The 144179-nt window shown below is 42.8% G+C and overlaps 2 protein-coding genes, 1 non-coding gene and 1 pseudogene across 13 annotated transcripts; 2 read left to right on the top strand and 2 right to left on the bottom strand.

The window, feature by feature from the left end:
• Positions 1-2224: 2224 nt before the first annotated feature.
• GSDMC (gasdermin C) lies at positions 2225-14539 on the top strand. The gene is made up of 11 exons (XM_032873441.1): positions 2225-2491; positions 3306-3490; positions 5562-5730; positions 8408-8519; positions 9751-9822; positions 10449-10481; positions 11031-11057; positions 12107-12246; positions 12824-12953; positions 13427-13500; positions 14189-14539. Exons 1-11 carry the CDS (start codon positions 2225-2227, stop codon positions 14537-14539), a joined length of 1560 nt encoding a protein of 519 aa, XP_032729332.1.
• An 862-nt stretch (positions 14540-15401) lies between these two features.
• Positions 15402-17348, top strand: LOC116876982 (annotated as a pseudogene).
• A 22030-nt stretch (positions 17349-39378) lies between these two features.
• CYRIB (CYFIP related Rac1 interactor B) lies at positions 39379-143970 on the bottom strand. Of its 11 annotated transcripts, XM_032873531.1 has the most exons (13): positions 143446-143504; positions 93663-93701; positions 80753-80791; positions 71374-71456; positions 64622-64743; positions 59980-60085; positions 54450-54586; positions 53285-53362; positions 50721-50837; positions 49676-49755; positions 48281-48407; positions 46451-46521; positions 39379-40123 (listed from the first exon to the last, which is right to left on the bottom strand). In XM_032873531.1, the coding sequence occupies exons 4-13, from the start codon at positions 71444-71446 to the stop codon at positions 40060-40062; spliced, it is 975 nt and encodes a 324-aa protein (XP_032729422.1). In that variant the 5' UTR covers positions 71447-71456; positions 80753-80791; positions 93663-93701; positions 143446-143504; the 3' UTR covers positions 39379-40059. The 11 variants fall into 11 exon arrangements, with proteins under 11 accessions (XP_032729422.1, XP_032729419.1, XP_032729425.1 ...); XM_032873528.1 differs by lacking the exons at positions 71374-71456; positions 80753-80791 and adding an exon at positions 143945-143970 and having other exon boundaries at positions 143446-143498; XM_032873534.1 differs by lacking the exons at positions 71374-71456; positions 80753-80791 and adding an exon at positions 72368-72450 and having other exon boundaries at positions 143446-143501.
• On the bottom strand, positions 114258-114442 carry LOC116877074. Its single transcript, XR_004384540.1, has one exon. It is a non-coding gene; the product is annotated as a small nucleolar RNA SNORA73 family (small nucleolar RNA).
• Positions 143971-144179: the final 209 nt, after the last annotated feature.

The following is a 144179-nucleotide window of genomic DNA, read 5'->3' as shown; positions in this document are numbered from 1 at the left end:
TGGGGATCCTGAATTTGCTGACGCTGAAAATGTTTAGGAAGCATGACGGCGTCATCCAGGATGACGACTACCTATCCAGGGTCCTGACACCTAGCAGAAGGACTGACTTTATCATGTTTCTCGTGATTCATGGTCCACCCAGCACAATGCAGGCTTCTGGGTTTATTATTTTACCATTTCAGCCCGTCTTCATGCAAGTGATTCTCTTGTCCTATTTCAGTCACAGCAAGATTGAATAAAATCTTCAAAGGCGTGAGTATTGTGGCACTATACTTAGCCAATTCACAAACATATATAAAGTACACAAACTGTACAACTTGCCTGGCTTCATCTTGTCTACGGAGGCACAAGAAATGCATGTTTGTCCTTTGGAGGGGAAATTCCTCTCTCTGCCACTTTGAACACCTGAACCAGGTGCTCATTAATCCCCCTGATTCTGTCAATGTCTTGTGGCCTAGATCTTATCTCTGTCCTCTAAAGATCACCTGCTAAGGCACCTGGGTGGCTAATTGCTTAAGCGACTGTCTTCCCCTCAGGTCATGGTCCTGGAGTCCCAGGATCAAGTCCCACAGCGGGCTCCCTGCTCAGCGCGGAGTCTACTTCTCCCTCTGACCCTCCCCACTCTCATGCTCTCTCTTTCTCCCATTCTCTCTCTCCCAAATAAATAAGTAAAATCTTCTGAAAAAAAAAAATAATAAAGATCACCTGCTATATATCTACCGAGCTAGAGTTAAGGCCCATTCCAGCTACAAATAAGGGCATATTGATGTATGTGTATTACTTCACTGTGCATACATAACAAAGGCCTAAGTCTCTGAGGTATTCAAATCATGGTCAGCTCTCTCTGAATGACATACCCGCTGAATCTCTCCTGTAAGAGCAGAAGGGGCCCAGGACAACTGGGCGGCTCAGTTGGTTAAGTGTCTGCCTTCTGCTCAGGTCATGATCCCATGTCAGCTCAGCAGGGAGTCTGCTTCTCCCTCTACCCACCCCACCCACGGGCTCATGATCTCTCACTCTCTCTTAAATAAGTAAATAGAATCTTTGAATAAATAAATGAGCAGAAGTAGCCAATAAAAAGCACCCAGTTTGTCCCTACAAGCTCACTGAGATCACAGTGAGTGACACATGCAGAAAGAATCGGTTGTCTGGATCCCCAAGCCAGCTCCCCTTTATTTGCCAGGACTCCTGTTTCCTCTATCTTGCCTTGCTCCCCTTGACCATCTCCCTCTGTACCACACAGCCCATTTCAGAATGAGTCTGCTGATGTATACATGCCACTTTCCTGACTCACTCTGAGTGTCAGAGCTCTGAGTAGCCCTGGGGGCCACCTGGCCACCCCACTCTCTTGGTAGATGTTGGCTCTACCTTCCACACAGACCAGGACCTGACCGCTTCTCGTGGCTTCCTGGGCCAGCATCCTGGCCCCATCCCCCATCAGCTCAGTGATGGGTCACTGCAGTCCTTCCTAACTAGACTCCCTAATTCTGCTCTTCCTGCCCCACTGTGTCTGTGGTCAACACGGCAAACACAGGCATCTTTTCAAAAGCCGTGTCCACTTGTCCCTCTTGAGCTCAGCCCCCTCCAAGAGCCACCAGTCCCACGTCAGGTAAAAAGTAAGTCCTCACAATGACCAGCAAGGGTCCGCCCCCACCTGCCCCCACCCCTTTCTGATGAATTCTCTCAGGCCCTGCACCTGGGCTCATATCAGGTCTTTCTTCCTGGAGGATCCCTGTGCTTGCTCATTCCTCTGCCTGAAATCTCTTCCCCAGAGAGCCACATGCATAGTTCACTGCTCCCCCACCTGTCAAATGTCACGTCTCAGTGAGGCCTTTCCTTCCCAATTGCAAACACTGCCACCACTTCTGCCACCACATGAATCTGTAACATGCACCAAACTTTCTTTCAGGTCCCTCTGAAAGGACCTGATGATCCTATAGAGCATTTCCTGGGCCTTTAGAGGGCCCTTGGTTTGGGGCTGGGGAGACACACAGGCTTTTCTATTCTAGCCATAGAAGGCAATGAATTTCACAGTAGCACTTTTCTCCAAAGCCTAGACTGTGCTCAGAATACCAAAGTTGAGGAAGTTATGATCTAGTCACTATTCTAAGAGCTAAGTTAGTCTCATGTATTTGTTCTCTGTTTAAGGAGCAATATCAAGCTCCGTGAGAGCTTCCCCCTCTCAACTGAATTTCATACAGCTGTTCCATCGGCTCCTAGCAATATGCCCTCCCTGTTTGAGCGTATCAGCAAGATCTTGGTCAAAGAGATTGGAGCCGAAGACCTGAGGCCCATGAGACCCCTGGAGAGCGCCAAGAAATACCGCTCGCTGTCGATACTACAGAAGAGGACCCGCTCGGGGTTCTGGGAATCACCTGACGTGCCGGCAGAGTACACCCTCACGGACTTCCTGGAGCCAGGCTCTTCAGTCCCAGGTGCTGGAGGGCAAGGGGGCGAGGAGTGGAAAACACGGGTGCTCACAGGCAGGGCGGTATGCAAGGGTCCCTGAGGCCCTCACACAGGTCAGCGTTAGCGTTGGTTTTGCCAAAAGACCCTGGGCAAGAAGCTATGGTTACTTGAGAATCTGCAACACCTGGACACAGGCATGTATTAGTTCATCTAATTCTCACCGCAGCCTCTTACGTCAGGGACATTATCCCCACTTACACAACGGTGAATTGAAACATAAAGTAATCTGTGCCAGGTTATGCACCTGGGAGCTAGTAAGACTAGAATCCAAACTCAGATCCGCCTGTCTCCATATGCTTCACCCTTTCTGCTCCAGGGTGCTTCTGCCTGGGCTGGACGTTGTGCCTGCACCAGAAGAAAGATGATGTCGTGGGTCCCCTTGACTGGTGCACACACGATGTTACCGTGTCTTGGGGTTTGGAGTGCTATCGCTGTTATCCAACACCTGGGCTGATTCAGACATTTGTCCTCTGCAGGAATTTACATTTAAACATTAATTGAGGGTCACCTGGGTGGCTCAGTTTGTTGAGTGCCTGAATCTTGATTTTTGGCTCAGGTCATGATCTCAGGGTCAAGAGATGGAGCCCCCATATCAGGCTCCACATCAGCAAAGAGTCCGCTTGAGGATTCTCTCTCTGCCCTGCCCCCACTTTCTCTCTCTCTAATAAATAAATAATAAAAAATAATAATAATAATAACCATTCATGTGATAGATTCTCAACTGATAGATGTACATGAATACGAGGGTTGGAACAACACAGGACTCTGCCATTCACTTTCCCTCCATTCCAGAGTAAATTCTTGGCTCAATCTAAGGCCACTTTTTCTGTCCCCAGAAATTGATGTCCTCAGGACCGTTTCACCTCAATGACGCTGTGGGCCAGAAGCAGAAGGCTTCTACCAACGTGACCACTGGGCTAGAAGTGAATGTGTCAAGGGAAGCTACTGAGTGCCGTGGATCCTCCCTCCAGTTTCAAGTTGTTAGTATCCTGACCCATAAATGGGAAGACCTTCAAAAGAGGTGAGGCCACGGGAAGGAAGGAACTGGTCAACAGGGCCCGTAGGGCTCTCCTCGTGCACAAAAAAGCCCCTAGCAGGCTTTGCTGCTAGGTTCAGAGTGCAGAGCATGACATCCCAGACCATGCTGTTCTTCTCGGGTACTTATTCATTCATTCAGCCAACTGGCCATTATTAGTTATCTGGTATCTATTTATTAAACCTGTGACAAAGAATCCGAAACTCTCTGCTTAATAAGTCAAGTATGCAGCTGTGTCCTGGCATTCCATGTACCTGCATGTATATGGGCAAAGGCAGATATCAAATGATCCTCTAGGAGCTATGGACAGCTTCCTACGTCAGCTTAAATAGTGTGTTCATAAAGGCGACACACTGGTAGGCAACAAGTTAAAAAACAGCAAACCTTTTAGAAACTGAAAGTTACTTTCACTGGGCCTTGGGAAATTTCTGTATTCCTGGGTCCTTACAAGGCCCTTATTTAAAATAACATTTGCAAAAAAAAAAAAAAAAAAATTTGCAAAGACTGTTTATGGTACAAAAGAGTATTTCAGATTCCTTAGCTGTGCGAAAAGAAATAACAAAAAAAATTCTCAGTATTTCAGTAGTGAAAGACCCAATTTCTTTTTTTTTTTTTTTAAAGATTTTATTTATTTATTTGACAGGCAGAGATCACAAGTAGGCAGAGAGGCAGGCAGAGAGAGGAAGGGAAGCAGGCTCCCCGCTGTGCAGAGAGCCCGATGCGGGGCTCGATCCCAGGCCCCTGGGATCATGACCCGAGCCGAAGGCAGCGGCCTAACCCACTGAGCCACCCAGGCGCCCCAAGACCCAATTTCTAAGGTACCTTTTACTTAGCTAGCTCTAAGTGAAGTAAGTAAGCCTGAGGTCAAACCTTTAAATACAGGGGCCAGGGGCGGGGGCGGGGGCTGTGGAAGGCAGTTGGCTATTTCTAGTAAATGGGAAGTGGGCATTTTATGTATTCAGCCAGGAAGGCACTTGCAGATCGTGATGGGAACTCTGGAGATAAGAAACAGGACAAGGGGGAAGAGACACTGCAGGTGGTTTGGCTTAAGTTTCTCTGGCCACTAACAGCTGAACTCGGGCGTAAAGAATGACAGAAGCAAGCAAGAGCAGGAGGAAAGGGGTTCGAATTGGGGTTTAGAGGTCCTGGAGTATGGGAGAGCTGGATGTTTCCAAGACCAAGAAGAGGCCGGGGAGGCCGAAGCTTGTCAGCGGGGATGAACGTGGTATAAAATGAAGCAGAAGAAGCAGGTAGAAGTCGGAGGACACGCCCCTTGGACGCATGGTAAGGAGCTTGCATTTGTCTCCAAGGGCAATAGGAAAGCCCACATTGGATGCTCAGTGACCACCTGCACTGAAAGGCAAATTTAAGGATCTCACAGTATTCCCCACGGCTGTTACCAGGGCACCAGGCAAGTGGGGCCTGGAGTAGAACCAGAGTTGGGTCTCAGAATTGAAATGGGGATGGACTTTGTCTTCAGTACTGCAGACCTTCCCCATCTCCCCTATCCTGGATTTTTCAAGTCAAGCTGCACAACCACCTGCTAGGGACAGTCAGCCCACCAAGCCCAGCTGAGCTAGTCATGAAGAATCACCCAGCATCCGCCTGCTTCATCACACTTTATCCAACTGCTCCACGTGCAGTGTACGTAACCGGCCTTGACTACAGGGCTTCCCCAGCACTGTTCTCAATCACCTGGCCTCGCTGACGTCCAGCCTCCTTCTGCTGAGAGGCCCTAGTACTGAAAATCTATAAACTACCCTAATAGGACAAAAGTAATTTTGGAAAATGCAGATGTCTTTCATCATATGGGATGCACACCCTCGAACCTATACCCCTGTCAGAGAACGGGGGCCCTGCCACCATACATAACAGAGAAGACGTTCTGTTGCCCTAAACCACCTAACCTATAAGCAGTATCTTCCTACCCATTGAGAGCTCACCAGTCAAGTTCCAAACACTTTCTACCCCATCCAGGTTCTTAGAAGAGTAACTTAGAATAACCCAAGAAGGCATCCCTTTCCCACTATGACCTTTCTCTTCCCATCTACCCCAGGAAAGTGCTGGATCCAAAGCTGTTACTGCTGGTGAAGTCCGAGGACAGAGGGAACAATCTCTATGTGGTGACAGAGACCATGGAGCTGACCCAGAGGACTGAGCTGCATGACAGCAGAAATGTGACTGCTACAGGAAGTTGCTCAATCCCCTGGACTCTTTTGGTCAAGGTACACGGTTGTCCCTGTTGTGGGTTGGGGACACTAAGAGCACAGCCAGCCAGCCTCACTGTTCAGGGGCTCTGCAGTCTATTAGGACCCATCTTTGGGGGTGGAATGAATGGGGCTATTATTTCCCACTTCTCACGTGCCTGACTCCTGACCTGAGAATATATTCTAACATCCTCATTTTAGTATCTTAATATATGAGATTATTCAATATTGATAAAATAGAAGATAAACTTAATTATTGATGATTACACTTTGCTTTGGGTAAATGATAGATTCTGGATCCTCTAAAGTATGGCTGTTCTACTTCATACAAGTGGGGCTCTGTGGCTGCAGAAACAAGAGACCACAGTACAAAACTTTAGCAGTTAAAATATCCTAAATAACGGCAACCCCTGAGTAGAAAGTGTTCTGGACTGAGATTAAATATCTCCAAGCACATCTGATGTACATAACTTACAGTAACCGTGTTTAAAAAATGACTTAAACACCTCAGTTTATCAAATATTAAGTCAACATGAACCATGATTCAGGAACATATAAAGTTTGTGTATGTGTGTTATAATGGACATTTACACGCAATATATTTCATATGTAACTTATCCTCACTTAAGAGATTTAGGAACTAAAACAAAACAAAAACTGAGATGTGCGCTAACTTTCCAAGATCTGTGAATGAACCTGAAAGGAGAGCAAGGCGCCACCCAGTGTTAAAGAAGTTTGAAACAAAACTCCGTCCAGCTGGGAGGATAGTGCCCTGTTCAGCTGTTTTCCCACCTGTTCGGACGGGTGGACTGGGTTTCGTGAGGACAGAACACCCTGTGGCACCTCGCACAGGGTGACTGCTCAGCGGTGTGTCCGGCTACCGTCCCAGCTATTCACAACCAGTGCCATCTAAGTGTGGGCTCTGGGGCTGTGACATCGAACAGTTTGTATGTCACCCCTGGTTCATGGCTGCCTCAGTTTCCCATGCCGTTGATTTGCACTTGACTCTCTTAGGTAGTATTTGATTCGCCAGGACATTCAAAGAGTAGGGCTGAATTCTGAAGAAGCCATTTACTCACTTGGCTGCCTGAGGACAGTATTCTTGTTTCTGAGATAGGGTTCCCTCATCCATAAAATTAAAATATAACACCTCCGAAGAAGTCCACTACAATATGTATTAACAATCAGGTCTCTAGAATACAGTAATTACTACTCCACGGGATGGTTCATTTTACGTTGCCGCTGTGACTGGTCCATGATTCTTGGTTCAGCGCTACTCTGGGTGTGTCTGTGAGGGGGGCTTCCGGATGAGCTTTGAATGGGCAGACTGGTAAAGCAGGGTAAGTGGGCCTCATCCAGTCCACTGAAGGTATGCACAAAACAAACGCGGAGAAAGACTAAGTTCACTTTCGGCCTGAGTGTCTTTCAGCTGGGACACTGTTCTTCTGCTGTCAGACTGACTGACACTGTGAGCTACACCATGGGCTCGCCTGGTTCTCGGGCCTTTAGATTCGAATGAGAACCATACCATAAGTTCTCCTGGGCCTGCACATCTTGGGACTTCTCAACCATTGTAACTGCATGAGCAGATCCCTCATAATAAAGCCCTTTAGACAGATAAATATATAGACAGAGAGACACAGAGCCTAGTGGTGCTGTTTTTCTGGAAAACCCAGACTGATATTCTCAGTAAAGTTTGTCAGCTTTTCGCTTGATTTGAGGACAGAGTGACAATTTCTAAGCTCTTTACGTGCCAGACCAGAAACCGGAAATCTACATTTTTTTAATAGAAAAACCAAAATATAATAATCAAAGAAATATCCCCCCCAAAAAAGTAAGGAAAATGTTAATCTTAAAATTAAGAGGGTTAGTCCTGGAGATTCAAAATGTGAATAACAGGAGCTCCAGAAAGAGAGAACGGAGACCCAGTCAGTCAGTCACCCAGGAAATAATACAAGAAAGGCAGGACGGAGGAACGTGCTTCCAGATGAAAGGACCAACTGGAGGCCAGTTTCATGGGTCCACATACACCACAAAACCTAAGTGCAAACTCTCAGGAAATTTGCTTCCAAAAGAAAACCAAGAATATCTCCAAAAAAAGGAAAACAAGAGTCATTTTCCAAAAAATTACAGCTTAGAATTCTATGTCCAGTCAAACTAATGCTCAAGTGTGAGAGTAAAAGAAGGAAGTCTTCAGAAATGCATGATCTCACAAAATGCAACCCTACATTCCCTGGGAAGATGAGTAAGAGGCAGAGAGGGCACAGGACTGACACAAGTAATTAACTGATAAAGCAAAGAGCTGGAGTGAAGAGAAGCAGTTTCCCCAAGAGTAAACAATGGAATTTAACATAGATATCGGGATGTGAACATTTTAGGAAGATGGGGGAAGGATGGGTAGGGGTGGGGAAGGGGGAAGAGTAAGAAGACAAAATCTTCATCATTCAAAGGAGACAATAACTGGATACACTTAAATCTGAAAAAAATAATAAATCACTGCAATGCAAACATGAACCTGAGAAATATGAAAGTAAATACTGGACCAAGAAGGACTAAAGAGCAGGACCTGAAAATCAGGATCAAGGGAGAGTGAGAGGAGGAAGATGCTGGGTTCTCCGAGCATGAGCTTCCTAGCTGTACCTGAGTTTTAAGATCACATGCATACGGGACCGTACTGCCTGCTTTCTCTCCCCAGGGTCAATGCCAGGGAGAGGTTCACAAAGTGACAGAGAAGATGCTGACTCTGTCACAGGGCACAGTGTTGGCCTACAAGAGGAAGCAGCTGCTTTCTGAGGAGAATGGCTGGGGTAAGCAGAGGCTAAAAGAGGCAGCTGGGGGAGGAAGGGGAGAAACGAGAGGGGAAGGAGCATCAGCTGCTCACGCTTCCACTCTCAGCTCTGCCCACTCACAGAGAAGGCTGAGGACATTTCCCAGCCGTGGGGGCACACACACGTCCCACTACCCATGGCCCCCTCCCGCCCGGCACGGCCTGAAACGCTGCTGGGGGAGATACAGAGACAGTCTCCCACATGGAGAGGGACAAAGAGGGACCCAGCGCAGAGGTGTCCTTAGCACTGGGCGAACTGCAGCCCCAATCCCATCGTCCCTATTCAGTCAAGGAGTCACTCAAGCCACTCTCAGCAGTTCACCTGGGGAGCCACAGGGAGCTCTCCAGGCTCCCCATAGCCTCAGGTCAAAGCCCCTGAGATATCAGCAGGGTCCCAAACCAAACTGCGGACATAATGTCCTCGGAGCATAAGGCAGGGCTTTATCTACACCTCTCCCTCCCTCGCTAGCCGCAGGGCCCCAGCCCCCTCCGCTCTGGGCTCGGATTCCACAGTGGGGCAACCATCTGCGGCAAACAGCAGCCGCAGGGCTGGGTGGACTGGGGAGTGCTGGGGCACAACCAGCTCAGGGTGCTTGGCCTGTGCCTTCCCAAACTGAACTCCCAGTGAGAGGTCAGCCTGGTACAGCTGGGGTCCAGCTCCTCAGGGATGCGGGGATGCCCTCGCCACACACACGTACTCACACACGCACGCACGCACACACACACACACACACACATTCACACACTATTCTCTGTAGTATCCTCACTGCAACATCTTGTCTCAGCACATTTCTCACATAGAGCGTGAAATCACCCATGTCTTCCTGGACAGGATTGGGAGCAGAAACAGGTAAGGGAGGAGACCTCAGGAGAGTAAGACAAAGAGCACCAGACAGACAATCCTACCCAAAGAAGGAGGGACAAACCAATTACCTTTACCTCACAGAGACAGTTCTCCAGTGTCAGAGAGCACCGTGACCAACCAAGGTGCTTGTAGAAAAGGCGGGTTCCAGGCTCTTCTTCAGAGTCAGGTCGGGGGTTCTGAGCTTTAGCCAGTATCACAGGGGACTATGATGGAGGGGTCCCCGGCCCCACCGAGAAGAGCTGCCACGGCCGGCCTGGAGGGGGCAGTCTGGGGCTGTAGGTGCCGGGCTGTGAACCGGTCCCGCAGGAATAACGCAGCTGTCCTGGCCTGACGTCCTCCCACCCAGATATGCTCACCCCAGACGACGACAAGCCGAAAACCTTTCCAGGTCGCGCCTGGGTGTTCAAGTTGGGAAACAGTAAGCATCTGCCTTCGGCTCGGGTCACGATCTCAGGGTCCTGGGGTCCAGTCCCACATCAGGCTCCCTGCTCAGTGGGGAGTCTCCTCCTCCCTCTCCCTCTGTCCCTCACCCATTTGTGCTCTCTGGCTCTTGCTCAGCTCTCTCAAATGAAATCTTAAAAACAAACAAACAAACAAAAACCTTTCCAAAAGGTGAGCTCCAGAGCTGGGCAGTTCTCTGCCTCAACTCACCCTGCTGAGCCATGACCCCCTCTGGATACAAGTAAGAGCCATGCACAGGGCTCAGCCCCCACAGACCCACAGGGAAATCTTTCCAGCCAGGTTCCTCCACCGCCTCCTACTGTTCCCTGCCTTTGACCTGCACAGGCCTCAGCCACCAGAAAGCTACCTTTCTCCTTTGAACACTAAGATAGGGTTGTGGGGTGGGGTGCGGGGGTGCTGCCTGGGTCTCCTTGTGCCTAGGCACCAAGTCAACTGAAGTAGTGGGAAGAGGCAAGAAATCCAGGGGCAGAGGTAGGAAGAGGAGGAGGAGAAAGCTGGGAAGAGGAAGGAGAGTGGTGGGGAGGAGGCAAGGGAAGAGGAGAATAAGGCTTTGTGAATGAGTATTTCTGTTTCTCTTTCCAGCAAACTGGTTCACAGGTTTTATACCGTTACCAGGTGAGCGGTGGTTTTCAAGGCAGGAAGGCGGGAATGTAGCCCTCCATGAGGCCACTTTGCACAAAATCCCCCATGATTGCCTCTGCTGTCCCTACCTGAGGTGGGAGATATGGCCCCTGGGCAAAGGGCAGGAGTAGATGGACAGGAGGGGTCAGGGAAGTCAGGGGCAGAAGGTCAGAGAAACTGAATGTCTTCAGAAGCTAAGTCTTGGGCAGGGGACGTACTTCCTCTTTTAGACACCCTCACAAGCAGTCCCCTCCCCCTAATAGGTATGTGTCTGCTGGAGGAGAGCAGGGGGATCTCATTCTGCCCACATCCAGTCAGCAGGGCAGACTGCCCTGGCCTTTGCCACCAAGGCCCTAGTGCCTGGCCCTAGCTTTTGTGGAACAGGAAAGGTGCAGGAAGGCCATGGGGTTGGAGGGATGGACCCAGATTGGGGCAGGAAGAGGACAGGCAAGAGGAAGTGGTGAGAGGACAGAACCCTCCAAAGTGTCTCAAAAGCTGATCTAAGCATGAGAAAAGAGATGATCACTGTGCTTCTCTTTCCAGGAAGAGAATGCAGATTCCTCCTGCAAGGTGAGTGTCTACTAAGAGGGAATTAAGGGGCTTCCACGGTAGGAAGCTGCAAAGCTGAGAACCCAAATTGGAATTTCCATTCAACTCAGAAAACTGAGCTCTTCTTCCAAACAGATGCTCTTGTCCAATCTGCTTATTCATTCTTTTATTCACTTCTGCATGCCTGCGACAAACATCCACGAAGAACTCAGTGGGCAACAGGCATTATTCTGAACCCTAGAATACAGCAGTGACCCAAAGAGAAACACCTGTGTCACTGCAGCTTCCATCCCACTGGTCCCTCAGTCAGCAGATCATCTTGAGGCCACCTGAAGTCTGCTAGCAGAAGCAGAGAGCCCCCAAATTCTTTCCTTGTTAATTCTTTTTAAAAAAAAATATTTATTTGAGAGACACAGGGAGAGAAAGAGAGACAGAGACAAAGAGCATGAGCAGAGGGACAGGAAGAAACAGACTCACCACAGAGCAGGAAGCCCGACATGGTGCTCAACCCCAGGATGCTGAAATCATGACCTGAGCCAAAGGCAGACGCCCAACTGACTGAGCCACCCCAGTTCTCCAACTGTCTGTGGATATAGACGATACAAGTAGAATTACACAATAAGAAGGATAACTCATGTGCACCCAGTATTACCCCAAGCATTTTCCATATGTAAACTCAATTTAATCCTTTTAACATCCCCATTTAACAGATGTAGAAACTGAGCCCAGGGCACGTAAGATCCTCATCTCGAAGGGCCCAACATTAGAATCCACGTTATGTCACACATGTCCCAGAAATGAGCACCTGGTGATTTTCTTCCACTTCCCATTACCCCTTTCCAGAATCTCCATCTCTTCTCCCTGCTTTCTACCCCTCTCATTTCATAGTGCTCAGACAGTCCGTTTGCTAGTCTACTACTTCTAACCTATTCAGAGCTCAAACATGCCATCCACAGAGATGCTCTTGGTTGATAAAAGGGCTCCTACTGATAGGGAAGGGCTAATCATCCCAGGAATGTTCTAATCAAAGAATTGTACCCATTCTCATTGTTGTTGATTCCTGAGGGCAGAATTTGAGCACCTACAGGAGAAGATTTTCCAGGAAATGGAGGCCCTGTCCCTGCTCTCACAGGACGCTCAGGATGCTATATTCCATACTATCCTGAACATGCTTGGGAACCAAGAGGCTTTGCAGGACCTCACGGATGAGGTGAGGGGTTCTTACAGCTACCTAGAGCTGATCAAAAGTGGTAATGTGGGGGGGCGCCTGGGTGGCTCAGTGGGTTAAGGCCTCTGCTTTCGGCTCGGGTCATGATACCAGGGTTCTGGGATCGAGCCCCACATCGGGCTCTCTGCTCAGCAGGGAGCCTGCTTCCCCACTCTGTCTCTGCCTGCCTCTCTGCCAACCTGTGATCTTTCTCTCTCTCTCTGTCAAATAAATAAATAAAGTCTTAAGAAAAAATAAAATAAAGTTTAAAAAAAAAAGTGGTAATGGGGGCAGGATTAGGAGATGCTGCTACCAAGGCACATGGAGGAGGAGGGACAGCAATTCCAGGGGAAAGAGTAGAATGTGAGAGATACAGGACACTGGCCCCAAGCACGATAGGGCCAAGGAGTGCAGTCGCAAATACTGAGGCTGCTAGGAATCCCCTGGCACAGGTAAAGTGCCCTGACCTCCCCAACTTTGTTAATTACATACAGCCTGAAAAGACACAGGCAAAATTATTTAACAATACTAGTTGTACTAGTAGTAGTATCATATTACCAATAACATCAATCTCCTACAGCTGGATAGGAACCCCTGGGATCCTTTGGATAGCTTTGGTGGCAAAATCCTAAATGAGATGCAAGAGGACATAAGAGACCTATGGATCCAGGAAAGATTTCACATCATTTACCTCCTTGAAGCCATAATGGGTAAGAGTGATCTGGAGGACATGTACGAAAGTCACAAGTTTGGCCTGCAGACCTCATAAAAGCCATGGGTTAGATGTTATTTCTCCAAAACCCTTCAAATATCATGATCTTCATCCTCACATATCACCTCTCTCCAAAGTCTGGCAGGCTTAGTGAGATCAATTTGCCATGTGAACAGAGAACCAGCCTCAGGTCCAGAAAGTGACAGGCCCAAGTTCATCCAACACATCACTGTGGGTGGATGATTCCAGGCTCTGGCCTCGGGATCCCATTCTCTGGACCATGTCATGTAGCATCCCGAAGACCATCCCAAGAGCAGAGCGGGGACTTTCTAGTATAGGGAACTTGACCTTCAAGTCCAGTGGATTATTCCTCTGCCTCAGAGTTCCCCTCTCATTGGGTCTCCTAGTTCACAGCGGGGAGAGGAAAATATGACTTTTCATCACTCTTTCCCCAAATGTTCCCAATCCCAGTGCTGAGTGACACCCAACGTGATCTGCTGGCCCAGTCCATGAAGAAGAGGATCCTGCTCCAGGAGCAGGAGCTGGTGAGAAATCCCCAGGGGCAATGCCCAGGGAAGAGGGTGAAAAAACTGGAGTTAAGAATGACTCTGAGGAAAAAGAGATGATGGAGGTTTCTGCCAGGAAGGGAGACAGGATCCTGCTCTGGCAACTGGGAAATCCCTGGCTGCAACTGCGTCTAGGGAACAGGCCCAGTGGCTATGAGCTACTTTAGGAGGGTCTCCATTTCACTGGAAACCCCAGCAGAGGGGACCGCCAGTTCTAAAATAGCCACATAGGAACCCAGGTTTGGGAACTCAGGGGCTTAGAATCATATCCCTGCTTTATTAACACAGTTACCACTTGAGGATTGCTCTCTCCTTCTCTATCCTCATACCTATATGTAAGTACGTATGTGGTGCAGACATATGCATACCCATAGACACACACTGCATGAGTGTATGCACACGCACACACATCTAACTCCATGTGCCACTATTCCACACGGGAAACGTTAGTGTAACCATTTAGCAGATGAGGAACCAATGCTTAGCGTTTTCCAGTAATGTGTCCACAATCACAATGATCACAGGACATGACCAGGACATGACTCCTGGTCCCCTTGACTCCAAAAGTCTTACCATTTTCAGTTACCCTGCATGACCCTCTTGGGGACAAATTTTCTCTTTCCAACCTTAAATGCTGACCTGTAACATCAGATACCGTTTATTCTAGGTAAGGAGCATCCTGGAGCCCAACTTCAAATACTTCGAGGATATCCCCTTCACCCTCAAACCTGAGCTCCTTGCCACACTCCAGGACGAGGATTTGGCCATCACCTATGGCCTTCTGCAGGAGTGTGGCCTGAATATGGAGCTGAACAGCCCCAGCTCAACCTGGGATCTGGAAGCCAAGCAGCCCCTGTCTGCCCTGTATGGGACCCTCTCCCTGCTGCAGCAGCTGGCAGTCAGTCCAGAGAGGCCTGCCCCCCCCCCCCCGCCCGCAGTCTACGCTGAGAGCTTCCCTAATGAGCTCAGGGGCCCAAGGGCCACACTTCTGGCGTTCCGGGTAGCATGGAGCCAGTAATCAGCACACCTGAGGGAACGTTCGGAAGTGACAGATCTGTATCTGGATAAAGGTTCATGCAATTGTCAAAGCTCATCAAACAGTATCTAAAGATAAGAGCATTTTGCTGTATATTAAAGCTACTCCAAAACAATGTAAACAAATACTGAACTCTAGTAACAGTACGAATTGTTTGGGATGAAATGTAGTGGTATCTGTAACTTACTGTGAAATGCATCAAAAAATAAGGTGATTAATGAAGGGATAGATAGATATGTGACCAGGAAGAGGTAGTAAAATGTCAAAAACAAGAGGGTTTTTTTTTCTTCAAACATTTCTTGAAACATCCAGAATTGCTTCAAAAAATAATTATCCCCCCAAATTATACCTGTGTATTGATCACTATGTATTGCACATATTGCACATATGTATGCACGTGTACTTTTCCAAAATTGTGCTTTTTGAGCTATTTTAAAGGGAACACTGAGGGACATCTGGGTGGCTCAGTTGTTAAGTGTCTGCCATCAGCTCAGGTCATGATCTCACTATCCTGGGATCAAGCCCCGCATCAGGCTCCCTACTCAACAGACGGGGGGCCTGCTTCTCCCTCTCCTACTCCTCCTGCTTGTGTTCCCTCTCTTGCTGTCTCTCTTCTGTCAAATAAATAAATAAAATCTTTTAAAAAAAATTAAAAGGAACACTGAGAGAACAAAAAAAAGAGGTCTTAGAAATGAAAACTATTATCAAACGTCATATGCCACGGCCACTGCCCCTCAGGGGGCCCCCTCGCCTCCGCCTGCCTTTCCTGTGGTTGATTTGCCTTCAACTCCTTAAAACCTCCTCAGCTCCATTCCTCCAGCAGCAGGTCTCTAATTAACAGATGATGGCAAAGCCCACCCACAGCTCCATCCTCCAGCAGCGAAACCACCAAACGGAGTGGGGTTTTCTCCATGATTGCTGGGCTGCAATCCATGACGTTTGCTTTCAAGCACATAAAGCCGTTCTGGCTGCCTGTAGCTCCCCTTTCAGAATGTTTTCCTTGAACCATCAGCACAGGACTGCACAACTGAATCTCAGCAACATAAAAATTAGTGCTGAGTCTTCTGATCTCATTTTGCAATTCGTGTATTTAGGGAAAACTATGACCGCTCCCTCCAGTTTTGAGCAGGTGAAAGCGGCGATGACCTGCCTACAGCTGTACAACGTCCCCGACTGCTTAGAAGACATACAGGATGCAGACTGTTCTAGTACAGAATGTTCGCCTTCTGCTTCTAGCAAACAGAGGAGCAAAATGGTTATTTTGGGGTAAGGCACAGTGGCTAGAAATGGCAGTGAAGCCCACAGGTGGTGTGCAGAGCCAAGTTCAACAGTACCACGCGATCGAGAGCCTGATGAAGTCTTTACAGTTAGGCAATTTTCCCAAACCAGTATCTGATGTATGTAAGAAAACGTTCAGCGTCCAAATTATCTAGTCCAAAAGATCCCATGTCACGGCACTTTGGATGGAGTTTTAGGTGTGATAGTTGGGGATTTGGCTTTAGCTCTAAAAAAAATTTCGAGATGAGCATGGGCTAACCTGCATTAACAGACATTCACACCAAAACACAAGATCCTACCACAAAATAGCAGATATTAGAGATGGAAAAATGGTACTACCCAAGCCAAATGTGGTGAAAAGGCATCTTCTAAAACATTTTGTACACAGACAGATGAATGCGGAGGAGACACCAGCCAGGCTGCTGCTGATTCCACTGCAACCGCCAGGAGCAGAAAGAGGGCATGGTGGAATCTAAACTAGCCAGCGGAGAAAAAGCAGAGCTGCAGAGAGGGAAAGAATCCTTACCTAGATGGCCCAGAAGATGCTCCTACAGATGAACCGAAGGACTTTAACACTATTAAAGTTACTGATAAAGACTGTAATAAATCCACTGACAACGATGAGTTAGAAGAACCTGCAGAGCCATCTCACAGACACTACGCTGAAGAAGGTACCACTATTAAGAAAAGTCGTAGGAAAAGTCTGAAACGGCGGATGTCGATAAATGCTGATGGAAGAGGTGGTCCTCTAACAGCCCAAACATCCTGTGAGCTGTGCTCACTCCAATAACTACGGATCTGTCATCTCATTCCTCAGCCAAACACGCTGAACATATCTGTGTGCAGGGGAAATGTGGACAGATCCTCGTTAAGGGCAGGCAGCTTCAGAATCCCGTGCAGAGATGTGGAGAACCCCACAATCTGACAAGGAACGGGGTTGGGAAATGCAGAGGAGAAGATGCACATGGGAGAGAGTCCTCATGAGCAGTCAGAAGAGATGTGTTTGTGGAAATGTTGGATGATTTTAGAGACAATCATTTCCAGATAAACATTATCCCAAAAAAACAGTTATTTAAACATTCTGCCTGTCCTTGTCAACATCCTAATTGTGGCCAGTGTTCTGAAACTGAAAATCTAGTCCTTGAACATATGCCTCGCTGCCTAGACCAGGATGTGTTTTAAGATGCCATCGTGGAAGAAAATGAGAGACCCCAGATGAAAGCATTTTTGTAATCCACGTGGAAAAGGATTTTATCAGCGGTGTCACTCAAAAGAACACTATACTTTCCATATGAAGTTAAAACAGTCTGTTTGATGGGACATGTGGGAAGCACATAAGACCATAAGGCATGTCTGGTCCACGTGTGATCAAGGAAACCTCAGAAAACATGACCCCTTAGGACAAATGATTTCTCATTTAACTGCTGGCGGGGCTACATGCCAGGTCTGCTTTCCAATCCGCCCAAACAGGACCCGGATGCTCATCCGCATACGTGTGGAACATACGGAGTGAATTTTAATCTGAGGAAAGAGGCGATTACGTGATAATGCCAACCATTTGCAAAGAACATAAGTGATTTTCTACTGTACTAATGCCTAGTTGATAGCAGACAAAACACCAAACCAAAGGATAAGAGCTATTTAGAAATCGATTTTATGAGATGAATTGTTGGGAAAAAATTTCAAGGCCATTTTAATACTTTTGTTTGGGGTCTTATCTACATTTTAGGTGTTATTAAATGTTTATCATTTTTATTATTTCTTAATAGAATTTGTTGATTTTCATTTGTTTTAGATATGATTAAAATTACTTTTGGGGCGCCTGGGTGGCTCAGTCCGTTGAGGCTCTGCTTTCAGCTCAAGTCAAGATCCCAGGGTCCCACTGATGGGCTCCCTGCTCAGCAGGGGCCTGCTTCTCCCTCCCCCTCTGCCATTACCTCTGCTTGTGCTCTCGTGCTGTCCCCACAACCTCAGATAAATAAATGACTTCTTTAAAAAAATAAAATAAAATTACTTTTCAATGTAGACTACAAGTGGTAATTACCCCTTCAATGTCTATTAAATGTCTATTAAACTTTAGTTTTTTTATTAAAAAAAGGAAATTAAACTATTATAATAAAAACTCAATAGAAGGATCAGAAGGTAAAGTTGAGGAGCTTTCCCAACAGGTAAAGTAAAAAGTCATAAGATGAAAAATAAGAAAGAGGAAAAAAAGGAATTTAGAAGAGCAGTTTAGGAAGCCTAACAGCTGGGTAAAACAAGTTCTCAAAAAGAGAACACACACACCCAAGTGGAGAGGAAATTATCAACAAAATAATTCAATAAAATATCCCATCACCAGAATATGAGTTTCCAGATTTAAAGAACCCATCACCTACCTGACACAAATGGATGAAAATGAGACCATATCAAAACACATTTGTGTGATGTTTCAGAACATGCAGGATAGAGTAAAAATCCAGGGAGAAGAATAAATGTTATCTACAAAAGATCAAACATAAGCATAACTTTAAGGGGTGCCTGAGTGGCTCAGTTGGTTAGTTAGTGGTTCAGTTGAGAGGATGTGATACAACAAAATGAGAGAGACCCAGGAGGAAGATACTGGCTACCGGGAAAAGATTAAGTGTAGAATAGAGACAGGGGGATTCCCAGGGTGACAGTGGGGCTGGAGGGGGCACAAAGGACAAGTAGTCCCCATCTGAGCAGATAGGAAGGCTCTGGGGGAGATTTCTCCAGGAAGAGGAAATTGATAAAATACCTTGAATCTGGGATATTAAATACAAGATTTAAGGAATTTGGGATTTAATTAGATACATAGAAAATAGAAGGAAAAATAAAAATTGACAATGAGAAACAAAACAAAAATCCTACAGGAAAGGAAAAATAATTATGGTTTATTAAAGCTGAGTAGTGTTTACAATAGTCACAATTTGATGGGACCTGTGCTGTTGTGTAGAGCCAAGGGGACCCAAAATCCTCATCTCCCTTGGTGTAAGTCCATGGACAATGCCACAACTGAGCAAGCTTATTATTAAGAGATGTGAGACACAAAAGGCCACATATTATATTATCCTGTTCATATGAAATATCTAGAACAGGCAAATCCAGAGAGACCAGAAAGTATATCAGTGGTTAACATGAGGAGTAATGAAAAGGTTCTAAAACGGGCTGTAGTCATGGCTGCACAATTCTGTAAACATACTAAAGCCAATGACTTGTACACTTTCAAGGGGTGAACTGTATGGCTTGTGAATTATATCTCAAGAATGCCCTTTAAACAAGAAATAAGGGAGGTAATTACCAAAACAAGTGATCGTTTCTGGGAAGAAGCAACAGAAGTAGGGGGGGCATGAAAGAGGGGGCAGGATCAGATCAGCTTCGATAAGTCAATCAGAGAAAGACAACTATCATATGATCTCCCTTATATGAGGAATTTGAGGACAGGCAGAGGGGTTTGAGGGGTAGGGAAGGAAAAAATGAAACAAGATAGGATCTGGAGGAAGACAAACCATAAGAGACTCTCAATCTGACAAAACAAACTGAGGGCTGCTGTGGTGGGGGGGATGAGGTGGTTGGGTGATGGACACTGGGGAGGGTATGTGCTATGGTGAGTGCTGTGAAGTGTGTAAGCCTGATGACCCACAGACCTGTACCGCTGGGGCAAATAATGCATTATATGTTAATAAAAATAATTAATAATAAAAAACACAAAGCATAAGTATTAATTTAAGTCCACACGCACTCATTGAAAGCTGGAGGATCAACCCATGCGTCAGGGTCAGGACTGGAGAGGGCGGGGGACCAGGACCCCTGGGCAGGGCTGGAAACCCTGTAGTGCGGGACGCGGGTTCCAAAGGCTTCCTGCGCTGGGCACAGCCTACGGTCCAGAACCATCCAGCCACCATCCTACAGGCAGCCGCCCGGGGCCTCAGATGGGTGTGGGCAGGCCCGGGACACCGGGTCCTGGAGGACTGGGAGGCAGGCAGGGGGCAGCAGGCAGGAGGGCAGACCAGCTCCAGGCCCGCCACTCCTCACCCCCACCCCTTCCTCCTGCTCCCGGATGCTCCCCGCTCGTCCTTCTCTGGCCCCCACCTCCTCTGGAGAAAGTCTACTTCCCTCGCCGACTTCGAGCTGGCGCTGCCCCCAGGCGGTCCCCGCTAAGTCCTCCTGGTCATCACTTTAGCCAGCCCCATCTGCCACAGCCCCTCAGCCGCCCCTCCCCACGCTCGCGCAGACGCGTCTCTGGCGCCCCCTGCAGGCCTGAGCAGGCCCACGCTTCCCCAGGCCGCAGCCCCTTAAGCGGGGAGGGGAGCAGCTTCCTCCATAAAAATAGCAACTATTGTCATTTAAGGCTGTGTTGGCCCATTCCCAACAACAGGGAAGTTTCTCTTTCACTTTAGTTGAAGAGAAAAGGAAAAAAAAACTATTGGCAAAAAGACGAATATATTAACACTATAATTAAGACACTCTCTTAGACCTAAAAACTTATTTCTTTCTTCGGATTTTAAAGTAAATTAAAACATTTTCGTGGGCCCTAAAAGTAGTGTGAGTCCTGGGCACCGTGCCTAGTGGAGAAGCTGGCCCCTCACCTGCCTCTTTTCCCTGGGGCTGCAGCCAAGGCCGGCCCCTGGCACCCCACATCCCACTGGAGCCCAGGGCATACTTCCCTGGACTGTAGTCATAAGCTCCTTCGGTCTCCCCTTCCCACTTGGCTGTGAGTGCTCATCCGAAAACACATGCACTGGCTTGCAGTGTCCCTTCTCATGCCACCCCATCTCCTCTCCCTCTTCCCACCCACCTGGGCACCCACCACCTCAAAAAAGCAAGCAAGGCCAGAATACAAAGGGTAACAGCTTATCAACATATGCCAACATCAATTTGTTAGTCCTCATAACAGTCCAATAGGGGATATACTGTTATAGATAGGAATTGTCTATATTTTACATAAATATGAATAAATTTCTGCTTTACAGCTGAGGAAACCAAGGACCAGAGGGATTTAGTAATGTTCCCAAGGGAACACCTGTTCTAAAACTAAGAGAAGGAAGTTCTTGGCCTTGGAGTTTTTCCAGGCCCCATGCTGGCAGGAGGGGAGTGATTTACAGGGCGGTATTTCCAAGGTAGTTTTGGCCACCTGTGATTTCCACCTACCTGCTGACTTTGGGACCCAGCCCTGCATCAGAAGCACCTGGGAGAAGCCTGCTCAGGGCTCCCCACTCCTCACGCTTCTGCTAGAAATTCAGTTCAGCTGAGAGACTTCACCAAGGTCCCCACGGCTTTGTAGGACACCTGCCCTCTTCGTCCCTCCAGGAACATGTCCTCCCTGTTTGCAAGGGATGCTAGGACTGTGGTCAGAGAACTGGGCAGGAGAAAGGAGCTGGTACTTGCTGACAGCCTGAACAGTGGCCCATACCTGCGCCCCTTCTGCCTGGTGAGGAAGAAGCACAGACGTCACCCCTGGCCTTAGGACACCCCCCATTCATCCCTACAGACTTCTCCCTCATGGATGTGCTGGAGCCCAGCTCCCCCATCCCAGGTACTTTCAGGTGGGGCCTATGGGTAGCAGAGTGTTGCAAAAAAAGACAGATTCATGTGGCTGAGAAAGTGGACAGCCTCTGCCCAGACACACAGACCCCAGGTCTGCCTGGCCTGGAGCATGCAATGGACCCCCATGGACCCCCATCTTCCATGTAGGGGAAGGATAAACATCTTTTTCTTCCTGCTGTCCCCAGCTGCATGCTAAGTAATATAACTTTAAACAACAATAATGGTTTAACACAGGTCAAGGGCTTGCTGTGTGCCAGAGACCCATGTTGGCAGTTCCTCAGTTAATCTTCACAACCACCCTTGGGGGAAGACCCTGTCACCCTCCCCTCCCCTTTGTTAGATGGGGCAACTGAGGCTCTAGGAGTTAAGTGGCTTGCTCGGGGTCTCACCCAGCCAGTAAGCGGTGGAGGCCAAACTGGATCCCAGTGCTGAGGCCTTAGCCACACTCCAACCTGCCCCCTTTGCCACCTGGCTCCAGCCTAGACCTCTCTTCCCACAGAGCTGAACTGTGACCAGTCCATCCAGACCCGAAGATGGTGGCAGGAGCCATGACAGGGGCCATGAGTGTGAGCACCAGGCTGCCACTGCAGGTGACAGGGAACAGTGGGGTGATCCACAGCTCCACATTGACTGTACACACACTCATGGTTTTCCCTCACACTGGGAAACTCTGATGAGGAGGTGAGAGTCAGGTGGGCCAACCAGGCTGGCTGGGCTCTCCTGGTTGAGGTCTGTCTGCGGGCTCAAGTCCTCCAGGCTGGAGTAGGGATCGGTGGGAGGAGAGAAAAGCCCAAGGCTCCAGCCAGCTTGAGGCCTCCAATAAAGCCCCTCTGAAGAGTAGGTTGGGATGGGAAGGTCCACCATTAGCAGAGAGCCCAGGGACCCAGGGACAAGGGAGTGGGTGGTGAGAAGGGCTTATCTTAAGTCAAAGACTTCAACCGAGATAGGGGGAGAAAAAAATGGAAACATGGTAGCTTCTGAGTGCGAGGCAATAGAGAGTGTTGAAGACTATGGCAAACTGTGGACACACGCCTCCCTCAAGCTGAGCAGCAGCTATGAGGGCTATTGCTAGGCAGGACTGTCAGCTCGGGGGCACCATTTCTTCAGAGAAGCTAAAAACTGGGATTTTTATATGAAACCTACCAATTTTAATATTCTCTCAAAAAATCTGAACACCTCATGGGCCTGTTAATGTAAGCCTTTCGTCCAATTCAGCTTGTAGAAAGCCACATGGTGGCTTCTGCTCTGGACATTTTATACTTCCAGAAGACAGATGTCATGCTCCCCTCAGGTTCTCTCCTTTTCCAGCTACCCCAAGAACCTTAAACAAACAGTCTCTAAGTCCAGGCCAGTCACACCAGGGGAGGCCTGGTCCCGGGAGACCAGGCAGAGGCCACGCCACCAGCTCTGCCTCTTCTCCTGCCTCACCCCTACACACCCTTATAGGAAACTGAGGATCCCAAAGCCCTCATTCCTCAAGGAGCTGCAATGCCGGAAGGAGAAGCAGAGCCTGTATGTGGTGACAAAGGGTGTGGAGACCACGCACGACACCATGCTTCAGAGCCTCAGCGACGCAGAGGGAGCAGGACAGCTGGTTTTCCTTAGGCCGGACCATTTAAAGGTGCAGGGTGTGCCCTAGGGCTGCAAATTCAGGTGTGCTGGGGATGCTGGCACCCACCCTCATTCTTGCCAAAAGGGCTGCCTGCCCCACTAAAAATTGCCCCATCTAAACAAGAATGGGATTCCTGGATGCTTGTGTCATGGTTCTCAACTCTGAGGACAGATTAGAGTCACCTGGAAAGCTGTCTTGGTTTTTATTTGAAAATACCCAACACTGCCCCGCCCTCTGTTTTCAGGGGTGTAGAATGGGCCCCATTGGCTGGTATTTCTCTAACTCCCTCAGGTGATTCCATGTGCTGCCAGCACTGGTATCACTGCACAGAGGATTTGCATCAGCTTTGGAACCAGGCACACCTGGATACGAATCCCAACCCTGCCCCTGGGTAGCTGTGCGGCCTCGGGCAAGTCACTTGACCCTCTGAGTTTGCCAGTTCTCACCCCGGAGGTTGGGCTGCAGAACCAAGGGAGATCAGGCAGCAGCGTGGGGAAGGTGCTGAAGACACGGGTGCAGGGACGCTCTGTTTCCTTCCACGTGCCTCCCACGTTCCACTTCTGCTCACCAGCTCAGTCCTTAGGTCATTTAGTGCCTGGGGGTCTCAGGTCCCCATGGTGATGCAAGAAGTGTGTCCCACACTAGTATCCTGGGGCTCTAGGACTCTTGTCTCCCAGAAATTAAGTGTGACTCAGCCCCACAGGAATGCAGGTGAGTATGGGTCACCTATCAATCTCCAGCTCTCACTGCTGAATACTGCTTAGAAGCTAGAGCACACCACAAAACATTCTCTATCAATTGTTCTCATCCATCCCTCCTGATGATTCTATAAGGTGGGTACTATACGTCGGGTTTTCCGGGTGCCAAACCTGGAGCTCAAAGAGGTTAAGGGGCACCTGGGTGGCTCTGTTGGTTAAACATCCGACTCTTGATTTTGGCTCAGGTCACGATCTCAGGGTTGTGAGATGGAGCCCCGCATCGCGCTCTGTGCTGAGGGAGGAACCTGCTCAAGATTGTCTCTCTCTCCCAAAAGGAAAAAAGGAAGGAAGGAGGGAAGGAAGAAAAGAAGGGAGGGAGGGAGGAAACAGGTTAAGCTTCTTGCTCAGGAGCACACAGCAGGCAAGTTCTGGGGCCAAAATCCAGACGGGGGCCTACCTGGTTCCAACATCCACGTGTGTAATCAAACCAGTTACACTACCAGGACACCTCTGAACACAGCAGATGGCAGGCCTTCTAATGGAGGGTTATTTGAGATGTTAATGAGAGGTTAAAAAATACACATCCTCCTTCCACTTGCCAGTTGTGGGAAAGACAGGAGACAATACAAGGGGAGGGTGGGAGTAGCTGGGGAGCAGGGAACCACCTTGGGATTCCATATTTGCTGTTGATTTCTTACTGTGTGGGACTCCAGGTGTGTCGTGGGACTAGGGTCAGTGTAGGCTCACCAACCTTCCCAGCTTACCTCAGCGAGGACTTTCCTGGGACGGGGGACTTTCCATGGGAAAACTAGGACAGATAGTCACCCTAGTAGTCAGTAACAGAAAACCTGAAATGACAGCCGCTCTAAACAAGACAAGGATTTCTGTCTTAGGTAGAAGTCCGACTAGGATCCTAAGGCAGTGCTGAGAGACCTAGCTCTTTCTATTCTGTCACTCTGCGATTTTCTGGTCCGAGATGGCTGCTCTACCGCCATCTACCATGTCCACACCGCAGCCGGCAGAAGGGAGAAAAGGACTTGCACACACCACCTCCATTCACTTACATCCCACGGGCCTGAACGTGGCCATGTGGCCACATGTGACTGCAGGGAAGCTGGATTCAGTCTTTATTCAGAGCGGCCAAGTGCCAGGGGAAAGGAGGTGTTCTCTTACTCTTGCCTTTTATTTCTTTCAGATCTTATTTATTGAGAGAGCAAGCAGGTGCTTGCATGCACATGCGTGGGGGGTGGGGGGGGCAGAGGGACAAGGAGACTCCACGCTGAGCACAGAGCCCAGCAGAGGACTTGATCCCAGGACCCCGAGATCATGACCTGAGCCGAAATCAAGAGTTGGGCCACTTAACCAACTGAGCCACACAGGCACCCCATCTTCCTGGTGCTCTTAAACTGCACTTTCCCTGTGGGAGTCGGGGGACAGCAGTGACACCACTGGCACCATGTCACGAGTGCCAGCTCCCGTTCACGAGCCCCAGGGCTTGCCCCAGCTGCACTGCGGTCTCCACCTCCAAGTGAGAGGGGGTGACTCAGAGAACACTTAGAGGGGATCTAGCGGCAGGGCCTCATGACCCCAGCTCAGCATTTCCCAAAGTTGGTACTCCAAACTCTGGACAGTGCTTAACCACACTAAGTGAAAACCATTTCTTTATTGTGGAACTTTTTAGAGCTTTTACCATGCCAGTGTGTATTGCTTTGACCCCAGAATGCCTCGGGTTTTTCTTCTGGAAGTATCTTGTGTGCAACATATTTTGTTGTTCCTACTGCCTGAGTGTCCGCCCAACCCCTGCTTTTGGATCTTCCTCTCCCCTCCAACCTTTCAGGCCCCTACAATGATCATCACGAAAGATCCATGCAGTCCCTCCTCGTGTGTCTCCCTGTCCCCTGCTCCTGTCTGCCCTGAGGACACCTTCCTGCAGGTCCTCGAATGCCGTGCGGACTTGAGGTCCTGTTCTCCCTGCCTCCTTCCTAGCTGCAGGGTCAGAGCCACATGGCCAAAGAGAAGATGGTGACCATCCCACAGGGCACTGTCCTGGCCTACAGGGTGCTGTAGCTGGTGATCAGAGAGGACTGTGGGGTAAGTAGAGGCTGGAGGCACAGGAGAAGCAGAGACAGGACTCTCCCTCTGGGAGCACAGGCAGAGGGGCCCGGGGTACTTGCAAATGTGGATTGGGAAGAGGGAAGAGGGAGGCTATCTCCCAGTGGCCTAAGCACTCAGCCAGACAGCTCCACCTTCTGGCAGCTTCTACAGAGATCTGAGGTGCCTAGAGGGCCCCAAGGTCAACTGTCCAGGAGGGCTTACAACCCGGTCTGAGGCCCCATGTGGCCCAAGGGCAGGGGTGTCAGGGAGCTGCACTTGATGGGAGGAAGTGCTGTGTCATCTAATTAGCAAAGAGAATAATGCGGATTGGGTGGTCCTGCCCATCCTTAGCCCAGGGCTGACCAGTGGGGGGCGGAGGGTTTGTTCTCCCAAGAATGCTGCAGCCCAGACATGGGCTGGGGACTGAGCCAGGGTGGGACCACTCTGATGCTCAGATCTGGACCATTGAATCTGCAAGGTTGGCCCTGGGTGGGGGCGCATGGGGAGGAGGATCCAGCCACCCTTACCCTCGTGAGAAGAGCACGAGCTTGATCCAGGGCACTGAGGTCTGAATGGTGGCTTTGCCACTTGCCCTCTGTGTGGCCCTGGAGATGTCACCAAATGTCTCAAGCTTCAGCATCCTCGTCTGTAAACGGGCTCATGCCGCCTGCCCACAGAATGCTGTGAGGCCACACAAGATAAAGCTGTGAGGCCCCTGGCTCTCTGGCCAGCAGACTGTGGGAGCCCCATAATTGCTGACTGTCTGCCTTCTTCTCAGGCACTTTTCTCTGTTGCCCTACCTGTGCTCCCACACAGCTGTTCTGTACCTGCCTGAAGGAAAGCTTGGGCAAGACTTTAGTGGAGGTAAGGAGTCCTGCCCAGGGCCTGGAACCCAACCAGAAATCATCCCTTCCCACAGAGAATGCCCTGACACTGTTCTTGGGGTCCCTTCCCTCCACCATGCAGTCACCCCATGTCCAGGGGCAGGGACGGCCATCTTCCAGCTGAAGCATGGGCCCTGAGCAGGAGGGGGAGAAGGAGGAAGGAGAGTGAGGTGTGGGAAACAGGGAAAGGCAAGGATCAGAGCCATGACTGCCACCTGGTACATGATGGGTATTCAATAAATGCTTATGGAAGGAAGGGAGGGAGGAAGGCAGGAAGGTAGAAGTGAAAAGCAGGCGCACACAAGAGGGCTCTGCATGAGGTGGGAGCTTCACCAGGCCAGGACTGTGACACCAGGACCTCCTGGTTAGGCGGAGGATCCGAGCAGGCTGACCCTGGGCAGGGAATCTGGGCCCAGGAGCTGGGGGTGCCTATCCTCTCTCCACAGCTGCAGCCTACAGCTGGGCCCTCGATGAGGAGCCCAACTTCCAGGGCCTGCAGAAGCAGACAGGTACCCATTTGCAGGACCTGGCCACATGCCCGCGGAGCTGCAGCATCCGCTGCTAAGTGCCCTCCAAGAGCTGCTCCAAGACCCTCAGGCCCTGCAGGAACTCCAGGACACAGTAAGGGGCCCACAGGCCGGACCAGGGACTGAGGACGGGATCCAGGAAATGGGGGAGGAACAGGGAAATGAGGAGCAGGAACGGGATGTGCTCTGAGTCTCAGTAGTGCCCAGCCTTGGATGGCATGGTGAGGCTGGCCCTGTGGTGACCAGGCACAGACCTGTGCCAGTTTCTGAACATTTGCTCACTAAATCCCAAAGTGGGGGACCTGGCTCAGCACTGCTGGCATCAGAACCCAAACTCATTCCATCCTCACGGGCATCAGAGGGGACACGGTGCCAGGGGATGGAAAACAGGAGCTTGGGTGGTTGTGTGGTTGGATGTGGGGCCAGGGGACAGAGGAAGAGACCCACAGCCTGTCCTTACTCCCCTTTGCCCCTGCCCTGCAGATGGAGCAGGATCTGGACACTGGGGTGCTGGGACAGCTGGTTGGCCCTGGGGGCTTCCTCCTAAGCACCGGCAGGAACCCTGCAGGCAGCCTGCTGACCTCAAAAGGCAGGGCCATCCTCTGCATTCTTGGAGATCTTGTGGGTAAGAGGGATGACAAGGGGCTGGGGTAGGAGGGAAGAGTCCAGAAGGAAGTCCTCGCAAGGCCCCTACCCAGCAGCCCCTGTGTTCCCTGCTCGCCCTCTCCGAGTGAGCCTTCTCCTGTTTGTTCTGTGCTCTAGATGGTCCCAGGCCATTTCCACTCACATCTGAGTCTCTGTCCAAGCTCTGCCCAAAGTAGGCATGGAAAAGCCCAGCCCCCTTTTTCTCATTTTGCTTGTGCGTTGAGTGACACTGACCTTGCAGGATGCTCCAGCCCTTCCTTCAGTGATGGTTTTCTCAGCATCCGCTGTGTGTCAACAGGCACCAGGAAAAACTGAGGCAGCCACTCTCTTCTTTCAGTCTGTAGTGGGAGCAGACGGCACACCAACATAGAGAATTACCGATAGCATGACAGTGTCTAACAGGCCCTGCTCCAACCCGGAATGGAGGCGAGGCTCACAGAGGGAGCAAGGAACAGGATCCCCACACTGATGGCCCACAGTGCGGACAGAAGCCCTGGGGCAGTCAGGAGGACAGAGGCTTTGAAGCCCAGGCCGGGCTGTTCTGTTGTTATCTTAAGATCTTCATTTCCCAGAACCCCCTTCCCTGGGTTCTGGGTGAGAATCCCCCAGAAGAGGAACCAGCGTGAGACTGGGGGGCCGGAAGTGAAGCAGCAGTCATTCATCTCTGCAGGTTCCCTGCTGGACAGATGCTGCCCAGAGTCCCAGTGCTTCCTCCCAGCTGCGAGTGCTGCTGACCAGGAAGGCCTTGGCCCTGTCACCATACACAGAGGCCACAGCTCCCCATCAGCCTCTGTCAGCTGCACCTTGACAGTCCTCTTCCCACTAGCCTTCACGACTTTCCATCTTGCTTCCTGCACTCCAGCCACAGCACTCCCTGTGCTGTCATTGCTCAAATAAGTCAGCCTGCTTCTGCCTCAGGATCTATGCACTGGGTCCCTCTGCCCGGTGGCATACTCTTCCCCCCAGATATTCACAAGGCTGACTGTGTTCACGGTTTATCTTCAGGCTCCCCCTGCCAGAAATGTAAGTGCCATAAAAGCAAGTGTTACGGTTTGTATCATATGTCTGTACATCATAGGTGCCTAACATCCGTTAGGTCCCTCCCCAGGCATGAAAAGAAGATTGCGGGGCAGAGATGCCCCCACGGGGCTAGAGGCATGCTGTTCCCCAAGACTGGTGCTTCATGTTTGGAATCGGGCCAACCTGGTTTCTCATCATAGTTTTGCCCCTGACAGGATGAGGAATCACCCTTATCCTAGCTAATAACCATCTTGCAAAGCCGCTGGGGAGCAGAAAGCCCTTCCTTCGTAAAATGAAACCAACCATCCACCCTTCGTGGATCGTGTTTTAGGGAAACTGGGGGGTTGGAAGGGGTGGGAGCTTAGCACATCCAAGCAGGCACAGTTCCTACCTTCTTGAACCTTCTCAGAGAGGATGGCCTGAGAGGTACCTGGTGGAACTTGTCTCCACCTTAGGGCTCCAGTATCCCAGCCATTCCTGGGACACACAGGATGCCTCACATGCCTGTGGTCCCCAACCCCTATCTCTCAACAGTGCTCAGTGACACCCAACATTGCCTGCTGAGCCAGTCCAGAGAGACGGATCACACCCCAGCAACTGGAGCTGGTGAGAGCCACCAAGATGGGGTGTGGAGGGAGGACATCCGGGGAAATATCCCAAGTGGTTTGTTGGGGTCCAGTCCCCAGTCCCAGGAGAGCCCTTTATCAGCCCTCACTCACAGAGGGGGCACACCCTGTCTCTGACTTCTGAGCCCCCGGCCCTGTGCAGCCTCTGCTGTGTGGGCCACATTCACTCATGAATGATTTATTGATTACACTGAGTCCATACCTTGTGTCACCAGGCCCTCTGCTGGGGCTGAGAATACGAAGGTGAAAGAGGTTCCACCCCTCACAGTCTGGTTAAGGGACTACGCAAACCAGTGACAACAGACAGCGCCTGCTTTAGCTCAAACAGGCAGCTATGAGGACACCAACTACAGGGCTCAGGGCATTTTCCAGGGAGTGATCCTCCATGCAGTTCATGAATTCAAGGATGAAAAGCTGGGGGTTGGGGAAGGTGGGCAGAATCCTGGCAGAAGAGTGCCAGCAGAGGCTGGGAGTTACTAGGGAGTGTTGGAAACCAGTGACTCCACCCAGGGTGGGAAGAGCGGTTTTGGCGGTTCACTATTTTTTTTAAAGCTTTTATTGAGAGAGCATGAGTGGGAGGGGCAGAGGCAGAGGTAGAGGGAGAAGCAGGCTCCCCACTGAGCAGGGAGCCGGATGCTGGACTGGAACCCAGGACTCTGGAATCATGACCTGAGCCAAAGGCAGCCACTTAACCGACTGAGCCACTCAAGCACGGGGTGGGGGGGTGGTTTACACTACTTTGCCAAGCGTCAGCTGTAGTAGGAGATGGGGGAGCACTGGCCCCAGGAGGGTGGATTCCACTGATACAGGACCTGGGAGACCTGTCTGTTCATTCTGGGTGGTTCCTTGCAGGTGGAGAGCATCTTAGAGCCAAACTTTAATCAGATGGAGGAAACCACCTTCTGTCTCCCACTGGAAGTCCTCTCATCCCTGCAGAGTGAGGATGTATCCCTCTTCCTGAGCCTGGTGGAGAGCTGTGGACTGGAGCTGCAGGGCCCAGCCCGCAACTCATGTGGCACCCTGACCTGGTGCCACAGCTGTCTGCACTCTATGGGTCCCTCGCAGGGCTGCAGATGCTGGCTGCACCCAGCCCTGTAGCCCTCTAGGCCAATAATGCCTGAGAAGGGTGCCACATCCTCCCCTAGGGTTCCACTCCTCCTGCCTCCGGGGAGCTGCTGCCCCAGGCAGCCATAGGTGATTATGGGCTCCACCAGGACTGGCTCACATGCTCTCCTCCGTTTCTTTCAGAACTGGTCTCCTGACATTAGTCACCCATCCAGATGCGAGGGGGCAGGGACACCCATTAGTGTAGGGTCTCACCTTGGATCAGAATTCTTCCTTGAGAGGCAGCAGAAGCTGGTTCCGGAACAGCCTGGGCTCCATCCACCGCCCCACCACCGACAGCTGTGTAGCCCTGGGCAAGTTACTCCCTCTCTGTGCCTTCTCCTCCCGCCACGCCGTAACCCCCGATGAAATGGGCCAAGAATCCCTAGCTCACTTGACCATAGTGGAGACTTAAAAGTTGTCCATCCAGTGCCCAGAACAGCGCTTGGCTGTCAGCGATTATTGCGTGACGTCTGGCTACTCTGGAGGAAGCTGCAGGACCTTTCCGCAGGTGCCCAGAGGACCTGACAGTCTCCCCTTAACGCGTGCTTTCCCCGCGCAGGATGAGGGACATGGGGGGAAAGTTTCACTCCGCCTGCAGGGGCCTGCGGGCTGGGACTCCTGGGCTGGGCCGTCCCCCACCGGCCTTGTCCGGTGGTGGGAACGTGCGGGGTCATATCCAGTAACGCCGCACAGCGGCAAGCGGACTCCTTCACAGTAAGAAGAGTCGCTGGTAAAACTCACACGACCCAACATGGCCGTGACGTACAGGCGCTGTGAAGGAGTGCGCGTGCGCGTGCGTGCGTGCGCGCGTGCGCGTGGGCTCATTCGCGTGCGAGGTGTGCGCGCGTGCGCGTGGGCTCATTCGTGGGCTCATTCGTGTGGGCTCATTCGTGCGCGCAGGGCGTGGGAAAGGCTGAGCCTGAGGGTGCGTGTGGGTTTCCGGTCTTGGAGTCCTGTCTCAGTTCTCTTTCCTCCGCAGAGCCTTCAGCAGCCGAAACAAAACCCAGCACGGATCCCCTGGTTTTGCCTAGGCCCGGCAATCACAGTAAATGTTTGTTTCCCCTGATAAAACTTACCGAACAGTCAAAACAATAACCCTTGTTTTAAAAAAAAGGTCTCAGAAATGTAAGAAGAACATTGGAGTCTCTGTAACTGCTTCCCAGATACAAGCAGTTTTGACATTTTGGTAACATCTGCCCTGCAGTATTATTCCCATGCATTCATACACATCATCATCATCTTGCAGGTAGTGGTGTGAACTTTGGCAAGTTACACAACCTCTCCGAACTTCTGTTGCCTCTCCTGTAAACCAGAGGTTAACGTATCCATGTTAGGGAACATTGTCAAAAAGACGCGACTGACCTGTGAGCTGGCCCAGGTGCTCCCAGCCTCCTCACATCCTCCCCTGACCTTGGAAAGAGGGTTCCACTTGCCTTTTCTGCTCTCAGAGCCTGCTGCAAGGACACAGCCTTGAGATGGTGATGCAATGTTGAAAACACCCGCATGGTGTATAAATGAATACGATTAGGGCCTCTTTATAAACTTTTAAGATTTGGAGGGCACGTGCCCACTCATTTTGTTGCCACCCAAGACAAGACCTGTGTGTAAGTTCCCTTCACTGACATTAAAACTACCGACCTGAAGTGGCCTCCTGCTTTCTTAGGTCTCTCCCTGCCCTCTGATTACAGGGGCCAGTCTCAGATCATACCCAGGAACCTGAAGCTCCCAAGAAGACCGTGAACCAGCACTCTATGTGTTTGTACCCCTCAATAACATGCTCACATACGGTGGCCCCTCAAAATTGTTTTCCTCCCTTCATAGGACCCTCTAGAGAGCCCACCCTAACAGTACTCACAGGACAGTCCTTGTCTAAAACCCCTTTCAGCAGCTAAGTCAGAGTCTCCAGGCGCTGTGAGCTGGTGGCCAGCAGAGGAGGTGGTGTAGATGAGCTGCCTTGTAGCTATAGGGGTCTGAAAGAAGAAACATCTCTCTGCCTTTGACCATTCCTGTGCAGCTCTTCCCTTTCTTTGGACCTCCCAAAGCACATAGGGCACTGCCCAGAGGCCAGTGTTGCCTGAGCAGCTTTTCCAGATCTGAGGTGGGACCTTAGAAATAGGGAGAAGGGGTCATAAAGCCACTGACAGGTAGAAAGGGGACCAGAACCCATACAGTGGAGTCTTTTCCCTATCCAAACCGTTTTGGTGACCACCTTCAATGCCCCTCCCATCTCCCACCCTCTTGCTGCCTAATGCTCCTGGAAAAACACTCCCCCTTTGGACCAACGGGGGCCAGAATCTCAGGGCAAAAGCGCTTAAGTAGTGAAAGATGCTAGTGCTTACTGAGCCAGAGACCATCTCGCTGCTCCTGCCAAATATGCTCCACTCACCTCCTTCCCACTTCTTTCCCATCCTGTCCTTCCTTCCAGGTGTTCAAGCCCCAAACTTGGATCATTCTTAACTCCAATCTGTGGGGGACACCTGTGGCTCTCCCTCAAAATATATACCGAATCTGATGCCTCCTCCCCACACCCACTGCAATGATCTGCCTTTATTCCTTGCCTCGACTGATTAATTGCCTCTTAGAATTCCTTAACTGGTCTCCTTGTCTCTGTCTTGCCTCATCTCAATCTGTTCTTGCAAGGCAGTTAGAGGGTTAGAGTTAAAACTTATCAAATATATCAGTTTATATCACTCCTTGCCCAGAGCCCTCTGATGCCTCAGACCAAAATCTAAAGTCCTCTGGTGGCTGCTATGGCTTTACATGATCTGATCTCATTACCCCTCAGACCCACCTCTCTCCCTGACATCCTCTGGTCATCAGGCACTCTCTTGCTTTGAGGTGTCTGCCCTTGTTCTCGGCTCTATCTGGGACACCTCTCCCCAGATACCCTCACTGCTAACTGCCTTCCCTCTTTCAGTCTTGGCTCTCATGAGGCAAGACTTGTCCACCCCACTAAATTGCTAACGGATCCTCTGCCCAGCCCTCCCAATCTACCTTAATCTTCCCATAGCCCTTAGTATCTTCAACTATACTGTATAGTGATTAAAGTCAATCTTGTAATTGGTTACATGTGGACACTGGGGATATAGCAGTGCAGCGAACAGACCTGGTCCTGCTCTAATGGAACCAACCATCTGGGGTATGACACAGGCACAAAACAAAAAGTCTGCAATTGCTTTGTTAATTCCTGCCATGATGCGTGATACACAGGAGACGGCTGACACTGGTTATGGCAACCCAGGGCCTCCTCAGAGCTGAACATGCCCTAAGATTCCACTTTGGTCAAGCACATTGATCAACAGCATGACTTTCCCAGGTGTCACTGACAAATGTGCTACTTTGGGAGATACGTCTGAGGGCAGAGAGAGGAGGATACAGAAGGGTCGGGCCAGGCCTCCTATTGTAAACTCTGACCAACCACAGATGGGCACTGGTGGATGAATACTCCTTGTCCGCCTCCAGAAGGACAGATCCAAGGGGCTTTCTACAAAATTTCCCAGAAGGGCCGGAGGCACAGAGTCCCAACTTAAGAACCCCGCCTTGTATTGGCTTTCCCTCCTGGCCTGTTTCATTCTGCCCAGCCCCTGGTTCTGCTCCCTGGGACCTCCTCCCAAAATTGCCCACAGTGCACAGCCCTTGCTCATGCTCTGCTTCTCATGGACACTCCAGGCTAAAACAGCAGGTTCTAGATAAGTGCAGTGGAGACAAAAACAGAGTACACATGTTGCGGAGTGTCTGGGAGGTTGTCATTTTCAACAGCAGGGTCAAGGTAGGCCTGCCTGGAAAGTAACATCTGCACAAAGACGAAGGGCATGGACCATCCACAATCCAGTAGGGGGAACCTGCCACTGCAAAGGACTTGGGCCAGCAGAATGACCACCCTGTGCTCAAGGAACAGCACGCTTAGCATGGCCAAGGGTGATGGATGTGAGGTGAAGGAGACACACGATACTTGCACACATACATGAAGGCTCGTCCTCACGCTGTTGTTCACAGTAGTCTGGAAAAAACCGGAGTCCATCAAACAGAGGGATGCTTAAGTAAGTTATGGTATATCCATACAATGGAATACTAGACAGCATTCAAGAAGAAAGAAAACACTTTTTATATAAAAATATGGAACAACTTCCAATTCATATTAAGTGAATAAAGCAAAGTGTGGAATGATGCATATAAGAAGTTAAATTTGAGTAAAGGGATGGAAGAATAAATACGAATGGCATAAATTTGAACCCAAGTCTATTGCATTTAGAAAAGCCATACTATTTCTCCTACAACCACACATTATTGAGGAATTTCTCCAAAAAAAGTCTTGAATGATCCTGGTGTTTTGTGTCAACACAATATTCAGACCACACCATAAAGAATATACACTCAACATTTCCTTTTACTGTGGCTTCTTCTATGCGAATGTCCTCTCTGAACACCCAGAACATGCTGCCCTCCTCCATTCAGGCCCTCCCGAGCAGTAGTCCTGGGACAAAGTCTAAGTGGGCTCTGGAAAGGTACTTATTAAATGTTGACTGACATAAAGATATGCTTGTGAACACACTGACCGAAGCAATCTATCAGTACACTAGAGCTTGATGCTTAAAATCATTGTGAACCGCCTGTCCATTTAGAAAACTGGAACAACCACACAGTGTCTATTAGTTATAGGATCTTTAAAGGGTTCTTCAAAATTGCGCAGCTTTGCCTAGCACCCTGACTGAGGGAAGTAGAACTGGTACTGCTGACTACTCCAGAATAAATGGAAAACAATACATGTTAATGGACAGGACACTTGGAATAGACTGTGTTGTTGTTTTTAATACAATTAAATGTTATGGTAGACATAATAAAACTGACAGTGAGCACTTTTTAAAAAAATTAACATATAATGTATTATTTGTTTCAGGGGTACAGGTCTGTGATTCATCAGCCTTACTCAATTCACAGTGCTCACCATTAGCACATACCCTCCCCAATGTCCATCATCCAGCCACCCCATCCCTCCCACACCCCTCCCCTCCAGCAATCCTGAGATTAAGAGTTTTTTATGGTTTGTCTCCCTCTCTGGTTTCGTCTTCATTTTTTCCTCCCTTCCCCTATGATCCTGTCTTGTTTCTCAAATTCTTCATATCATTGAGATCATGTGATAATTGTCTTTCTCTGATTAACTTATTTCGCTTAACATAATACCCTCTAGTTCCATCCACGTCATTGCAAATGGCAAGATTTCATCTTTTTGATGGCTGCATAATATTCCACTGTGTGTGTGCGCGCACGCGCACACGTGTACACACACATACACACACACACCTTCTTTGTCCATTCATCTGTTGATGGACATGTAGGCTCTTTCCATAGATTGGCTATTGTGGACATTGCTGCTATAAACATTGGGGTGCACGTGCCATTTCAGGTCACTACATTTGTATCTTTAGGTTAAGTACCCAGTAGTGCAATTGCTGGGTCGTAGGATAGCTCTATTTTCAACTTTTTGAGGAAACTCCATACTGTTTTCCAGAGTGTCTGCACCAGCTTGCATTCCCACCAACAGTGTAGGAGGGTTCCCCTTTGACAGTGAGCACTTTGATAGGTACTGGGCATTACTGGCATTATCTGGGCATAATCCTCAGGGCCCCTGTAGAGGAGTAGGTATTCAAGTATTACCCATCACCCAAAGTCACACTGACTTAAACTGCAGTCCACCAGCTCCAGTCTGTTTTAACTGTTCACATTCCCGCTGTCTTTTGCAGATAGTATATACAAGACATGCAGTAAACAACATGGAATCAAACATTAAAGATTTTGTTTCAATTCTCTCATTTTACCAATGAGACAAAGTTCCAAAGAAATGATGTGGCTTGGGTTTCCTGACTCTTACGGCAGAGATCCTTCCATGCCGTCTTCTGTGATCACCCTGTACAGAGTTTGAAATATACTCTGTAAGGGATTATTCCAAGAATTTATGAGCTGGAGTTTATTGTAGTCTCAAATGGAACCAGAACAGCATTTTTAACTCAAAAGACCTAGATTCGAGCACCAATACTATCTTTATGACAAGTCTAAAATGTTTGGAGCACTCTCAAAATAGTCCAGTGCTTTTTTTTTTTTTTAAGATTTTATTTATTTATTTGACAGAGAGAGATCACAAGTAGACAGAGAGGCAGGCAGAGAGAGAGAGAGAGAGAGAAGCAGGCTCCCTGCTGAGCAGAGAGCCCGATGTGGGACTCGATCCCAGGACCCTGAGATCATGACCTGAGCCGAAGGCAGCGGCTTAACCCACTGAGCCACCCAGGTGCCCAGTCCAGTGCTTTTTAATCCCAATCTGTAAGGGAGAAATAGCTGATTGAAATGTCTTACTTGACCACACTGAGGGGTATACAAAAGGGGCACTGGTGAAGAGTGCCCACCACGATGCAATGGGTACTTTGTATGGTGAGAGAAGACAGAAGAGTGCGCAAGCACTGGCCGGAGAGGGGCAGAGATACTGAGCAGAGCTGTGTTTTAGAGAGAGGGGATGAAAGGAGGCCCAGCTCTGAGTGATGAAGACTTACCAAAGTGGAGCAGGGTCCCACCTCCCTCCAATACACAGGGCAGATCCTGCCCACTCACCCTGGCCCTCATTTTTGGTGAGCCCATGGCCAGTATCATCATCCTTCACTCTAGGACGAATATTAAATGAGATCAGACTTGGTAGGTGGGAAGTTGCCGATTTGTTCTCTTTGGCCATCTGAATGGCAACTATTAGACCTGAAATTAAATCCGTGGCAGCAGGGACTCCTTTTATCTCCCTGCAGCCCCGTACTTCCATCATACCCAGTTCTCGAATAAACCTGCTCTTGTAACTAGCAAAGGGGTCAGCAAACTCTTTCTGTAAAGGGCCAGATAGTAAATATTTTTGCTGCTGAGGGCCATATGGCTTCTGTCACAAGAATTCCATCCTGCTGTTGTAGTGCAAAAATAGCCAAAAATAATATGTAAACAAGTTGAGTGAGGCTGTGTTCCAATAAAATTTTATTTGTGGACACTGGAATTTGAATTTTGTATACTTCACACATGCTATGAAATAGTCTTTTGATTTTTCTCAACCTTTTACGAATGTAAAAGGTATTCTTAGTTCACAGGCTGTACAAAAATAGGAGCGGGGTGGACTGGCCCACAGACCAGCTTGCCAGCCCTCAGTCCAGAGTTACAGATTCTTCTACTTCTCCAATATGCGGAGCGTGAGCTGTGCCGACCACACAGGCCACAGCAGTATTGCCTTTTCTCTTCCAGCTGCCTCATTATTTTTTACTTGTATTCTTTCACTCCGTTCGAGCATTCGCTTGTCCCCTATTCCAGTCTGGGCACTGTACAAGATCCTTGGGGCAGAGGGAAAATCAGACATGGCTCTTTTCTGAGTTCTCACAGGGTCAGAAAAGGTATCCACAAACGTAGTCAGGTATCAGAGGTGCTGGATGAGACACCTGTGTTAAAGATTCCCAGGGCTGCCGTAGCAAACTACCACAAATGGGGTAGAAGTGTGTCCTCTCACGGTCCTGGAGACCAGAGGTGGCAGCAGGGTTGGTTCCTTCTGGATACTCCCTTTTTCTGGAGGGAGAAGGTATCCCATGACTCTCTTCCAGCTTTGGGTGATTGCCAGCCAGTTTTGGCTCTGTGGCTCGTCAATGTGCTGCTCCTATCTGCCTCCATCTTCACATGGCCTTTCGCTGAGTCTGTTTCCCCTTCTTTTCTCTTACAAGGATTTGTCATTGGATTTAGGGCCTACTCTAATTCGGGATAGTCTCATCTGCAGATCCTTGATTAATATCTGCAAATACCCTTGTTCCAAATAAGGTTGTATTTTCAGGTTCCAGGTATACATATCCTTTAGGGAGCCTCAATTTAATCCATTACAATACTCTTAGAAGACTGGGGTTAATGTTATCCTGAAGGCTTCATGAAGAAGGTCTCAAAAAATGCAAGCTGCTGCTCATCAGATGGACGTGAGTGGGGAAGGGCAGGGCAGGTTTGGGGACCAGCCAGAGTTAGGGAGGTGTGACATCACATGCAATTTGTAAGCTGCAGGAAGACGAGCTGGGTATGCACTGGGAGAGCATGCGATGAAGGCCAAGGAGGTCAGCAGGGAGTCCATGGTGGCGCTGTGGGCATCATGATCCAGCACTACTAAGCCAAAAGGATTTGGTGGAAGCCTCTGGGACTCCTTCCACTTCAAATGCACCAGAGCAGAGACACTCAAGACACTCATCACACCACCAGCACAACGGGACTAGACAAACTTTAAGCTGCATCTCACAATCAGGACATTTTGATCTCATGATTAAGGTTTTATGATCTTCAAATAACATACACACTGGTTTTCTACCACTGGTGTCAAGGCTTGTGGCTTCAAGCCCCCCTTACACACATGCTCCTCCCCATGGTGAGGGCTGCTCTTCCTGCCACCCTCCCTCTTCACCTCCTGTGACTACCCTCTCACTCCTGGGAACTGTGAGTCAGGGAGTGGGAACTGTGAGTCAGGCAAGTGCAGTTTTCCCCCTATTACTACAACCATACAAAAGTAAATCCAGGGTAAAAAGCAGATTAACAACAAGATCACTGGTCTTACTGCATTTGGCAAGATTTTAAAAGCAATTAAACCTACATAGACAATAATGAAGAAAAAAACTAATAACAAAGAACCAGTTCTCCTCTACAAGAAATGGAAATATTTGATGTTTGTATGCATTCCGCTAAAATAACACAGGGAAGGCTTTACAAGCTTAAAAACAAAACACCAGTAAACCAAGCCACACTTAGAAAAATGAAAGCTGATTTTTATTTTATCATCAACAGCCATTCTTTAAACATGAACATGCATACGTAATATTCTACGCACACATCACAGTTTTTAACGTTAGTTAATAAAGGTTAAACACACAACATACATCCTTACAAAAAAAGTCAAATGCAAACTTAAACCTTTAAACAAAAGTCTTACTAATTTAAAAAAAAGTTTGTGTTGGGTACCATTTGTACAACACAGTTAATTTAAACATTTTCATTTTGGCTGCACATGAAAAAAGCGGCAGTAGAAAATAAAGTCATTGAGGGTTTTTAAATAGCAGAATAGGCAGTTTTGCCATGCAGGAGAAGCAATATTAAATATTAGTTTTCAAAAAAAATCCACATTTAAAAATATTTAGTTCAAGTCACAGAATTTTTCTCAGTAGAGACCCCAATGCAATGCATAATTAGCTGCCTTAGATGGCCCGTTTGAAAGGACAATATCCCTTCAGAGTATAACTTTACTGATTTTGGCACAGAAAAGAAGTCTTAAGAACAAGAACATGATTAAAAAAGAGGGAAGAGGAACAGAGGCAAGAAATAAAAAGCAAGAGTACATGAGATAGTAATTGCAATCACTAAAAACTGTGCATTCCCAGTCACTGCAGAATACTGTCTTCCGCCCACAGCAGGTGCGCACGCCACAGCTGCTACTGCAGCATGGTCTTGATTTGCTTGGAGGTAGTCTCATCATTCAAATGTTTTGTTGTGTACCTACAAACAAAAACAAAGACAAAGACAAAGACAAAAACAGCTATTTCGGGGAATTCTTAAAAAAAATTATCTGCACTGGGTTCTAGAATCATCACAAGATGAGCAAATAGATAAATCTTCTCTCACAATTGTGCCTTTAATTTTCAGCTGCAACTGGGTTCAGGTTCTGCCTCGCTTAGCCTCTCAACCAGCTTTTAGAAGATTCAAGAGCTGTGTACGGAGTCACAACTACCTTGTTGAAGTGAGCTGGTTAAAACCTAGGGAACACTCGGCTGCACCTCCCACTCGGAGAAAACAGTCTCCGCTCCATCACAGGGACTGACAAATCACAGCTGGTGGCCCAATCTAAGCCCCCACCTATTTTTGTATGGGCTGTGAGTGAAGTGCACTTTTATAATTTTAAATGAATAGGGAACGAATCAAAAGAATATTTCACATTAACATGGAAATTATATGAAATGCAAATTTCAGTGTTTTTATAAAAAGGTTTTTTTAAATTTAATTTTATTTATTTATTTTGACAGAGAGAGATCACAAGTAGGCAGAGAGGCAGGCAGAGAGAGAAGGGGAAGCAGGCTCCCCACTAAGCAGAGACCCCGATGTGGGGCCCGATCCCAGGACCCTGAGACCATGACCTGAGCCGAAGGCAGAGGCTTTAACCCACTGAGCCACCCAGGCACCCCTTTATAAAAAGTTTTATTGGAAGACGCCAGACTGATTTACTTCACTATTACCTATGGTTACCTTCTTGCTACAGTGGCAGAGTAGCTGTGAGAGAAACCACGTGGCCCCAAACCCTAAAAGGTATGTTTACCCTCTAGCCCTTTACAGAAAAATATGCCGAGCCCCACTCGAGTCCCAAACCATCACATCCCCAAATGTCTCAATATTCTGAGTGCCTTGTTTCCAGCTAGACGTGTTTTGCTATAGGCAAGTAAACACAAAAATCATGCAGAGGGACCACTGGTTTATGAGAAGATTCACCACAGGAGCCCTTTAATAGCCCAAAGTCAGTGAGTAAGCCTGCTGTATCCGGCACTGTTCGAGGAACTTACAATCTGGTAGGGCAGATGGACAGGAATACACTCATACCGGGGGCAAAGGAGAAAATTACTAGATGGGGCCTTATGGACCGGAAAAGCCCAGCTCACGAGGATACCGCAGGTCACAGTGAGGAGCTATTATTCTAAATGCAGATGAAAGCCAGTGGAGGATACCAGGTAGGACAGTGATGTGGGATTTCATTTAGGTTCTGGAAGGATTGCTCTGGCAGTTGAAGAACTGTAGGGAACACAGGAGCAGCACAGGGACCAACCAGGGGGCTGTTCCAGGGGCCTCAGTGAGGCGACCAAGGCCTGGACCAGATGAGCAGCAATGGAAACAGGTGCTCAATGCCTGAATGTGGGACAATTCAGACAGAACTTAATGCTGGATCAGTTAATTTGGCTTATAAGAATTTCAAATTTAATCTTTAAGGAATAGATCATTTTAAAGCAAGTACACACAGATGGTCTTTGTGTCTTCAAGAAATTCTTGTTTCATTTCAAATCAATTAAAAATTGAAGAGAGGACCTGAACTCAAATCCTGGAGAGTTAAGGACACACATGTACTTATTAAGTACTTGATATATTCCCAACAGTTTTACTTAGAAGGTCACTTCCAAATTGTTCATGTATTACTGAAGAGACATCAGAGCACCCGGCATGTGATAGATGCTCAATTAGTACTTGTGGAAGGAACACAAGAAAGTAAGCAGCCAGGCTGGAAAAACCATCCATAAAGAATATTTACATTAAGTGGCAAGTGATGTGGCCAAGACTAAAGCCTTCTGTTTTCTTTTCCAAGTGCAGATAAAGTATATTTAGCTGCGCATAATCTTAGTGATGCCAGGAAATAAAAAATGCTTAACATCCTCCCCTTCATTTCTTTTTCCCCCCCCCCCTTTCTTTATGCACCTGAATAGGGGAGAGGGCCATGCAAGTGGCACACCGACATTTCACATAGAGTGGTTTAAGTACCACTACTCAGCAATGTTCTCAGACATCCCAGGAGTTGTGAGTGCTTTCCTCTTTACCAGACACAAGTTCTTGCGGCTTTTGCAGGATGTGATCATGTACTTCCTGCAGTTCTGAGATCCTTCCCCTCAACGGGGCTGACTGGGAGGCAGGACTGTCACATCATCACGTTCTTCTCAAGAAATGGCCAGGAAGTGAGGCACCTGGGTGGCTCAGTCAGTTAAGCATCCAACTCTTGATTTCAGCTCAGATCATGACTTGGGGTTGTAAGATGGAGCCCCATGTCAGAGTCTACGCTGGGTGTGGAGCCTGCTTGGAATTCTCCCTCTCTCGTTGCCTCTCCCTCTTTAAACAAATAAATTAAAAAAAACAAACAGGGGGCGCCTGGGTGGCTAAGTGGGTTAAAGCCTCTGTCTTCGGCTCAGGTCATGATCCCAGGGTCCTGGGACAGAGCCCCGCACCGGGCTCGCTGCTCTGCGCGTGGGGGGCCTGCTTCCTCCTCTGTCTCTGCCTGCCTCTCTGCCTACTTGTGATCTCTGTCAAATAAATAAATAAAATCTTTAAAACAAACAAAGAAGCAAGGAGGGATGGAGGAAGGAAGGGAAAGGAGGAGAGGGAGTGAGGGAGGGAGGAAGGAAGAAAAAGAAGGAAAGAAAGAAGGGAAGGAAAGAAAGAAAAGGGCAGGAACGCCTAACACATACGAAAATCACGTATGGACCCATATGGCATTGCTGCACTTTAAGCGTAATAACAAAGTTCCTTTTCCACCAAAGAAAATCAACTATTATTTAACTTTACTCTGAAATTTAGTAAAGAACGGAGTTATCTAGCACTGAATCTTAACTCCCAGCTCTAGCTTGCTCTCTCATGATGAAAGCACTTGGTTCCATTTTTCCACCTATAAAATGGCAGGCATGACTTTGCTGCTTTTCTGCAATCACACACTGTAAGTTGGAGGCACTATATACAAGGATAGAGAAGCATTTAAAATAAACAGCATATATGTGTGTATGCAATTAAAATTTTAAAATTTTTAGCTATTGGGGTGCCTGGGTGCGCCTCTGCCTTCAGCTCAGGTCATATTCCCAGGGTCCTGGGCTGGAGCCCCATATCAGGTGCTCTACTCAGCTGGAAGCCTGCTGCTCCGCCTGCTGGTGCTTTCTCTCCCTCTCTGTCAGAGAGATCAGTAAAATCTTAAAAAATAAAGATAAAATTTTTAGTTATTAACTGCTGGCTCTGAGGAAGTTGATGGAGTGAGCATCTCTAGTAAAGCAGCTACTCAGAAAGTAATTCCACAAAACTATCTCCCATTCTGTAGAGGCGTAAGTAACAATTAACAACTGCACAGCACTTTTGGGATTACAAAGTGCTTTTTAAATAGTATCTCCTTTGCCCTTAAAGTGAAGCACATTAGGGGCTATGGTGATTTAGTGTGAGCAGTATTTCTCAAAGTGCCACCATGAATCAGCGAGGGTGTTTACTTATAAAATGAGGTTCCTGAGCCCCACCCCAGACCTGAGAGAGACCCTCTGGGGGATGGTGACCCAGGGATCTGCATTTTCACCTCCTTCCTAGTTATTCCAAAGCACTCCAGGGTTCGGTCACATAGGAAACCTAAGGCTCAATGCTACAGCATCAAGCATACAGGATTTTAAGAATGAAAACCTGAATGTGAAAAGATTCCGACACTTATTAGCTATATGATCTGTGAGTCTCTCAAGAGCTCAAGGTAACTATTTGTATGATGGAGACATCCCCAAGCACTTCATATCCATCATCTACCTGGTGTGGATTAAATAAAGTCATGCGTATGAAATGGTATACAGTGATATAAAAATGTTACTAATTGTAACCACTACTATAAAGCATCAAGTGCACCAATGAACCTTACACAACTTCCCAGGTGAAAAAGAACCAGACACATAACACGTTCACTATGTAGAAAAACAGTTCAAGAGTTATCTCTGCGACAAAACCTTCATCTTCTACTTCCCATTAGATATGTGAAACAAAAACTGAAAACTGTTAAGTGGCTCTTGCCTCAATGGGGCTTTTCTTCCCTTTTCCTCAAACACAGACTCCTACCTCTCACTTAGCCCTGCTGCCTGGTGCTGCCCTAATGCTAGAATAGAAAAGACCCAACTACCTTTAAATTCTGAAAAACAAAAGCAAACTCTGAGTTGTTTTTTTTTTTTTTAAAGATTTTATTTATTCATTTGACAGACAGAGATCACAAGTAGGCAGAGAGGCAGGCAGAGAGAGAGAGAGAGAGAGAGAGAGAGAGAGAGAGAAGAGGAAGCAGGCTCCCTGCTGAGCAGAGAGCCAGATGCAAGGCTCCATCCCAGGACCCTGGGATCATGACCTGAGAGCCAAAGGCAGAGGCTTTAACCCACTGAGCCACCCAGGTGCCCAAACTCTTGAGTTTTTAATGTGTGGAGCACTGTCACTTCAAGGTAAAGAAATATAACACCAGGCCTGGGGCTCCTGGGTGGCTCAGTCAATTAAACGACTGCCTTTGGCTCAGGTCATGATCTCAGGGTCCTAGGAGCAAGACCCACATAGGGCTCCCTGCTCAGTGTGGAGTCCATTTCTCCCTCTCCTCTGCCACTCCCTCTGCTTCTGCTCTATTAAGTATAAAAATCTTAAGGAAGGAAGGAAGGAGGGAGGGAAGGAAGGAAGGAGGGAGGGAGAGAAGGAAGGAAGGAAGGAAAACAGGGAAAGAAATAATACCAGGTCCTCCTAGACTTTGATTCCCTCTTCCTTTTCAAAGCAGGTTTCCTGTCACTGATTGTCTTTGCAGAGTCTCACCAGTAAGAAAAAAAGGGTCTTGGTAGACAAACCGGGCTGACTGGGACCCAGGGTGTCTTCAGAAAAGGATCAAGTAGTAAAGATTCACAATACCACAAATATGGATAAAACCAATGAGGTTTATGTTGTAAAAACCTCCAGAGTAAAAAATTCCCAGAAGCTGTGGTTTCTGTAGGCTTATGGTTGAAATAATTTGACATTATGAGGCTTTTTATTGTTATATTATGATCCTGAATCTTTCTGATCTTTGTGTAGAACTGACCTTCTTTGCTCAGGTAGTCACTGCTTACAGAATTCTTTTCATAATCCTAATAAAATCATTTAATGGTTCCATTCAGCTGAAATGATACATCACAGAATTCTGCTTTATGATGCACCAAGTGTGACTAAGCATTCAAGAGGAGTAACAACCTGTTTTGCTCATTAAACATGAGAAATTTAATACTGAGCCGGACATCATTTTTGTGTATCACGTGAACTACAGTGCACTACAATAAAAAGCAAAGACGGCCCATGACCTCAAAAAGTCTCTTTATAAATAGTTCTGTGCTCATGTAATTTTGTGTTTAAACACAAAATAATTGAGCAATGAGCAAATTATCTTTTATGTTAGGGAAATTACGTTGCAAATTAAATCTCTGTTGTTAAGATGTTATAGTATGCTGAGATTTGCATTTAAAAATACAGCAGCATTCAAGAGATGCCTGGCTGGCTCAGTCCATAGACCTTGTGACTCTTGATCTCAGGGTCATTAATTCAAGCCCCATGCTGGGCCTAGAACTTACTTTAAAAAAAAATGGAAAGAAAAATTCCTGTCTTTAAAAAAGAAAAAAAATTACAGCATTCTTAGGAGTTACAGTAACAACATCAAGTAGGTTTAAGCTGAGAAAAGACAGCAAATAACTGTTTTTTCATTATAAGAAATATTGTAAGAAATATCAAAAGAAATAAAGATATCTGTGAAATTAGAAATGTAATGATATTAAGGGAAAGAGCTAGTTTTTGCAGAAGAGTTTTTATGGCTTTATATTTGTAAAAAGTAAGTATCACAGACCTATGACTATCTACAAGTATAAAGAGAAAGTTTTGCAAGACTATATACCAAAATTAACAGCGGTTTATTTCAAATAGTGAGATTATGTGATTTCCTTATTTTGCTTTAAATCTTCCTGTTTGCTGAATTTTATTTTACAATTAGCATGTTGCACATTCATTAAAAAAAATAAACATCCCAAGACATCAAAAAATGAAAGCCAAAATCTTTAGCAAAGAAATAAAACTGCTATTTTCAGGTGAACACCCCCCCCCCACACACACACACACTCTCTTTATTATAAAAATATTGTAACCAATAGTTGAGACCAAGACTGACAATAAGCAAATTGAGATTTTCCCATTTCTAACATGAACATATAAATTCATATTCTTTGTACTATTGACATTTTGAAGTATTTCCTTACAGTTTTTCTATACATAGTCACATGTATATATATATATACACACCTGAGAGCATTTAGAAGACCTTCTACACTATTGGGAGGTTGGTCCTTAAGAACTTTGATACAACCTTTCATCTAAGAAGAAAAGGAAACGGAAAAGGTAAAAATGTTTTTCTTATAAACAGTCTTTATCTCAAAACAGTAGCACTTAAATCAGTACCACAACTATGGAACTCATGAGAAATTACATTCTAGAAATGTCAAAATCATTATTCTTAAAAGACGGGGAAAAATCAATCCAACTGTTATTTTGTCTCTCTGTCAAATAAAACTTTGTAAGAACTGAATCCGGCCAAATGAAAGCACTACACACACGAATGAGAGAACAAAGGGCTGGCTAAGGGACAACCTCCCAGAAAAGGTGTGGAGAAGCTTTTGAGAGAACAGACTGAACACGCTGCCAAGGACGAGAGGAGCCTTTCCAGGTAGACAAACACCTTGACAAAAATAATACATCTTATCACACGCTGAGAACAGCATTTGGCAAGGCTGAAATGACTAGCATAGGGGAGTTTACAGAGGGCCTCACAAGCCAAGGAAGACTCCACTGTAACTAATGGGGTAGGGACTTGTGATCGGCTCTACAAAGGGAACAACTCAGTAAAGATGGTATGTAAGACACATGAGCCTGATGATTCTGAAAACATGGAACGTAGTAGAAACAGCACAGGCTTGGAGTGCCTGGGTGGTTCAGTCAGTTGAGTGTCCTCGTCTTGATTTTGGCTCGGGTCATGGTCCCATGATCCTGGGATCAAGCCCTGCACTGGGCTCTGTGCTCAGTGTGGAGTCCCCTTGAGATTCTCTCTCTCCCTCTACTCCTCCCCCAACTAAAGTGCCACGCTCTGTCTAAATAAATAAAATAGAATGAATGAAAAGAAAAGGAAAGGGAAAAGGTAAGGAAAGGAAAAAAAAAGGAAAAAAAAGGAGAAAAGAGAAGAGAACAAAAGGCGAGCACAGGCTTTGCAAGCCATGGAGATGCAGGTTCAAAATCCCATTCCACAATTCACTAGAAATTATACTATGTAATTTCCCTGAATTTTAGATTCTCTATTAGTACAGAGGAAATAACATCTACACCCTAGGAGTATTTTCAGAGGTAAGAGGGAAACTAGCATAAAATTCTGAGATACAGTAATCACTCAATAAATGTTAACCCATTTCTCTTCACAGAGGATGGACATGAATAAAGAAAGGTAGAGAGGCTGGTGAGCAATCAGTAATCTAGACACGAAATGCCAAGAGCCTGAGCTAGCTAAGAAAGGACAACTGGAAGACAGTTCTCACCAAATATTGGTTATAATTCCGATAAACTGGATGTGACAGGGTTAGCGCAAGAAATTATGGAACAGAGTAACCAGAAACCTGCTTTATTCCTAATACGAACCTCTGTAGAGACAAGCCAAGTAGGAACCCAGACTAGAGCCACAAATTATTATGATTAGGAGGGAGGAGAAATTCTGTATTATATGGTCTTTTTTCATTGGGAGAACATCTACTGAATTTCTATACACATTTGCGAATATGTCTTTTGTTTGAAATGGCTTTTGGTCCAAGAACGAAAGGAAGCTCCTCATGTCTAAGTATTTATTTATATTGCCAAATATGCAGGAGGGCTGAGGAGTAAGAGGGACAAGGAGTCATGCTAAAAGACTGAGGCTGTTGTATGCGGCTATTAAAAACCCAGCACAAAACAGGAGGGAAGAGAAACCCACCGTTATCCGAAACTGTAAAACTGAGGGCTGTGACGGGGTGCAACCTGCAGCTCTTTTAAATAAATGCCTATGAGTTTCACTTACAGAAATGGTTTGAAATTAAATAAAACAATATAACTTACATCAATCTTTGAAGTTTTGGCAAATGCTCCCACTGGATGTACATGGTCATAGAGTATTATGACACCCACCATTACCCTCAAGCAGAATGACACCGTTTCTTCATTTGTAAATCTGCTTCTGTATTCCCTGGAGGGTAGAAAAGATATGGAGGGATGAGGCACATCACTACTTAATGAGCTGATTCAACATTCAGTTGACCCTGAAGGATGTATCCTGTTGATCTCTAAAAGGAACACTAACGTATGCCCCCCTTTCTCCAGGGTGAGATTCCCAGAGAACTGAGGTGGGTGCAGCAGGTATCACGTATTCTCATCTCTGTATGAACCCTCCTTGGTGTATCGCCCCTTCTGCTTGGCAGAGATGAGGCAAATTTAGAGAAGTCAAAAGTAGCCCCACAGTAATGTTTTCAGGATAGGTGCTTTGTAAAGGTTGTTCCTGCCAATATGATGAAAAAAGCCACTAGCTCAATAGAGCAATATGCTTGCTATTTAGAAGCTAAGTTAATCTAAGCATTTACATTATTATATCACTGGATTCTAATTTTACTAAAATTCACTCTTATTCTTCTCTCATTTGGGAAAAAGGGAAACAGAACTTTCATCTATCTATAAAGCAACATGACATAGCAGAAGGCGTCCAGAACCAGGATGGGGCCATCCAGGCACATGCGTGGCAGACCAGCCACTGTGCATTCAAGTCCCTTCACTTCCCAGGGCCTCGCTCCCCTAAAGAACAATGATAACGATGAATCGTTGCCCTCCTACTTCATAAGGTTTTCCATTAAGATGATGTGTATACTACTGCTTTGGAAAATGAAAAGCTCCACGGAAACAAAAAGTTATCTAATAAGACCATTTGTTATTTAGGAATCCAGGAGGGATTCTTTCTTCCAGCTGCTAAGAAAGTCCAGCCAGACAACACTATGGTATACATGATAAATGGTTTGAAAGTGAAGGGAAACCCAGCAGAGAATTCAGATTAGTGTTGGAAAAATAAATAAAGACTGAACTAATACTGAGAGAGGGGGTAAGTGGAAGAGTAACTCTAGACCTCCAACAAAAAGACAAGGTTCTTAATGGAAAGGAGAGAACGCTGATGAGAAGCATAACCAAAACACCAAAGCTCTTCCCCTATCTCCAGTAAGAGCACCACAAAGTTTCCCATTCCGAAGAGTCAAGTAAGCGAGTCTGACTGGCCTCAGGCACCTGAAAATCCACTGTACTTTCTAGTTAACCAGAAGTTACATTAAGCTCCAAATTATTTTAGTACTGTTCACATATTAACTTTGGACACTTCAGACATACGTATTTTCTGCCTTCTAAATAAGACCTGTTCATATCCAGACAACCGTTTCAAGAGGACTGTTAAGTGAAAAAGAATCAGCTAATACTCACGGTGTTTCGAGCATGACTCTGCATACACTAGCCATGGTGCTTAGACAATCTGTCGTATTTTCTATTGGTAAATTTTTATTCTGTAAAAGTGTATGGAGAAAAAAGTGAAAGTGATAGTTATTACTTAAGCATAATTTAAAACTTAGCATAATGTGAAAAACTGATAACTTTAAATGTTCGTTCCTACTCCTAATTTTGTTAAAAAAAAAAAAAAAAAAAAAAGGAACTAGATTCTAGATACTATTCCAAGCTCTAGGGAAATGGCTATGAGCCAGAGAACCAAGACCCTGCTCTCCTGAGAGTCACTTACATTGCAGCTGAGTGGAAACAACCATTACATGCAGACAGGCCCTCACAGGTCATGAGGTATAGGGATTTTATCCCAAGGATACTGGGAAGTCACTGGAAACATTTTATACAGAGGAAGAAGGGCTTCTTAAAGGGCTTTTTAAATGTCTGAAACATTTTAAACAGAGGAAGAAGTGGTTTTTAAAAAGAAGATTTTTTTTTGGCTGCTCCTTGGAGAAAGGACTACAGTGGGGCAAGAGCAGAAGAAGTAAGACCAGGGGGAACACGAATGCTGTAATCCAGGTCCGAGGTGAGAGGGCCGATCCAGAGAGGGAGAGCAAGAGAGGGGCTAAGTTTTCAGATTCAGGGTCTATTTTAGAGGGAGAGTCAATAACACTGTCTCACAGAAGAGACAAAAGAGGTGAGATAAAGAAAGGAATTCCGGATGACAACCCTAAGTTACTTCCCTTTATAGTGGTACTATTAATTAAGACAGAAAAGACTGGAGAAAGGGCAGGGTCGGGAGAAAACACCCAAGGCTTTGGTTTGGCCATGATATCATCGAGGTGTTGACTATACATCCAAAGGGAAGCTGCTCCTAGGCAGGTAGAAGTGTGCATGTGGGCCCCGGGGGAAGGGACAGGACTCAGTGCACATGCGCTCAGAGATGGCAGTGTCTCAGGGCCTGCGGAGGTCACCGTGGCTGCAGACAGGAAGAATGACACGAAGAGTGACTGACCATCCAGGCAACGCTTACCTCTGATACAAACTTCGTCGTGGCGTCACTTAAGGTTTTCAGCATTGGGGTTGCCTCAGCATAAAACAAAGACATTCGATTTGCCAATTCGTTATTTACTTCATTTTCTCCTTCTGCCTATGTAGAAAATAAGAGCGTGTGATATCAGTTCATAAATTATTAAATATGGTAACATCTATAAAAGAAGAGCCTCTAACAGAAAGGGAATTCCAATTCTGCTTACTCACTGTGGGGAAGGTACAATTCTGATCTTTGAGTAGTTTTTCCCACGCCAGGGAAAAAGCAAATGGTTTTGAATGCTTTTTGTTTTAGTAACTCCCCAGATAATTTTGGGCACATCATCAACTTGCCATTTCTCATCTTGTAAATAATACTTAAATATTCTTTAAAACAGGTTAAAAATGATATTAAGCAATTTTTCAGAAAGATTAACATCTTTTAAAATATTGTAAATAATATTAAGCAGTTGAGTAAAACCTGGATGGGCTGCCTACTATAACAAGGCATTGTTCTTAAAGCTATGGAAGACAGGAAGATGATGAAGACGCTGCCCCAGCCTCTGTTTTAGGATCACACAGGTACCCACAACAACACACTAAGTAATGACCAAGAAAAAGAGGTGAGAGGAAGACTACATTAGACTGGAAGAAACTAAGACGGACAGACTCTGAAGACAGCCTTTGCAGATGGGCAGGTAGGCACAGCATTCCAAAAAGTCAGGGGAGAAGAGCATGTTTTCAAGTGGCTTAGAGTAATCCACTGTGTTCAGTGTATAAGGGGCCACCGCCAGCAAACAGTAAGGCTGGGAAGGAAGGCTGGGGTTAGACTGCAGAGTGTCTTAAGAGCTAGCTTAAATTTGCATTTTTCTTCTGCATGTAATGGGGGGCCCCTGGACATGTTATTAGAAAGGAACAACAACTAGGTCAATTTTCTTTTTCTTTCTTTCTTTTTTTTTTTTTTTTAAGATTTTATTCATTTATTTGACAGAGAGAGAGATCACAAGTAGGCAGAGGCAAGCACTACGGGGAGAGGCGGCGGGGGGTGGGGGTGGTGGAAGCAGGCTTCCCGCTGAGCAGGGAGCCCAATGCGGGGCTCAATCCCAGGACCCTGAGAACATGACCTGGGCTGAAGGCAGGTGCCAACCACCCAGGCACCCCTAAAGCAAACGGACTAATGGTGGCGGGCGGAGTGTGCCAAAGGGACCATAGGTCAAAAAATGAGTTTTACAGAATGTCTCCCAACAAGAATGAGAATGAGGCCCTCAACTGGAACAGAAAAACAAAGATGAAAACGGGGGTGAGGAAGAGATATGAAAGATATTTCCCTTGGCAACAGTTGGATGTACCTGTAATTACTTAAGATGAAAAACAGGGCAAAGATGATTTTATGGTGTCTGGCCTTGAGTGGTAGCAGGATGGCTATAACTGGAGGACTGACTGGGTGTTAACGTGTTTTGATTTGATTTGATTTGATTTTACATGGTGGGTATGAAAAAGACAAATGATAAGGTCAACGTCACAGCAGAAACTGGTCTATGCAAAACCAAACTGATGTAAAAATAACAGATGCTTCATGGAAGAGAAATCCTTTTCCTACCAAGGCCCATCGTACAACAGACACTTCAGGAAATACTGACTCAATGAAAAAAGAAAAAAGAAAAAAGAATGGTCACTCCTTTGGCACTTTCTTCTTTTTATTTTTCCTTTGGCACTTTCTTTAACCTCTTATGCCACTTACCACTCCTTACACACTTATGTAGTCTTTATTATTAAACTATCCAGTTGAGGCTACAAGGCTGATGCTAGAAATTTCCCCATTTTTCACACCAATTAGCACAATATAAGTCCTCAAAATCCCTAAAGAAATAGAGAATATTTTCTTTCTATTTAAGGTTTTACTTATAGTATTTGACTCCCTGGAGGTAGAAAAGGGTAAAGACAAGGAGAAATCAAGGCAAATCAAGCCCAAGCAAAGCAGAAGAGCATTTATGTAGCCAAGGAACAGGCACAGGAGTGCTCACGGCCCATGACCTTGCTCTCCCCTCTTGCCAACATTAGTATCCTCCCATTCCAGGTCAACTTCTCTCCAGGATTCTTCCATTCTAAGACTGTGGAGTCAAAAAACTCACAACCACAAATTCACAAAGTTTTTGTGCAATTTAAATGAGAATCCACATGAGGCACCTGACCGGCTTGGTCAGAGGCTCTTGATCTTGGGGTTGAGTTCGAGCCCCGTGTAAAGTGTAAAGATTACTTAAAAATAAAATCTTTTCTAAAAAATTAAAAAATAAATGAGACTACACAGAGAAATTTTTAAGTATCAATGTTGTATGAACAGACAGCAATTTTACTGAAGGAAGGAGTCATGGTGACTGAAGGGACTCAATGCAAGGGCAGGCCAGCATTGTGGGTGGCTGGGGGAATCCTGCCCTTTCCTCCCATAGCTACAGCTCGTAGTGAGTTACCAACTTTATCATCAGCCTGAACTTCATTTGAATGGACGAGCACATGAACAAGCAAACTAATGGCTATCATTACTATACCCAATTCAAACCATTGACTTACTGGGACGTTATTAATCCTCATACGACTCAATGTTCTTCTATAATAGCTGAAATCGTTCTGTATGGCGGGATTTGTCATCTAAAGAAGACATTCATGAAAGAAAAATGTATTATGCACACTAAATGATATGTAAAAATTAAGTGAAAAATCTCCTAAATACAGTTTTAACGAGTTAAGTGACAACTCCCTAATTTGTAATACCATTTTAAGAACTAAAATTGGCATAACCCAAGATAGGTTTTTGTACCTAAATCACATAACATTGTACTTAGTCCTTCTGAATATAAACCACGTAAACTGTTTTACAGTCATGATCCATATACTTCCCTTCTTTTCAGTAATTTTAGGTAACATGCGAAATAAAAGGTTGTTTCCCAAAAACCAGTATTATCAAGTAAACAAAAGAAAAAAGAAGAAATATGTAAGCACTTAGTTTTGAATTATTACAATAAAAAGTATGTATGTCTTGGTATGTCTATATGGTCAACAGTGCAATCCTCAGACTAAAATTTTATATACAAATTCTTTGTGCTCAAAGTATTAATAAAAGAGAATCGCTTCCTATTATGTAAAATAAATAGAAGGCTGTAATTAGGAATCCACCTCTACCACCTATCAGATAAGGTCCTCGAGGTCTTGGAAAGTTGAAGGACTCGCCTCACACCTGGTTACTGTGACAGAGTCTCAAGTGGATCAGGTCTCCTCACATGAGAGTTACTACCTATTTCTTTACACTCAGTCCTTCCAACAATGTGGGGGTGGGAAGGGTGTGCAGGGAAATAGGAAGACAACATAGAGAGAGAGATGAGGAAGAAGGCAGGCAGGCAGGCACAAGGAAGGAAGGAAATCTCTTAACATCTTTATATAAAGGGATGCTGAAAATTAGGGATGAGTAGAAAAGAAAAAATAGTATTAGAAAAGGTGAATTTTGTTCCAGAGATATTTTTAAATTGAAGCTAAATGAAGACAAAGTATTGGGTAATTTGCTATTTGTTACACATGTAATACATCAAAAGATTTGCCCTTTTAAATGTAGTTTTCCATGTTTTGCTACGAACCAACAGACACCACTTAAACACACTGTGAAGGTCTCCAGGCATTTCCTCCTGTGCTCACTGAGAGGCTCACGACATCCATGAACCTCAGGGCCAGCAGGGAGGCCTACCTTGAGCTCGTCGAACCGGAGTGTGAAATGAAGAATCTCTGCGAACTGTTTGGCAAGAGCCTGCTCTCGCTCTAGATGCTGCGTGGGAGAGTACGGGGTACTTGTCAAGGCTCCCAGAAGACCTCTTAGTGCTGCTTCTACAGAAAGGAAGATTAAAATCTTAGGCTGTAGCTCCCTGATTTTTATTTAAAAATGAGCAATTTATAAATGTTATGATTTTAATTCCAATAAAAATAAGGTCTCTTCAAAAGCCAGATCATCTAAATATAATCACTGAAATGGAACAGCGTTAAACGGAATAAAAACCTTGAAGGAACCAATTCAGTTTTAAAATTCCATAAACCCAAATTCAAAATAACACAGAATGCAAATCTAATGAATTAAACACTAGGATCAAACAGCAAATTTTCTGTTTTCATCATTCTACGTAGTGTTGGTTTTTATGAACTGGTAAAGGGTTACCCTACAGCTGAGTAACTTTCAGTGGCATCATGTCCACACAGTCAAATCTCCACATGCCTAGGAATAAATCAGCAACTGTTCGTACTTTGAATATGTTGCTTATTTATAAACACAAATTGCTTTCTTTCAGATACTAAGGGAAACGAAGTTTTTGATTTAATAATTAGTTTCCTATCTTAGAGCTTGCTATCTTAGAATCACAATATAAATATCCTGATTCATTATGTAAGTAAAATGGTCCCTTCGAAATAAATGCTTTTTGGAACTAATACATACTGTGTTTAAAAATATATATATTTCACTTCAAAAAAAAAAAAAATAAAAGAAATCAAACTAATTCATTCATAGATTCCAGAATCAGAAACAAATGCCAGATTCTATTCAGAGAAAACAGGAAATTATGGTAGTAGATGGTGATCCAACATTAATGAAAAAGTGTCAGATTACTAACTAAATATTTCTTAATAATAAAATTATCAGATCATCAACCCTTAACTTAAAAAAATACCAGCTCTACTATTTATGAAGAACTAACATCCCTACTACGCATAGGACTTGGGTCTCCTATTAAACTTTCACCATCAACTAGGACATGAGCATTACAGATGGGTACATACTGAGTTTCAAAGATTTTAGACTCGCAAGGGTATAGCTAATAAATGCCAGATGTTTCTGACTCTACAGCCTTATTCTTTCCACCACAGTACGTAACTGACTATCTCTCAAATAAAGCAACATTCTACCTAGCCTTCTGTAACCTTCTAAAACATGCATCTATGGATTACTACACAGTAGGTCCTTCTTATATGTCTAATATGTGCTGGTACTAAGCTAGATACTACAGAGACATTATTTGTCACCTACTCCAAACGATAGTTCTTATCTTTTTTTTTATAGCAAGTCAGAAAAAGTCCTGTCTACCGTGTGGCAGGCACTGGGGGAACAGAGATGAAAGCAGACATGCTCCTTATGCCCACACAGAGCGTGACTACACAGAGAAGAGAGACAAATTATTATGGTTGTATGCGTGTTAAGAAGTACATGATACAATGAAAAAATATAAAAATAGAACCTCACCTAGTTTAAGACTCAGGAAAAGACCTCTCTGAGTAAGTGACATTTGGGCTGAGACTGAAGTGTGCATTAAAGATGAAAAAGAGTTTGCAGCAAGGCAGTGAGCCACATCCTGAGCTGAGAAGAGCATGACACAGCAGAGGAATGGCAAGAAGACCAATACATGTAGAAAAGAGAGCACAAGGAGGAGAGTAACCTAAGACTAGAACAATACGTGTGTAATTTATGTGCCATAGCAAGTATTCTGGTCTTGTCATCCTAATGTCCCTGGAGAAACTACTTGAGCAGGGTAGTGTTATCATCAGATTAACATTTATAAAAACTCCATGTCATCTGCTATGTGTAGAATGGATTGCAGAAGTACGGATGGTTTACAGAAGTGCAAGAGTGGATGTGAAGGTCAACTAAAAGGAAAAACACATTTTAGGTATTTTTAAAAATGGCTTACTCATCTCTTGAGATTCATTCCTTCTGTCAGTATCAATATAAGTGGAAAGCAAAGTTTGAGAGAGATGAGAATAGTAAAAAACTGTTAAACACATGCACACACACACCAATACTGTTACAGGCTGTTAAAGAAAAAAGAAATTTGCATTTCCTAGATTTTATCAAGTCTCAGGGTAAATTTAACATTCAAGGGGCTCTGCCACTTTGGGAGATGGCAGAGCCACCTCCCGGCCCGGCCCCCCATCCCCAAGGAGTGCAGTCCAGTCACTAGGCTGAGCTGGGCTGGACAATAACCATGTTGGAGAACTTCTGTCCCAGAATGGCTGAAGCACTCAAGGGCAAATCTGCGTAAAAGGGGCATCTCAAGACAATGGCACTGCATATCTGCCTCTGGGACACCTGGACCAGCCTCTCATTTTGAGAGCCTCTGTGGATACAAAACAATCCTACTAGTCTTCAATGCCCTGTGTCAAGAAAGGAATCAGAGACCGAAGATCCCAGAAGATGGCTCAGGTCTCTGGCTGAGTTGTAAAGAAAGGGATATCAAGGAGAAGATGATGTAGGGATTGGTCTTCCTGATGGAACTCCTAAAACAAAATCATGTGAACAGGATTCTTAGGAAAGGTGACAAGAAGAAATTAACAAGTTACTAAGTTCTAGAAGAAATTAGCTGGTAGATCAGTGCACAAGGTTATAAGGAAGAGACTAACTGGGAAAAATAATAAAGACAGATAATTCCACAAAGTAGAACAATAATGGGAAATGACTGGATGCCTAGGAAGAGGAGGCCCCTGTGGCCTCTGTGGCAAGTTCCCCTTTAGAGACAAGCATTTATTCTCACCACTGCCATCCACACCTAAATCAAAGACTTATATTGGAACTTAAATCCTCAGAAGAGAACACAAAAGATGTGGATGGTGGGTGACTTAACATAGCCAAGAAACATGACCACACTCATTGTGGGCAATCCAGCCCAGAGAAAGTGAGCCAACATGTTGGAGAGACCTACCCATTATGATCCCTGGGGATGGTCCCTATTAATAAGCCCCTGAAACAGGAAGATGACTGAGGAAAGACAAAGGAGTCTGTTTATTGTCTGATCATACAACCTTCACTGAGCTGCCTCAACTAGGAAGGCCTCAGACTAAAATAAGCAAGTACAGAACATTTCCTAGGCCAGCAACATTAACCTTGTAGACTTAGGTCAGTTAGTCGAGTGATCCCTCAAGTGATCCCTTCCCCCTCTCTCTATAAGTATACAAACTGGCAAGGGATCAGGGTCCCTCTTCTGGAATACACACCACAGTGTATCTGCAGTGCTGAGGCCAAGCACCCTCTCCTTGGGATAGCACGATTCTGAAGGATCACCTGGATCTTAACAGGTGGTGCTTTGTGGGCTATTTGTAATGTTTATCCTCACTGGTGGCTCAAGTAGGAACAGAAGAGACAAAAGGTTTAGTGGATATAAACCAGATGGCTCACCAGACTTGAAGTCCAGATAGGGTACCGAAAATCAGAGAATTTAAGTCATGTGGTCAAGACCACATAACTAATACATGGCAAACACCAGATTTCAAATAGGAAGCTATGCCTCCAAAGCCTAAAATCGTATTATTGCTCCTCCTAAATACCCAATACATATCTGATACATCAAATGTGTGTATCCATTTTTAAAAAAAAAAGATTTTATTTATTTATCTGACAGAGAGAGAGAGACCACAAGCAGAGAGAGAAGCCGACTTCCCACTGAGCAGGGAGCCTGATGTGGGGCTCGATCCCAAGTACCCTGGGATTATGACCTGAACCCAAGGCAGATGCTTAACGACTGAGCCACCCAGGAACCCCCAGATGTGTGTACTCATTAGTTCACCCTCACTCACTCAAGAAACAGTGAGCTCCTATCATATGTAAACAAGGATATGTTACCGTCAATAAAAAACCTGGAAACATTATTAACCAGGTTACTGGGGAAGAGATGAGGAGTAAACTGTCCTATATTAAATTTGTACTTTCCTTATAACTACAGAAGTCCCTAGAGTAATCAAAGTTCCAGGCTCCCACATGACGGTATGAAAAACAATAGCTTCTTGCTATTACCTATGTTATAATATACTCTGGTGAAATGGAACACACACCACTAGCCTGATTTAATTCCAATAGCTAAAACATGAGAAAACATGTAAGCCTGACTGGTTTGGCCTATTTCACAATTATTCTTTTCTAACTGGCAAATGCTAAGAGACCAAGATGAGTCCGAGTAGGCCTGAACACCATCTAAAGCAATATAACTTCAAATGCAGCCAGGAACTAGCAGCACAACAAACACTCTAAATATAAAGGAGTCAAGATGATAACCACAATTAAAACACTTCAGTCCAATGAGGCTACAAAATTATAGATTACAGAGATACTTGATCAAAAGGTTGGCAGTGTGAAAGCTACAATTCTTACTTCTAGTAAGAAAAGGATAATTTGTAACAATACTTCTATTTCAATGATCTGTACCTTTAACAGTCTGTCCTTCATCTAAGAAAAAGAGCAGTTCTCTTAGTTTTTTAAAAACGTAGCCATTTTTAAAAAATTGAACTTCAGCTTTCAAGTAGGTTGCAGACCCAAGTGGCCTAGTAGCTAATATGAAGGTTATGGAGAGCCAGAGAGAAAAAACTAGGAAGTGACAGTGACCTACAGCAAACTAGAAAACTCAAGCCCTACACCAATGGACACAGAGATGCTTTGCCACAGAGATCGCTTCAGCCAATACCAATCAACTGCCCAAGCTAATGATTTTTCCAAGGTATCTAGAGACTTAAACCAATAAACAACAAAACACAGAACTCAAGTAATTACCAATTTCTAAAACCTGGCAACTTATGTCTTTCAAATTACTCCAACAGCTAACTACCTAAATCTTACCTGCTCTTCCTCCTCCTCTAACAGAGAGGGAATTCCAATTCTGCTTACTCACTGTAGGGAAGGTACAATTCTGATCTTTGAGTAGTTTTTCCCACGCCAGGGAAAAAGCAAATGGTTTTGAATGCTTTTTGTTTTAATAACTCCCCAGATAATTTTGGGCACATCATCAACTTGCCATTTCTCATCTTGTACCATTTTAGATACATGAACTGACCACAATCAGCAATTATTTTTAAGGACACAAAAATCTAAATAACCCAAGGGCCTGATGATTAGTTCCCACACATGGGACAGGATGTGCTGTAGAGCTGGAGAGAAATTCTAGCACGTGTTTCCTGGACCCTTTAGGCTAAAATAAACAAATAAGAAAGTAAGTAAATAAATAAATAAATAACAAAAATCAGGCATTTCCTTGTGGAAGTTATAATTTGTTGGGGGAAATGGTCTAAATAATTTAAAGACCTAGGTTGGTAGGGATGATACAATTATGCTGTAATATTACAGTCTAACAAGATTGCTGTACCTATGTAGCATATAAATTTAGCAAGGTGAATATAAAATACTGTACATTAATTCCTTATCAATAAATGTCTTTTTCACTAGGGAAGTCATAATTATGAAACTTTCAACTTACCTAACCTCTGAGAAAATTCATAAAATGTCTTTAATTTGCCTACTAGTGGGACAACTGCACCCCAAGCCTTCTCTTGCAACTTCTCATCTGCTGGATGCTGGATTGCCTTCAAAATCCAAAGAATAAAAATAGTTAGAGTTTTAAAAATCAAAACAGTATTATTTTTACATTAAAATATAGGTTTCAGCAAACACAGGAAACCCTGGTATACTTGATAAAATATGACCTGCCTTTCAGACCACTAAGCAATCTTTTGTGAACATGGAGGGGTCACTCCCAAAGAAAGGTATTTTCTTGCTTTTATCTTTCTTTTGCTTTTCTTACTCTTTTATGGAACTTAAGGTCTTTTCTTCAACCATCTGGTTTGTTTTCTCTAACATTTTCAAACAAGCTAAACATGCTATCTGAAAGTTGAAACTCATAACCAAAATGGGGGAGTGTCTGGGGTCCTTCTTATAAACATTATCCGGAGGTATCGCCATGTTTAGATTTTCCAAAGGCAACTAGTACTCTGACTCCATCCACACTAAACTGAAAAACAAGAAAGCAAAATAAAATTGAAAGCAGACAGATTTAGGGAATGCTCTGAATAAATAAGCTACAAACTAAACAAATGGGCTACGTATTATTTACACAATGCGCCTTATAAGCTTTCCACTAATTTTTATTTTCTTATATAAAACTTTTTTTTTCAAGATCATATTCATTTATTTGAGAGACAGGTAAGAGCATGAGAAGGGGAGGGGGAGGCAGAGCGAGAGGGACAAGCAGTTTCCCCATCAACAGGGAGCCCTGGCAGGGCTGGATCTCAGGATTCCAGAAGTCCAGGACCCCAAGATTCCAAGACGACCTAAGCCTAAATCAGATGCTCAACCAACTAGGCCACCCAGGTGCCCCTATATAAAATGTTTTTGAATTATATTCAAACACAGTAGGATTCTGAAGTGAATCCCATTTATGTCACTTCCTAGAATTTTAATATTAAAGAAAATCTGACATTACATGTCACAATCCTTCTTTCACATTAATACCAATATTTCAAAGGGACTGTGATACTATCCTGACAAATACGAAAAGTTCTTTTAGCCTCAAGCCCCAGTCTCAGCAATGTTTTATATCAAGTAGTAAAAATCTGTTTATTATTCAGGAAATAACCAAACAGATAAAAATTAAAATTTTCTTTTCTTGAGAAGCATATCCAACTTCTCTTGCAAGATCAGAGAATTATTTTCAAAATAAGAACTCATTCTCATAATATCAAAATGGTCTAGCAAACATACCTACTTTCACAACTGAGTGAGTTAACTGCTTCCCTGACCCTGCCCTGCCTGCATTTAGACTGGGACACTAGCTGCTCTTTTATGATAACATGTTATGGTTCTCACTGTAATTGTGATTCCTTTTCCTTTCACATCAGTTTCACTGCGTTAGGCAACATTTTTGGTACAGCACCCAGACAGCCCAACATGCAAAGGACACTTAGGTCAGCGACACAAAGGTCAGCGGTAAGACTGTCATGGAGCAGATATGTTAACTCCCAGCTCCAAAAATGTTACAACTGGTATAGATTCATCAAAACAGTAGCTGAGTGTTCTTATTTCCCTCACCAGTGGCCTATCCTAGAGAATAAGCTTAGTTTATTTAACAGATTCTGTATTAAATCAAATTTTATTCTATTTCAGTCATGTTTACTAAAATGTTACTTAAACAAAAATATAAGTAATTCCACATCCACAGCACAGGTTTGTACATTTACCTTGCTCTTGAATGATACTGTTTCGGAGAATATTTTCTAAAATGTAATCTGGTACAGAAGTACAAAAAATTTTATAGATCTCATTTTACAACTGGCCAAACGGACCTCCAAAAAAGGAAACCATTTTATAATAGCACTTGCATTAAAATTACTACCTTCATAAACCAACCAATACTGAACTTGTAACAATTATCGTATATAGTAAAACTGCTTGACAGTGATATGCATTTATTAGTAAATCTGAACACTTTATTTCTATTGTCTGTGCTTTTTCATAGATAGAATAGTAGTTCTACGAAGTTTATTTAGGTCTTTCTATTGACAGTTACTGTAGTGGTATTTGTTCTCTGTATATTTGTATATAATCATCTTTTATTTGTACCTTCCTTTCTTAAATTGTTTTCCTATTATTCTGAAATATGATGTTTCTGCTTATGGAGTTCAACCCAGACATCAATATGCATTCCTCAGTGAAAGTTTCTTCAAATGCTTGAATAGTTACACACTTACCTTAATCTACAGATTTAAATGCTGTTTTGTTTTCTAGCTTACATATTTTTTTATCTATTTTATTTATCTATTTCTCGGTCCTGAATTCTTTTACCAAAGAATTAATGAAGGTACCTTAATAGGTAGCCTGGTAAGGTGAATCTCTTACTATCTCTTGTGATTCTCCCCATTCCTTTTAGTGTTATTTTTCTATGTAAACTTTAACTCTGTGACATGTATTTATTTGCCCGCACGACCAACCACGGAATGCCACGAGCGCACTGAATATGGTACTAAACTGGGTGACCACAGGGTCCTACGGTACTCCAACCTTTGGTCACTGCCTCTAAAATTCCTAGTTTCACAGCTCCCTAAGTCCTCTTTGAAATGACTCCTAAAGGTTTCCATCATTTTACTGTCTTTTAGAAGATGACAACTACATTCAATTAAGTCAATATATGCATTTCATTAAGTCAATATAAAGACTGTAGTGAGCCTTCCCACGAAGGAGAGTAACCCTTCACTTAAGTTAAAAAAAAAAAAAAAATCCTAAGGGCTCTAACCTTAAAAACAGATAAAAGTCTGTATCTCTATAGTTTTTTTCTTTATTGCTTATGGGAAATAACTGTAACCAGCTGATCAGAATTCAACCATAAAACTTTAAAAAATTTAATGATATAATACTGAACAATTAAAAATAATTTGTAGCACTGATAATCAATATGAAGACACTAAAACACTTTTAGAACAAACTGTGAATTGTTGTGACCTACAGGAAAAGAATCTGTCAATTAGTTAATTAAATCCTGTTTAATCATTTAAATCTTCCATTTCCACAAATGTTTGGATTTTTTCAAATTATGTTTAAATGTTTAGGATTTGAATTTCACAGAAATGGTTACATGCCTTTATTTACTGAAATCTAAAGGTTTCACTTAAGCTAATTATATTGGCGAGATTCATCTAAGCTCTTGTATTTATTTCTTCGACAGTTACTAAGTGCTTCCTAAACACTGTTTTAGATGCTGATGACACACAAATTAGTAAGAAACCAGGTTTACCCTCCTTCTCAAGCCGGAGGTGGTGGTGGAGTTATCAACATTAAATTTCAGTTAATTTTTTAAAAAAGTGATAGTTACCATAAAAGAAATGTGTGCAAAGCACGGGGGAAGAGAGTAAGGGGGAAGTAATTACTGGGATGTGAAGGAAGGAAAGTGTACGTGTGTAAGACATTCAAGAAACAAACAGCCCCAGCCAGGAGAGGTTAAAAAAAAAAAAATGAATTCACAATATCTATCATTTCCCTCAGCTCATGATATCACCAATGGCTAATCTAAACCAGAAACCCTAGAATCATTAACTCCCCTTCTCCCTTATATTAAACATCCAGTCAATCACCAAAACCTGTGGCCCCTTGGTCCAAAACTAAATCATCTTGAATCATCTTCTGGCACCTACACTTAATTCTGCCTTCATTAACACTACAAATGTCATTAGAGGAATGGAGCTGGATGTGGACCGTAAAACCAACAGACTGCTCCTTGACAACCTCTGCACTGTCAGTTATACAGAAGAATAGAAGAAGCAGAAGGGTGGGAAAAAAAAATAAAGTAACAGGACAATGCCCTTAAGAAATGCATCATGAGAAAGAGATAGGTCCAGAGGTTAGGGTGTTTCTTTGGGTGGTAGAGGACACCCGAGTATGTGTATATTCTAAGGGGAAGAAGCCAACAGAAGAAAAAACAGAAGATGTAATTAAGAGAAGGAATAATTAAAAGAGCAAAGTTCCAGAGGAGGATCCAGAACAAAGGTAGAGACATTAGTCTTGGTAACAAGTAGAGATACAGCTTTTTCTGAAAAACAGAAGAAGTGGAATAAGAGGTAGTTAGAAACCTGGATGAGTTCAGAGGCTCAGGAAAAGATAATTGAGGAAACCACACCAGATATTTGCTCCATGGTGTAAAGTCATCAATCAGCTGGGGGAGTCCAGACCACAAGGATGACAGCAGCCTTCTCCCGGGAAGCATAGGAGGAGTGGAAAAAAAATAAGACTAGCAGGACAAAAGGCCACAGAAAGTTATGTTCTCTTCTCCGCCAAAAAGGATGTATGTATAAATAAATAAATAAATAAAAATCGTCCCTCATGGATAGTGTAAATTTCAGATGTGAGAGCAACCAAAAAATAAAATTTTCTCCAACATACATAAATTACATATTCAGAACACCGTTTTCCTTTTACCCTTTTATCACTAAAACCACATCTGAAATAGTCCAAGTGATCATTCTTTAAATGTAATACTTAATATGCAACATAGAATTCACAAGTAAGTACAAAAGAGCTTAAGAGGAGGGACACAGAGAATTTTAGTTTATTGGAAAATGTTTAAACATCTTTACCTCTCGTATTTCATGGCCAGCTCCTCTATATGATTGCAAATCCTCCAAGATACCTTCTGCATCTTTTAATACTACATTCACCTGATTATAAATTTCCTTCTCAGACTCTGTAGGCTGGGCATCTAAATAGCAGGAAAGCACAAAAAAATTTACAGTCACATGATTTTTTTTTAATAAATGTGTAACTCTAAGCAATGAACAGTCTCAATTTCTAAAGATGGCTCACATCTTATTCAATGTTAACTCCGAACTTCTCAGAAAAGATTGATAATTTTTCCATACTTCTACAACATTTGAATAGCTAGCCTCAAGTTTGTAAATACACAAGGAGCAAGGGACCATCAAACATTACTATTTATCTTAAGTTACAAACCATGACTTGGTATATTAAATGAACTTGAGAATTTTAATTCAAAGTTCAAATTGTGATAGTGGTAATAATCACTTTTACTACTATAGTAATATAGTAATCATTACCAATAATGACTGTAAATGCATGAATAATGGTTTATTTTAATGCAACAGAAATGGAAAGCCTACTAATATATCTTGTTCACCTATGGTTTAAAATTGAAACTACTTTATTTTCCTAGAAAGCTCATTTTAGTGATTTGAGTGTCAATATAAAATAAATTAAAAACTACCTTAAAATAATAGTTGTTAGACGTTCCCCTTTCCTAGGGACCACTTTGAATTCTGTGCCAATGAACTTCTCTGCTGATAAGCACAAGGTCAAAACTCCTGTGCAGAGGAGTTCAAATTATGACATTGTTTCAGAATGGCTAGGCTGCTGAAAACCAGATACTTGCAGCTATAATACTGTCTCTGAAATTCTGAAATACTAAAGCAAAAACGAGTTCCCCGCACACTTTGGGACAGAGAGAAAAATGAAGGGAGAATTATAGTCATAAAAAGCACAATCAGGAACACAAACATATGGGCATTTCTACCACCTGTGGTGTTAGTCACAGAGCATATGCTAACAGATGACTAAATCTGGATTTCTCTCTCCTAAATTTGAGGTAGCAGAAACCCTGTTTTTAATAACTTGGTCATTTGTTTCTCTAAGGCTAAATCTTTTTTATTTAATTTTTTTTTGAGAAAAATGGGCAATCTGTGTGAAATGGGAGTTTTTCATAAATCCCTCCATATAGACCACATTTGATGCTACAGATAAGGCATAAAGCACTAAAAATTATAAATGTTATGATCATCCTCATGTTTTAGAGAGGAACTGTGTTGGATGAATTCCTCCACACAAAAATTTTTCTTATGGAGTCAGGGGAGGAAGACCAAATTGATAATATGAATTGAGAACATTTCTGATAAATCACTTTGTCTACCAATCATGTAAAACTAGTACTTAGGACTTTTCTGCACCCACTTTACCTTCCCGCAAATACAAAATATATTTATTTCTTTCCTTAGAAAATTTAAAGAAACTTAGTTCACACATGAAACTAGGAGTCCAGATGCCCAAGAACTGTAACTTTATTTTGCACATGGGGCAAGTCATAATTCAATTCCATCTATTAAAGCTGCAAACTAGTCAAAAATATTCCAGTTTTTTAAAAAATCAACAGGGTACCAAATTTTAACTCCAACATACTTAAACAGTACTATGGCAACAATAACATCCATGTGCAAAGCCCACTTAAGAATTTGTGTTCTTGTATCTGTTCCATTATTTTCTGAATCTTTCAGAAATCATCTACTTTTTTAATAAAAATACTGTGACAAAATAATTACACAAGAGGAGCCAAATTAAAAATACTCTGTATCCAAAGCCGTAACGTATATTACTAGAAGTAAATATTTATATTGGAGCTAAATGATTTCTTAAAAATCAGGGTTTGTCATTTAGCAGTAATAATTTCTCATATTTAGCCAGACCATATTCTCCAAATTAATAGTAAGACACACACTAAAAATAAGTACACCTCATAATTTTTATACTTACACCAGATGCAATAGAGAAAAATACTTTTTTTTTAACATGCAAAACAGCAGTTTTATACTTTTTCATATGGAATTGTGAAACTACAGACATAACATCAATAGTAGACACGTATCATAGTTTTAATTCATGAAGTGGGAATTCATGACAAAGGACAATATTTTGACTGTTATATATCAAAAAATACTTGTGAAGTTTGGAAATACTAAACTGTATTTTTGGTGTGGTGACTAGCTGTTAACAGAAAAATGTGACACTGAGACTTACATACAAAAGAAACATCATTAAGTAGATTTAAGTAGACCTTGGAAGTGGTTAATAATGATCAGAAGTTTAGTAAGTACCAAGAAATTTAAAAATAAAGGAGAAGATTCCAGTTCCCCCTAAGGGTGGAAAAAATACCCAGCACCACACTGATTAAACATTTTTTAGACTGTCACAGGAAAGTCACATTTATAATTTTGAAAGCTGCTGAAGACTGCTGTAGAAATGAAGACAAACAGAAAGTAGCAGACAGGTAATAAGCACTACTTTACTGAGAGCAAGTCATGCAAAAGGATGAAATCTAGGGAGGGAGGAAGACTATAAAATAAAGCATTTTTTCAAAAAATGGTACCATATAATGCAACCAAGACTTGTCACTTTGATTTTTCATGGCAAAGAATGAAAAATTTTATTACTTGAAGAAAAAACTATCACTTAACCAGCTGACAAAAGGACATTCATTTGAATGCAAAATAAAGTATCTACTACTTAGAGTAGTAGTGATTACTCATCAAGCTTAGTTTTAATAGCTGTTCAAGGGAAATTAAGGCATGTTTCAGTTGCTCTTATTATTTGAAGGTAAAATTAAATACTGTAATTTCATACTGGTTTCCTATTAAAGAGTCACTGAAAATAATTGCTAAAATTCAATCTGAATTTTATACAAAATACAAAAGGGGGCAAAGATCAGCTAAAAAAAAAAAAAAAGTCAGAAAGCCAGTCGCATTAAAAACTAATTGTGATACGGGGTCATTGTGCTTTAGTCCTGCATTCACTCATTCAGTAAATATTTATGATGTATCTCCCTATCTCCATTGACGCAGGGACCTCAGTGTATAGCACATACACCGTACAGGATGTAAACTCAGTCCCAAGCAGATTTTCTGTAATAAATTATCTGGTGAATGAATGAGAAGGTAGAGACACAAATGCACCTCCACCATGAGTTAAAGGAAACTATTATGCACTTTCAACTCTGTATGAATATAATCTTTCATCATTTCAGAAAAATAAATATAAGAAAATGCCACCAGAATAAAGATATTTCAAAGTACAGGGAGGGCAAAAGCAACTGAAAATATACAAGAAGTAAAATAGGAAAATAAAATTAGACTAAAAGAGTGGATTTCAATAGTTTTACAAGATTGCAGGGAACAAGTGACACAAACGACACAAGAATTAGAGGAAATGTATGATTAAATGGAAAGGCACTTTAACAAAGAATCAGAGAAAGTAAGATTCCATTCCTCCTTTACAAACAACCACCTTTATTCACTCTCCTATTCTGGTCTACCTTGAGATAAGTCAAGTTAACTAACAGATACTAAACTTCTAACATTCAGAGAGCACTATGTGAAGGATGGAAAGGGACATAAAAATAAATAGAAGCCTCTATTCTCCTAAGAACCACAATTTAATGGACTAACAGATACAACAGTTACTCGGGCTAAAGATGTGTCATTAGAATGAGCTATGTCATTATCAAAGAAATCCAAAAAAAACCTAGAAGAGGCTACACTGCCCCCAATTCAGTGCTTTTTATACGCTGCTGTTAGGATAAATGCTGCCAAATTTTATGGGGGCAATTCTGGGCTTGTATCTTAGTTGAACCATTATTCTTAAATAAAATCTTATTACATAGTTATAATTTTAAAAAGGCCCTCTTTCTAGTTCACCTATAGAGTAGGTAACAGTATATTTCATGTAACACAGAATGTCATTTCATGCCTTAAGGCCTTTGTAGATGCTGTTCCTGCTTCCTAACAATGTCCTTCACTAACTTTACCCTGAAACATTCTAACTCACCCTCTACAACACGGTTCAAAGGTTACCATCAGAAAGTCTTCCAAGATATCCCATCTACTCACTGCTAGGTCGAGTTAATCCCCTGTGATCTACACCTTGAATGGTAAAGGATGTAAAGGAAATTATTAGTTTGTGTTTCTATCTTATTATATTGAGAACTCCCAAAAGGCAGGGGTTGTATCTTTGTTATCTCTGAATCCCCAGCATCCATCTACTGGTTGGCATACAGGAGGCAAGCTACAGACGTTTGTTAACTGAACTGAAAAACCATGTATGTGCATGCGTGTGGACAAGCGAATCATGATTTAAAGACCTCTTCATTCTGTAAACTACAGGTTTCCATCAGATCATGTTTTATATGCATAAAAATACTTAATTTGTATACAACTTGATACAAAATGCCAGTATGCCTATCTGTATGGAATTATTGCTCTAGCTGCCCAATCATGGAGACACAGTGATCTTGATTTAACCAACTATAAATGATCGAATAGTAAAGCCAAATTACTCTGGTAACCTGAATTCTTATTGTTCAACCAGAAACAAACAATGTAGTATGAAATATGCTACTTAAAAAAAGAATGTGGCTTTATTTTCAGTAATCACAAGGAACTGGCAAATCAACTATATTGACAATTCCTAGTCTGCTATGAAGCTGTTGAAGACAAGACCCATGCGTTGGGCTAAAGTCACTGAAATAGTCTAATGATAAGATAAACTTTTACAAACGGGAATATGCAACAGATCAAAGATAAAAGTGATTAAGAGAACTCAATGTTAGAATCAAAAGAAAACATTTAAAAACCTAGATAAGAAGTAACAACCGGCAAACTCTGGCCGAGTATACAGTGTATCAAGTGTCAAACTGAAAGTTCTACATTGGCTGATAAGGGCAACAAATACGTTTTACTTTACATCTATCTTTAGTTAACCCTTCATATATAGTTCTTCATTACTGGTTATTGGTGTTGGTAGCAATTTTAACCTATTCCTGTCACTAAATTAGCTATTTAAATTTTAAGGATAATGGTTCAAACCCCCAAAGACTGTAAAATCAAGACCAAATAATACTTAAAATACTACAGTGAATTCGTGCTTCTCACTTGACCACAACATGATGCTAGGTTTATAAAAAGATCAAGTGCCAAGTCTTGAACAAGATCTTGACTGTATCAAAGCCAAGATTCTGCAAATGTAAGGAATTTGAGACAGAATAGAAAGGAGACAGAATAGCAGAAAAATATACAAGACCAGTTTGAAACAGATGCAAATAAACTAAAATACAGCTCTAACGTAAGTTGCCTCATCTGAAAGAATAATCTTCAAGTCAGCAATTTGCTTAACATCCCCAAGCTGATTAAAATTCATGCCAAACATGCACTTAAAATGGCACTGTTAAATTGTTGAGAAGGGTCAAGAAAACTAATATTCACTTAATAACATCTTCCCCTAAGAACCCAACAATTTAATATGGTCCTGATATTCACATTACTTTTCTTTGCTAGCCTGTACACAGGACCCAAACTGTAACAGAACATTTCTAGGAATGTAGTAAAATTTAAAAAAAAAAAAAAATCAGAGACCACAAAAAATTCCATAAAACAGAGATAAGCTACAAACTGATTCATATGAACTGGCCTAGTTTAAAGAAAAAATATATAAATTATCCATAAAATAGAATGAATTATATAATATCACATAAACTGAAGTTGATAGAAAATACAAAGACTCTCTGGAAATAGATTTTAAGGGATTTGCTTATTTTGTTTTTAAAACCCAAAAAGGTCTTAAATTTTTAAAGAATTTAAAAATCTGTTCAAATGTTTTAATCTCAGATAAAAATGCATAGGATCACACAACTTAAAAATTTTTATCTCTTCACCCTTTCCTAACAATTTTCTAATAATGATCAGTTAAAACAGCAACATTCACAGTGAAACAACCTTTAATTTCATTGTTCTCAATCTGACAACCACATAAGCTAAAGCGATACAGACAGCCAAAAAGCAAAAGCTTTCCAACATGCACAGGGGTCAATGACACTTACCTGCCACTCTTAGACCATATTACAATAGGTCATGCAACATAAAACAAACAGAAGGCAAATTACTTAAAGGTCTGTGAACCCATTATTTTTCTTTTTATTTAGAGTTAGAAAAAAAAAAAAAAGGATTCCTGAAATACATACATATAATGAGTTTAACTTTTCAAATTAATTATCTGTAAAGATCAAATAATTAAGGTTCACACTTACCTTTTAATATTATGCCCAAATTACTGAGCTTTGAATGGCCTTCATGAACAGATTTGTAATTTAAAATACTTCAATAGATACATAGAGTAATTAAAGCCTAGTCAATTTTTCTCAACTGCAATAAATTTTCCCCCAAATATTGCTTCTATTAACAAATCTCAAAGTAGCATTTGTCCTTTCCACCAAAATTTTCTCATAAAAATTTTCATTAGAGTATCTCCAATTACAAAATAATGTCTAACTAGGAGTTAAGACTCTCCTATAAAAATTCAAGTAAAAACATTTTATCATAATTTAATCTATAAAATATGACTTCTAGTTCTAGAAGGCACCGGAAATTTTACTCAAACAATTCATAGCTCAGTCATGCAAAGCAGTTAAAAAGATGGCAAAGTAGAAACATTCATTTAGTGCAAGACAGACGCAGTCTACTGCAGGCAAAGAGAAATAGATATAAAATCATCTTCTCACTTTCAAAATCAAGGAAAAAATTTGGCCCCTGCTCAAGGTCTGTGCATGTCAAAACTTTAAGAAGATTCCCCATGTTAAGGTACCTGTCAAGACAAGAATGAGAAAAGAGAAAATATCCCTTTATAAAAAAGAACATCTGAAATTTAAAAAAAAAAAAATAGTAACAGGGAAAATGTTCATTAGGCCATGAATTCATCCTTCAGGTTACCCAGACTGTGCTCTGGCAGACAGCAAACCGGGTTCTCAGGGTGTTGATATGTAGGACCTAGAGGTGAAATGTGGTTTTCCTGTACACAATGGCACAACTGTTGGTCTAATTCTTCTCAAAATTCTCCCAAGACAAGTTTCATTAATGGCCTTATAATGAAAAATTCTTTAAGTATTCCAATAGTGCTAGTATTCTGAAAAAGAAATTTCTTATCAAGAATTATTCACATGTAATCTTGTTTAATATTGCACTGAAACAAAGATTTATTCCAAAGCCAAATATGGAGAGTTTTGGCCACAGCTCACCTTTGCATTTCATCTTAACATAGCAGAATATTCAGCTTACTTCCTGTATGCCATTCATTAAAGCATGTATTTCTAACCAAATTTGGATTATTAGTAAATTTGTGGAAGGTGATTAAAGTACTGATTCTGGATGTGCAGCACCATACTGATTTTCTGTAAGATTATCACAGGATTCTGAGCAAACACATTGCTGGGCGTAGTCACCAAGGCATACTATTAGAATGTTCATCATAAGGCTGGTTGCTTCATGGACTAATGAAAGGACAGCACTGGCTACAGACTCAACATGATTTTAGCAAATGAAAAACTAAAGAATTATACATATGATGGTGATGTTTGCCTACAATTAAGAAAAAAATCATGCAAACTTTGTTTGATCCCCATATTTTATTAACAAATATTCGGGCCAGCCTTCACTGCGGTGTGACCATCTTTCACCTTTACCATTATGCACCAGCTGTGAAGGGCTAAAGAGACTTACTTTCAAAGTCCAAGAAAAAATGTGCTGCATTGTGGTCTATGTCCCTGGTTAGCACCTTAATGAGATTACCCATGCCAGCAAACCTAAAAATAAAAATGGCAACATCATTTAGTTCCAGTAAAAAAATTTTAAGCAGAGGCCTGGGATTTGGCAAAGGCTGGCTTGCTCATAATTACCAACAGGTGCAGGTTTATATACTTCTGGCATTGAAAATTTGGAACAACAAAAGCACATTGGCTCTAAGTTTAGAGCCCTTTCCCTCTTTTCCACACATCAAAAAAGTTACATAAAGCAAGACTGGAAAAAAGATATTTTTACATATAAGTTGCAATATTTACATTTGACTAATAACTATGCTAGTGTTACTCCTTTAAAATGTTTGAGGCGTATATTCTCAATTTAACATCAAAAATAGATCTCTCCAATAAGTGAAAACTGAAACTATTATTTTTAATAGGGATAGTTTCCACCCTATTGGGAATACTAGGAAGACAGTATTTAAACCACATTTAACCATTAAAGACCGAAGGGAGTTATCAATTGATGAACCATTTAGAAAGTTTTACCACATATAAACCAGTATTTCTTACATCTTCTATACTCCTAAAATTAATCAGATTTTTCATTATTTAACTCAAGGACTGATAATTCAACAGTGTCAACTATATACAAACACACAAAGTATATGACTTGGAAGTTAACACAGCAAACAAGCAAAAGGGAGCCAGCAATCACCACAACTTAGTAAGTTTGCAGAGGAAAAACAGTAAAAATTAAGGCATTAGCATAAATCTTGCCCCCAAATTTGCCATGAGTCAGTGAGGATGAAGGTGGAAGGAGGTGTCAGGAACATCCAGGAAACCAGGCTCAAACTGTGAAATTGCAGTAACTATACGGAAGGCAAACTATGATAGCACAGGCACCCCACACCCTCCCTTCTCCCAGTTTCAATTGTTTTTTTTCTCCAAATATGGAACTGCTAGCAAATATAAATGAAACAAAACATAAAAGTAACAGTATTTTTTATCAGTGAAGGAGACATCTTATTACTCACCCCCATTATAGACCATCTGAAAAGAGTTAGGACTTCTGGGCATCTATACTGTCCATTCCCCTCCCTTCCTCTACTTACTCCCTGGACAGTGGCATACATATCTGACTCTGAGCTTCCCAAAGAGGAGGTAATAGTATATGCGTAAGTTATTTGCTTTATGATAGGTCAAAGTGTGGTGGACTGACACACACACTTCTTAGAAAATGTTAAAATTTATTCACAAATGATAAACACTGAAAAGTCCTCTCTTCTAGTGGGAGAGGTCAGAATCTATCCTATTTTTCATATTAAAATCCTTCTTACACAGAATTTCACTGGAAAGATTTCATACAATGTTTTACACAGATAAACTGAGAGTAAAAGAAAGGGAAATATTTCATCTTAATTATCTTATCCACTGAAATTCTAGGCTTTTTTATACACAGAAAATTTAAGTGTTTTTCCAAAATCATCACATCCAAATAAGACCTCAAACTGGTTACCAAATTTACTCAAGAGTTGTTTTTTTTCCCTTTGGAACTATTTGGAAATAGAGTACTTCACAACTTTAATTTATAAGTTTTCACTTATACATGGAATATCTGTTTCTAAACATATATAAAATTCCTTCACTAACAAGAACTGAGACCAAATATACAAAGAATTACCTAATGGTATCAAAATTTCAACTACAGATGGAAAATAAGCACAAGAGAGGACTGAAATTATCTTTAAGAGGAAAAAGGCAGCACACCATTTGGTGTTAACAGAGTCCTTCTATGGAATCAAACCAGAATTCCACCTCTAGCTGACAAGCTGTCGGACCGTGAGGATGCCAGTTAACATTTCTAGGACTGATTTTCTTCATCAGCAAAATATACATACCACAGAAACTATTTTAAAGGGTTATTAGGAGAGTTCAGTGAGATTAAGCACTAACTTAGCACAGGGTCTGGCACACAGAAAGCATGTGATAAATGTTGGATATTGTTAACTATAACCCTAGAATTACAAAATTATTTTTAAAAAACAGTAATAGCTCTACTTCTTTAATACAAGCCAGTCGTCGACTTATTAATGAATTTCAATGTCATAAATCACAGTAAATGACAAAGCCCATTTATTTTCAAGATTATTGCTGAAATGCTATCCTAAAATTATTCTTACGAGATCATCATCAGGTACAGGAGCAAGGGAGATTAGGTTTCCTTACCTTTTTACTTGTATGCACACAGTCGATCCTCAAGGAAAATACTCAAAATTGGCCAAGTCTGTCTGCTCCATTTCCCTATACACACCTCTGTGAACGTCTTCTACTATGTGGTCCTTCTTTCAAGGCATCCTAGCCCGATGTGACCTTAATCCCCTCAACAAGTACTCAAAAATTTAGAATTTCTTACTCTTCATCGCAAACCCACACACTTAGTTAGAAAATGGCCCAGCTTATCTAGTACAGGTTTCTCAACCGCAATACTATTAACACCTGGGGCTGGACAATTCTTTTGTGGAGAGAGGACTGTCTCATAGCGTAGGACCTTTAGCAACATCCTGGGCCTATACGTATGGAGGCTACATATGTAATACAGCACACGAGTTGTGACAACCAAAAATGACTCAAGATACTATCACATGTTCCCAGGAAGAATCATCCCTGGTTGAGAACCACTGAATGTAGTATGTCTGCGTACAACGCAGAAAGTTTCTTTACCAAAGAGCACTCAAGAAAGATCTACATAGGGATTCCTGGGTGGCTCAGCGGGTTAAGCCTCTGCCTTTGGCTCAGGTCATGATCTCAGGGTCCTGGGATTGAGCCCTTTATCGGCTCCCTGAGCAGGGAGCCTGCTTCCTCCTCTCTCTCTAACCTGCCTCTCTGCCTGCTTGTGATCTCTCTCTGTCAAATAAATAAATAAAATCTTAAAAAAAAGAAAGAAAGAAAGATCTACGTAGGCAAACCAAACCATATGTGCCTCTTTGAACAAAAACTCACGGAATTCAGGGTGTTAGGGTGGCTCAGTTGGAGGAGCAGGAGACTCTTGACCTGAGGGTTTTGAGTTCAAGCCCCACGAGGGGTGTAGAGATTACTTAAATAAATAACTCAGGGAATTTTTCAAAGACCTGAAAACAGTTCATTATAATATCATCAGTTACTGTATCTTTTTAATAAGAATAAAGGAATAAATCAAAACCATATCCCTGTCTTGCACGGTTTAACTCTTTAGCCAAAACCACAATAAACAAAACCTCTCCACCCCTGATTTCAGCAAATACAACATAGTAGCTGTCAGGTCTGGTAGGTACCAGACTGCCTGGTACCCCAAACCCCAGCTCTGCTACTTACTTCTAAGCCCTGCAACTATAGTCAGGTTTCTTAATTTTCCCATGCCTCATCTGTAAATCATTAATAATATTAGTATCCACTGCAGAGGGTTCATAAAATCATTAAAAGGGTTAACAGAAGCAAAACACTTCGTAACCATGCTTGGCACCTATTCACTGCGATTGCTATGGCCATGTTGGAGGATCTGTTCCAGTAGTGTGCCCCAAGGAACGTGAGGCTTCAGAGTGTGTGGCAGCCATATTTCCTGCCACAGAGAAAGCCAGTCTGTCACAAAGGATAAAGCCAGAATGCACTAGAGAAAGTGTCCTGAAGTCACTAATTTCTAATTCCATTTGTTTCTCAGTTCTAGGCTGCCATTTCCCTTGGTTCAGTTGCTGGATTTTCCTCTGGCTTTAAGATATCCTAGTTTATTTCAAACCAATTTCCTTTTTATCTGTTTAGCTGAGGTGGGTTTCTGTCATTGACATCTAAAACATTCTGACTAGTAAGATTTCTAAGTTTTAGATTAATAAATGTGATACAAAAGACACAAAGAGATTAAAAAAAAGAGTGTTAAGATTATATAAAACTAGAGCCAAATGCTTTTTATTATTTGAGAGGCACTAGTAAGTAATAAATAGTATAATTTAGAATAATAAACTGTTTTACAAGGGTGCCTGGGTGGCTCAGTGGTTAAAGCCTCTGCCTTCGGCTTGGGTCATGATCCCAGGGTCCTGGGATCGAGCCCCACATCGGGCTCTCTGCTCAGCAGGGAGTCTGCTTCTCCCTCTCTCTCTGCCTGTTGCTCTGCCCACTTGTGACCTCTATCAAATAAATAAATAAAATCTTTTAAATAAATAAATAAATAAATAAACTGTTTTACAATCTGAAAAACTAAATATTATAAATGGATTAAACTAAATATTATAAATATCTACTAAATAAGCTAAGAAGAAATGTTACACACAGAAACCAGATATAGGTCACTTCAAGTGTTCACAGTATTTCTGGTAAAATTTTGTGATCGTGAGCTCTTATGTTATATGTTTGTTTCCAAGTTGGTGAGTTATCTGCAAAGGAACTTGCTCTTCCTGGCCTGGAGTCTGTGGAATTTTTTTTTTTTTTTTAAGATTTTATTTATTTGACAGACAGAGATCACAAGTAGGCAGAGAGGCAGGCAGAGAGAGAGTAAGGGAAGCAGGCTCCCTGCGGAGCAGAGAGCCCGATGTGGGGCTCGATCCCAGGACCCTCGGATCACGACCTGAGCCGAAGGCAGAGGCTTTAACCCACTGAGCCACCCAGGCACCCCAAGTGGAATGTATTTTTGAGCGCACAAAAGGCACTTAATAAATACACTGGACCATTTTCCCACAAAACATTTGAAAAGAAGCTTCTTTAATTAGAATAATAGAAGCCAACAGAAACAGAACTCTACGTTATAGTTAATATACTATTTCCTCCCTTTTTAGAAAATCCTAGGAGATGCTGTTATTTCATTTACCCTTTTGAGCTCAGGGGCTTTATAAAGCTGTCTCCTCTGCCTAGAATGCTAGTCCCCAAGATTCTCCCATGGCTGGCCTTTTTTTCATTCTTCAGGCCCCACCAATGCCTCCTGTTCGGACGCGATCTGTCTGCCAACCTTATCCACAGCAGATGCCTCCACCTTAGTACCTTCCATCACATCACCCAGCTTCCTTCTTCAGCATACTTAACATAATCTGAATTACTTTATTTGTCAGTTTGTTTCACATTCGGTTTATAAACTTACTATTTCTGGGTGGGGGATGAGAAAAAAGAAAAACTCAAACACACCGATTAGCTTCCTTATAAATGAGGGTTTCTTAAACTTGGCATTATTAACATTTGAACCATATAATCATTTGTTGTGAGAGGTGTCCTGGGCACTGTAGGATGTTGAGCAGTATTCATTCCAGGCCTCTACCCACTAGATACCTGGTATCACCCCAGCACCCAGCTGTGACAACCAACAGCACCCCCAGATGTTGTCAACTACCTCCTGGGGGGCAAAACTGCCCCAGTTAAGAACCACTACTTTAAATGTATAGCCACTAACATGAAATGCATCCTCAGCTCTGCCCCACAATCCTATCAATCAATCCACTCTCCCACTTCACCAGGTGACCATTCCACAAGGCTTACTTATTTTAAATCTCCTCACACCTCTAACAACCTATCTTCCATCCTCAAGTGCACGAAATGACTTTACTACGTTGTCGAAAGAGAGAAAGAAAGAATGAATCATGTACTGTTCTTTCCACCCCTTCTTCACCAGTAACCATTCAGTGTGCCTCTCTGCACCTATTCCCGAGAAACCTGGTTCTCCTACCCAAGGCTTCAGGTCTCCCGTACACCATCTTGCCTATCCTCTTTTTTTTTTTTTTTTTTAAGATTTTATTTATCTATTTGACAGAGACACACAGTGAGAAAGGCAACACAAGCAAGGTAAAGTGGGAAAGGGAAAAGCAGGCTTCCCACTGAGCAGGGAGCCCGACGTGGGGCTTGATCCCATGGGATCAGGACCCTGGGATCATGACCCGAGTCAAAGGCAGACACTTAATGACCGAGCCACCCAGGCACCCCTTGCCTATCCTCTTTACAGCAAGAACTGTTCGTACAAGTTGCCTATAGTTATTTCACTTTTTACCTCCCATTCTTTCAATGTTCCAGTATGTTCCAATCTGGCTTTTAGTCCCACCAATATGATGAAGCTAGTCCCTGTCAAGATCCCCAAAGCTTGCATCTGGCTAACTCCAAAGGGCAATTTTCATACTTCAACTTAGATCTCCTAACAGCCTTCGACCCAATTTATCACTCACTCCTTCCTGAAATATGTTCTTCATCTGATATTTAGGACAATCCATTCTTCTGAGTTTCTGTTCTACTTTATGGCTGTTCTTTTTCCATACCTTTCCCTTTGGCATCCATAGTTACTTCTTCCATCCTAAACAAAACAAAAACTTTCCTTGATTGCATTTCCCCTTCCAGTTCCCACACTATTCCCTGCTTCTCTTGGCACCAAAATTCCTTACAAAGAGTTGCTTACACATTGTCTTTTAGTCCTCTCCAACCAGGCTTTTGGCCAACCCTACACCACCAAAATTGTTCTGGCAGGATCATCAAATAACCTCCATGTTGCTAACTCCAACGGTTAATTCTCAAGTCCTCACCTTACTTCCCCTTCCAGGAGCATCTGACATAACTGACATTTTCTCCTCCTCAATACACTTTTCTCATCAGCTTAAAGGAGAGCCCATCTCACCTCCTTCACTGCTATATCAGCCTTGTTCTTGCCACCATCATTTCTTGCTGGGATTACTTCGAAAGCCTCCTAACTGCTTCTACTTCTGTTTCCTGTTACAATGTCTTTTTATTTAAGAATCAAAGCAATCTCTTAAAAATATAAATCAACCACATCCTTTCTCTGCTGAAAAACATGCAATGGCTTACACATGCACTCAGAATAAAATCCAAACTTCTTACCAGGTCCTACAAAAGCCTACATGATCTGTCCCTGACTCACTTAGGCCTCATCTCCCACCACTCTCCACACCAGCCTGTTGCAGTTTCTCTAACAAAGCAAGGTTTCTCTCTCCTTGGAGCCTCTGGACCTGCTTTTTCCCTAGCCTGGAATGCTGTGTCACAGACCTTCAAATGACAAGCTACCGTGCTTCACAGGTCACAGCTCCAATCAGACCACCTCACGGAGGGCTTCCTTGACTAATCCACCTGTAAAATCTCTCCTTCCTATTCCCAAACTGATGGTCATCACCATCTAACACAGATCTATACCTTTATCTATTTGTGTCTGCCATGCAGACACAACTTTTAAGAAGGTAAGGGCTCTATTTCGTACAGCACTCTATCCCAAGCACCTGAAACAATGCTTGGGGATGTACTAGGTAGTCATAAATATTTTCTCAATAATCAAATGACTGAAAATACAGAAAACAAAAATTTGTAAAGGTTTAGAAGTGTTCCAAGAAAGGAGGAGAAAAAACCAAGATAAATACTGACAATTGAAAACTGAATTTAAAAAAAAAAAAAAGGGCCTGAGAATTTAGAAAGCATTTGCATGTTTTCCCAGTCAGATTAATGAAGATTCTCTCTCTCTCTCTCTCGCTCAGTAAAAGCCACAGTCTTATGAGCAACAGGTAAGAATTTCTGAAATACTAAAAAAATTAGAGAAACAGTGACAGATAATATGAAACTCAAGAAAGTTTACAGTATGCCCACCTAACTAAGCAAGAACATAATATCCTTCTACAGCCACCAGTATGGCTCCAAGTAAGAATGGAGCCTACTTCATAATTCTGATCTTCGTAAAACTGAACAGCATTCATAACATTAAAAAAGAAAGCTTGGAAATGTGGGTTTAAGTTTTATTTAGTTTCCTTTAGACTCTAAGTCTTCCCCCAAAAGCCCTATTTGGGAACTCTTCAAATCTAAGAAAGATCTAAAAACAGAGTGTTGATTCTGTGCTATCAAAATTTTATAAGGAGAACAAACTCCAGTACCAAGCCAACATCCATTATCATCTTCAATGTGGATAAATGAATAAAGAACTCAAGGAAATATGATGAAGTGTTAGAGAAAAGGAGATACTGAAAAACATACTTCATTCTCTTTAAAAAAAAAACCTCACAACAACAGATTTTATAGGAATGCTTTAATACAAAACCATACCTTCTAATTTATAGTGACTAAAAAAGTTTGAGTGCAAAAAAATTTATCGAAGTGACCACTAAAATCCGCCAACCATTTTTAGTGTTGAAGACAAAGAACTTCTTGTATCTATCCAGCTCGGAATTCTAGGCAAAAAGGTCTTCCAGAGAACATATTACCATAAATTGTTGCTGAATCATATTTTGTTATGCATAAAAACATCACTTAATATTAAATATGGTATTTCTCTGCATTGTCGGGACATTTAGACCTGTAAAAGCAACAGAAAGCCTTTAAAATGGACAAGATGGTGGGTTAGTGGAGAATTCAACCACACTTCTGCTTTACTTATCAAGAGATTTCTGGTTCTCATATAACATGTATCATGAATCTGAAGAAATATTAACAGAATGGAAAATCACTAATGAAAAATATGATTCAATTTTCACTGACAATGATACACACATGATGAAGGCCAAGGGTAGCTGAGGAATCACAAGCTTAAGGTTTGTTCACATTCTTCAGCTGTGTGTTCATAAACTAATTATGACACAATGTAATATAGCAAAATATATTTTGCATTAGCAAAGATATAGTGAATCAATTTCATAACTCTCCAAAAACAAACCGCCAGATATACAAGAGATTCTGGAGTTGCTCAATCAAGCAGCTAAGTACTTGTTAAAAAATCTACTTTAATATTAAAAAAAATTAATATTGCACTCTGAATAATAATGCCAACAAAAACAAATTACTAATAAGTAATGGTTCTTTCAGAGAAAGTACTTCACCTACCGGAACCTGTTGAAAAATTAAATTAGCAGGCTCTTAGAGAATAATTACAAAAATACTATAGGACATATGCTAGAATGATCCTTCTAATCAATCCACAATATGTTGCAATTAGGTGAATACAAAGTCGAAAGGCAGGTAGAAATTCAGTTTTGCTATCCTGTAAGCCAGTTATAAAACTCTAATGCCATATTTCTAGGTAAAAGCTTTATTAAAGATAAACATTTCTCAAGTGATTCCATGAAGCAGCAAGTACAAGCTATAATAGAAGGAACTTCAAAAAAATTTCAAATGGTATCAACAATATCACTTAGCACATCTGCTTCTAAAAACATTCAGGCACCATCCCCTTCAAACATGGCACAAAGTCTTGTTTACAGAACTACTTCTATAAAAGTACATCATCACTATTTGAAAGCCAATGTTGATTTAATATTGCAAATGAACATCAGAGCAGCCCATCAGAGTAGTCACTGAGCAGCTGACAATAGTATAAGAACAAAATATTTTCAGTAGGTCAAATTTTTAAAATCTGTTCAAATTAGTAACATCGTAGTAATTACATTTCAATTTATTTTCTGATAAATATATTCCAGAAGCACATTCTAAGATGATTTTTGGCTTTGGTCTTAGCTGAATACTGACTTTATTGGCCAACTATGTATTTGATGCATCTCTGATACAAGCACACAAAGTAAATCTTCAAAGAGCTACAGAGTAAATAGCCAATAAATACCTACTGAATTCATTTACAAACTGTCAACAGGTGAGATCCAGTGGCATTTCTCTTATTTGAAGAATCATTCAGGTACACAGTAATTTAAAGGAGAGGTATGATCACAATTCCTTCTTAGCCTCTAACAAGGCTACACTTACTTTAGGAACATAGTGGTTGATTGTACTGAACATACTAACTTTGTGCACAAAGTGGGAAACCTTCAATAGTTAGTTGAGTGCCACTGCAACGGAGAGAAATAACCGACTCGGGCTAGCCTCCCAATAAAGCATCTATAATAATTATCCTGACATTACACTATCTGCTCCACTGATTGCACTACAAATGCACATCACACCCTAACCTGCCAGTACCTTCATCTTCAATTCTTTCTTCCCAAGAAGGGAAGCTGCTAAACAGAATCTTTCTTCTAACACAATGACAATGACTGGGCAACAAACATTTTTTCAATAAATGCAGTAACAAGATATCCCTTTTCCTCTTGCCCCTCCTATTTTCTGATCTTTACAAGGTAAACATGTTTAAGCAGAATCTAAGCTCCCAGGACTTCAACTCTCTCTCCACTCCTGGTTCCACAACATTTGGTAAAATAAGCAGACTGAGCATCACCTCTGGGATTCTAAGACCATCTGAGCATGCACTATCCAAGTGTTAGATAGAATTCTAAAAGGAAGCATGAAAACGGTGGCACTGTACTCAAAACAAAAAAGATAAATGATTACTGTGTGGTCAAAAAGGTAGACTGTGACAGTTATTTACCTACTAAAGCTTACCACCAAGCCCACTGTTCTATAATCTCCTTTAATGTTGGGACAAAGAAGCTGAAAAGGGTATCTCCTAGACTACTTTGTCAGATGGCTTCTCACTGGGCCCTACCAACTACAAGGAAATTGGAAGGTGGGAAGAAAGAAGGTCCCTCTGTGGGGGCTTCTAGCTGACTGAGTTGGAAGAGCATGAGACTCTTGATCTCAGGGTCATGAGTTCAAGCTCCATGTTAAATGTAGAGATTACTTAAATAAATAAAACTTAGGGGGGAAAAAAAAGATCTCTTTTCAAGTCCTGTCAGCATTTCCTGTCATCAAAAGCTAGCTATTTGGGGGCACCTGGGGTCGCTCAGTTGATTGGGCGTGAGACTCTTAATTTTGGCTCAGGTCATGATCTCAGGGTCGTGGGACTGGGCCCTGCATCAGGTTCTGCGTTCAGCGAGGAAGTTTGCTTGTCTCCTCCCTCTGCTCCTCCCCCCATTCACACATGCTCTATGTCTAGGGGAAAAAAGATTTTATTTATTTTAGAGAGAGAGAGAAAGAGCACAAGCAGAGGGAGGGGCAGAGGGAGAGGAAGAAGCAGGCTCCCCGCTGAGCATGGAGTCTGATGTGGGGCTCAATCACAGGATCCTGGGATCATGACCTGAGCTGAAGGCAGATGCTTAACCAACTGAGCCACTCAGGTGCCCCTAAAATCTTAAAAAACAAACAAACAAACAAACAAACAAAAGTTCATTCACTACGGCTCTAGGCTCCAGCTCCCAGGGAATGCCTAGCAGCACTGCAGTCCCTGGCCCCTCCAGAAGTCTGAGCTTCCAGTCTTACAGAGGTCCTCCTTCAAGCTCCTAAATTCCGTCAAACCTACCTTTTCCCTTCTTTCCTCCCAGCTCAAGAAGTGAAAGTTGCTTCCTGTAGTTATCATTAATATCTTAGTTACCTCATGAGACAGAACAGCACATGTATATGGTCTTTATCCCACCTGCCCTCCCCGTGCCTAACTCGGGATCCTAAATCCCTTAGAATTTCCTGGGTGACAGGGGCATCTTTTAACGAGTCCCCTGTAGCTTCAAGATGAGGGCTGGTCGCCACAAAGACCAAGGCTCACTTAGACTGCAGCCCTACCACGTGACCTCTGGCAAGGGGAGAGGGACTAGAGATTGGTCACCAATGGCCAATGATTTATAATCAGTCATGCCTATATAATGGGACCTCCATAAAAACCCCTAAATGATGGAGCCTGAGGAAATTCCAGATTGGTAAATACATCCACATGCTAGGAAGGGAACACACCCCAACCCCACGGAGACAGAAGCGTCTACACTCAGGACATTTCTGGACCTCACCTTACGTACCTCTTCATATGGCTGCTCATTTGTACCCTTTATAAAATTCCTTTATAATAAACTGGTACTAGTGTAAAGTGTTTCTCTGAGTTCTGTGACCCATTACAGCAGATTTTCAACCTGAGGAAGGAGTCACGGGAAGCACCCCTCCCCCCCCTCGCCCCCTTTCACACCTGGATGGTCAGAAGTACAGGAGGCCTGAACTTGTGAATGGCATCTGGAATGGACTGGAGCATTGTGGGACTAAGCCCTTAACCTGTGAGGTCTGCGCACGAACTCTGCATAGTTAGGAGTCAGCATCAGTACTAAAATGAATTGTAGGACTGGTGACTGGGGAGTTGGGAGAATTGACTGGTGTGGGAAAAAAAGCCCCACACATTTGGTATCAGAAGAGGTGTTGCAAAACACTTCAGAATTAATGTCAGCAGTGCTGTGAGTAAAAACTTGCAAACCTTTTTTTGCTCAAGCTTCCAACATTTGTATAAATAAATCCACATGTTAAATCCCTTTTGAAATATACCTAGCAAGATTTCTGCTATCTTGGTTGAAATCTGACTGATAGAAAGTTTTAGAGAGTAGCTTACTCCTTAACCGTACCCACAATATCTAATCTATCATCATCAGATACTAGTGTAGCTATTAATAAAGAGATCTTTTGATTCTCCTTCCTTTGTAAAATGTAAAGGAGAAGATGCAGAATTCAGGTATTACTGGGTGCCCAGCCATACTACCACCACAGAACTACTAAAATTTCACCATAAATCCCTAGCAGGTGTCAAGAGCAATATAATTAGCCTAGTAATAACACAGAGATGAGTTACCAGTCTTGAAGAAAGTGACAAAAATGAACAACAGAATGGCAACTAGGAGACCTAATTTCTAATCTTTACTCTCCCACAAAATATGTGACTTGACCCAAGTCAAGTACTTGGTTAGACTGACTCTCTCACATTGCTTCTGGCTATGACTCTACAGGTTACACTGCATCTCTCCTAATGCTGACATCTAGTGGATATACTTAGATTTAGTATGTTAAAATGAAAAACCTTGGGACGGCTGAGTGGCTCAGTTGATCAAGCAGATACCTTCAGCTCAGGTCATGATCCCAGAGTCCTGGGATAGTCCCACATCGGGCTCCCTGCTCAGTGGGAATCCTGCTTCTCCCTCTGCCTGCTGCTCCCTCTGCTTGTGCTCGCTCTCTCGCTCTCTCTCTCTCTCTCTGTCAAATGAATAAATAAATAACATTACTTACACTATTTAAAGATTTTATTTATTTATTTGAGAGAGAGAGATCACAAGCAGGCAGAAAGGTAGGCAGAGAGAGATGGGGGAAGCAGGCTCCCCGCTGAGCAGAGAGTCCGATGCAGGGCTTGATCCCAGGACTCTAGGATCATGACCTGAGCTGAAGGCAGAGGCTTTAATCCACTGAGCCACCCAGGTGCCCCTATACTATTTTAAATAAAAGACTCACTAGGATGCTTGGCCATGTGCGATAAATACAATAAATTAGGAGATCAATACTATTCCTTAAATGGAAGTGAACCGTAATAAATTAGTATCACTTCAGACTGTCATGGCATCTTTGAGTTTGATTCAGAGATTACTAGTAACAGTTCTCTTCCACGCCTCTAGCTGTTAAAAATGAAACCACCACTGCAAATTAATGCCTGAGTTGCAAATTTCAAATAAGAAAGCAAAGACATGCTTCCTGCTACAATGCCTTACATCAGGTACAAACACAGATTATTAGAAGAGCTAATATAAAGTTCCAAGGCAAGTAAGTAATTTAAGAATGTACAGAAAGGTGATGGGAATATGAAAAAAGCCAAAAATGCCAAACCTCCAAATTACCTATTTTACAAGGATTAAAAAGATTTCTCTTGAAAAAATATGATCATTAAACAAGAAATAGAAATAGTACTGTGAACTCACTTTTTAAAATGTACCCCTATTTTACGGGCACCTGAGTGGCTGAGTTGGTTGGGTGGCTGCCTTTGGCTTGGGTCATGACCCTGGAGTTCTGGAATTGGGCCAGCATCGGGCTCCCTGCTCAGTGGAGAGTCTCTTTCCCACTGTGCCCCTCCCTCAGCCCCTCTCGCTTGCTTGCTCGATTTCTCTCAAATAAATAAAATCTTTTTTAAAAAAAGGACGAATGGGGCACTGGTGGCTCGGTCCTTAAGCAGCTGCCTTCAGCTCAGGTCATAATCCCAGGGACCTGGGATCAAGCCCCACATCGGGCTCCCTGCTCAGCAGGAAGCCTGTTTCTCCCTCTCCTATTTCCCCTGCTTATGTTCTCTCTCTCGCTCTCTCTCTAATAAATAAATAAAATCTTAAAAAAAAAAAGGACTACTATTTTGAAACCCATAAAAAATTATATCCGTAGATGTATGGTAAAATATATAAAAATGCAAGAGAATAATAAACACAAAGTTTGAGATACTTTTTATCTCTGGAGAGAGACAGGGCCATAGGACCAGGCAACTTCAAAGGTCTGGGTAACGTTCCAGTTCCTCAGTTACCGCTGGATCCAGGGAGTCTTTTAGGCTTTCATGCTTACAAATAAAGGTATTTTTTTGTATCAATAATTTTTTAAAAAATTAAATGTAGAGGGGCACACCTGGGTGGCTCAGTCAGTTAAGTGTGTGACTCTTGATTTCCGCTCAGATCATATCTCAGGGCTTCCTGAGATGGAGCCCCGTAATATGGAGCCCTGAATCTGGCTCTGCACTCAGCAGGGAGTCTGCCTGAGATTATCTTTCTCTTTCCCTCTGTCCTGTCCTCCACTCTTCCAATCTCAAAATTTAAATGTAAAGTCACTGATACTCAAAGAACACATACAACTCATTCAAAGATGCCCAACAAAAACCACTAGATTGGAATTCAGGTGTCTGAACACTTTGCGATACCCATGCAACAATGCATGGATGAGCCATTAAATAAAACCCCGTGCATTATCTAAAACCTTGAGTGCTTCTACAGCTAACTGGTGTTTACAGTGCCTGGTGACAGTTGCTGTTTTAAATCAAACCACCTTTCCTTAGCTCCTGTCTGCCGAATACTACGACAGACAGTGAGTATCTGGCACAGAGGAATTCACAGACGAGCGGAAGAGACCAGCCAAGATGGTGCGGCATGCTTCATGCAGAAGCACGCAAACAACGCAATGAACATACAGAAAAAGGAATACCTAACCAAAGGCTTCCTGGAGGAGCTGATTCTTAAGTCCTTCTTGCTTTCTATTTCTTAAAATTAGAAAATAACTTAAACATAAATATATATATATATACACACACACACACATATTCACATACTCTACCACCAGATTAAAGCAATGACATTTTGCCATATGTGCTTCAGAGGCCTCCCTATGTTTCTGCGCAGTTAACCTTCCAACCTTCCCCAACCAACTTTCCCCTCCTCCATCCCCTAAAACTAATCCTAAAAGTATGCTTCCTTTCCAAACATATTTTACAATTTTTACTATGGAGGTCTGTATTCATAACACAGCTTGTCAAATATGCATGATTTATTGTCCATATTCTTTTAGAACTCACTTTTCTCAGTCATTGGTGTTTTGAGAATTATCCATGTTCACTTAGTATACAGTATTTCGTGGTTCAAAGAAACCAGTTTATTTACTTATTCACGTATTGAGGGACAATGCCTTTTCAATTTTTCTCTATTAACAAAGTATGCTTTACACATATCCTTTCATATTACATATACTTGTGCCCATGTACAAGAGTTTCCACTGGATGGCCATATAGAAATTAAAGGGCAACTATAATTTTACTACATTGTGCCAAACTGCTCTCCACAGTACTTTTTTTTTTTTTTTTAAGATTTTATTTATTTATTTGACAGAGAGAGAGAGAGATCACAAGTAGGCAGAGAGGCAGAGAGAGGAGGAAGCACGCTCCCTGCTGAGCAGAGAGCCTGATGCAGGGCTCCATCCCAGGACCCTGGGATAATGACCTGAGCTTAAGGCAGAGGCTTTAACTCACTGAGCCACCCAGGCACCCCATCTCCACAGTACTTCTATCAATTCACTGTTCCACTAGCAAAAGATCATCTCTCCCCCATCCTCCAAAACCTCAAGCTTCAATGTTTAGATTGTGAAATATCTCAATGATGCTTTAATTTACATTTTCTTGATTACCAGTAAAAATGTGCCTCTCCATGTTTATGGGTCATCTGTAAAATGTATATGCATGTCCTTTGTAACTTGTGTTATTTATTTTTCTACAATCTTTCCATCACCTACATTTCTATACACTGTAGTCCACACTGCGGGGGCCCAGAATCTGTACATGACATTCTTTCCAGCTGTTAGGTTATGTCAATAAGAGGCACTGGGAAAATGAGAAGGCAGGAGAGAAAGAGAAGCTTTCTGTCTCTAGCCAGGACACACCAGCAACTGCTCTAAGAGCAGTCAGATAAGGGGAGGCCAGTATGTGCTGCCCCAGTTAGAGGCAGAACCAAGTGCAGCCTGTGGGTTGCAGTCTAATGGTGGGAGCAGCTTATCTCTGGTAGCAGAGCCATCATCCCATCTTTTTTTTTTTTTTTTTTTGCCACTCTATGTCTCTTCTTCTCCTTTGCTCTTCTAGTCTAATACCTTCATAACCAATCCTCTATATTAAATTCCCTGTTTGAAATACCCAGGGTGGTATGTTTTCCTAATTCAATTCCAGCTGATATGCCACTCTCCCGTCCCCACAGTTGGACTTTAGGAATTCTAGATAGGACTTTTGGGTACCAATGTTTTGATGCTTATACACATGGCGAATATTTTCTCCTAGTCTGTAATACTGTAGTATCCTAGTCTTAACTTTGTCTATGGTGCCATCTGTCACATGTAAAATCCACTTTTCTCTGTGGTCTATGCTTACCATTTAAGTAATGATTGATCTGCAAAAGTGCCTTAACTAATCTGGTCTTTTGTTTACCCACAAAACTGTCAAGTTCTACAAATATCTTACTGGGATTTTGACTTGATTTTGCATTAAATACACCCCCCCCCCCACACACACACCCCAATCTGAGGCAGAACTCTCATCTTTATCATATCAACCATTTTTTCATTTAATCTATGACTATGAGTTTATAAGAATATAACATTACATGACTACATTTATTACTGCTAAACCATCCTTGCATTCCTGGTATTAACTCTATACAATCACTTAAAAAATTGTATTTCTAGATTTGGCCAAAGATTCCACTTTAGATTATTTTGTAAGTAAGACAACCTACTAATTTTTTTCTCTGTTCTTGTCTGGTTTTGCTACCAAGCCTATTTTATATATCAGCTCTTTCTATTCTACATAAAAGTATAAGAGATAGAACATGAATGTCTGTGTCCCCTCATAATTCACCTGTGAAATCCTAAAACCCAACATGATTAAACCCTTTGAAAGGTGATTGGGTCATCAGTGTGGAGACCTCATGAATGGAATTAATGCCCTGACAGAAATGACCCCTGAAAACTCCATTGCTCTTTCGACCATATGAGGACACAGCAAGAGGACAGCTGTGTTATGAACTGGGAAGTGGGCCTCACCTGAACCCAACTATTCTGGCACTTTGATCTTGGGACTTCCAGCCTCCAGAAGTATGAGAAATAAATTTCTGCTATTTATAAGCCACCTAGTTTACTGCATTTTGTTAGAGCAGCCCAGAATAAACACAACATGTGCTAAAATGGAAGACTCAAACTTGACTGTCTAGCCAAGTATGTACCTGTTCTACAACATCCATGCCAAGCAGCCAACTAGCCCCTGCTTAATTATTTCATTCTGCATGACTATATCCAGGGGTAACTCATTCTATTCTCAAATGACTTCAGAGGTGCCTGGGTGGCTCGTTGGTTGAGTGTCTGCCCTTTGCCCGGGTCATGATCTTGGGGTCCTGGGATCAAGCATGTCAGGCTCCCTGATCACTGGGGAGTCTGCTTCTCCTTCTCCCTCTGTCCCCACCCCCTGCTCATGCCCTCTCTCTCCAAGAAATAAATAAAATCTTTAAAAAAAATTAGACTTCAGTCAATTTTTAGAAATTTTTTTAGGAACTTTAGTGGATGATTAAATGATGCACAATTAATCCAACGTGAATCCTGCAAAGAATCACACAAAGCTTATATTAAGCTAATATTTGCCCATTTGCTAATTTCTCCTCACTGGCCTCAGTTCTCACTGGGTTCTGAGAATTAAATAGTCCCTATGGCACTTGACAATCCATTAAGTATCGGATATATCTTAAAATATATTAAACTGAGGTCAAAAGAAAGTTACCCATTAGACTATAAACATATACTCACAAATGCAAAAAATTACAAACAAGCTATCTCCTTTCTAGTAATTATGATGATTTAGTTCCCAAAGAGAACGAAGTTTAGAAAGGGTTATTTAGGAATATTTATCATAAGGACCTTCTTTAACATCACAGACTGAAGGAACTAAGGGCATCAAAACCATCTTGCCCTGAGTGTGACTATAACTTCATTTTCGTCCCAAGCACCTTGCAGAGGCCCTTGAACGCTGTGAGGACTAAATGAAAGTAAAAACAAATGACTAAGATCTTTCTGTGTGCCACACACGATGCCAAGTAATATATACACAGTATTGTCTTATAAAGTTCTCTACCATTTTGGAGGTTGTCTAACACTACAATCCCCATTTTACTTCTAAGCAACCTGAGGGTCAGAAGGATTAAATAACTTTCTGAAAGTCAACAAATTAGTAAACAATGAGGCCAGAATTCTCACTCACACAAACCTGGCTCCTAACAGTGCTCTTAACCATTCTGCCATCTTCTTCTTAGTCATAAATGAAAATACACATAATTCAGCCAAAAAGAGTAAAGAAAATTAAAACTTTGAAGTCTTATTGAAAGAAATTAATACCAGCATGAAAATTTCTAAATTAGGAATAAAATACTCAGAGAAAAAAAATTTTTAAGGAAAAAAAACAAAACACTGACTAGAAAAGATGACAGATGGTAACTAAGAAATGTCCTTAAATATTTCTCTACCATTTGTCAGGTCTCTCTGTTTGGACCCAGCATATTAAAGGAATTCAGTACAGTGACATTACAGTTCCTGAACTTCAATTAAAACCATTCTCTTAAAATATAACTCCTCCAGACTCATCATAATCAAACAGAATACAAAAACAAAATATAAATTTCCCCTTCTTGGTAATCACATAATCTTAAAAATGTGTACTTGAATAATCTTCCTACATTTAAAAATCAGTACCGCTTGTAAGGCTGAAAAGACTCCAGCAGACCAAAATGCAGAGTATATACATCATAAAAACATTCTGAACAAAGTATACTATCTAATAATTATAGCTTTTAAAGTTTTGTATAGCTTTTACTAGGGCAATATTTATACAAACAAAAGTTTAAACTACTTAACAACTTTGAGTATTTTTACCATCTTTCAAATGTTGCTGGTAGGGAGAAAGAGAAAGGAAGTGAAGGGTCCCAGAAAAGGTAGAAAATCAGCCCAGAATACAGGGTTCATGAGAGGACCTGAAATCATGTAGCTCAGTTCTCTAACTTTATAGGAAGAAACTGAGGACTAGAGAAAATTGGGGACTTGGCAAAAGCAGCAAATTAGTTTTTAGAAGTGGGGCTTAACCTAATGATCCTGATGGTGAAGCCTTTGAGAACATTTTTAAAATACGGCATAAGGGCAGATCACACTAACAGAACAAATCAAGTGCACCACAACCGAAAAACACTGCAAAGTCAGATGCCCCACCGTGTCCCTTCAAAACAATAGTGTTTTTGCTATCAGTCAAGCTTCAACAGGTCTGCCAGTCCCTTCATTGGTAGTCAGCTACAAGGTTCTGAAAGACCATTTGTCAAATTTATTAACACCGTTCTGGGCTCTTCCTAGCTTAGGCTGGCACATGATCATTTTACAGTTCATGTTACTGATCTAACTGTAAAACAGTTGATGACTTTTTATAAGTCTTGACCTTTCTTTGTGATTCCATAATACAAGCATCAGACCTAACTATTTGTATCCTTCCTGTGGAAATCATGACATTTTTTCCTCATTAAACTTTCAACATCTCAAGCTGGTATTTTATTTTTTCCATGTTAATTTCATGTTCCTTGAAACAGAATGTGAATCCTCTGGAGATGGGCACTCTCCAAGGCTTACCCCTTATCTTCAACTCCCTTTTCCACAGAATATGCCACTGTATCTGTGATTATTGACCAGCAAACTGAAGTTTCTTCAAAGCTATTTATTTCAAGAACTTCTAGCCTACACCATTGGGATATTTCTTAAGAAATGACTGTGTAACTCCACTCTTTAAAGATCAGTTATACACAACATAAAAAAAAACACACTTATTCAAATATGATGGAGCAAGAAAGGTCTAGCTGATTTTTCATTAGCATGAGTTCTTAATCTAGGGTCCAGAGGAACAATTCAGTGACCTGTGGACTTGGATGGGAACCTTTTCACTAACCTCTAGGTGAAGTTTTACAATTCCTTCAATCAAAGTTATAGGCAACAAAGCAGAGTACTATCAGAAATACCTATGAACTTATCATCAATAGAAATCAGAGGTATTTTCATATTATACTACAGTTACTGAAAATTCATCACTGTTTAAAATTACAATAGTTAGCAGATTTGTTGCTGAAGTTTAATCTCTACTGTGAGAAGCATACATATTACTCTATCAAAAATTTTTATTTTTAATATTTGTTAGCTATATTTCAATATAACTAATGTCCTTTTTAATCTTATGTGTTTTATTTCATAGCATCACAAATCATTTCAGAATCATTGTTCTGGGAAGGAATTCACAGGCTTCACCAGATTACCAGAGGTCCACGGTACAAAAAAAGGTTGACAACTCCCGCACTGTAACATACACAGAGTAGGTGAGGTAATTACAATTCCAAAAGATAACCATGATAACTGTCTTATTATCAGCTCTAATAAAATGATAGGCAAGTTTTGAAATGTAAATATCTCTGTTTAAGACTAGGAAGAGCACAGAAAGAAATTTTAAGCTGCTCATTTTCACTTGAAGAACATAAAATATATCTACAGAAAAATTACATTTGTAAATACCTATTAACTTGTTATAATTAAAACAATTACAGAATGATAAATGTTTAAGTACTGAAGACACCTGTATCAGTAACTTTTGTGGTGGCTATTGTGTTCTTGGCAAGACTTTTTCAAGAAGACTAAAATCGGTAACAGCTAGAATTCTTATTGAAGAAAGCATGGAAAAGTGTCTTCCTTTATAGCACATACATATTAAAACCACTAGAATTATGGGTTAGACCTTTCCTGATTAACTATACTGGTGATAACTAAAATGACTTAAAAAGGAATTCAAAGAAAAACACGTATCTCTCCTACTGAAAGAAAATTGTTAAAAAAAAAAAAGTTCTAATTAATTTACATTTTCCCCACTACTTCCTATTCTAAGAAACTAAACAGCATAGGGTATTTCCTAAAGATATTTTTAGAAGTTCAATATTATATACAGAACATCTTCCTTAAATTATATTGAGCCAATGTAGTTTTTTTTACTTAAATCAGAACTTTTCATTTACATCTGAATTATCATTTCCCCCAAAAGACGTATTTACCTTCAGCCAGTGCTGGTGATTCTGTTCTTGTCCTTCTATCTGTTTAAAGAAAGAAAAAACGAAGAAAGTCTAAAACATTATTATACTTTAAAACATGTTTAATTTTATTAAAGTTAACTTTAACAAAGTTTATGAATGCCATCACATATCACACACATACGCTATATACACTTATGTGTGTGTATGTATATGAACGAACATACACCTCCTTGAATTAAATCAACAACTATTTACAGAGAACCTACTAAGAGTAAGCCATTATGTTAAGCCCTGGAAAATACCAACAGGCTTAGATAAGACACCCTAATTGCCACCCTCAAAACACTCAAAGACTACAACCTTTACCAAGGGAAGTATATAGTCCTCATCATATCATGAAGCAAGAGACAGAAAGGGAAGAAAATTTCTAATTCGTCTTTTTTCTTGTAACAGGGGCCTAAAATTACCAAAAGAGATATATTTCTATACTATTATCATAGTTTACATTCATTTCCTTGCAATGTATTAAAAATACCAGTTTTGCTAGAGGTACTAAGATCCTTATATTCCGTGACAATAACCCATTACTTGCCAGAGGTACATCTGACAAAACCCAAGTGAACCACGAAGTCCTCTGTAGGACTGGTTTACTATTACTATTAAGGTATCTGCAAATCCTAAAACACCTGAGGTAAAATTAAATCTTCAAAATGATTTTATTCTAACTTTATAACCAACAGCAACTACAGCCACTAGAACAAACTAGCTGAGTTCACCTGCAGTGGGGGACATATTTGACTAAGGTAACTACTCACCTTTACATAAAAATCTCTTTTCCTAATTGTTTATTCTATGGCCAGAGTCCTGGACTTTGTGAACACAATTTCTACATGCTTAGTAACATTTAGAGGGGATAGGGCACTGCCTTCCAAGATGGTAAGTGATCAAGCACGTACATTGTCTTCTAAAGGCTAAAATGTGGTGCTGTGTCTCTGACAGATAAGAAAGGGAGGGAAGGAGGGAGGGACAAAAAGGTCCTGGAACCAACAGATGGAAATAGGATTGACAACCTTCAGGTTCACTGGATTAGAATAGTGAAGGAGGAGAGCAGTGGTTTCTGCCGGAAGACACAGGAACTATTCTAAAGCAACTACCAGCTGGTTATCCTGGACTCCTTACCGGACCAGCATGCTAAGGAGAGCTACCGTATCGGGGAGTCCTGTAACAACTTATGGCTGCTGCTACACAATGGGGACAGGAGGAACTCCATCCATAAGCTAGGGGATTCGACTGGGGCCGCGACGCTCAATAATAACTGTAAGTGAGCAGCTGAAACAGTTAGGACCCAACAATGATAAATCAATTACAGGCACTGATCCCTTGGAGAAGGTCTGTGTCACTGAACCAGGACAACGCCCTGACCTGTTCAAGTGCGGGCTGAAAGTAAGGCAAATCTAGAACAAGTTGTAGAGGACTGCAAAAATGAACATTATTTCACTAACCCTCCTATTATAAGTCTAACATAGACAATATGGCCGGCCACGATCTTGAAAACTCTGCAGCAGGACGGACTAAATGGCAAGTGCTTAATGGAAGGCTGTATGGGATACCTCTCACATATGCCTCACAAGTTCACTCCAGCTGAGGCACCTCCCCTTAGCTGCACTAATGGGGCTCACTTTCTGCTCACAAGCTTTGCTCTAAGAGATGCTTAGAGGAACTCTTCAGCCATCCTGGGATATATGAACCCTGACCTGGAAGTATGAAGAACTTAACATCAACAACCTTTGAGCAACCCCTGACCACTGGGGGAATGGGATCTGGTATATAAATACCCCCTCCTTCCCACCCAAAGGCATATTCTTATTTCTTATGTCTTCTCAGAGGACCTCCTCAGGATTAAGGCCCAGGTACTCACAGATGTGACCAGGTCAACACAGACCCTTGTTTTGACTTCCCCTGTTTCATGGGCCCCAGTTCTCCAACTTGTTTCTTTTTTTTTCCCCTTAAGATTTTATTTATTTATTGAGAGAGAGAGAGACTGAGAGAGAGAAAGAGAGAGAGAGAGACTCAGAGAGGGAGAGGGAGAAACAGGCTTCCCACTGAGCAGGGAGCCCCATGCAGGGCTTGATCCCAGGACCCCAGGATCATGACCTGAGCCAAGGCAGACACATAACGGGCTGAGCCACCCAGGCGCCCCACCAACTTGTTTCTTGTTAACAGGTCCCTAAATTGTCTGCCTAATAAGGGTCTGTCTCAAGCTCTGCTTTTGGGATGAAACCACGTCAGGACACTTGTCCTTTGGGACACCATACTCCCTTCCTTATCATTCTAACTCACTGGATGCTCTTTCTCTCTGTTGCTGAACTTCTCTCAAATCCCCAGATGCTGATGTGCCCAGAATGCAGTTCATTCTCTTCTGTGATTTCAATCCATCTCATGGCTTTAGTATCAACTACATATCTCAAATTTACTTATCCAGTCTAGATATTTATCTAGATATTTATCTCCAATTCCATACTCTCACAGCCAATGCCTATTCAATATCTCCTCTTGGATGTTCAAATAGATACCTCAAACTTAACATGTCAAAACTAAACTATTCATCTTCCCTCCCCAAACCTGATCTACCTCGTCTCCCTTAACTCAGTTGATGGCATCTCTATCCTCCCAATTGCTCAAGTAAAACCCTTGGATTCCTCTGCAACTACTTTCTCTCATACATCCCAAATTCCACTACAGCTCTCTTTACCTAAAATCTTCACACCTACTATTCCAGCTTCTATTAACTCGAAGTGGAGGGTTCAGCTGCATTAGCAGTCTTAGGTCTACAATTACTTCTTAATCCAACAGCCTCCAGGGGCTGCAAAGTTAAATGCATCTGGATTGGGTGGAGCCACATCAGAAGTGCTAACTAGGGAAACAAATGTCTTCGCTTCATCTAAGGGGTGCCATGGCTACTAACATGCCATGCTAAAAACACAGGTGATCCGGGGCTGTATATTCAGGTAAAACAATTTTTAGAGGTTATCAACTAATTATGCTTTAGAAATAATCAGTAGGCCAAAAAAACAGTCTGAGGGTTAAATTTGTTTGAGGAAACGTGAGTCTGCAAATCCTGCTCTAGGATTTGTCTATAATTTATATACCAATAATCCTAATCTTTCTTTTTTTTCTATCAGCTAGGTGATGAATGGGAACTATTTATGTTCAAAGCCTAACCATTCTGGTTTTCCTCAAAAGCTCCTCTTGGATCAATGTTACTACAAATGGAATGAATAAACACACTTTTGCTTTTTCTGCCAAAAACAAACTTCCTTCCCTAAGGCAGACCAAAGCCACTCAGAAATAAACAAAACAAGTGGCTTGGCTGGCCACTCTCATTAACCAGAGGAGCAAAACCAGTGCCACTTGCATAAAACCGTGGGGAAAAATTCTATTCATTTTATGTAATTCTTAATAAATCAAGAAGTAAGAAAACACTTGTAATTGTTTTACCCTTAGAAATCAAATGTCAGGTCATTAGTAGTGAATATCAGATAGTATGCAAATTAGATAATCCAGGCATCTAAAATCCACAAACCTAGAGGTTCTTCAAGGAAATGTTAAAATTCTTTTGCCTCCAGCAAAACATAAAAGCTATGACTTCAGAGCATTCTGTCAACCACATTTACAGCTCTGCATCATTTCAAATGATGATACATAAATCTAACTGGTTATGCAACCTACACTGCATTCCTCCTTCATTTGGGTATATGAGAAAATCAAATTCAACTGACACACACAAAACAATCTTAAAGCCATCGGAGAAACAGAAAAGAACACTTGAATGAAAGGGCCTATTGACCGTGTTCCCAGATCAGACAATATTACGAAAGTGCATTACTACAGAACTCCAGAAAATATCTAAATTTTGTTTTTTAAAAAAGATTTTATTTGAGAGAGAGAGCGTGCTTGTGTGCAAAGGGAGGTGGAGAAGCAGGCTTCCCTCTGAGCAGGGAGCTGGGATGAGATATGGAGCTCAGGGTGAGATATGGAGCTCAGGATGAGATATGGGACTCGATCCCACGACCCTGGGATCACAACCTGAACCCAGGGCAGTGGTTTAACTGACTTCACAGCCACCCAGGTGCTCCCTTAGTAAGTTTGAAGAACTTGAAAAGGTTATTCCATATCTATTTGAGGAAAAAAAGAAACAGGCAAATCTATAAAAATTTTTTTTTTAAAACAGAAGAAAAGAACCAGTCCTACACATTAATAACTAAAACTGAGTGGAACTCATACAGATATACAGTCAGGGGAAGAGACCAGAGAGATCACAATGGTCCAATAAATGTAAAAGAAAACTCACACCAAATACTGACTGGAAAGTCTATTATGTATACAGTACCAAAATAAATACCCAAGGAGATGTTAGGATGAAAAAGACTAACTGCACGCTCTAGAAGCATCTACTCTTCCTGTAGGAATTAAAACATTCGAAGTAAAAATGAGATATCATGAGAAATACTACATAGACAGTTGTGGCAATTAAAAGAAGCGATCTCAGCTGGGGCACAGCATGGACATTGGGTACTGGAAAAGATTTTATGAAGCCCTGGGAGCTGAGACAGATTTGAAGAATGAACAAGGATTTGGACAAGCAGAAAAAGGAGACAGAAGGCTCAAAGAGAATATTCCAAATGAGGAATGTATAAAATAATTACTATATAGGGCAATGAAGAAAACTTTATTTAGTAAATGGTACTGAAATAATCCCATGAAAAACTGAGATACAACCTTCTCAGCCTATATATTCTGGGTGGATTAGAGTATAATTCCTTAAAACTAAGTCTCAAAAAAAAAAAACCCCAAAAAAAACCCACCCCTCAAAAATAATATCTTATTTCTATAGGAGTAATTTGAAGCACAGTAAGAAACTTAGACCTAGGTTGAGTTCGCACTTGTTTAATTATTAGGTTCTTTGAACAGTTATTTTATTTGTAAAATCAGATTTCCATTTATTTATCTAAGCATCAGTTTTACCTATTTGTAAAGGAGCAAAAATAATCTCAAAGATTGTATGAAGACTGACAGAAATGCCAGTTTTATTGAACATGGTCACTACTTCTCTTATTAACACTAAAATTACAATATATAGCTATCAATTTTGACATTCCATCACAAGCACAGTGCACATAAGAATATCCATGTCTGAGACACACTAGAACTCAAACATGTGAATACAAATCTCAGGCTTTTATATCTTATACCATGATTACTACTATATGTGTAGCACTTAAAACAGTCCCTGACACACAATAATATTCTGGAAATGTAATGATCATCATTATCATTACTATATAAATCATACCTATACACTTTTTCTAAAATGTCTAGTCTCTTTAAAATGTTAATTAAAGATGAAAATACTGTAAATACAGAATGCTTTATAGTTTTATCATTTTCTCCCACCTTTTACATCACTATTAGTGACCAACCACATCAATTCTTTCAAGTCTATCAGTGACTGTTCACTGAACATCAGTTACTCAGGTCATGCACAGACTGCAAAGTATGTCGCTGTGTTATCCCCCTGCCTCCTGGTGACAAACCTGCATGACATTTTAGAAAAATGGATAACCAAACAAGGGAATTTTCCAACAAAGATAAAGTGCAGCAAAAAACCAGGAAGTGGTAACCCTGCTAGTAAAAAATCTAAGAGAACATAAATGAAGTTACAGAAGGGCTGACTGCAAGAATGTGCCACTACTGCCCTCAGAGAAACTAAACATGCCAGTCAGAAGAACTCTATGAGGGTAAACTTCATCACCATAAATGAAGAAAGTGGTTATGATGAAAAGGAGGAAAGGATGAAGATGTCCCAGAAGTAATACCAGCGCCAAAAAAAAAAAAAAAAAAATTCAGATTAAAGGAATTCTGGGGGCTGGCACCTAAAGAACTCAGTCAATGGAACATGTGACTCTTGATTTTAGGGTTTTAAGAGCCTCACATTGGGCAAAGAGATCACTTTCAGGAAAACAGGAATTCTTGGATGTATTTCAAGACACTGAGAATACAATGGATAAAATGTTAGAAGCAAACCCAAACTTAGAAAGAAGTATGACAATGTGGCCAAGGCAAAAAATAATGTTCACTCCAAATTATAAGCTCTAGGAAAAAGAAAAAGAAAGCGGGCAATTACTCACTTTTAATTAGATGCAACCTATGTAAAAATATATATAAATATCAATGTATCTAATGAAATATAAACCAAAGGAAAACAGTGTCTTTTGGAATCAAAGAATACAATGCTCATCCACTCAAGTCCTTTTCACAATTTCACAATTGTGAAATTTTGCAGAATACCTCTGAATTATACCTAATAGTAATAGAAACACAGACAAGTTCAAGGCTGGGAAACAGAAAGTCCCAAAGCTAAGTTTTCATATCTTAATTTGCCACAGACATTTTTTTTCTATTGGGGAAATACATAATATAAACAAGTGTTTAATACTAATAACCTAAAGTACTAAAATAGAGATAATGTTCATACAACATGTTGTAAGTGCAACATATTCTCATTCCTCTTTTTTTTTTTTTTTAAGAGAGAGAGTGCATGCACAAGCAGGGAGCATGGGAGAGGGAGAGAGAAAATCTTAAGCAGACTCCCTGCTGAGTGTGGAGCCCCACTAGGATGGATCTCATGACCCTGAGATCGTATCTGAGCTGAGATCATGACCTGAGCTGAAATCAGGAGTCGGATGCTTAACCAACTGAGCCATCCAGGTACCCCAACATGTTCTCATTCTGTGTCTGAATTGCATACCACAAATTTCAAAATACAGAGAGCTGTATCTTGAGTCACCTGTGCAATGTTTTTAAAAGCCTATTCCATGTACTAGAATGAAAATCCAACATATGTACAAGAAAATTAGGAACCACTAATAAAATCAAATACTCACATCCCACTCTTAAAATTCCTTAACTCTTAATGTATCATTAAAAATTAGAGAAGTAATTTGCAAAATCTGGTTGGTTTAAAGGCAGTTTGTGTTGTTCATAAATAACATAAGCCAGTGCAGCATTTAGTTCAGGATGCTGCGGCATGATGTCAAGCAGGAACAGCATTACAGACCTGATCCCCATTCGGCCTGTGAGCTTCAGAGAGAAGGAGCTCTGTGCCTGGGTTGTCATACACTGCTTTCCTAATTCCAGAGAATTCTATGACCAAAACAAGTATTTAATCACCTTCCTAGCAAAAATATGCATCCACATATAATGTATTTTGACAGAAAGAGTCCATCAGTGTTTAAACTCTGAGCAAGAATCTTAAGTCTCTCGAAGCTTCAATTTCTTCATCTGTAGAAAGGGAGGTAACACCTACCCCGCTAAGACTGAGACTCAGAATGAGAGGCACCTATTACACTGTCTGGCTCTTTTCCTAGGTCTTACCCATCACATCAGGCCAATCTTATCCTCTGCACAGGTGCTGTTACTACCATTCTTGTAGTTCTAAGGGACCAACATCAGAATATTACAGAGTTTGTCTGTCAATTCCCCAAGTATTATTAAAAATGTATATGTCTCCAGCAGTGCTTATGACACAAAGTAATATGACCATCTTTATCTTGAAAGAGGTTAATGACTTCCTATGGGATAATACTCCCACATATAAAAAGTAACAAGTCCATAATAATTCTGTCCACACTGTATTATCATTACAGACTACAATTATAATAGAAATTCAGAGAACAGAACAGTGTGAAAGAAGAGTATATTCCAAGTATGGGTTAAGTATCTTCAAATGGACTGGATAACACATCATTTCACTCATCAAAATGTCTGGTTCTTTCCCAGGACTGAAAGCAGTTATCACAGCCTGTTCACTGTTATTATAGCCCCTGAACTAAGCACAATGCTTGAAACATTGTAGTCTCCAGTATGCATATGAGTGGATGAGTGATTTAGCAAACAGGATAAAAGATGTAAGCAGGGGCACCTGGGTGGCTCAGTGGGTTAAGCCTCTGCCTTCAGCTCAGGTCGTGATCTCAGGGTCCTGGAATAGAGCCTCACATTGGGCTCTCTGTTCAACAGGGAGCCTGCTTCCCCCTCTCTCTCTGCCTGCCCTTCTGCCTACTTGTGATCCCTCTCTCTCTGTCCAAAAAAAAAAAAAAAAAAGATGTAAGCAGCCTGTCATAAATACAACTAGTTTAGAGTTATGATCCCATAAGACTGCCCACCCTGCTAAAAGGATTTGTTTGGGAAAAATATGTGGTAAGATTGACATACAGGTAGCAAATACCTGACAAAAATTTAGAAAAATGTGCAATTTCTCCCATTAAAAATTAAAGTGATAGAGACTTTAAATAATACACTAATGGTTTCATAGATAATGATTTTTCCAGACTGACAAAATGACTTAACGACAAGAAATGCAGATAACTGATCTCTGGAGATCTAGTATCTCTGGGGAGATATTGTACATCTGATACATGATATTATTGCACAGCTACCTGCCTTGCTAACAGTCAAATAACAGATTTTTAAAAGGCTATTAAAAATGCTCTGCCACAATCTTAAATATGAACTGCTTCCTAATGGCAATTCTATGAAGATTAGAAGACCTCCAACAGGCCAGATGTTATGCAATGCAGAGTATAAAATGCTAAGTAAAATAAGACCTGCCCTCCAGAAGCTCATAGTCTATGAAGAAGACATGTAAAAAATTATTACAATGGTGCCTCTGGGTGGCTTAGTCTGTTAAGCCTCCACCTCTTGATTTTGGCTCAGGTCATGATCTCATGAGATCGAGCCCCGCTTAATATTCTCTCTCCCTCTGCCTGCCCCTCCCCACCATGTGCGTGCATGCTCTCTCTCAATAAATAAAAAAATATATAATACTACAATGCAATAAGTAAAATACTATAGAACTGCAGTTCTTTGGATAAACTAAAATGGGAAAATGGGAATAACTGAACTATACCTAGAGGATAGTCTCAGAGAAAGAACTGATATTTGAGTCCGCCCAATATGTTTTTAAAAATACCATCACCAGGGACGCCTGGGTGGCTCAGTTGGTTAAGCATCTGCCTTCGGCTCAGGTCATGATCCCAGTGTCCTGGGATCGAGTCCCACATCAGGCTCCTTGCTCGGTGGGGAGCCTGCTTCTCCCTCTGCCTCTGCTGCCACTCTGCCTGCCTGTGCTCGCTCTCTCTCTCTCTGGCAAATAAATAAATAAAATCTTTAAAAAATAATAATAATAAAATAAAATAAATACCATCACCATTAACAACTTTCAAAGGCTTTTTAAAATTCAGTAAGTTTTAAATTAAGTCAGGTTTTTTTTAGGATAAATATGAGCATATTCACTCACCTGGAAAAGGGGAATATTCTCTCCTAAAGGAGACATTTTAAGTGACGACTGTTAACAGTTCATAATAGATTAATACTAAAGTCCTTAAGAAAAATGCCTTGCTAAACTGAGACTGAGGCAACATTAAGAACTTCACAAACAATGTGTAAGATTTTTCAGTGTGACTAAATACAAAACACACACACACGATAATTTTTTAATAACTACTATTCCATCTGCCATGCATGTCTGAACCTTTGTCTGCTCTTTTATTTCTACTTACTGAGGTTTAGATAATTCCAGATTTTAACGACTCAGTCTGAATTTACAAACCAGATGACAGGGAAACATTTTCAAAAAAGGACATGTACTATTCTAACTCTTTAATGATCAAAGACTATGTATGTATGTGTTAAAGCTTTACCTTTAAAACAGTTCCTAGAATGGGGGGTGGGGTGGGTGTAAAGGTTCTCTTTTCTCTTTAAAAAAACCCTACATGTCTTACAGGCTTTTCTCCTAAAAATGAAATGTCCACTAGTAGCCACAGGTTACCTAAAACATCAATACACAAAACTACAAAAGCATCACATCATATAGATTAACTTTACTTCTCAAACGAGCTGGTAATCCCCCTCTTTTTAAAAGATTTTATTTATTTGACACACACATACACACATACACAGAGTACAAGCAGAGGGAACAGGAGAGGAAGGGAGAGAAGCAACACAACTCAGGGTTCGATCCCAGGACCTTGGGATCATGACCTGAGCCAAAGACAGATGCTTCACAGACTGAGCCACCTAGGCACCCAAGAGCTGATAATCCTTTAGTGGAATCCTAACTTTTAGAGGTTGTGCAGAGATAATCAAGTGGAAAACATTCAGTATTTGCAGATTTTGACATATGTGTGTATGTATATGGCATCATGTTGCCTACTGTGTGATAAGGGACTGTCACTTCCTGAAATCAATGTCAACATGCATACTTACTATTTTGTGCTACATGCTCAAAACAGTGCATTTGAAGGTTTCATTCTCAAAACAGTATAAACACAAGAATAGAAAGCAAATCAACAAATTAAAACGTCAACTAGAATTGCTTTGGCTGTGTTAAATTCACCAGGCCAAGGCCTCCAAATAAAGATATGGAGGGTCAATGGAGCAAAAGTGTAGAGGTCAGGGAGGATCAGTCCACCAATACTGCCCTTTTACTCCCACGACTTCCTATCTTGAGAGAATGGTCCAAAGACCCTGGATACTTAAGAAATCATTCACAGGGACAGAAACAAGACCAGTGCCACAGTGTCCTAACCAGACTGTTACTGTAATATAATCTGCTTATTGCCCTCCTGTGGTTATTGCTCACTTTTTGAGCCTGAATTCCTAATCTCTCCACCACCAATTCTGTGAGCTACCTGCCACCATGCCAACAAATTACCTAATAAGTTTCTCCAACTTTTAACCAAAGACCCCTGAATGAATTATAAAGCCTATTCTGGACTCATATAGAAAGCGAACTATAACTCCCTTCCTAACTTAAAGCCATTCCTACAAATAAGCAAAACTACGTTACAAGTGTAACTTGGGGTTCTGAGTGTAAATAATAAAGATACTCTGAAATTAAAGATTATATAAATCACTTTTTGAGACTTTTAAGAGGTACCTATATTATTAAAATTTTAAGTTTCAAAGTATAAAATATGAACATTAAAAAAAGTATAAGAGAACATTTGGAAAGAAGACAAAATACTAAGATCACTTTAAAATATATTAGGTTAGGGGCGCCTGGGTGGCTCAGTGGGTTAACCCTCTGCCTTTGGCTTGGTCATGATCTCTGGGTCCTGGGACTGAGCCCCCGCATTGCATCGGGCTTTCTGCTCAGCAGGGAGCCTGCCTGCCCCCCGCCCACCTCTCTGCCTACTTGTGATCTCTCTCTTTCAAATAAATAAAGTAAAAATCTTTAAAAAAAATGTATTAGTCTAATAAATAATTTTAAAACTTCCCAGAAAAAGAACAATGAAACATTTTGAGGAAAAAAGGACACTAAAATGATACTGATTTGTATGAACTACTCTCTCTGTAATAAGAGGCCTTACTTTCTGTTTTATATATTCTAAACTGTTCCAAGAACAGTAATGAAAAGATTCTCCACCTGGGCCTACCTTTTTTTTAAGACCCTTAATTCATGTTTCCTCACTAAAAAACATGTAAGTGAAATTACTTTTCACTCTTCCTGAAAATATATCACATTTCATATCAAAAGTGGAATTTTTAGCTCTCCTAAAAACCAGCATTTCTTACATCCTGGATAGTATCCTGTAGTCATACTCAATCCCCTAACCCATATGGTATTTTCAGAGAATACATTTAGAAGAAGCAAAGCACATATTAAGGAGAGTAAGAATATATTTAAGCCTTCAGGAAGCATTTGCTATAAGGGAAGAGGGTTATTAATATTTGTGAATACCTACTGTATACCATGCATTTTGCTATAGACCACAATTTTTTCATAAAACACTGCAAAACAGATGATGTTACCCTATAATGTTCCGCATTCCATAGAAAGTAAATTGGTTTACTTAACTCATGTCAGTGTTAAGGGTTAATCTGACTCAAGCACAGATGTGACTGGCCCCAGAGATGATGACATTTTAATCCATAACAAAATGCCTCAATGGGCACATTCTTCTTTGTTTTCATTGATAGTTTTCTTATTAGAAAAACAATTGTAACCATTACCCTGAACAAGCAAAACCTGTGGGATATAACCATAAAGCAATGTTTTATCTACCACTGTCCTTTAAAGTTATTCTGTGGTGGCAGTTTAATGTCCCTGAACTTTAATTTAAGCAAGCCTATGACTGTGGTCATTTTCAAGTTATAAAAACTGTCAGAATTTAGAAATTGATAGACCCAGTTTAGAATTGTCAAAATTTGTCATCCAGCACTACCGCTTCTCGCCATGTCCCAGTTCGGTATACAGCCCGCTCGCTTTCAGGCATGACAGGAGCACAGTGCTTTACCGGCTCTCCCTTCCACCTTACTAACCCTGCATGTAGCAGTTCAGTGTCATTAGAGGGCACCGGCACTCTCAGCTCCAAAAAGTATTTAAATTTGATCTGTCAGGGAATGCTTTCTGGAGTTCCGGGCAAGCTCTCACCCACTCCAGGACTGGGGATCTCTCCCCACAATTTCTTGATGCAAGATAATGCATCTTCAGCGGGAATCCGACCATTTCTTCCTCCCTACTCTGCCTCATACCACCCTGATTCACTCAGGGTGCTCATCCTGTCTATGGGAAACATGTACCCTTCAGAACTCAGGGAGGATGGGCAGTCCACCCACGCAGTAACCTGGCTTTGCTGTGCTGCAGAGCAGACAGCTTCTCTTTCACGTAGGGACAGTGAGACATCAACCCACTGTGTCCCCTAAACTACACAAGTTACATATTCAGCTCTCAAATCATTACCAGAAAGCTCCTGTACTTGAGAGGGAGCATGCCAAGAAGGGAGGGGGTAGTTTAGAAGAAACTCCTAGCACACTAACAATCTGGTTTAAAAACACTTTTTCAATTTACAACAACTCAGTTCAAGAACTATTCTAATACACAGCTCCCTGATTTCTTTCTATCAACAGGTGGGGTAGGTGTTTAAAGGTCACAAATCCATTTTCTGGCTCTTTATTTTGCAAGACCCGCATGGGATGCTTATAACTCTCTTTAGAAATGTGCACCACAGGACGCCTGGGTGGTTCAGTTGGTTGGACGACTGCCTTCGGCTCAGGTCATGATCCCAGGGTCCCGGGATCGAGTCCCACATCGGGCTCCCAGATCCATGGGGAGTCTGCTTCTCCCTCTGACCTTCTCCTCGCTCATGCTCTCTCTCACTGTCTCGCTCTCAAATAAATAAATAAAATCTTAAAAAAAAAAAGAAAAAAAAAGAAAGAAAGAAACGTGCACCTCTCAACTTAGGGCCGAACTCAGAATAAAAGAGTTCCATTTTCACATCTTATTACATACATGATATATTTAGCACTTTACTAAATTTTCCACAAAAAGTAGGAAGAAAAATCCATAATCCCACCACATAGTTAGCCAGTTAACACTTTAGCATGTTGCTTTCCTTTCTGTAAAGAGTCCATTTGTCATCTGAAAATTCTTATTTTAAGTTTCCTTTTTAAAATCTTGTAGAAAAACACCTCATTTATATAATTCTATCATGCAATCCAGAATTTCAGCATGTTTTTTACAAACACTGAATTTCCACTAAGCCAACGTAAAGGTGGCTTTCTGAAACTGGTCACACTGTCACTCCCCAAAATCAAAACCTTTATGGCTCCCCACTGCCAGAGATTAAACTTCAATCTTTTAAAATTAAGAAGAATCTATATGGTCTCCTATATATGTTATGCCCCTAAATGTAACCTGAAGCCCTGCGGTCACAATATAAAACTCCTACTACAAGAAGCAGGTGAATGTCAGGGGAGTTTCTGATCATGGGATCTGACCTATGCCCAAGATGCGGAAGTGTTTCAGGGACTGGTCACAGTTCCACAGTGATTACTGGAAGTACGATGAGACAGAGCTTTATCATGATTACAGGCAGGCTGAATCCACGAAATGCAATAGAGCATATCAACGTGGCAAGAACAAACTTGCAGCGTGGATCGGTCCTCACATGACTGCAAATAAAACTCTATCACCACACATACAATATTTACTGGCTCCACACTCATAATCACAACTGCCAAGAATCAATCTAATGCTCAGGAACAGATTTATGGAAACTTTAAAGTGTTTAAAATTGGATTTGGGGATTATTTTTGTTAATGTTCCACAAATAATCTGCCACCCATTCACGGAGCACACTTTAAAAAAAATTGTTTTAAAGTCACATTTCAGCAGATGAAGTGAGAAATAAATTCCAATTAACATGCTACCAAGAAAAAGAAGCACTCAGTTCTTAGCCCAAAGAATCTTTGCTTTTCTCAGAAGTGGATGTCAGTGAGAACTCACAGAATCATAGAAGTGCCTGAAGAAAGAAAAATAATCAGTTCTCTCTTAAAGTTAACAATAAATGTATTCACTCAAAAGTACACAAGAACAATGAGCGTGGGGCAAATACTGATGCGTCTTTATGTATAACTGTGGAGGACGTGCATACACTCATACAACATGCATGTATGTGCAGAGATATCTGGAGAGATGTTCACCGGAACACTGACTACTTAGATGGTGATTTTTGCCTTCTTTTTTTTTTTTTTCATTTTGTTTCATTTTTAAAATAAATGAGCATACACTTTTACAATGAAAGAATGCTATTTGTGCTATTAAAATATGGCATGACGAATAAAAACAGACACATAGACCAGTGGAACAGAGTAGAGAGCCCAGATATATATGGACCCTGAACTCTATGGTCAAATAATCTTCGACAAAACAGGAAAAAATATACCGTGGAAAAAAGACAGTCTTTTCAATAAATGGTGCTGGGAAAATTGGACAGCTATATGTAGAAGAATGAAACTCGACCATTCTCTTACACCGTACACAAAGATAAACTCGAAATGGATAAAAGACCTCAATGTGAGACAGGAATCCATCATAATCCTAGAGGAGAATATAGGCAGTAACCTCTTCGATATCAGCCACAGCAACTTCTTTCAAGATATGTCTCCAAAGGCAAAGGAAACAAAAGGGAAAATGAACTTTTGGGACTTCATCAAAATCAAAAGCTTCTGCACAGCAAAGGAAAGAGTCAACAAACAAAGAGGCAACCCACGGAATGGGAGAAGATATTTGCAAATGACAGTACAGACAAAAGGTTGATATCCAGGATCTGTAAAGAACTCCTCAAACTCAACGCACACAAAACAGATAATCATATCAAAAACATGGGCAGAAGATATGAACAGACACTTATCCAATGAAGACATACAAATGGCTATCAGACACATGAAAAGATGTTCATCATCACTAGCCATCAGGGAGATGCAAATTAAAACCACATTGAGATACCACCTTACACCACTTAAAATGGCCAAAATTAGCAAGACCGGAAACAACATGTGTTGGAGAGGATGTGTAGAAAGGGGAACCCTCTTCCACTGTTGGTGGGAATGCAAGTTGGTGCAGCCACTTTGGAGAACAGTGTGGAGATTCCTCAAGAAATTAAAAATAGAGCTTCCCTAGGACCCTGCCATTGCACTACTGGGTATTTACCCCAAAGATACAAATGTAGTGAAAAGAAGGGCCATCTGTACCCCAATGTTTATAGCAGGAATGGCCACGGTCGCCAAACTGTGGAAAGAACCAAGATGTCCTTCAACGGACGAATGGATAAGGAAGATGTGGTCCATGTACACTATGGAGTATTATGCCTCCATCAGAAAGGATGAATACGCGACTTTTGTGGCAACATGGATGGGACTGGAAGAGACTATGCTGAGTGAAATAAGTCAAGCAGAGAGAGTCAATTATCATATGGTTTCACTTATTTGTGGAGCATAACAAATAACATGGAGGACATGGGGAGATGGAGAGGAGAAGGGAGTTGAGGGAAATTGGAAGGGGAGGTGAACCATGAGAGACTATGGACTCTGAAAAACAACCTGAGAGTTTTGAAGGGGTGGGGGGTGGGAGGTTGGGGGAACCAGGTGGTGGGTATTAGGGAGGGCACGTATTGCATGCAGCACTGGGTGTGGTGCAAAAACAATGAATACTGTTACGCTGAAATTAAAAAAATATATATATGCTAAGAAAAAAAAGCTCATGAATAAAATAATAGTAACAAAAAAATAAAAAATAAAAAAAATAAAATATGGCATGACGAGCTACAGTAATCAAGACATGTGGTACTAGCAGAACAACAGACATGTAGACCAATGAAACAGAAAAGAGAGTCCAGAAATAAACCCATATATCTAGGGTCAACTGATTCTCAACCAAGACACCACGGCAAAGCAATGGGGAAAAGGACAGTCTTTTCAACAGATGGCACTGAGACAACTGGGTATCCACATACAAAAATATCAACTTAAGAAATTTACCTCACACTATATATAAAAATTAATTAGGGGTAACTAAATGGCTCAGTCAGTTGAGTGTCCGACCCCTCATTTTGGCTAAGGTCGTGATCTCAGGGTCGTGGGATCAAGCCCTGTGACAGGCTCTGTGCTTGGCACAGAGTCTGCTTGGGATTCACTCTCTCTCTGTTCCTCCCACCACTCACATGCACTCTCTATCTCTCAGTAAGTAAATAAAATCTTTTTAAAAAGTTAATTAAAAATGGACCACAAACCCAAACATAAGAAGTAAAATGATAAAATATGAAACATTTAGAATACATAGGCATAAATCTCATGGTCCTGGGTTGGACTAAGACTTCACGGACACAGCAACAAAGGCAGGATTCTTAAAAGCAAAGATAAAGGTAAACTAGACTCTATCAAAGCTCAAAACCCTTAAACCTCAAATGATACCATTAAGAAAATAACAAGACAAGGCACAGACTGGGAGAAAATATTTGCTAATCATGTGACTTATAACTGCCTGGGATAAACTGTTCCACAGCACCTGTTTAGTCCTACTTTACGACTTGAGGACAGTTTCCTGTGACACTGTAAACCAGTTATACTTAAAAAAAAAAAAAAAATTGCTCACTCATCTCTCTCTTATGAGACCCAAATAAGACCCTAGAAAGGATCTGAGAGACCAGAGGCAGGAAAAGGACTTCACTAAAGCTTTGCCTGTATACCTCAACTAGGAAAACTTGAGATGTTTAAATATTTTTTAATTATTTAAAATCACAGGCTATCTACTTACCCAAACTAGGCAAACTGAGAATGGTTTAAAAATTAAATTTGATTTTAATAAAATATAGGTGGATTTTTTTAAAAGCTGCTAAGAACACTGAAAATCAGCCTTAAAAAGTTTTTTTTTTTTTTTTAAATGAACTTTTAATATGCTACTAGACTACTAAGAAGGGGTCAGTGACACATACCAAAGACAGAACACTGGCCAGTTGTCACCACGACACATACTATACTGGAACTTTGGCACACCCATTTCAAAGGGTTGCCAACCCCAGGCTGCATATTTCGACTACAGCTTCAACATACTGTTCTATAAATAAAAAGGAAAAGCTTTGGTTTAACTATATTCACATTTTAATATAGGAAGCCCCAATTATCAGAAAGTTTGCAAAATGTAAGCTTTTATCCACTAGCTACCTAGAAGTGGTGCCACCATAACTAGAAAATTTCTTTACATTTCCAGCTCTGTACACTCATGTACACTTTAACCCAAATGGACAGAATAAATGAAGCTGACTTTTCTGAACTTCAGAAAACAACTTGGTAAATAATATTTATGTAATACCAGAACATATTAAATATTTAAGTAAAAACAAGTTTAAACATAACAATCTTCAGCAAGTAAAGTTAAATTTTGAAATAATATTTCTTAAATTTGTTTACAGAAAATAACTGGACAGGAGTTAGAAAATGCTGACTGGTAAAATGAAGCCAAACCCCCTTTTAAAAAAATTTTAAAAAAACTAAGTTTAAACCTTCCTCCAACTAAACTAGCTACCCCCCCTTTTAAAAGTTAAAAAATTAAAAAATTTATTTATGGGATGCCTGGGTGGCTCAGTTGGTTAAGCAACTGCCTTCGGCTCAGGTCATGATCCTGGAGTCCTGGGATCGAGTCCTGCATTGGGCTCCCTGCTCGGCGGGGAGTCTGCTTCTCCCTGTGACCCTCTCAATTCTCATGCTCTCTCTCTCTCTCATTCTCTCTCTCTCAAATAAATAAAATCTTTTTTTAAAAAAATTTATTTGTCAGAGAGCAAGAGCACATGCCCACAAGCAGGATGAGCAGCAGGCAGAGGGAGAAGCAGGCTCCCTGCTGAGCAAGGAACCCTAGGCAGGACTTTACCCCAGGACCCTGGGATCACAACCTGAGCTGAAAGCAGATGCTTAACTGACTGAGACACGCAGGCATCCCTATGCTAGCCCTTAAATCTATACTGTCCCAAGATCTAAAGGAAAGGAAACTTCATTAAAAATGTGCTTATATTGTTTTGTTAGAATTTTCCAGAATTTTAAATAAAGAACTGTTGTATGACATAAACAAAAACACAGTAATCTCATACTTTGCAACCCAAGGTGGTTTTCCCATAGTTCACTTTAATATAATGCCCCCAAATTCTTAAGAAACATGTATGACTGGGGCGCCTGGGTAACTCAGTGGGTTAAGCCTCTGCCTTCGGCTCAGGTCATGGTCTCACGGTCCTGGGATTGAGCCCTGCATCGGGCTCTCTGCTCAGCGGTGAGCCTGCTTCCCCCTTTCTCTGCCTGCCTCTCTGCCTACTTGTGATCTCTCTCTCTGTCAAATAAATAAATAAAATCTTAAAAAAAAAAAAAAAGAAAGAAAAAGAAAGACGTATGATTTTTTTCAAAAGATGTCTGGACAGGTTAGCCATTACATTTTGAGTAAATGTTAGCAGATACCAACTTACCTTGGAGAAAATACATCTCAAATGCTGATGCTCTGACTACTGCTATTAGTGAGAGTAATACTGCCCTTCCTCTCTTGCACAGGAGTTTCATGTTTTCTACCAGCATCCATGAAAAGGTGGCATGGTAACTTACTAGCTTGCAAGGAGGGTATGATCTCAGATCATCATGGTTCTGGACAGTTTTGGCAGTAAGGATGGGATGCTGACAGAGCCATCCATGACTTTCTAGAAAGCAGAAGATAAAAGCCCCCAAAGGCAGAGGTCTACGAAATGGGAAGACACCCTGGGATCTGAGAGTGGTCCTGATGGTAGGTGGGAAGAAGGTGAAAATATGGATCCCTACCGCCCTACCTGTTAATGAACAGAAGTTGGATTAAAGTTCAGAAACTGAGTAGTGAGAATGGAATTGAAATCAGCCATCCAAATGGTGACTCGGTAGTTGTTCATTCTCCTCTGGACTGGCAGAGGAAGGGATATGCCAAGACAACGGGGCAACGGCCCTGTGTTTCCAGGTGAAAGGCAATGTGGCTGTGACTGCTGAACCTTGGAATCCCCAAAACTAAAATCGATTATGTAAATAATGATGGTCTTGCTGCCAAAGTGAAGTTTTAGTTGGACAAAAGTATTAGAAGTTCCTTTGACTGAACTATGAGGGAATGACCAAAAGGGAATACAAAGCTTTGATTGCTGGTACAGGTGCTCTTTCCCTCCATGCTGCCATCTCCACCCTGCTCTACTTCTACCCCCAAAACTCTTCTGCTTTACAGAAAAAAAAGATAAAGTATGGGGTTGAGGTCTCCCTGACTCCTAAGAAGGACTGAAGGCCACAAGGCCAATAAGCCGCCTAGAGAACTTTAGAGAGGGACTCAAAGCTTTAAGGTTCGTTTAGATATAGACACCCATGTCATCACCACCCTACCCAGTCCCAAGAAAGGAGGGAAAAATCTAGATTCAATTAATAGGGTTTGGGCAGGATTTCGAGGGAAAGAAAAATGAATGTGACCAAAGGACACGGCTCTTTGGGCCAGTTCAATATCTGTTGCTGCCTCTACATCCCAGTGTGTAGTTAGGAGTTTCCGTATGTTACATGGTTGTCCTTCCCCACCGTGTAAGTGCCAGAGGAGATTCTCCCAATCAGGAAGGGTCACATGTACAAAAATATTAGTACTTTTGGGGCCCCACAACCCTAATGACCCGTTTTTTTGGTTGGGTCTGTGTGACTTACGATTTTATTGATTAGAGCTTCTGACAAAGGGAGGGAGGCAGTCTCCACCTGCAGGTGCCCCCGGGGGTTCTCAATTCTTTGTCTCTGCATGCTCCTTCTCTAAAGTAATTGTGAGCGTGCTATTGGCCTCCCGTGGAAACTGAGTGCCTGACTCATGGAGGCCTCATGAGTCCCCAGGCTGATATTCCTACTTTGGTTTTCTAACCTACTGTCCTCCCCACCCCCAATTTACTCTAAAGGGCAGTTTTTAAAGGGGTCAAATGTGTCCCAGCTTCCAAATCTCCAGGCTTATCCTATGAAAAAAGCATTTGTCATTCACTTTACCAGCTCCCCCTGCCAAATAAAGGAACTAACAGCGTAAAGTGTCAACTGCTAATGTCAGGTGAGGCTCTTCTTTCCCTAAATCAAATTATTTGGAATCCTGAGCAATCTTGCTGCAAAAGAGATATAGGTAAGATCTTAAGCCAACAGAACAGCAGCTGATAAAAGCAGGTTTCCCTTTCATTTCCAATCAACCTAGATCCAGACAGGGGCTGCTTAGAGAGCTGTTTCCACATGGTTTGTCTCCTCTGTCACTGTCCACAGAACCCTGAGAAGCTGTAAGAATGCAGGTGCAGACTCAAGGCGTGGTGGAAATGGACTGTACATCATGGGGCAGAACCCTATGCTCTTCTACCCCACCTGGACAGAGCCCAGGGAGAGTGACCTCCCGGGAGTATCCACGTTGGTCATAACCTAAGTCTAGGATGGGCGAACTCCATAACTAACAACGTCGAGAGTCAACTGAAAGTTCGTATTTGAGAATACATCTGGCTTTGTCTTAGCCCCAGCAGTATCTCAGCTTTACATGAAAAAGTAGTAACAGGACCTTGAGGAAAATGTATGCCCTACTCTATTACTGGAAGCAAAGTTACAGGCTCTACAGAGCCTAAGTCCAGTAAATCATCAAATCTTATGGATTTAATACCATTTCTCCATTGTCAGTACTCCAATGCTGATCGCTATCAATTCTTCCCTGGACTTTAGCAACAATAGCCTCTTAGCTTGCCGACTTATACTGAATCTTACTTCACCTTCAATCCATTCTCCAAAAACTGTCAGAACAAGCTGGTAATTCACCTCCCCTCCCTTAAAATCCTATAATGGTTTCCCTATAGCCTTCAGTCCAAACTAACCTGAACTTGTTAACACCACTCTTGCAGCCAGGCTTACAGTTTACCAATTGTGTACCTCCTTCTCACCCCTCTTTTACAGAACCAGTATCCATTTCTAAAATGTACCTGACCTCTCTTATCTCAAAGCTTTTGCCTCTCCCTCATTTATGCCCATGCATTCTCCCTTTTGTCTGACTGACTACTGATCCACTCCTTAGGTTTTAGTTTAATTGGCATTACAACACGAGCATTTACCCTGACTCGTAAGATTAGGTACCTATGGAATACATAGACTGAACTCACATTGTCTATTTTTCTCTCTCCTACTCTAAGGAGGGACCACTAGTATTTTATTCACTGTTGTTATAAGCCTGCTCCTGCGTTTATTAACTACTTGCAGGATTAATAACCATCATATACCAAGTATTACGCTAGTTGTCAAAAAATACATTATCAAAAGCAAGGTTTTTTTTTAAAAAGATTTATTTATTTGAGAGAGCAAGTGCGGGGAGAGGGAGAGAAAGAATCTCAAGTCAGTGGGGAGTTTGCTTGAGAGTCTCTCCCTTCTCCCTGTGTCCCCCCCCTTCCCAAAAAAGGAAACATGTTAATTTAATAAAATTATATTTTGCCCTCCTACCACATTGCACTGAAATATAAAAACTTCATAAGAATTGTGAAGCACATAGCTAAGGATATTATTATTTCCATTTCATAGGTAATCTGAGAATCTTCACTCTCTGAACAAAAGCCAATCAGGGCTTAAGTGCAATGGTTTTGTCCATACATACTAAAATTTCACACTGAGTAGAATCTCTCAGTTAAAGTACAAATCAGCAAACTGTAAAAGTCCACTTCAAGACCTAGTAAATCACGGATTATTTAAATTAATGCCTTCAACTCTCTGTTACTCTCAAAAAGAACAAAGAAATGGCATAAATAATCCCCAAATAATATTTGGGAATATGTCATAACTTTTTTCATTGAAAGTATGTCCTAAAATTGTTTGACCTAAATTAGTATTCAGTGTAACATGAATTATCTGAGAACATGCCAATTTATGATTAGAAGAAATATTCTAAGCACAATGAAGTGTATTAGTTTAGGTTTATGATACAATACCAGACACACTGCACCAATGAGAATATATCAAGCAGAAATTACTCCCATGAAGCATATAACTGTACAGAATTGAAAACTTCACAGTGTTGCATACAAAAGTACCACTGAATGTCATCTTTACAAAATAAATTAAATAGCTATAAAAATATATCTTTGCATTAGTTCTTCTACTTAAAATCACCCAACATCTTTGGAAAAAAAGCCATTCTCACCAATGGTACCACTATCAGTACATAGGATGTGTCACCAGAAATGTGTGTATTCGTTCTAAGAATGTTTCCTCGTTCAAAAAGTTTTACAGGGGCACCTGGGTGGCTCAGTGGGTTAAAGCCTCTGCCTTCGGCCTAGGTCAGGATCCCAGGATCTTGGGATCGAGCCCCACATCGGGCTCTCTGCTCAGCAGGGAGCCTGCTTTCTCCTCTCTCTGCCTGCCTCTCTGCCTACTTGTGATCTCTGTCTGTCAAATAAATAAATAAAATCTTAAAAAAAAAAAAAGTTTTACAAATGTTACTCACCTGCATTCCAAGATACTTACAGGAATGGGGAAAGGGTGAAGCTACAGCTAGTAACCGGGAAATTATAATCCTGGCTCACAAGAAAGTAGAGAAGAAGTGAACATTTTCCATCCTGTGTGTCAGCTGACAAAGTTTTTAGGTTGGCTGTCTTAAGTATGCCTTCTAAATATATAATATAAAATATAGGACCTCAAATTAGTACTTTGAAATAGAATTTTAGTAAAGACTACAAAGCACAGAGGCCTGGGTTTATGCCACCCACCCTACTTGGGAGGCATACTTGGAGAAGTTACCTAAATTCTCTGAGCCTGGCATTGCTAATGTTAATTTGGAGTTAACTAGGAATTAACCTATATCATGCAGGATTGTCATTAAACTGATAAAGAACTGGTAAAGAACTTGGCATACAGTACACGCTCACTACCACAGCATAATAAAGAGCCAAGACCAAGTTCTATCACTTAGTAGCTATGTCACTTCAGTTATTACTTAACTTCAGTTTCCTAGTCTGTGACATGGGAATACTAACACTCACCTAACAAAGTGTTATAAAGACTGAATTTCTTAGAACTCAACCAGGCAAGTGGTAAACACTATGTGTCAGTTACTATTAATGTTATCATTACCACCACCACTGAAATATTACATAACCACTGGGGTGCCTGGGTGGCTCAGTCAGTTAAGCATCTGCCTTCTGCTCAGGTCATGATCCCAGAGTCCTGGGATAAAGTTCCACATTGCGCTCAGAGTCGGCTTCTCCCTCTGCCCCTGCTCACTCATTCTCTCAATCTCTCTCTCAAATGAGTAAGATCTTTCAAAAAAAAAAAAAAATTAGTCACTGTCACATTACTGATGATACCTTCCATTTCTGCCACCTGAAAAAATATCTCGAAAAATTAGCCTCATTTTAGTGAACTGATCATAATACAGGATGAGCTTACGCATCTGAGAATTTATATGGTGACTTTAAGCACACAAGATATAACCTGAATTGACTGTTGCTCATGAATACTAAGACATCAAATATCCATTCTAAGTGAACAAATCCACTCAATGGACTAAAGCATACCACAAAATGACATGTCTACTGTACTTTCTTTATATTTTCTCCCCAAAAGATCTCAAAGCAGTAGAAATAATCAAATACAGCAATCCTCAAAATATACAAACTTAAGAAAACTGCAGCTGAGAGCAATCAACATTTTCCCCCAAACTTTTGCCACACAATTACAAAATGATGCTATAGTCAAAAACTCTTTGACCTTGCCATCCTTTCAATTATTCCAAACATTTGGGTATCCACTGAGCACCAGGCTAAATTCTGGTGCAGTAAAAGAAAAAGAGAGACCAACAATAACCGTGGCAATGTCACTAACAATATAATTAAATACTTCCAAATATTATAATTTTGTTTCCTTAAACAGTGAAAGAGCAAATTACAGGCCCTAACGGTTAAGTGCATCAATACTTAATGATTTAAGTAGCCTCATGTAAGCGACAATCCAGTATTTTCCCCAAGGAAACCAGGAGTAAAATGAAACAGGCATCCCTCTATACTCCTCAATCAATTACTTACAATGGTAAATGACCATTCCAAATATGAGTATAATAATCTCAAGAGTGACACTATGTAAACGATTTTTTTAACCCATTTTTGGGGAAAGTTCAGAGAAATGGAAAATTCTAAGTCTGATTATGTAAAATATCACCTGTAATCTATCAGAAGTAAACTATATTCGCTTCATCTTAGAACCTGAAATTTTATTTTTGCTGGGGCAACTAGAGTCAATTTACTAATCATGTCTTCCTTTGATGAACCAGTTTCATAGGAGAGAAAAATCTAGCCTGTATTCAATGATGAAATGATCTAGAGTTTATACTACAGATCCAGCACCTTAGACGATCCATGAGCTTCCTCTGGAGCAGCTACGTAACTGTTAAAAGTTCTAAAGAATTGAAAAATGTGTTATCTAACAAAATTGCTCTGCCAAAGAAAGGCAATCCTAACTATGAGTTAATAAATCTTACTGCTAGAGTGGTTATCCAAAACCTATACGAGAACAAACATCCAAGTGCCTTTTTAATACCTAGCTCCCCAGAAAGGCTATTAGAAAATGCTGACATTAACGCTGATAGCAATTGTATCATTCTGATATCCAGGTAGGTACACCACAGGACTAAAAACCGTTCTTTGACTTCATTATTACAGACTGTGACTGTCTTATGAAAAAAGGGGGGGCCTATCATTTCATTTCATGGATGCTGATCAGGCAGTTTTAGCCTACTACAACACTCCACCAAGGGGTTATCGAATAAGCCCCAATTACCAAGTGCTATAGACACAAAGCTTCTGTTTCTGTTATTAAATATAATTAAAGAATGAAAAGGATCAGTGTATTTTTCTAGAGGTACATTTGTCTAAAATGATTTGCAATAAGTCCCCAAAGACCCAAGTGATTGAAATTCCTTCAGCTATATAAAACACTCCTCTGGAATGTCAGTCTGCCAAACTGCAAGACTGTAAGAACACAAAATTGACTGATACACATTTTCCACATAAAGATTATGGAGTAAAATGATGGTAAACGCAATAAATACACAGGAGGGGGAAAAAATGTAAACAAATTCCAAAAATCTTTGTCTTATCCAGAATGGCATTTTGTGGTACTAAGAATCCAGGCATTTAATCGGTATTCCACACACCAGGGGACACTCGATGACTGCTGCTGACAAATTAGAGGAGAAAAAGTCTCACCAACAAATGGTAGTAACAGGTAATGTTGCAAATCAGTCATGAAACCAAGAGAGCAGGAAGGTGGAGGAGTAGAAAGAGTAACGATCTTCTGCCAAATTTTACATTCTAAGAAAATTAACCTATCATAGATAACACTCCAGGGGAAAGAAAAAAAAAAAAAAGATGATATTTGGTACAGCCTAGAATAGCCATGAGTTACAGACACACACAGCAATTGCCACTTGCACTACATTTTGACAGTCACAGATTTGGGTAATTATAGTAGAAACTCTGTGTTTTGGAAACACCCTAAGACCACACCCTAGGGCCGAGAATCTGGACTTTATAAGGCTGGGAATTTAAGAGGTCAACGCGGTGTATAAGTTGCATGGTCTGGCCGCGCAGGTGGAAGGGCGGAGAGGGGCAATAAAGACACCAACTTTCACGCGGGTGACCAGGAGGGCTGGCTGCCTCGGCGAGGCGTGGCGGAAAAGGGAAAAGGGGGTGTGGATCTGTGGGTGAGTCCGGGGAGAAAGGGAGGGAGGAAAGGCGGCCGCGAGGAGGAAAGGGAGGTGGGCGCCGCGGGTGGGGGGCGAGCGCCGATGCGGGAGGGGAAGAGCGGGCGAGCCGGAGATCACGCGCGGCTGCCGGCTCTGGGGGTGGGAGGGCTTGGCGAGCACGCGCGTGGAGTTGCGGGTGGGAGGAAGGGGAGGAAGAAAGGAGGTCCGAATGAATGAGCGCCGGCAGGGCCGGGGCCGGGGCCGCGGAAGAAGGGGTCGGGGCGCCGCGGGCCGGCGGGCGGGGGGCGCCCGCAGAGGTGCAACCGCAGCGCCGGGGGTGGGCGCCAGGGCGGGCCCACGGCGCCGGGGGCCGAGGAAGCCCCGCGCCGGCGCGGCCCCCACCGTGCCCGCCTCTCCGCCAAAATGGGGTCGAGGGGCAGGAAAGCGAGGGGCGTGAGGGAAGGGGGGAAATGGTAAAAATAAATCACTTACCCTCCGCTCGAGCCTCCGGGCTCTCTCAGCCCCGCTCCTCCGCCCTCCTCGAGCCGCGGCGGCGGCTCCTCAGCGGCGCTAGAGGGAGCCCCGGGCCCGGAGCGGGGCAGCGGCGGCGGCCGGACCAGGAGCCCCTCCGCACCTGCCCCTGTGGCGGAGCCGCGACGAGCCAGGCGGCGGCGGCAGCAGCGGCGGCGGCTCCGAACGGGGAGGGCAAGTGACCCGGATGTACAGGGTAACGGCGAGGAGGGGGAGGGGGGAATGCCAGGAAGTGAGGGCGCCGCGGACCTGTCCGGCCGTGCGCATGCGTCGCGCGCCCGCCCCGCAAGGTAAATCCTTGGCCTTCCTTCCCCGCCCCTCTTCTCCCGCCCCTCCTGAAGGGGGCGGAGCGAGGCCGGGGACAGGTGGTCTGGAGCGGGAGGGAGGAGAGCAAGGAGGCGCGGCCACCGCCTCCGCGCCCCCGCCCTCCTTAAAGGGGCAGCACCTCCGCGCGGAGATGGCATCTGGGTGGGTCCGAATCTTGCAGCCTTCTCATTTTACAGAAGGAAAACTGAGGTTCAGAGGTCGGCGGTAGCTGCCTCAGGTCAGCGAGTTCGGAAATAGCATGAACTGGAACTCGGAACTCGAAGTTCAGGGCTCTTTGTGCTGAACTCAGCGAAGCGGCCACCTCCCACCACTCTCCAGGCCTGGAATGGCTGGGCTGGTTGGCACGCCTTTCCCTCTCCGCCAGGTACTGAACTTCACTCCCGCGCCCCGACAAGGCAGAAGTGCTGGCAGGTTCCCCAGAGGTGCACCGTTATCGCCTGTGATGGTATCGTGGACACGCCCTGGGGAAGTGTTAAATGATCAGTCAGAGGGCAGAAATCAGGCGCCGCTTGAGACTTGTACCTTGCCACGCATGGCTCTTTCAGATAAATGAGATTTTTGTTCTAGGGTTCCGCTCTGGGCAAAAATGTCCGGGACGGAGCGGGGGGCGGGAGAGGGGGGCAGAGAACTTGGATGTGGCCCAGGGCACAGCATTTTATTTCCCTAATCCACCTTCACCCTTGAACATAAATGCTCCCTCTTTACATACAAAACCTGAACATCCCATCTAGCTGCTTCATCCCAATCCCGCTATGAAACTCTCAGATTTTTTCATTAACACTAAAGTATAAATGATCACAATGTTACCTTTCTCTGGAATATTTTAGATTTGAGCAGATCATCACCGTGGAGGTAAATGGTTCTGAATATTTGGGGTCAAGGCCTACTGAAAATCACACAAAAGTAGGGGTTTTACTCCTCCAGAAAAATTGCATACAATGTCCGGCGATTTATGATCCCAGGAAGCTTACCTATGAAACCCTGATTATGAACTCTGTTCTGTTCAAATAGGTAACATCCCAGGAACTATCCAGTCCTTACCAGATACAGCCAAGAAATCTCTCCTTGCCGCAAACATAGAAGAGTAACCCTTACCTTATTTAGCCTTTTGTCTTCCCATTGAGTTACCTGGAGAGTACATCGTATGAGCTATACTGTATAGAAATGTGTTAGGGAGGGAGATTAGATGGCTTTTTCAAGGCACACACTAAAGGCAAGAGTCCTAGGCTTCAGCCTTTTGCCCTAATTATCATAATTTAGGATGATTTAGGGGTTCCATACTATATCTATTATAATCTTCATCAACTTCAATTAAACTGAGGGAGCCAATTTTTTGCCAACACTGATGCTAACAGGATCTTCACAATCCAAGAACTGTGGTCCATGTTTATGACACACACTGTTACCCATCCTTAAATAACCATGGTCCAGAGAAACCCACCATCCTCGATTTGTACCAAGGAAGAGAGTTCATACACCCGCCCCATACCTTTAACATGTGCTCTGAGTAACCACACACCTCTACCTCAATATCCCAACAAAAGCAGAAATATCTTCCATTGTATTCTCAACTCCAACCAGTTTAGCTCAAATATCTCCCATTATGGGGAACCCATTACTGCACTGTCAGCCTCTTCTCATTGTGAGGAACCTCTTCTTTTACACTGAGCAAAAATCTGATATCCAACAATTTTCATCCACTGGTCCTAATTTTATCTCTGGAGAGCAACACAGACATGATGCCAGCCTGAGGGAGCTTACAGTCCAACCAAGAAAAGTCCACTGATGAGTGATAACCATAAAATAAGATCAGCCCCCTTTCAGAAATACCTTTCAGTTGTCAGTTCTAGACCCATTGCTAGCCTGTGTCACAACTCACATGTAAGCTCAACCACTACAACCCATGCAGGATATCCTGAAAATGGGAATAAAAAAGAAGACCTTAAGAGAAGTGCTGAATTTATTCTTCCCCAGTCCTTTCTTTGTCATCCTGCCTGAATGTAATCCCATTTCAGCTGAGATCGAAGCTTTCAAAGTTTTATGTTGAAAAAACAAGCAGGAGGATGCAAAAAAGAGGTTTACATAAGAGAACTAGGCTCTTGATGATTTAATCACTGTGACTTGTTAGCATTTTTCTTTGTGAGTCCTTCCTATGTGCCAGGCACCGTACTAAGCACTTTACTTGCATTTCCTCTGTTGCTTTTTAGAATCTCCCTATATGGTACTGTTATGTCCATCTTATAAATGAGGCAACCAAGGCTCAGTATCAGATCCAGGATTCAAACCCAGTCTGTCAACTCCACAGTTGTCCATTTACATAACTAGATTCTGTTTTTGTGAATTTCAGAAGTTCCTGATGCCTTCTTTAAATGCGGTTTCCTTTGAAAATTGCACTACTGAATCAACTTGAAAACATTACAAAGAATCAGTTGTTTCACTTAATCATTGATGCATTCAATCAACACAAAATTCTGCCCCTCTATTATGTCATAGGCACCATGCCAAGGGTTTAAAGTGGAGTTCAGTAGACAGGGTAGGTGCCTGTCCTGGAGGGGCTCAGGATTTAGTGAAAGAGCTGCGACCTCACAATGACAGCAGAGCATGATTCATTGTACCTAGGAAAGTGGAAGAACCAGCCATCCCTGGGACGGCTGTGAAGGCTTCAGAGAGGATGGGTTTGGTCTTGAAGAGATCAGGGAAGGGATGAGAAGAAAAGGCACGTGGGCAGAGGAAGGGGAGTGCATGACATGCTGGAGGGAAGACTGGGTGGGATAGTGGAGAATCACCTCAACCACCATGCTATGGAGTTTGAACTTGCCTCCTGAAGGCAGTAACAAGTGAACAGAAGCGTCTCAGCAAGGGAGAGACATAATTAGATGTTGTCTTATATGAAGATCACTCCAAGAGGGACTACAGTGGGAATGAGAATGGGGGCCCGCAGACCAGTGAGGTTGCTGTGTAGTGCAGGAGAGAAATAATGAGAGCCTGCTTTAGGAAACTGGCAGTGGAGAGCAAGAATGGGCACTAGAATTAAGATACTGATGTCGAGGGGTGTCCAGGTGGCTCAGTTGGTTAAGCGACTGCCTTTGCCTCAGGTCGGACGTCAGGGTCCTCGGATCAAGTTCCATGTTGGGCTCCTTGCTTGGTGGGGGGCCTGCTTCTCCCTCTCCCTCTGCCTGCTACTCTGCCTGCTTGTGCATGCTCACTCTCTCTTACTCTCTCTCTCTGTGTCAAACAAGTACATAAAATCATTTTTTTTTTTTTTTTAAGATACTAATGTTGTATCTACAGGAGTTTGTAACTGGTTGAATCCTGGGGAAGAAGCAGCAGGAGCTGTGGGACTCTGATATTCCTAGCTTAGCAGACCGACTGGAAGGTGATACCACTCAACCCCAAATCCTTCACATAGTTTTCATTCCCGTCCTCCTCCCACCTTTACCCATGTGAATGCACGTTGCTTCAACTGTTGTCAGATACATGCAACTATTTCCCAATGCCGTTTCAGATTTCTACAGTCAACATTTATCACTTTAATGGCTGCAGAACATTGCATCACATTGAAATAGCTCCATTTCCTTCAGTTACTAAAGGTTCACACCCTGCATGCCTCGTTTATCCTAGACTCATCTGGTTCTGAGCATTCTGCAAGGGACGGGTTCAGGGAGGGAAGAGGGCCTTTAGGTGAAGGGTGTAAGAAAAGTGTGGCCACAAGCGCCAGGGAAGCTGCAACTCTCGTGGGAGTCTACTGGGCAAAGGTGTGGCACAGACAACTGCAGAGCCGTGGAAGAGAACACATCAGCGTTCCATTTATTCCCTCATCCAGCAATGCATTCTCGTGAAGCCGAGGACAATACAGCAGAGCCCAAACCCCCTCAAAGCTCTGGGTTCAGCCCAGCCAGGGCCTGAGTCCTGTTCTTATACTTTGTACAAGTTACTCAACCTCTCAGGGCCTGTTTCCCCACAAGTGAGTTGGAAGGATGAACCTGGTGAAAACTTACAAAACTAGAATGGAACTAAACATGCGTTAAGTTCAATAATGATTTTTGGTGTTGGTCCCTTCCCTATGCTTTCTTGACTCCCATCATTTTCCTGAGTTTCTGAGCAAAACCACCAGGCAGCAATGCATGTACTAGAGGTAAGAGCCTAAATCTGCCAGAGTGAACCAGGGACACCCACTTGACCTCATGAACCTTTCATTTCCCATCCGGGAAACCCACAATGTTATTAACAAGTATTACTGCTGTTACAGACATTGCTGTATTCTTGGTTTCTCCCCATTAAAAACAAACAAACATACACACAGACAGACACAGACACACACACACACACACACACACACACCCTCCACATAAGTTCCTTGGACCAAAGTTTCTGGGTTAAAGGAACTGACCACTGTTACAGCTGTTGATCTGCGCTGCTCAGATTGCTCTTAGGGAGGACTCTGGATGGTGCTACCATAGTTAACTCAGAATCACCATATAACTCCTCAGCCTAACATTCAGGGACTTCTGTCAACTGCTTCCCTCTTCCTTTTGGTGGAAAGAAGGAATACTGAGGAAAGAGGCACCCTCCCAAACATGTCCAGGATGGGTAAGAACGAAGACTCCAGTGTCCTGCCTTATGTCTGAGCATCCAATAGGCGAGTTTGACAAACCCAGAAGAAGACCCGGGGAAGGGGGCTTGGACGTCCCCAGGGCAACACTCCAGGCCTGTCTGGCATGAAAGATGGCATCAGAGCTCCTACCCAAAAGCAATGAAGTACAAAGCCAACAACTCAAACCCTGACATACTCCTGACACTCCTGTGACCTAGCAAAATATTAACCAATCTCTCGGGAGTCACAAAGTTGTCCTTAGGGCCGTATTTCCCCAGAGGCTCTGTCTATGAGCCTCTGTCATGTTCCCAAATGTAACATTCTCACAAGTGGGCAGTTCCACAACATCCGCTTTGGCCAGCCTTCTGGGTGACCTGCAGGAAGGTGGCAGGCTCTCACAGCTGGTCCTTCCCTGTGCCTCCAGTACGCCTTCTAGCCTCTTCAAGTGGCTATTTCTTGGCCTTCCAGTTCAAGGGTCACCTCCTCAAAGTGGTCCTCCCCATCGCCCCACACCTAGCTCCTGTCAGTCATTCCTATAGGTCACTGGCTTTTCTCCTTCGCAGTACTTGTTACAACCATAAATATTTTTATTTTCTAGCTTAAAAATGTTTTTATTCTTTTTTTAAAGAATTTATTTATTTGAGGCCCCTGGGTGGCTCAGTTGGATATGCATCTACCTTCGGCTCAGGTCATGATCCCAGGGTCTTGGGATCCAGCCCCACATTGGGCTCCCTGTTAAGCAGGGAGCCTGCTTCTCCCTCTCCCTCTACAGCTCCTCCTGCTTATGCACTCCTGCTCTCTCTCTCTCAAATAAATAAATAACATTTAAAAAAGATTTTACTTATTTGAGAGTGAGAGAGAGAGCAAGACCGGGAAAGAAGGGCAGAAGGAGAGGGAGAAGGAGATTCCCCACTGAACAGGGAGCCCAAAGCAGGATCTCGGGACACCTTGGCTCAGGACCTGAGCTGAAGGCAGACACTTCACCAACTGAGCCACCCAGGTGCCCCTTAAAAATGTTTTTATAAAAAGCCTCCCACGAAAACACCAGCTCTGTGAAGGCAGAGGCCGGGGCTATCTTGCCCAGTCCAACACCTTTCATTGTGCCCACACTGCTCCTAAGAGACCCTCAATAAGCATGCAGAATGACTGGGTAAAAAAAGGAGGTTCCCAGCCACCCTATACCTTCCTTTCACCGCAACTCTATGAATAACACATGTTGACTGCAGAAAAATTTGAAAACACAGATGAGCAAAAGGAAGAAAATATAAACACTTATGATCCAACCTCCCACCATGTGGATACCCTTCCAAATGTTTTTTCTATATCTATATAAAGATAATGCATATATTTTTATAAAAATGGTTCCTATTCTAAACTAATCTGCTGTGTTTCATTTCACGGTGTATCTTAATCACCTTTCTTTAACAAAAGTTCTTCAGCTGCCCTGTTGTGAAAAGCTCTCTAACACTCAGCCCTGTCACTATACCGAAAAGGATGTAACACATCTCCTGATGTTGAGCTAAAGGGGAGGTTCCTTCAATGTCAATAAAGGTAACATGTTTTAACACAGCACTTCCCTCTTGACAAGCTTCCCATTTTTTCCTCTCTGTCTGTATTGCTTTGGACCTTGTATTTCTCCAGAACCGTACTCCCCACCGCCCATTCACCACCTGGAGTTTAATGTTAAGAGTCCCTGTCAACTGCAGAAGCAAAATGGTCTAATGTTAAGAGTTTCCGTCAACTGCAGAAGCAAAAAAGCTGACATCTGACAAAGCCCGGACAATGCCTCGGAGTTCAGTTGGAGAATCCGTGGCAGAAACAGGGGACAGAAATCAAGATTTGTGTTTTCTTGCCAAGATTTTAATGTAAAAAGAGGAACAAACTTCCAATGCAAGCCTTAGTTTGGCCTCCCCAGCCCTGCCCTAACGCAGTTTTTCCCTGGAGGTACAGGTTGGTGGTTCACAGGGTTTACTGATGTCCTAAGCAGTCTGAACCCCAAAGCCCACTGCCCCATGGAAGACAAAGAGCCGGCTGCAGAGAAACCCAAGAGGGCACGCTCAGGATGTACTTCCTTTCAGGAAGTACTCTTCAGGGCTCTTTTAGCCCCTGGTGGGGTTCAGGAGCCATGTGGCATTTTCAGCACTGACAGTCACTCCCCTCGAGGAGGAAGGGCCTCCCCAGGCCTGCCTGGCGAAGCAGACCAGAAGAGCACACCCCACTCCAGCAGGAAGACGCAGTGCCCAAGGGCACTCACCACATTGCCCACCTGCCCGCCCCCACTGTGGCTGGGCCCAGGAGGGTGTCACCTGAAGGAGGGGGACAACATGTTGTTCAATTAGAAATGGCACCAGACGACGGCAGGGAGAGGAACAACTGGGTGGGCCATCTGTTCCTGGACCTCACCCCACGGTGACCCAGAAGCCCAAACCGAGGTTCATCTCTCATGCCCCACCCATCTTATATGGCGCCCCTCCAAGTGAGAAGACAACTTGATCTGTAAAGAAAGAGACTCCCCAACGGTGTCAAGGGTCGTTAGGTTACCCATGCCATTTTCAAAAGCTTCTTTGTGAGTTTCACAGAAACACCAGAAGAGATGGGTTTGCTCTGAAACATCGCAGCAGAAGGAACCACCACCACCACCGAGCCTTCGCATTGATTGCTTCGTTTCTGCCGGTTTTGAACAAAGTGATTTCCACCCATTTTACAAACTCAATCTTTATAATGACCGTTTTCAGATTAGAAATGAGCTATAAGAATTTTAAGTATTTCGAGGTTGGTCACAAAGCCCCTGAGACACGGAAGCAGGATCCGAGCCAGGTATTAGCAGCTGATTACTTGGCCTCAGTCATGCTGCTCTCCTTGCCTCCCATCCCCCTTCCTCCGATCTCTCTGCAAACATTCACAGCACCACCCCGTGTCCAAGCTCCAGCTGAACTACTAGGCTACTCATGCATAAAATAGGTACAATACCACCTAAATCACCATTATTGTGAGGATTAACTGAAGTAACAGATGGGACACAAGAAGCCGCTAACATTCACTGACGTTTTACCCTCAAAACAGCAATTACGTACAGTTAAACCTAATATGTCAGCATTCTTGGAGAACTCTTAAGTGTTTAATAGATAGGCATTCCTGATTATCTTCCTTGTTGAAATTTGTAGCTTTTGTATCCAAACTTGGAAGGCGGTACATCATGGTGACTAAGTGCTCGGACCTGAGTCTGAATCCCTTCATTTCCTCATCAGTAAAAAATAGGAAAGTAACAGTCTTTGCTGTAAGAATAAAGTTATTTCATGGAAAGCACTTAGCACAGTGCCTGGCAAATATAAGTGCTCAATAAATATTAGCTTCTTCTATTATTTATTATTATTACTGTTATTATTAACTTGCTTTCATTAAGATGGTATCGGTGTAAAACTGCCCATTGTAGTATTATTTATAATAAAAACCGGAAACGAATTCAATTTCCCACAACACGGAAACAGCAAAGCAGGGCTCTGGAAGGATTGTCTTTAGAATTAATGAAAACCAATTTAATTAAAATTTAAAAGCCCCTGCTTTGCCACTTAAGGGCTGTATAATTTTGAGCAAGTTATTTCTTTTCTCTGGACCTGTTTTTCCTCACCTCAAAAATGAAGGATTTGCTCTCAATGATTCGTAAGTCCTCTCCAGATTTAAAGTTTATAGTCCTCAGGCTCTAAATGCTCTAAGTAAAATATAATCCATCAACATCAAGGATAATATACAACCCCTGAGTACACAGGCAGTTGGTAGCCGCATGAGAAAATATTTTACATACTCCTGACCTTCTTTAACACTCCTGTTTCTTTCTACAACAGTGGTCACTTCTTAAGAGAATTTGTATTAAGCGTGTTGTCTCTCTCCAGAAATCAGGCATAAGCTTCAAGGAAAGCCAGGATTTAGGTCTGGTGTGTTCACTGATCCATCTACCCTAGCCATTATAAGGATGCCCAGCACATAGAAGGAGCTCAATTAACATCCGCTAGTTGAAAATTAGTGACTATTCCAGAAGAGCAAAGTACAAAACTATATATATACAAGAATGTCATTAATACACATGATGTAGCCCCATGGGGAAGTGGCAGATAGGCTCAGAGAGGTTAGAAGGAGAGACTAGGGATGAGATTTTTTTTTTTAATTTTCCTTCAGTGTTTTGAACAATTTGTTTAAAAAGATGGCCTTCAAAAAGGGAAGGGTGTAGCCAGAAGAAAAATAAAAGAGAATTAGAAGACTTGGCCAAGGGGGCGGGAAGCAACTCTGAAGGAGGGCAGAAGGAGTGGCGGGTCGTGCGGAAGCAAACAGAAGACTCTCTTAATGGAAACAGAATCACAGAAGCAGAAAGAAAACTAGGAAATCAGATGCAGAAAAGAAAAGCTGATTTATCCTGGACTTTTAATTACAAGCTAGTATCTCTTAAACTATTCCCAAGTTGACAGGCTTCCCCCATTCATTGCCTCAGTTGATGGAAGCTTTAGTGAATTTGAGCACAAAGGGGCACTTGGGGCTGTTACCTGTTACTCTTCCCACAGGTCCTGGGCCTTCCTGTGATCTGCTACTGTGGATGTATGAAGGACAAGTTCCACATACTAAGGTTAACTGGTGAGCTACGGGCCTTGAATTTCATAAACCAGCTGATCAGCAATTCCATCCAGGGTTACCCACTTTGGCGGGAGGGGCTACACAGCAAGTATAGGAAACAGTCTTCCCTTCCAGGAAGACATGCTGCCTTCCTACAGTACAGATCATCACACATCTGCCAAAGAAATGATACAGACATATGGCCTAGAGAAAGAGTAATTCCTGCGGCTTTGGGGAATTAGAGGGGGAGGGGCAAGAAGTTGTCGAAGGAAGGCCTGGTATCCTGAACTTTATCAACTCACAGGGACCCTAGCACTCTTTGCAGGCTTAACTGTGAACTCTTTACCTGTTTGCATCTTGCATTTGATCGTATATGACTCTTAATGCCTCCAGCTTCCCCAACTGCTTTCCTGAGCTCTTCCATGCATTTGAATTTTGAGCAAAGTTAGATGCCCCGCTGTGAGAGTGCTCGGGACCTTGTGCTTCTTGTCTATAGCACATACATAATTGTAATTGCACAGTGATTTCTGTTCTTCCTTAAACACTGGGAACCCCACAAGGATACTACTGTATCCCCAGTGCTAGCACAGAGCCAGGCATCATGCCTGGCATACGGCATGCACTCAACCAGGTACAGCTGCTCAAGCCTGGTCCAGCCTGAGTTATCCCAGTGCTAGGGCCATAACCCTACTCCAGACTCCCAACACGGACACAGCCCTAAAACCAGGGGATCGGATGAGCAACATGAGAAGACAAGATATAAACCCTCACCACCAAAGTCGCCAAAATGATCAAGTGTCTAACCAACCAGCTGAAATACAGAAAAATGCGGTTGATGAACACGACCTGACAGTGTGAAAAAGTTATAAGTTTTGCAGCTGCAGAAGAAAAGACATTGCATAAGATTAAAAAAAAAAAAAAAAAACCAACCAAAAAAATCCCACCACCTTTCTAAGAGAGAACCAATAAGATCCAAGTTAAGAAGCAGGTTAGCTGGTTTAGCTAGCTTGCTCTCTAAAATCCTGGTGCTGATTTCATGTTCGAACACAGGTTTAATGAGAAAGCATCCCTCCTTCCATTTTAATGCACAGACCACGGTAGAGAAGAAAATGCTACCCTGCCCAAACTCTGTTCTATCTAAACCCACAGCCTTGAAGAAAATATCTGCGGTATCCACTTCAGTATTTACTTAGCATTTTTATTTAACAGGACATTTGCATTAATGAGTACCTGATGGGTCACCTAATTTTAGACATGTAAAGGACCTTAGAATTCACCTTCAATCTAACATTTTACACGAAGGGAACTGAAGGCCTAACAGGGTCTCAGAGGGGTCTCAAGGGAACACAATCTCCAAGGCCTGGACTTGGAGTGAGAGACACTTGCTGAGTTCATTTCCAATGGTTGGATCCAAAGATTGAGGCATCAACAGAGTCCATAAAAAAACTCCACTAATAAGCATATATACAACATTGGGTGTATACATGCCTCCAGCTTCCCCAACTGCTTTCCTGAGCTCTTCCATGCATTTGAACTTTGAGATCACACATCTGGTGTGATCTTTGAGGGTAAACAAAGTCGATTAAAGCATTATGCTTATTTGGCCCTTCATTACACACAAATCTCTTCCAAAGCAGGGGGAAAAAAGGTTAGGAGACATGTACCAAATGATAAACAAATAAGTGATAATGCAGGTTGTATGGGACCTCTCCCATCAGAGTGGGGAATGATGTCTTTCTTGGTACTAACACCAAACTGATTTATAGAGTTCCTATAAATGCTACTTCCTGCTGCTGTGCTTGCCTTTGCCCATGCTACTCTCTATGCTATGATCACCCTTCCCAACACTACCACACCTCCTGGCCAAACTCCCACCTACCCAAGACTCCAGCCAGGCATAGCGTCTCACTATCACTTAGCTCCTGTTATCACCTATGGTAACACCTGTCTCTACTGATGCCCAACAGTCCTCCTAGGATGTGTCATGGTATGACGTTCCTATATCCCATATATCCCATTGAGAAAAGCACTACAAACACACCAGGTAATGTTTTATTAATTTATTTAACCTGATTCCTTGAAACACTGACTGATTTTGATGGATGAATCAACCTAACCCAAGATTAATAGCTTGGTTTTCTACACTCATTTCTCTTTCCAAGCCACAAGCCAAAATCAACTCACTCTCAATTTATAATTTTGCAAAATGTGCTTTTGCATATCAACTCCTGAATCCACTGTGGTTATTAAAAGGATGGCTGCATCAGTCTGGATGGGCCAGGTTATGCTGTGGTAACAAACAGCCCTTGAATTTGAGCCCCAGTGATGACCACAGTGGTCATTCTGGGGTCAACAAGATCAGCCCAACAATTCTATCTTTCTGGATTATACCTTATAATCTGGATTAAGCAACTCTGTGGTTGACATCAGTTTAAAAGATATGACCCCATCCCCCCTTTTCCCTCTCCAACCATCTACAGAGCTGTCTGGCAGGGCTGCAGTATGGATTACATGTGACAACATTTGTCACACACCCAGGATACATCCTGGCAGATACGCAGCAGTCCATAAATGATAATGACGGCTAGTACCATTGTCATTACCACTATCCCTACTCGTCTTCAGGTAATAACAGGGATGTTATTAAAATTCTCATAGACAAGTGGTTCTTGAGCTTGTCTGCAAACTGGAACTCACCCAGACAGCTGAACTAATCAGAGAGCACCAACCCAGAGTTGGTGAATTAATTCATCTATACTATGTTCTGGGCTTTGAAATTTTAATTGTAATGAGTTTGAGAACCACTATGATACACAGGCACCAGATTCACATCTATACTTACAGATATTTGCTTGTGCACCCATTCATATGAGCATACACAAGCTGGCCAGGTTCCAGGAGTCCTGCCCCCTCTATGATAGTGATGGTCACATAGGTCACGATGAGTTAGGTTATACTGTGGTAACAAAAAAGCCCTAAACACTAGTCCTAATGACAACCACAGTAGCCATCTTCTGGAGTCAACAAGATGAGCTCAGCAGTCCCTCTTGACACTAAGCCTACGCATCTACCCTCAGGTCTTTCCTGTTTCCTCTTTTGTACTTCACCCTTTTTCCAAGGTCCAGTTTAATGAGTTTGCCAGGCCCTGAGTAAATCAGAACCAAAAAAATATACTAGTATGGACAGACAGGGAGGAGATCTGTACAGAGGATCACCACTGAAGACTATCAGGAATGGAGACCATGCTTTGCTTGGCTCTCTATCCCCAGGACCCAAAACATGGTAGACAACTTAATAGAAATTTAGATAGGTAGATTCAGTATCATCAGTAATAACCTGAAAAAAATGGAAGGCAGATACAAGAACTCCAAAAGAAAGCATCAAACTTGAAAGTCAACTGTGTCAACTTGTCACCAGCCACCATTTCGATTTCCCCATTTTGGTAATTTCTCCCAGGATGAAACCATGTCCAGCGTGGTGCAAGTAAGTGAAGGTCAGGATATCTATGAATAAACCAGTGCTCTTTCCCACGGGCGGCAAAGCTCAAGACATGCACTGTAGGTGCAGGGGGCAGTAAGAACACAGACATCTGGCCACCAGCATACACATGAGTTTTGGTCAATCATCTCCTGCTCTGTTGGATGTTCTATCTTTACAGAGTCTGGAGAAAACCAGAAAACCTGGCTTGCACGTCCTTGTTTTGGCAGTTTAATTTAGGAATCACACTGGCTTTACATAAACTCTTCACCAAAAAACATATTCTGTATTTGGAGCACAGGAGTTAGTTAACTTGAGCCCAGGGGAAAGAAGCATTGTATACAATTACATAATAGTTACTCTATTACTTTAAAACCAAATGGAAGCCTCAGGCAGCAAAGTCAAAAGGAGAGGGAAATCATTTTTGTAAAATTATCTGAATGCAACCATCTCTTCTGATGCATTGTGAGTTGACAATGGTTCTGCTTTTCTCAGAAGCTCATTCAATTACAGCTTGCTTATCTGGATCTGGGAGAGGAGTTTTCCTCCCCTCTAGAGTTAGTTAAAGAAAAAAAGCTGGCAGAATTCCACTAATAAAAGCCTGAAATGAAAAGCAGTATCTACCCCCAAGGCCCTGCTTGTTGTAAAGGCATCATCAGATGAACCTTTGTAGGTTTCTGCAAACATCACAGAAAGGAGAGGAAGGAATATGGGACAGCCTCCAAACACCATGCTCTCTTGGGTGTGTGCCTGCTAACAAGCGACTTAACCTCTCTGAACTTGCTTCCTCACCTGTGAAATGGAAATACCTACTTGACAGGGACATTATGAGAACTAACTAAGGAAACATGTAAAGTGCCTAACGTTCAATCAGTGTAGTAAATGCCCTTCCTCTGATCACTGCCCACATCTCGGGAAGCTCATTAGAATGTGAGCTTTTTAAGAGAAGGGGCATTTTTTTTTTTTTAATTTCAGAGATCGGACCTTACTCATCTTCCCGCATGCATATCCTACACATTGCCCCCTTACAGACTCTAGCTGCGTCTTCAACATCCATTCTACCCTTCCCACCAGGCAGTATCCTTCAGTCATTCCGTCCTCATTGCCATTTCTGGGAATGATGAGTCTAAGCCAATCGGTGTTATCGCATTTCCTCTGCCGCCATGATGGACTGAGATGGAGGTGTCCTGAGGTGGATTCCATGAGAGGAAAACTCAGGAATCTTGTTTGGTGGCCCTGGGGAGAGATGGTAGCTCCTCCTTGCCTGGATGTGATCCAACAAACATGTGGTCTGAGAGGTCCCAGCAGCCAGGTCACCACATTGGACAGCTCTCCTCTACATCCCCTGGAGCTCACCTCTTCCTCCTGACGTTTACCGGCATCTAACAAAGCTGCTGGCAGCCCTCTTACTACTATGAAGGGAGTCAACCTGAGAACAAAGTCAACAGACACAAGTGCAGAGCCCAGAGAATCACCAAGAAATGAAGTCGGAGCCCTGATCAAAGTGTGCCTGAAACCAATCCCCTATGTGAATCACTCCACTGCTCTATCAATTATCCAGTTTGAAATAGGTTCTCTGTCCCTTTCGACTCAAAGCATCCTAACTGATACACCCTCCTGCATGGCTCAGTGAATCACTGAGCAAGGGAGTGTGCAGAGATATCATCACTCTTCAGGGATTTAACTCAGACTTCAAGTTCCCTGGGAGTAGGAGCCCTCATTGGTCTTCGCCAGCCAGTATCTCAGGCTTAACAGAGTTTCTGGACTCAAGCCCTCAATAAATACTTTTTTAAATAGGTAAATGGAATGAAACTGACCAAATCACCCAGAATATCACAGCCTTTTAAAGGCCTACTCCCCAGATGTACCTGGCTCAGGGGAACACGAAGAGGGAGCTCACAGGACTGGGAGCCATCAGACAGGCCCGAGCTCAAATCATAGATCCAACTGAGCCTCAGTGTCCTGCCCTGCAAAATGAGGTTGTTAATATCTACCTCCCCAGGCAAGGAGAGACATGCAAAAATACCTAACGTTGCATTCAAGAAATATGTATTTCCCTCCTTCCGTTTAGATAACCCTGCCATATGGCTAACCTCACCATATGGTGAGTCCTGTTCTGGGGTTCAAAAAATAGGACCATCATATGTATACAATATGGGCCAAACCCCAGATTACCCAGCAGAGCTGCCTGGGAGGGTGAAGACAGGTAATGCATACCCTGAGCCTCCCATCCCTCAACATGCACCCATTCCCTTCCAGAGAGGGATCCTGGGCAGAGGGCATAGATCAACGAGGCCTCTGGCTGCGACGCTTCCTCTTCGTTTGCTGGTTGCTTCCTGGCAGAGGCAGGGGACTGGAGCAATCAGCAGCCCCACAATCACAGCCCCAGGGTCTGCTGAGCCAACCCTTTACAGGTGAGGCGAAGCTCAGCGAGACAGTCAGCTTCAGGAAGGCGGGAACCTTGCCTCATTCACCGGGACACCCCCAGCACCCAGTAAAAGATTTCCTGAGCACCTGAATGGAAAGAGTGAATGGATGAACAGGGAGTGATGAAATCAGAATTCTCAGAATAGAACGGTAGTGAAACCTTGTTAGTGCACACAGTGCTGGTTATGTAGCAGGCAAACCCCAGCCCAGAAATGAGAGAGGACTTCCGAGGCTGGCACATGGGGACTGAACTCTGGCCCGAGGAATTCAGTGCCTTGGTCTGAGCCACAGGTTCCTATTCAGACAAGCACCATTATCAAGATTAAATAAGATTTTTATTTTTTTAATGCAGCTACAAACAGGGAGAAAAGGTTGACAAAATATATACCCAGATATTAATAACAATTAGCCTTCGATGGTAAGAGTATGGGAGGGCGTTTATTTTTCCCTTTTGTGTGCATTTTTGGATCTTCTACAATGAGCATAAATGGACTGTCTAGTAAAAATAAAATGAAAATAAAAGTGGGGAGATGCCGATGTCAGTGTCTAGCCCAGCCTCTAGGACATAAAGTGGAGACCCAGCAAAGACTCCCTTTCTACGAATGCCCTCCAGACGTTTGGAAACGGCTTTCATAGGTCTCTTATTTCCTGTTAAATATTTCAGCTAATGTCATCCTCACAGGACTTGATTTCAAGGCTCTCTTTTATCCCTCCTCTGTGCAAAGGCTCCATCTGTTAAAACCCCACTCGGGGTATTGTATAAGCACGCTCCCATTTGCTCATTCAGCTGTTAATTCATTCACTGAGTAAACACTGGTTAAAAACCTACCCTATTGGACATCCTTGCTTTTGCTTTACCCACACCTCCCTCCATGCACAAAGGGTTCCCAGACTGGGGAACATCCACCTCCCCTCACCTTCATCCCTGTGCTCTGGGAGGTGCACACCCTACCCCCCAGGATGGCCAATCAGAGCATCACCTTTGCCTAGGACAGGGATTGGTCGGGGGACGGACATGTGACTCAGATAAGACCAATCAGAAACATGGAGACTCAATTCTAAGACTTTGCTTGAACTTTTGGAGAAGTGGCCTTTTTTTTTTTGCTCCTGCTAAAAGTGTTGATAGCCATCTTGCCACCACAGCCCAAAAAGAAATGGTAGGTGACGCCAAGGGACAGAGAAACGCTGTGTAAGCCTTCGCAACACCGTTTAAACCACGCTTGGATTTATATCCCTGGACTTTTCAATGGCATAAACCCCCCTTCTGTGGAAGGCAGTTCAAGTTGGGTTTCTCCATGGAGGTCAAAAGAAACCTGGCAATGACCTCAGAAGGACATACGCTGCACTCTGGCTAGGCACAGAGGAAGAGATGACCCACGCCGTCTTTCCTGGCACTCAGCCTGCTGTGGAGACAGCTACAAACAGCTACAATTATTTAAAGCCAGTAAGATAACTGCTTTAATTAAATACTACACGGAACAAGAGGAGCGTCGCGTGGGGGGAGCCAGGAAAGGCCTCACACAGAAACAGCAGTGAAACTTACTCCGCATCCGCACTCATGCAGAGGAGACAGAATTACTATCTGGGGAGTTGGGAGAACACTGCTGATACACATCTAGCTCCCAGAAAGCTAAAACCACTGCCTCCCACACCACACAGGGACACTGATACTTAAAGTACTCAAGGGCACTCTGTGAATGAGCCCACAACACAGCCTCTCGAGAGACCGCAAAGTGCCAGTGTCAAACAGCCCTCACTGGCAAGAGTTTCATCTGAATGGTACCGACGATGTCCCACTCGGAAACAATACTCAGGGCAGTTTTTGTGATTTCGATGCTATCAACTTTTCACTCCAGTCCTCTTGCCCATTTGTATTACAGCTGATCAAATTGCAGCGTTGGAACAACAGCCCTCAGGAGATGAGTAACCTGTTTACTGCATTTGTTACCACATGATAAGGAAGAGAGAAGAGAGCAGGCGTCTGGTTCCATCAAAGGCTTGGTGATGGGTTGGAAACGGGGCTGCCTGCAGGAAAGAACAGGAAAAGCACCCTGGGAACATCCATTTCACTAAGGAAGGCCCTGAAGGTGGCCTTTTTCAGGGAGCAAAGCTAGAGTTCTTCAGCCCTCTGATGATGCATACACAAAAGAGTTGGGAAGACAATAATGAGTCACAAAAGGTCACCGCAGGACAAAATCTCTTAGCCTTTGCTGTTTCTCAACACATCAGCGATTCATTTGGTCCACAAACACAGCTCCAACTTTCCAGAGCAAAGAGCCTTACAGATGGGAAAATTAATACTGACAGAACACTTGCGTGTGGTCTCAAGACAGGTGCCAGGGACTAATGGCAGGACAGAGAAAGGCTCGAGAGCCCTTCCAGATAACCTGGATATCTGAGAAGCAGCTGGGTCACCTCTGCTCTAAAACAGCTGAAAGACTGCTGGGACTCTCTCCTCTTCTGCTGCATGCCACGTGACTTTGCACAAAAACTTCTCCTCCCCTCTCCTGCAAATGTGACTTCCGTGGACACGTTCAGTGGGCAACTGCTAGGGTCCAAGCAGAGCCTACCAATGGGGAAACCCACAGTTTAGGGGCGCGAGAGGACTGAGCCAGAAACCAGGGAAGTGCCTGGTGCTCAGCATGTGCTCAACAAACCCCGGGGATCAGCAACCACACGGAGATCTGCCAGTCTCCTCAGAAAAGGAGAGGGGCTTTCGTGTTGAAAACTCCCGAAGTGAAGTTTTCTGTTAACCATTTTATTTTTAACAGAAAGGATACTATATGCTTAAGCTTTAAAATTCAAAAAAATATGGAAGACATACAACGAGACATCTTCTATCTATCCACTGTAGACCCCAATCCCTTAAGCATTCCCTCCAGGAGGTAAGCCGTATTCCCTCCAACCACCTTCTTTCTTGGTGTCTGCCAGCAACAGTGTATGCATAATCAAGCACATGATGTGTGTGGGTGGGTGTGCAGACCTACGTTTACCTCCCACTTTTCCCCACGCATGGGAACAAACCACCTATACTTTTCTGCATGGTGTCTTTTTTTTTTTTTTAATTTAAGCATATACCCTGGAGATCACCCCTTCTCAGTAAAATGACCTACTATTTAAACACTGGCCCAGTATTCCACTCTAAGAATATACCATAATTAATTCAATCGATCTCCTACCAACAATACATTTCAGCTGCTTCCAGGGTCTTGCTGTTACAAACAATGCTGAGATGAAGACACATTACGTACATCTTCACATAGACCATGTGTGACTGTAGGAAAGATAGGCTTTGTAAGATAAGGTCTTTGAAGAAGAATTTAGGGTCATGCAGTTAGAAATAGCATAGGACCAAACTGCCCTTCAAAGACCCTGTGCTCAGGGGAGTCTGGGTGGCTCAGTCGGTTGCATGTCCCACTCTTGATTTCCCCTCCGGTCACGATCGCAGGGTCGTGGGATTAAGCCCCACATGGGGATCCACACTCCCCAGGGAGCCTGCTTGGGGATTCTCCCCCTCTCCTCCGCCCTCCCTGCTGCTTGCCCATGCTGTTTCTCTCTCTAAAATAAATAAATCTTAAAAAAAAATCACCAAGATGCTGTACTCATTTTCACTGTCACCCATAATGTGATATATATGTCACTCTCACCACCCACATTCACAAAATGTTGTTTTGTTTTTTAATTTTTTTAAAAAATTTTATTTACTTGAGAGAGACAGAACGAGCAGGGAGAGGGACAGAGGGAGAGGGAGAAGCAGACTCCACACTGAACAGGGAGCCTGATGTGGGGCTAGATCCCAGCATCCCAGGATCATGACCTGAGCCAAAGGCAGACACTTAACTGACCAAGCCACCCAGGTGCTCTGTTTCATTTTTTTTTTAAACACAAGGGAAGAAAGGGGGCCAGAGCTCCACTCTTGTCCCACTGTCTCTCCGCACCCCTGTGATATCACACATGACATTACGACTTCCCGTAAGTTCATGCACAAGCCAGAAATCACAGGTTAAAAACAGAATGTGCATCAGAACCACTGGGGTCCTGAGGCCGGCTCACACCAACTCAAGGGAGCTGAGTGGGCACATCTCCTCCCAATTCTGGGTTCAGGGATGGCAGATGGGTAGCTTGCATAGGAAGTGTTTATACCGCAGAAATCAGCAAATGCTACAAAGCAAGTGTTCTTCCCCTCTACCCCAGGGAGACCTTGGTCAAACGTATCAGCACATCAGCGCAAATGACAGTGGAAATGAGCCTCTGCCATCTCCTTGACTATTTCTTCCCTTAGTAGGGCCACAGATTCTTGTGACTTGGTCACAGATTCTCATATTGGAACCTAAGGACTGGAGGAGATGTGAAGGGACATCACATCACTGTGACATCTTTCATTTTTTTCATTGTATTTTGGAATACTGCCTCCCCCTGGCCCGTCTGTTTGGACATAAGCAACCTCGTCTCATTCTCTCTTCTTTATTTCTTTACCATTCTCGTGCATTCCCATCTCCTTCTGGTTAGTGCTTATTTTGGAGGATACTCTCTGGGATAGTAATGGCACACACAGACTCTAGACTACACGAGGCAGCCCAGGGTCAAATCCCAGCTCCACCCTTACCGGCCAACCTTGGGCAAGGGCACAAACTACCACGCCTTAGCTTCCTCATCCATAAAATACACATGATACTGCTTGTGCCTTCCTTCTCACTTCCTTCTAAGGATTAAATGAGTTATGTACATACACAGCGTAGCACCCAGCACATAGTAAGGACTTAATAAATGTCAACTAATACCACTGTCTCCCAGCTCACTAATTACTTCTTTGGCTGTGTCTAATGTGTCAGTTAATCCTTCGCTGGATTTTAATTTGGATGATCATTTTTCATTTGAATTTGGCCAACCTTTCAAATCAACCTATTCTCTTTCATCTTTCTTTATGTTTTCCTTAATATCATCTTCAGTCATTCATTATTTTAAGTATGCCATTTTATAGTCTCTTTTAGATCCTTCTGTTACTTCTGGCTTGAAGCAGTTCATTTCCTGGGTAGCTTGTATTATTTACCTGTGAACTCATCCCCAGAAGCTCTTTCTCTCTGTGGGAGTCCTGTTAGGTCTCCCTTTTGTTGAATATCCTTATGGGGTGATTTTGTGTTTGCACTGGGAATTTCCAGGGCACTGAACCAGTTTTGTTTTGGTTTTTTTTTAAGATTTTATTTATTTATTTGACAGACAGAGATCACAAGCAGGCGGCGGAGAGGCAGGCAGAGAGAGAGGAGGAAGCAGGCTCCCCGAGCAGACAGCCCGACACGGGACTCGATCACAGGACCCTGAGATCATGACCTGAGCCAAAGGCAGAGGCCCAACTTACTGAGCCACCCAGGCACCCTTCAGCTTTTATGTTCATTTTTCAGATGGAGGAGGTCTCATAATCTCATACACAGTAACAATGCAGATTCCACAACTACATATGGCTTTTAATCTCTTGCTGACACTTTTCCACTCAAGGCAAGCTTCCTCTCTATTTTGCCGAGCAGTGGAGTTTTTCTAGCTTCTCTCCATGAAGAAGTGTGACGGTTATGGCTCCCAGGGCTCAATTCCACCTTGGGCCCAAGTCTCACTTTAGACCCACTGTGGCATTAAACTTGGAACACCCAGACTCTATGGCCTTTTCCTGGGTACAAAAGCCCCACAGGCAGTCATGGCTTCAGCCTACATAACCGTTTGGCTTCATCTTCTCTCACCGTTTCTTGCACTTGCAGACTTCCCTTTCTGATGAGCTCCCCTAGATGCAAATCTTCTATTTCAGCCGACTCTACGTTCACATCAGAAAAGACGCACAAATCAGCACAGTCTGCCACATTGGCAGAATGTTTAGGTCTCCAAGTCTAAGAGAACAACCTACCCGGGCTTGAGCTCTGTCCGCATCACAACGGCAGCTTACTCAAGGGTTAGCTTCCAAAGTCAGCACAGATATGAAAACTGAAAGGAGTCAAAATTCTCCTGGACAATCGCACGATAAAATCTCACAATGCAGACTGACAAGCCCTCTCCCAACACAGGTCCAACACAGGCGGCGTTCCTTCAGCCCTGGATTTGGTTTCCTAGGTTGAACACCCAAAGAGAGAGCTGGCTTGGATTTCAGAGCTGGGTCGTAGGATAATTAAAATCTATAAATAAAAGAAATACCCTTGGTGGCACAAGATGCTCACACTCTAAAAAGCCATTGGAACAAAGAGTGACAGAAGGAACAGCAGATCTGTCTCTCATTCACACTCACTCCAAGAGAGACGCCTGTTGGGTGGAATGACAGAATCACCCACGCTATTCAAAGTGTTATTTTTATCTGTACTTTGTTTTTGTTGAGTAAGTATATTTGGATCTAGATAAGTCTGAAGCAGGAATCCATGCTAGGATGGATATAGGACTTCCGTAGGTCAGAACAGTGGTTATCCCTGGGGCAGCACTAACTGTGAAGGGGCGTGAGAGAATGTTCTGGAAAGATGGAAATACAGAATGCCCTATCTGGGTGGGGACAAGATGGGTGGTATAGTGAGAATTCATCAAGGGGCCCCTGGCTGGCTCAGTTTGTTGAGCACGCCACTCTTGATCTTGGGTTTGTTAAGTCCGAGCCCCATGCTGGATGTAGAGATTACTTAAAAATAAAAATCTTTAAAAAAAAAAGATTTGTGCATCTTACAGTAAGTTATACCTCCATGAACATAAAAGTTACAAGTGTACAAGAGAGACTGATGCAAAGCACCCTGCTGCCTGATCTCTGATCTACAGCTAATGCTCTGGAGGCAAGCCAGCCAAACGCAGGGCAGTGAGCAGACCAGGAAGACGAGGGGCCAAAGAGGCAGAAAAAGGAAGTGCCGGTGGGGGTAGAAGGTACCAAGCTTCCCCAAGATGGTTTTCCATGAGAGCCTCCCAGCAGTTAAGAGTCCTGGCTCTCCACCCAGATTGCTCGGATGTGAATACTGTCTCTACCCCTGTTTGGGTCCTCGCCAGATTCCTATGCTGAAGCCCAAGCTCCCGTGGGATGGTGTTAGGAGGTAGAGCTTTCAGGAGTGATTAGGTCCTGAAGACAGAGCCTCATGAATGGGATTTGCACCCTTGATGACAGAGCCCCCAGACAGCTCCCTCACCCTTTCTGCCGCATGAGGTGATAGTGAAAAAAGGGCCACCTGGGAACGAGGAAGAGGGCCCCACCAGACACCGCCTCTGCCAGCACCTTGATCCTGGTCTTGTCAGCCTCTAGAACTGTGAGAATCAATTTTCTACTGTTCAGTGCCCCCCAGTCTGTTATTGTTATAACAGCCCAGATGGACTGAGAAACCCCTTGCATTTGGAGTGAACTTGGGCAAGGTACTTCTCTTCTTCGAACCTCAACTCTCTCTTGAAATTTAAACAAGGTAATTCAGACAAAGCTCCTGGCACGAGATCAGCTCTTCAACAGTGCTCAATAACTGTCAGTGATGATTACTGTTACTGGTCACAGGAGGCTGAGAATGTCTCCTGCCCTCCAAGGTTCTCGTGGAAATCAATGATTTAACCTGATAACCTGGTAGTTTCTCTAAATATACATACAGTAAAATGAAAGCACATGGATTCTAATTTCAACGGAAGCAGAAGGTTATTTCTACTGAACTGAAATCCATGTCCTGGCCTGATATTACCATCCACTTTCATTTTTCTTCACAGTGTAGTGGTGAAGAACACAGGCTCTGAAGCAGACGGCCATGGTCAAATCCACCGTTACTTACCAACTTGGTAACCTTGAACGAATAACTCAAACTCCAGGCCGCAGTTTCTTCTCCTGTAAAACAGAGGTATAGCAAGGGTTAAGCAAATAACAACAGACCTGAGCACATGGTAAGCCCCCAGGAAATGCTAGCCCCTATGAGTCTTCCCATACCAGAGAGAAGGTCTGGGAATAACAACTCCAAATTCCATTTCTTCAGACCATTAAAGTTTACAGAGCATGTTTCTGAAACATCCTTCTCATTTAACATTCCAAAGTAGTTTTATGTATTACAAATAAAGAAGTGGAGATTAAAAAAAAAAAAATGGAGATTCAGAGAAGTAACGTAACTTGCTCATGGTTGCATAGCCAAGTAAAGAGCAAAGACCCAAACCGAAATCCTATGACTGACAGTGTGGCTGGACTGTGGGTCCTGGGGACTGAGAATGGGGCCAGGCTGTCTTTCCAAATTCAAATTTCTAAGATAAAGGACGCTAGAACTCTGAGTTACAACAGCATACCTTGGTCCCATCCCAACTTGAGTCTGATCTGGTCTGAATCATTCTATCCCTGAATCACTTCCTGTTTTAGGTTTCTTCTTGGCTGAGAAAGGAAAATAAATATGTACAGCACCCCATCCTTGTCACCCTCAACGTCTCTTACAGCAGCAGAAACTTATGAATCAAAGGGCGTTTTCATAAAAACATAGTTAACCAACGTCCCATGGAGCACAGTCACCAGCACGAGCGTGAAGAT

The sequence above is a fragment of the Lontra canadensis genome, unplaced genomic scaffold, assembly GCF_010015895.1.
Source record: "Lontra canadensis isolate GAN:19392208 unplaced genomic scaffold, GSC_riverotter_1.0 scaffold49, whole genome shotgun sequence".
Lineage (NCBI taxonomy): Eukaryota > Metazoa > Chordata > Mammalia > Carnivora > Mustelidae > Lontra > Lontra canadensis.
The sequence above is the reverse complement of the archived record's forward strand: the minus strand, read 5'-3'. Positions and strand labels throughout refer to the sequence as shown.

Excerpts from the sequence above, each read along its gene's own strand:
- GSDMC (XM_032873441.1), top strand. The coding sequence starts at position 2,225 with ATGCCCTCCCTGTTTGAGCGTATCAGCAAGATCTTGGTCAAAGAGATT. Across the intron at positions 5,731-8,407 it reads CCTGGACTCTTTTGGTCAAG|GGTCAATGCCAGGGAGAGGT; the intron begins GTACACGGTTGT and ends TTCTCTCCCCAG. Across the intron at positions 13,501-14,188 it reads TGCTCCAGGAGCAGGAGCTG|GTAAGGAGCATCCTGGAGCC; the intron begins GTGAGAAATCCC and ends CGTTTATTCTAG.
- CYRIB (XM_032873528.1), bottom strand. Across the intron at positions 93,702-143,445 it reads CGTTCAAGGTTACCAAGTTG|ATAGAAGGACAAGAACAGAA; the intron begins GTAAGTAACGGT and ends TTCTTTAAACAG. Across the intron at positions 48,408-49,675 it reads AGAGTCATGCTCGAAACACC|GGAATACAGAAGCAGATTTA; the intron begins GTGAGTATTAGC and ends TCTACCCTCCAG.